General features: G+C 40.4%; 1 protein-coding gene across 1 annotated transcript; it reads right to left on the bottom strand.

Moving 5' to 3' along the window:
* Nucleotides 1-29,003: 29,003 nt before the first annotated feature.
* cdh22 (cadherin 22) lies at nucleotides 29,004-107,383 on the bottom strand. The gene is made up of 12 exons (XM_076111011.1): nucleotides 107,156-107,383; nucleotides 94,221-94,515; nucleotides 76,645-76,764; nucleotides 73,597-73,764; nucleotides 71,585-71,766; nucleotides 69,866-70,122; nucleotides 66,749-66,885; nucleotides 54,571-54,692; nucleotides 40,128-40,245; nucleotides 36,970-37,119; nucleotides 36,537-36,638; nucleotides 29,004-31,368 (listed from the first exon to the last, which is right to left on the bottom strand). Exons 1-12 carry the CDS (start codon nucleotides 107,381-107,383, stop codon nucleotides 30,833-30,835), a joined length of 2,415 nt encoding a protein of 804 aa, XP_075967126.1. The 3' UTR covers nucleotides 29,004-30,832.
* Between the last annotated feature and the right edge of the window lie 36,796 nt (nucleotides 107,384-144,179).

Below are 144,179 nucleotides of genomic sequence, written 5' to 3'. Positions count from 1 at the left end.
GCATTTATAATTAGCCATCCACATACAGCCTGTGGGAGACACACAAAGTATTCTTTATAATTATATGTATTATTATAATACCAATTATACCTATTATTATGTATTGTTATTATTCCTATTATGATCATCATCATTAATAATATCACTATTATCATTACTATTCCCATTATTAGATTATTACTGTTATTTTTATAATCAAAGAAATGTGTGATAACTTCAATTCTGTGAAATCACACAACGGTACCCTAAAAGCGTCAGACAGATTTATGAACAATTAGCCTACAAATTACAGTGAACTTCTTCTATGTTTCTAAAGCCAAACCCAGTGGTACCGTCTTTTGACAGAGTGAGTTATGTTGATAGCAGCATCCATGTGGATATGTGTGTGCATGTGGGCATATGCAATACACGTGCATGCATGAAGACATGCCCTCCTCTGTTTGTTGAAGTAGCTAAGGTCAAGTTTGCAGTGGCTTCTCTCTGTTTAGAGCTCTGTACAGGGCAGGAGAGCACAGAGGTGATGTAAGAGTGTTCACCCTGACAGCATCCTTGCAGGGAAGGACTTAATGACACGCTCAATATTGCAATAACAATGTCGTTAGGAACAAACAAATACTGCCTTCCCCATCATTGATGGGTACGATAATTATCCCTCAATTTGCATAAGACATGTTGTCGAACCGATTGGGGTCTTGTGCAAATAAGCATGTACATAATACAGCTGACGCGTAATTAAAGGTGAAGAGGTACTGATAATTAACCAATAACCTCGGGAAATGTCAATCAAAATGTTATCTTCCGATCAGAGGGCAAAGGGAACAGAAGTGGAACAGAGTGTTGAGATGAACAGAGAAAACTAAATCCCTGTACCTTCTGACTATGTTTTACACTCGTCCCATATTGAATGATTCATATTATTATTACTGAGCAAGTACAAGTATCAGGGTCTCTTCAGGGTCTAGTGACTTTCAATAATGGACTAGAAATTCATAATGATTTGGAATAGTATTCTTTGAAATGCATATTTACACAAAGTAAGGCAATTGCAATCCATTATCGGCCATTAGGTCTTGGGGTTTGAAAGTGAACACGGGTTTGATCAAATTACCCGTAAAAAAAGACAACCTCCTAGGTTTTTAACTCTGTTCAATTTCATGAACTCACCTTAATTGATTCAAGACTGCCTCCCTCCAGCTGGCGTCAATCCATCACCAGTACTGCCTGTGTGGAATGTAATACAGCCACCAGTTAGGCAGGCAGCATACCTGCTTCTGCTTGCTCTCCACCACTCCCTTCCCCATGTCATTCCCTGTTTGAAAGACAGATTATATTGGCCTCCTCTCAACACACAGAACCCTCACCCTTCAGCCGTATCATAACAAGCTGTAAATGAACTCAAACGCTGCCGTCAACTGGAGAGCAAACTGGCAATGGACAGGAGCATGTTCCCGTTCGCCCTCTTTTTTTCCCTTCTTATTTTTCAACCATGGGCGAGTAGTTGGATTTACCGTTTTAATAAAACCACCATAAATCTTTCTCCACTGTATCCACCAGCCACATATTTATGGTACAATGAATTATTCCACTAAACATTGTGCCAGTACGGCCGGAGTTATGGGGACATCATCACGCATCACCACAGATGTATTGGTGTGATGAAAGATTACCACACAAGGCGTTGCTGTACGGCCCTGCCACGTGGATAAACTGTCAGATGGTCTAACAGCACAGAGCAGAGAGAGCAGCAAGATATTTCTGCTTATTGCTGTACATGCAGTAGACTCAGATATCAGTCATAGCTGCTGTATTTCCCTTCTCGGGCTCCCAGAGACAGCAACAGGTCCTCGATCACAATAAATGCCTACAGCAGGTGTTTTCACAATGGCTCTTTTCAAAAGTCAACTGTTTTCTGCGTCTTGCCTGCCACAAACTGGCCCTTTAAATCAAAGCAAGTCAAGGGGAATAGCATTGTTTCTGATAACTGTCGAAACTCAAGACACTAGAAGTCCATAGAGAAAGATATTCACTTAAAGAGGAATTTCATAGCAGTATTTCTGTTACAGTGAAAGCCCAGAGGTGGGAGGCTCGCCATAGATCCCGATGTCAGTGTGTTCAACATCCAGAAGGCCATAAAAATAAGAGATACCTTTTTTACATTGTATCACATGGCAAAGCCTTCCCATTTTTCTCCTCAAAACTGTTTAACTAAATGTTTTTCGTACAGTAAATCAGCTATTGTAGCCTTTTTAAAGAGTATTGTCAATAATGTACAGATGAAAGATACATTTTCTTGTGGGAACTACCCATTAAGGACACCCAAACCCATTTTAGGCCCCCAAGCAGAATTTGATTTTCCGTCACTCTTTATAAAATATAAGAACTGAATTGTTGCCATACACTGCTCTAAAAAGCAAGTTATACCTCTTTCATACACGGGATCCATGTGGTGCCTTTATCAGCTGCTATAGGAAGGGGGGTATATGAAACATGGGCCCCCACTTGGGCTTTGTGATCACACCTCAAGGATTCAAGGATCATTTATTGTCATTATGAAACAAAGGGGTTGCACAACGGAATGCAGTTGTAGCCCATTCGCTACAAGTAAAAACATGACAAAAAACCCCAAAACAGTAGTACAGTTCTGTGCATCTTTTAATTCGCTATTCTTATTTTCTGATGGAGTGGAGGTAACAATAAATGGAAAAACATGAATATTTTGTATGAAGCAGAAGCAACAGAAGTGGGTACCGCAATGTCAAGGTATTTTTGAAAAATCCCAAATCTTACACCTTTTCATTTTTTAAATGCTGAAATTGAAGATTTACATGAAAAAGGTTTATGGAGACCTTTTTTGGTCTTGTTCTACCTTGTTGTTTTCTTGCTCTTGTTAAAAAAATAAATAAATAAGCATGCCTGTGTGAAACATTGCAGATAAAAAGTGTCAGGAAGGGCATCCAGCGTTAAACCTATGCCAAATCAAATAGGCAGATCATAAATTCTGATTTGGAAACAGCCAAAAGAAAAAGATTAATGTCGTTTTTTTAAAGAAAATTATATAGTAAAGTATGTTCTGAATGTAATGCCATGAATATAATCAAGCAGTATGGGCAGAAGATGACATGCCCCATGAATCGCTCACAATGACCTAAATCTCCCCCTAAGCCGTTTGACATATAGAGATGATCTGCAGCTACACGGCCAACAGCATGACCAGACAGCTGAAGGAGCAGTGTTCACCATGTCAACCAATTCAGCCCTATCTCCCTCCCAGCTTTTGCTCTTAACTCACTCCATCATAATGCTAGACATGTCAATCAGATCTCTGAGACAGAACACTCATCTCCCAAGGAGATTATGTGTCATCAGAGGATGGAGGAACTTGCAAATCCCCCTTTCCTTTCACTGCTCCTGTTGAGGGCTGGAGGAGTAGCCTATCTCCTCCTCTGTGATTAAAGTGGGAGATTGAGTGTGTTTGCGCAGCACACAAAGAGGCTCATTACAATGCACTAGCATGTTGTTGGAAATAGCCCTGGCCAGGAGCTGTAATCCAAAAAGTGCTTAATGAGGGGCCACCCAGCCTCTACATGGGCCAAAAGAGTCAGTCAGACCTGGAGGGGAGAAAGATACAGCTCTCTCCACCAACATATCAATCTTCACAGTGATTGAAAAATTATAATAATAGAGCTCACCGATGATATTTCAGCCTCTCCGCCCTGCGCTGCCTTTGCTTTAATGAGATTCATGTCAGATGTCCGTTCAAGGGAGAAAATGAGAAAGTATGGAGTGTTACAGGAGCGTGCTAGCAACTGATAAACAAAGACACTGCAGGAGAACCCCTGACAATATGTTATGGTGATTAAGGGTATATTGTAGAGAGAATTGTAATCACTACGTCTGTTTCAGGCACTAGGGTGGATTATTTATCTGTGCTACAGACACTACGCAATGTCTGTAAAAGTACACTTTTCTTTCAAGAGAAAGAATAAAAATGGCCATTCTCGCTTGCAACACTCAGCAACCAGTGCAATACATAGCACTCATGGCTTCACTACAAACCAAATTCCATCAATCCATCAACATAGTGGCAGTAACAGTAATGCAAAAGCTCCAAACAAATAACAGCTGATAAGGATTGACATCTAGAAAGGAAACTTTTACCTATGAATGCAGCCACAACTCTGCAAAATGCAGCTAACTTGTTCCTTATTCCACTGCAGCTAAATCGACTTTGAGGTAAAACCCAATTCACTGTTCAGGCCATTTGTTAACAGCCATTACCCAGCATGCCACAACTCTTCATCTTAATTATTGATAAAGCAGTTTTAAAAAAAAAAGAAGGAAATTGAGGCGTGCACATTTAGTCCGTGTCTCTCTAAAGCAAGAATACTTCCACTACGTATTATTGTGTTATGTTTGCAATGCCAGATAAGTAGTGGAAAGATTTAATAGGTTAACGTTGCTGGAAATAATGGAAAGAGTATAAAGATAATGGACCATTGTGTTGTATTGTGCACTTAATAAGGTATAACTAGGTGGTACATTAAACGTATGATTCATTACAGATTGCTGATTACTTGTTTACTACTTGTACTATAGGCCCATATAATCAATTGGAGTACTCAAACCTGGAATTATAATTTGATTTGTTAGTACATCAACTGTGCTGTGCGCCCCCAAAATCAATAGAATCCAGTGAAGTGAAATGATATCACAACAAGATCACGTTTATGCAACATTGTGTTGTTGATCATTTTCATTCTTTCGCAGTACAACTGTAATGGATAAACAAAATAATATTGTCAGAAAACAAATAGTCTAATTTGAAGAGATTCCACGTACAAGTGAGTCCCAAGCTTTCAATGTTACATGAAAATGTCCGTGAAACAATAGCCCGATACATAATTGTGAAAAGATTAGTTTTTCTCTCCCTTGTTATCTCGATGCATCTCCCCACAGGAGAGCCTGCATACGTATCTCTCAATTTTCTGTTTTTGGGGAGTGTTTTCAATTAATTTACTTAATATGTTTTTCATCCCCTGGCTTCTATCTAGTCAAAAGTAACTGCCTCCATCTTGCCGGGAGACCAGTTGTATTATCACAGTCATTCATCCTTGCTGCGCTCTCTTGGGTCAGTATGTGACTAGAGTACTGTGCACATAGCTTGTTGTGCAGTGACATACAGCTTGTCCTTTTAAAGTCCCAAATTAGCCAAACAATTTCACAACCCACAAAGTGTGTTTAGAACTAAACAGGAAAAGTCAGTGTGAAAAGTGAAATATAAATATTAATGCTGCTGTATGTATTTTAACAATTGTACATTTTATTCAAATTGAAGTATTCAGTAGTGACCGTTAACAACTAAAGCAACAATTAGGAGATTGGCAGTGTTGTTGACCTCCACTCTACATTAGACAGAGCTGGATTTTGTTTCTGGCATGAATCACAGAAAAGGCCACTGTCTTCTCCTCCAGTTCTTTCTGTTACACTCTAAGCTTTCACATCTTCTTGCAATGGCAGAAAGTGTAATGAGAAAAAAAAAAATGTGTTGCGAAAATCACCTCGGCAATGTGTATCCTCCCGTTAAACAAGGGAGAAAACAATCATAAGGACTGAAACACGCTCAACGTGCCAGTGTATCTCCTCGACAGACGTGCATGCAAATCTGTACATATTTTGGCATTTGTGACTTTCCGCTTTAATGTAAAGATGCTTTGATGAAATGTTGGAGGCTACCGAAAATAATCAGTGGATTTCTTTGTTTGTTTAGTGAATGCCATTTCATTTGACTTTTACATTCTGTTAATTAGTGTGACATGGACATTTTATCCATGTCAAAAACAACAACAGCAACAACAAAACACATTTTCACAGATTATAAACATCGTGCAGACCTTGCCTATCCCAAATCGTTTGTGGCGTAGAGTTCTTTGGGTGCTGTGATTTTTAGGAACAGGGCATTGAGTATAGCTCATGCTGGCCATCAGTCACCAACAATCAGCTGTTTGCAATTGGCACATCCACAAAGAGCAATGTTTCAAATTTTGAGAGACACTCACCAGGCCTGCACACATGGTGTGATTATGCCACTTTCAACACAGCAAGCCTGAGCCAACAGCTGTTAGCGCCGTGTAAAGGCCTTAAGCCACGCGGCTCTAAAGACATGTGGTCTTATATCGTTTTTTCCAAATGCTTTGTCATTCATCACCAGCATCATTCATAGTACTTTTTCACCTTAATAATAATAATAATAATAACATTGTCTAGTAAATTGATTGGTGGCAAGTGGATGTAGCAAAGCATTACCAGGGTTATCAAAGCAGTTTCTTTCAGTTTGAATGCACACACCAGATAGATGGATCAACATGCTGGGTAACATATTTTCTGAAGCCGTTGTGTTGTTGAAATCAAGATGTTCCTTAATCTGTCTCTGACATTTTGACTTAAGATCAAAGCTTTTTCAAAGCAATCTTTTAAGCAATCCCATATTCTAAAACACCACTTCAATGTAAAGCATTATATTACTGTTGCTCTGTCAATTGTGTAGACCATAGTTAGTTCAAGTGTTAAATTGAACTGCATTATATTGAGTATAAGTATGTTTCTAATATTTTGTCCATACCATTATTAACATATATAGACCTACATGTGACTGAAAAACATTCATTCCAATTACAACAGAAGCAGATGATTAAAAACATTCTTCTCATCTGACCCCAGTTGTACAGAAGAATTCAGCTAAACTTTAGCATATTTAAATAGGATTAGTCAACAGCATCTTACTCATAATTCCCAGCTCATGCTATTTCAATTACTTTACCAATGATTGTGGGAAGCAGCAAAGTGTAAAATCTTGTTTGTTGACATTTTAAATATTGCAATGTTAGAAAATGTGTTGCCAAAGACAGTGAATCTCAAAAATGCTGTAATATAGAACAACATCCCATCATTCGGAAACTTCCTCCCTTATGATGTCTATGGAGACCCATTTCACAGTACAACAGAGTGCTTTTCAGAAATTGACTGAAATTAGCTCTGCGCCACAGAACCATAAAAACACAGAGAGGGAGAGATGGAGTGGCTGGTGGCTGAATGCCAGGTGAAGCTCTCCGTAGAGGACCACGGGCACCGTGGCAGAGAGATCCAGCCAAAGAGCTTTGTTGTGATGAATCAGATTCACAACCCTATCTTTACTCATCTATAAATCTCATTGAGGGAAAAAAGCCGAAGAAAAAAACACCAGAGCCGGGGAGCAAATGGAGGCTTCAAATGCAGGAAATTTGCAAGTTACTTCCTGGTGCTGCATTGGTTGAACATGCTCTAATGACTATTATTTATTCCTGATGTCGTCCTACTCTCAGATACTAATCTGTAGAAGATCTGTCTTCCAAAATGAGAGGATCATTAGGGAAGGGAGAGAGAGAAAGAAAGAGAGAAAAAGAAAAACAGTGCGCCGAGGGAGAGAGACAGGCAATTGCCATGCTTTGTTAATTGCACTTATTTGCACTTATCATGGCAATTACAGGCCCCTGTGAAAACAAATACAACAATGGTGATATTGAATGCTGGAGTAAAAATTCTTGGGTGCTGTTGTGGTAAAAGATGGATTTGGCAGTAGTTAATATACAAGCGGTTGTAATGCAATTATTCAAAGAATTTAATCTTGGCTATACCTCAGACGTCATACTGCAATGAATTCCAGCTCTGCAGCAGATGATCCATCAGCACACCATAAAGAAAGCCATTTACATTATAAAGAAACAGCTTCTCTCACAGTTTATGAGAACAGTAGTAAACTAGTGATGTATTGTCTGTGTATAAGTGGTCAGTCACCTACACAGACCATAATTAGAAGTAATATGTGCAGAGCTCAATGCATTTTGTACTGAAAATCACAGTGAGCAGATTTTAGAATGTTCAGACAGAGAGAGAGTTGGTCAAAGGTCATAGACTCTGCTGCAAGATGTATGTGACTCACCACACTTGATACATGTACTAATAGGGCATTTTAAGTTAATGAAATTATATGGAGGATACTGGCTAATGAACCCTGCAGTTTATGGTAATGATTGGTACTCGTCCATAATTTAACCAACCCTTCCGCTTTGACAGGAATATTATTGATTGCCTTTGCTGAATCCAAGAGCTCCACTCCGTCTGATTCAGGGTCTGTTTCCAGACATCGTATCTCAATTCTGAATTATTTAGAGGACATCTTTATATTACTTAAAATGTATTAGAGTTCCTTATTTTATTGAACCTCTTTGCAAGCCGATACTTTTTTGTCTTTATTTTCTAAACATGGCAAAGCTCAATGATCTGTTTATCCATTTAATTAGTGCGTGAGAGAATCATTTCACTCACACTTGCAGGTGTCTTTAGTCAAAATTAATGAAGTGCAAACACTGATAATTAATAGCGTGGCATATCTGCTTTCTTGCAGTACCAGCTTACTCTGCAAAGGGCAAATACTGTAGATGCTCGTTGACAATTCCTTGTTGGATTTACACTGGATTGAATAGTTGAAGCTCCCTGAGCAAGAGTGGTTTTGATCCAGCACGAAAAGGTTAGCAGAGTATTATATTATAATACATAAATTAATTGTGATTCACATGTATTCCCACTAACTTTATCGTTAAGCAATATTGTAATAGTCTATGGGGCCAACGCAAAGTGTCAATTTGTTTGTTTTAAATAAATTAAACAAAAAAACAACAACTTTATTGTTCTATAAGGTAAGTGAGTCATAGAGAGTCAACATTCCGTCAGTGTCTAAATTAACACAAAACGAAGCATGGGGTTATCCGAAACCTTTCTGTAAATACTGGAACTGTATCTTGTATCGATACATGTCATTACAGTGGGGCACAGAGTGGCCACAGCAATGGTCTGAATTGAATATTAATAAAACATGATGGCACCAGCCTCTGATACTCAAAAACTGGGTGGCACAACATCTGCAGGTCAAGAAAGTTTCGACTTTGTGCAAATGTTACGACCATTTTGATTGCCACTGGAAACAGAAGCGCCAAGTTGATTTCTACTTCAATTCACTAAATGAGCAAGTTTTAAAAGCGGTGGTTCACATTTTGGGAACCACAATAGATTTGCTAGATGAGAAGATCAATATTCTCTCATGTCTGTCCATTGAATACAGGGCCACAGCCAGCAACTGAGGTTAGCTTAGCATAAAGACTGGAAACAGGTGATTTCTTGGCCAGTTGCTGGGCAACCAGCAGAGACTCGAGGAGGTTAGTGCTCCCGGCCATGAAATAGTAATAAAACAGTGTCAGATCACTTCAGAAATTAACTATTTTATTGTGTGCCCGACAGTGACAACACCGGGAGAACAAAAACAAACCCAATCAAGATGCTCAATGTTAAACACGGCAGTGAGCAGCAGATTCGTGAGACAGCCTGCTACTGCTGCGGGGGGGGGGGGGGGGGGGGGGGGAACGGCTGACGTCTCCAGACCGCCAATATCCGGTTGGACATCTACCCACTAAAATAAAGTTTTCACGGTGATGCCAGTACTCTGTCTTGTTCACAGAGATGACAGTGATATGAACGACAGGCAGCGTCTCTCAGGGCTCTTCAGCCTCACCCGAGCTTTAGTGTTGAGTGCAGGCTGATGTCCTGGAAAGGCTGGAACAGTAAAGCCTGGAGTTATTTTCTTGACAATGAAAACAAGTGTTAGTGATGGGATTTTTTATTTTTTTTCATAAATCAGCCCCCTGAAACTCTATCCATCATTTGTCATTTTATTGTATGTATTTCTATCAAATAACAAAAATACAGTTCAATGATTAAAGCTTGATTGGGTAACATTGGAGAAACCAGAAAGAGTAAGAATAATCCACCCGAAATCCCAGCTCAGTGTTGCCAACTCTTTTCCAATAACAGTAGCTAGCAGGTCTACTGCAAATGTTGCTAAATCTAGCGAGGAAGTCGCCAAGGTGGCAACACTTCATTCCAGCTGAATGAAATCATTTGACAAGCTTATAACAGTCCTGCAACAGCCTCAGATACACGTTTTCTTTCTTTATTTTGTAAGAGCATTTGATTTATTAATTACTTGTGGGAAAGTGACAGTCTCGTGACAGAGAAATAGACTCAGTTCACGCGTCTTGTTCATTCGGACTATAACTTTAACAACTTTTAATATTAATTGTGATAAACTGACAATTATAGAATCAAACTAATGGTCTTATTTGGACTTATTTTCTGTGTGAGAGCTGATGTAGTTCAAAAAGACCCAACACATAGTTAATCAAGTTAACAGCTGTATTTTTTTGAACATGTATTTAAAATCAGTTATCAATGCAAACACGGATTTGATTATTTTTTTCCACCAAAAATTAGTAAATCCGAATTGCATGAATCATCCCCCTTTCTTATTTCACAGGCCAGAAATTCACGTTAAGTGGCAATGGGATAAAGTTGAGTGTAATATGTATATTAATACTGTTGCATTCCATTAAGAACATGCAGCTCTTGTGAAGACTAATTGCAGCAGCAGTGAAAGGTTTCAAGCAGATTTCTCAACCACAAGTTGAGAGGAAAATTACAGCTCTGGCTCGACCTGTTGGTTCAGCCACAGCCAGCTGTATGAGGAAAAGTAGGCTGTTGAAACTGTCCTCGTTTTCAACAGAGTCTGCATCGTTTTGTTGACAGCATCACATTGAGGCGTTATCCAGATGTTTGAGGACTGGCGGTATAAAGCAGAAGCAGCAACATCATTCTTCACTGAGCCATCCTGAGTGGGCAACTTTGTTTACTTTGACATTATGATCCATTTTCATGATTGATGTAAAATGAAAAGCCCATTGCGAATCTGGAACTGCAATTTTATGAAAACACGACTTCCTGGTTGTTCAAAAGCCTCTGTTAATGCAAAGCATCTGTGAAGTGGTTGGATTTAGACACAAAAATATCTGCTATTTAGCATTTGCTTAACCCATAAATGTCAGACTTGTTAAGACATTTTGTGACACATTTTGATTTGACTAGGCTCCTGCACTCCTATAGAATCCTCCTACAGTAAGTGGCACTAAACGTTAGTAAATAAGACTGTTCCCTTGAGATGGTGCCGAAATAAAACTTTTTCAAAGAAATAGAGATGAACATCTGTGCTTAGAGAAGTGGTTTGGTTGACCCCGTTGCTGTGGATGACGTCATGTTTTATGGAAGTGTTTGTTCAGGGATTGGTTGACAGGGCACCAGACTGTCGGTGGCTCTAAAATAGGATACTGTCATCAATCAACAGGTTGATACTATTATACATATCTTCAGATTTACAATCACATTCTTTGATGGAATTAAATGGATTGAGTCAAATTAAACTGACATTGTATTTTCCATCAATAGCACCAACTATGGTGATTAAATGAACATCGAATCAAATATATTTGTCCTGCAGGTAGGGATTATATGATGGAAACTTGATGCATAGTCAAACAATGTAGATAATTGGCAGACCTTCTGGGGAAAACCTTGTCTGCTTAGGAGTGACGCCATTCATCCCACTTTGGATGGAGCAGATCTCATTTCTACCAATCTGACACAGTTTCTTTGTGGACCTAATCCATGGCAACCCAGACTTAAGACCAGGAAGCAGAGTTGCAGTCTTACACACTTCTATGTGCTTCCATTAGAGCAGTTACCCACCCAAAATGCAACAGTGCAACAATTAGGAGAATTAAATGTGGACTCTTAAACATCAGATCTCTGTCATCTAAAAGGTGTATTCGTGAATGATTTAATATCCAATAATCATATTGATTTATTTAGTCTTACTGAAACCTGGCTGTGTCATGAAGAATATGTCAGCCTAAATGAATCAACTCCTCCAAGTCATATTAATACTCACATTCCTCGAGGCACTGGCCGAGGATGTGGAGTAGGTGCCGTTTTGGAATCAAGCCTATAAATAAAACCTGAACCTGAAATAAATTACAATTAATTAGAAAGCCTGATTCTTAGTCTTTCACACCCAACCTAGAAAACAATACAGCCAATTATATTTGTTATAGTGTACCGGGCCCGTATTCGTAATTCCTATTGGAATTTCCAGAGTTCTTATCAAGTTAAGTCCTTAAAACAAGATAAAGTAATTATTGTAGGTGATTTTAATATTCATCTGGATGTCGATAATTATAGCCTGCCCTCCGTAATGCCAGAGCAGCCTATTACTCATCATTAATAGAGGAAAAATAAGAACAACCCCAGGTTTCTCTTCAGCACTGTAGCCAGGCTGATAGACCTCAGTAGTAATGACCTCATGAACTTCTTCAATGATAAGATTCTATTAGATAGAAAATGAATAATCTCCTGCCCTGAACCAGTACCGATCTACCCTCAAATAGAGTAACCTTAGAAACAGCTGTAAACCCTGATATACATTTAGATGGATTTTCGCCGATCGACCTTCACCAATTGACTTCAACAATTTCTACGTCTAAACCTTCTAACTGTCTCTAGACCCCATCCCAAATAGGCTGCTTAACGAAGTTTTACCTCTACTCAGCATGTCATTACTATATATTATCAATCTGTCTTTACTAACAGGCTATGTACCGCAGTCCTTCAAAGTAGCTGTAATTAAACCTCTTCTTAAGAAACCCACTCTTGATCCAGAGGTGTTGGCCAACTATAGACCGATCTCTAACCTTCCCTTCCTCTCTAAGATCCTTGAGAACGCAGTCACAAATCAGTTGTGTGACTTTCTAGATAACAATAGTTTATTTGAGGATTTTCAGTCATGATTTAGAAAGCATCATAGCACAGAGACTACGCTGGTGAAAATTATGAATGACCTTCTAATTGCATGAGACAAAAGACTTGTCTCTGTACTTGTCTCGTTAGACCCTAGTGCTGCGTTCGACACCATTGACCATTATATTCTGTTACAGAGACTAGAACATTTGATTGGCATTGGGTTTGTATATGTAAACGAAGAAACCTCGATGGAGACCAACGTTAGTCACGGAGTTCCACAAGGTTCTGTGCTTGGACCACTTTTATTCACCTTATATGTGCTTCCTTTAGGCAATATTATCAGAAAACACTCCATACATTTTCATTTTGATGCAGATGATATTCAATTATATCTATTGATCAAGCCAGATGAAACCAACCAGTTCGCTGAACTTCAAGCATGTCTGAGGGACATAAAAACCTGGATGACCTGCAACTTCCTGATGTTAAACTCAGACAAAGCTGAAGTTATTCTATTAGGCCCGGAACACCTCTGAAATCAAATTTCTAAAAATATAACTTCTCTAGATGGTATTGCCCTGGCATCCAGCAGCACCATAAGGAATCTCGGAGTTACCTTTGATCAGGATATGTCCTTTAACTAATTGCAAGGACTGCCTTTTTTCACCTACGTAACATTTAAAAAAATCAGGCACATCCTGTCTCAAAGCGATGCAGAAAAATGAGTTCATGCATTTGTTACTTCTAGACTAGATTACTGCAATTCCTTATTATCAGGCTGCTCTAATAAGTCTCTTAAATCTCTCCAGTTGATCCAGAATGCTGCAGCATGTGTACTAACAAAAACTAAGAAAATAGATGATATTACTTCTGTATTAGCTTCTCTGCACTGGCTCCCTTTAAAATCAAGAATCAAATTTAAAATCCTTCTCACCTACAAAGCCTAAATTGGTCAGGCAACATCATATCTTAAAGAGCTAGTACTATACTACCCTACTAGAGAGCTGCGCTTCCTAAATTCAGGGTTACTTGTGGTTCCTAGAGTCTCAGTAGGATAGGAGCCAGAGCCTTCAGTTATCAAGCTCCTCTTCTGTGGAACCAGCTTCCAGTTTCAGTCCGGGGGACGGTCACACTCACCACATTTAAGAGTAGGCTTAAAACTTTCCTTTTTGATAATGCTTATAATTAGGACTGGCTCAGGATTGCATTGGACCAGCCCTAGATATGCTGCTATAGGCCTAAAGTGCCAGGGGACTTTCTATAATACACTGAGCGCCTTTCTCCATCTCCTTCTGTATGAATTAATGCACATTACTAACTCTGCTTCTTACCCCGAGTCTTTGTGCATTCTCTTCTCACAGGTTTCCATGGATCGTGGTTATATCTGGTTCCCTGGTCCTGCCTCCTGCCGTGATCCTGCCTGACACCAACTGCTACTATCATTATTATTAATAGTCGCACTGATATTGCTATTGCTGATGCCATTACTGCTTTTGTAATCATTGTTATTCTACTATATCCACTGCTACTGTTATTATTATTAGTCGTAATTTTTCCATCATTATTCTGCTTACTACTCTCATTATATGAATAATTTCTGTCACATGCATTGAATGTGTTGTAACTCTGTTAGGTTGTTCATTCTGTACACATGACATATATTGCACGTCTGTCTATCCTCTGTTGCTCTCCCTAAGGTTTCTTCCTTTTTTCCTCCCTGTTAAAGGGTTTTTTGGGGGAGATGTGAGGGTCCTGTACAGATTGTAAAGCCCTCTGAGGCAATTTTGTGATTTTTGATTTTGGGCTATACAAAATTAATTGAATTGAAGATAGCATTTAGTTTGATGGATAATGTTGCTAATACATTCCCAGTGGCCAGGTTACAATTGTTGTTAAAAGCAACATATATTTTCATTATAAAACACTTATAAATTTAGAAGTCATGTATTAAAGATAGAACAGTAATGGGATTGTTAATCTGCACACTCAGTGACCGTATTACAAATAGTTGTATTTAATCATCCTTTCTACGATCATATATCTAATGTATAATCCAGAATAATTGACCACTGAACATGTCTGTGGTAAGGTAGGCCCCAAAGCCTCCATTCTTCTTGAGCAGCATAGCAACACTACTGAGAAGGTGGCAGGTGTTTTTAATATTATTTAAACTTAAATTCATTACAATCATACTATAAATACATGAAATTTGACCTTTGCATTTAACCCATCCAAAGCATTTTAGGAGCAGTGTGCCACTTTAAAGTGCTTGGGGAGCAACTCTGTGTTCAATAACTCACTCAATGAAACTTCGACATGTGTACAGGAGGAGCCAGGGATTGAACCGCCAACCTTGTGAACAACGTGAAGGACGACCCGCTCTACTGAGTAATTCAATTGAGACACAGCTAATACTGTATCAAAATAGACTTAAAAAGTGTTGAATATTTGTGGTGTTTTACAGATGATTTTAAAGTGTGGTCTCTCAGAATCACTTTGCACAGATTTTTCCCAGTTTTCCTGCATGAACAACTACTGTTTTCTCTTCCTTTTTCTCTCAGACCACAGCTGACCCTGAGGCTTTTTCAGGCAGTATACAAACAGAATTTACAAGATCGCAATAGCATTGAAAAAAGATAAATTACACATGTCATCCATAGAGCCCCTAAACTCTATCAGGAAGCACAACAGCAACTTCTGAAAACATGTCTTAAAATCCCCGAGCAGAAAAGCTTGTCATGTGAAAGCCAAGAAACAGGAGTTGGCAGCACTTGTTCTTGGCTAAAACTGAGGCCATGAATACCATAAACACACTTCATGTACAAAACATCCTCACGACAAACCACTTGGTATTTTATAAGTCAAGATAGTATTTTTAATCAGCATCAGGTGACTCCGGTAAGAAGAATTTTCTTTTTTTAATCAGCCAAAACAGAAAAAAACTCCCACACTCAGGAAGTTGACGATGGACCTCTTTGATGTATCTGCAATGACGTCCTCATTATTTTTCATCCAAAAAAGAGAACAGACGAAACAGTAGAAAAGAGAGGAAGATCGTAAGGACACATGAGACTGAGTAATAACCTTGCCAATGGCATTCATTGTCTGAATATATGTGTCTGTGTGTGGGTGTGTGTGTGCTGGGGCAAGCACTGTGTGGGCATGGACTGGCCAGCTGAGACAGCTTGTACAGATCCCAGCGTCCGTCTGGCCCCATCCAGATAAATAAAACACACACACAGAGCTGAGCATGTACACTCATCGGGTGGTTCCATGTGGAGAGGAGCTGCAACCTTCTCACCATGGGGTCTGGCCTGTTGCCTTCACATCACTTAGCAGACTGCTTGATTGTGAACTCTTTGGTAATAGTAATTACATTTGTCAAGGGTGTAGGAGGAACAGAGCAGCAATTTAGAGGAAAAGTCAGTGGTAAACATGCCAGACTGTGAGAATGTGTGGTCTGCGTTAAATGAACATCAAAACAAATACAAAAATAAATCCTCCATTCGTGAAACGGGAAAATAAACTAAATGAAAATCATTTAAAAAAAAATAACGTTTCTTGTCACACCGCAGCCTCTTTTGCAATATTGAAAATGTCAGAAAGTAATTTTATTATTTCCACATTACAATTTCATAGACCTGAAGAAAGTAGAACCCACTTTTTCGCCGTTAATATTACATGAGCCAGGTCATTGAGAAAGTAATTGGCTTTTAGAGTTGGCTGATACTGCTCCACTGTCTCTGCTGAGATTTATAATGTTGACTTACTGTACAAGACAGAGAGGGTAATCACTGAGACAGTTTATCCTAAAGCTCCATCTGTCTCTCACCCTCCGACATTGGGTGAGGAGTGCAAATGTTTTAGGGCAAAACAGGTGTCAACCTAAATCAAGTTGGCACGCTTCATGGATAAAAAGGCCGAACAGGAAACAAAATGGAAGGTTTAATCTATTGAAATTAGATCCAGGGAGAATCTGATGCTTCATTCCAAATGCATTTTGTTGTATTTCCTTTTAATCTTTTTCAAATGTCTCTTCCTCTCTCACCAAGCCTCTCTAACTTTCTCTCTCAAGGTTTGAGCTGAAATTAAATCGATTTGCATAATGAAAGGAGATCAAATGTACTGTACAGAAGTAAAATAGAAATAAAAAGGACTTTCCTCTGAGGGCGGTTAGGGTATGAGTCACAAGAGGAAGGGAGAGGTGAAAGAAAGAAACAATAAAATGCAATTATACAGCTTCAATAAACCCATAATTCCAGCATGTACAAAAATACCCAGATAGGCGGTTCACATTATTTCATTCAACAAAGCTATAAAGACTCTTTCAAAGCCGCAGCGAGCCTTACAACGCCACAAAATGGCTAAATGCTGGTGTTTTAATAAAAAAAAGGAAATTAGAACATTGCAACAGCCTTCACTTTCTAGGTGTTATTACTAATTACATTTATATTATCATGGTAATGCTTGGCAACCTTCAATAAAGAATCTCATCCAATTATTCTGTCATTTGTTACATCTCTGTTCTGGGTACCATTGTGAGATGTGGGATTGCTTTTGATTGTGATACATTCAGGGCTGAGATCTTCCAAATGTTAACAGAGATGAGGGAAGATGGGACACGAGTAAATGTAAATTCAGTTGAGTTAAATTAGTATTGAAGTAAACTACCATGTTATGGAAGGACCGGTATAAGCCCAAAACATGCACTCTCAAGCTGTTTGCAGACGCACTCTTGTCAAATTAATTCACTTTTTACATGAGGCTTTGTTCATGGATCAAACTTTACATAAACATATCAGACCAATTTGTTTCTTCATATTATCAGAGAAATCCAGTACAACTCAGCCGAATGGGAATAGACATGAAAGCGTCTCAGAGGATTGATATCTAGAGACCTGCTGCAGCTTCTCTCCATCAGGGCCTCTCTCTGCTGTGCAGTTAATAATGTATGAAGGCTAAGTTTTCATGTCTGCTTCCTCTCCTCATTCCTGAAATGTCAAGGGTGAGTAAAAAGGAGGTGTGAAACAAAGTAAAATTTCTGACAGCATAGCACACTATTTGAAGCAGCAATACAATTTTCATACCTTAAAGTACACGCAGGCATGCACACAAACATACCTGCACACTTTAAAAAAGGTGGAATGTGTAAGATCTGGCCACAAAATTCGATAAACCTGCTGAAACTCTCAGAGATGATCAAAGTACCACTGCTATCTTATAATCTTCACATGTGGCGTTGGCCTATAGTTTTTATTAGCCATCTTTGTGTTTACTGTGCCATCATTAACCTAGGGCTGTACTGAACCTTGGCATATATGTTTTGACAGTTTTCTTCATTGGATTTAATTCAAAGTGGCAGGGACAGGAAAAATGACATGTATTTTTGTTTCATCCTCCCCACAACCAGGAGATTACTTCGCCAGGAGGAGGATGCGCGCAGCTCCAGGAGAAGGACCCTCATTCAGCAGAGCTTTAGAAACATGAAGTCAGCGTAAACCCCAGCGCATGGGGTCTGATTCTGGGGGACCGCACAGGACTCCGCGACCGGATCAACACATTTTCTGTTGTTGCCATTACACAGCTTAAACCCAGAGAAAATATGTTTTCCCTCGAAACGTAATTGAGAATGCAGTTAAGTTGTATGGTAATTGACTTTTGAGGAGACAGGGTTGCATACAATTTGGATTCAGGGCCCAGAGTCATAGCTAGAATTGAGGACACAGAGGTAGTGTACCCTGTATTGAGTCCCTATACGACGGGGGTGGGTTTACATTGGAGTTATCTGAATGTTCGGTGTAGCGGTATCAGACCGGGCACTGACCAGTCGTCGGTAATTGACGAGTTGAGAGTGAGACCGGGTTGAAAATGATTAAGACTATCATGCCAGAGGGAGCAATACCCCACCTCAAGTGATCCCATGTGGAAGCCAATGTAAACAAAATACAGACAGAAGAAGTGGAATGTAAACTTGCTGTAATAAAGCTTTGAAGTGAAAAAAAAAACAATCAAAGCAGCTAAAGCAATCTGGATGAGAAAAGTGGAGGAGATGCATTGTATATTCTTCAGTGAGGCGTGGAAATTAGATTTTCAATGATTTTCGCAATATCTGCCAACAGTAGGACGCTAGCTAGTTAGTCTCAAGGACTACAATGTTTACCGGTAGCTTGGAAACACCATCAGCTGCTCCGGCTCGTCTCTCTTATTGGTGTTTGCGGTCCCTGTTACTGACATAAACATTCAAATTGATATCTCCAAAAATATAAAACTTTTGAAATTACATTAGTGGGTCTATGAACAGTTCGGGATCTTTAAAACTGTATCTGTAAACCCCTCACATAACCAGATAATCAAATCTCGGCCAAAGATTGTTACAGACCGAGGTCCCAGACCAGATTTCTTCTCTGATTGTTGGAAGGGGCGAAGCAGGGTAAAATCAGCCCAAGACTCCTGTAGTCTGAGCCTGGCTTAAGCTTTACATCAAACATCTTAAACCTTGTTCTTGGTGTCTGATCCAAATTTTCGGAGAGGGCTGCAGACTGTGTCATGATAATTTCACTTAACCTGGACTTTTAGGTAAGATGCTCTGAAAGGATATCCCATTAATAAGCCAGGAGATAATGAGACCAGTCGTATATGCCTTGTGACATATTTGTATGTATGGTTTTACCGAATATTAAATATCAAATAATCAAGCTCAATAATAATTTGGCTTGTAATAAAACAAATTCTTCGTAACCTTAGAAGGAAACTGAGATAGTATGCTGTCTAGAATTGGAGGTTGTCGATGGGAAAATGAACAGCTGCTCATAGATGAGGTGGCAGTTACGTAAAGAGCGCTGACACCATTAGTTTCTGGAAAATACCTGATTCAGCAAGAAAGCACTCAGTATGCTCGAATTATTGGTGTGAAGTTGTACAACCGATTTTAGAAGGTGCAACTGAAAAAGGGTCCTTGCATGAAGGCCCACTTAAGGTGGATCTTGAACTGGGATGAATAAAGGATATATGATTGAGTTTGGTCTGTTGCGTTCGAGACCAACTCGGTTTATTGTACTCATTTTGGATCAACAGTAAAACTATTCACATTGAATTCTAAAGTTTGTTTTGTTTCTGAAGTCTAATTTGTTATTGAGGTCTAAGAAGCAGTGTAGCGCAGAACCTAAACCATCTGGACGAGGGTCAGGTTTTTTTGTTTCCCCACAGTGCAAGTGTGTGTGCATGCACATCTCTGTCCACAGCTGATCTTGCATGCTGCTGCACCGAACTACATAATATTTTGGGTACGCATTCATGGCCGCATGCTCAAGGACCTCTCGTGGTTGCTGTGACTCACTTTCATTGCCTGTTTGATGGTGGCAATGATTGACTGCTGACTCTTCACCCCACTTGGCAACCCTTACAATTTTCCCGGGAGACTCACGATTTTCATTGTCCTGATTTATGACCATTTTGAACACCCTTTTCTGTTAACACAACCGTTTTGTGGCAGTGTTGAGGGTATACAAGGCCTACCTTCCACCCAGACAATAATTCAGCTACACCAAATGTCAAACTAAAGATCTGATTGGTTGAAGACTTTGACAATCAACAATATCGTCCCCATTTACTTAAACTGCAAAGGCTCTCTAGCGGGCATCGGGCCTCTCTCCTTACATAGAGACATAGGGGCTGAATCTGATTGGATAAAAGCTCTCCTTAAAACAAGCTGTGCTGGAAGCAGCGCTGCAGGCTGGAAGCAGAGCAACAGAGGAAGACAGGAGCTGTGCAATGAGAAAATAAGCTAATGGGAAAATAAATTATAATACATGTAGTGTATTTGTGAAAAATTATTAAATTATATAATAGCTGTAACTTTGTGATTCTTTTTAGGCCAGCAGAGAAGGCTTAGCTGGCCCTGACGGCCCACCACTGTTGTGAATGTTCCCTTTATTAAATATAAAAGAATAATGCTTTGTTTGTGATGACAGTTTTGTTTAGCTTTTAACAGCAAGCATCTAGCCATTGTCCAGTATACTCCATTCACTGTGTTCCATAACATTTTCTTTGCCCCTGATCTGCCAGAAATCCCTGGTGAGAGAAATAAACTCTCACTAACACACTAAATTAAATCTATTCTAATGTACTACAAATCAAGAATGAAGCACATACATTTCTTGGAGGTGCTAGGGCAACACATTCTCACTCCCAACATGTCAAACATCCACGCTTGACGCTCTAGATACCCCTCTAGCATCAGTTTTGGATGTAGCTGTCAGTTTTTTCTTTTTATGTTTCTTCAAAATAAACTCTTCACTGGAAGCAATTTTGTAAGGTTAAGGCAACAAAACCACCCCCAGACTAAATATTTATACTATGTCAGTACTGACCATCTAATAATGATGTGGGTGCATTAGTGGCCGAGGGGAACCGGCCAGTCGTCTGTAATAGATGAGTTTGGAGTGGGACCGGGGTGGGTAGGGGGTTGCTATGGACATCCAGGTAACTACAGCCCCCCCCCCCCACGCCCTCCCTGGAAACTGCCTATGCTACAGTGACACGGGAAGAACTTCCAACTCCTCACAGAAATGACCCAGCTGGTCAGCTGTGAGGCGACAGCGCAGACCAGCTGCCATCCTAGAATATTATTATTTATTTTCATTAAACAGGATCTCTTCTTTTTCAAATTAAAGGACATGTTCAGTGTTCACTGACTGGAATGACCATACATATATTGGGTTGTCTCCTATTAATGCATGCACATGTGATTTCTAATGAGGCCAAGGTAGACTGTGGCTTAAGTCCATTGTTGAAGAAGCCTCTTCAGAGTCTCAAGCCCTTGTCTTGAGATGACCTTATGACGTCTTCTCATGAATAGCAATGAATTGTAACAGCATTGATAACATTTCTATTACTAAAGTCACAGCAAATTTTTGAAAAGACAATGCCCATTCATGTGAGATCCAAGCGTCGGCCATATACCCTGTGTATTACTTTCCCCTTATCTTCACAGCATCTGTTGTGCCAAATGCTGTTTTATGGCCAATTTTAGTGAAAACAAAGCGCTGGCAAGCACATCAAACGGGCAGAGCAAGCCTGTTATTGCTGCTCAGTTACCTTCTACTCGAGTTTACACATTGTTATTGTATATTGAATGCCAATCAAGTGATTGGTCATTGTTGCTGGGTGGCTCATGTCTGTAGGACCACTTTAACTGTTTGAATATTCAATCAAGAGGGAGTGTTAAAAATATATATATTTAATTACACATAAAAATATGTTTCGTATCCAGGAAATTGAATCTAAAACATCAAAATGATGATTTACAGCGTGACTGGACTAAACATTGAAGAAAAAAAATGTAGTTACCCTTGCCCTTGACGACTTTGGTACTTTATCAACCCTGAGCTGAATTATGACCTCCATTTAAAGGACAATTGATCCAACCGGGCCAAGAAATCGTGGAAGATAGTGGGAGAACACCTCTGCATGGAGTGATGTATGCTCCATCTGTGTCTTCCCACCATTACATAGGGGCTAATGCAGTATGGCTTGAGGCAAGAGAGACTCAGTCTACCTCCCTGTGGGAAAATAGACTTATGCTTGAAACACCTCCCAGTGGAGAGATCAACTACCTGGACACCCATTAATTCATCCATACATTTTAAATGTGATCATCACTGATGAAGTGCTGCATGTTCAATAAAACAACTTTTGATGTGAAGGTATGGGCCTATATGTCTCCTTGGATGAGGTCTTTGCAAGGTGCTGGTTAAATGGTTGGATTATATAAGATTAGTATGCACCCCGTGTTGCATGGCCTGGATCAGACTGCTGCATCGGTCTTGAAGGGCAAACAAAAGGAGCCATTTGTTTTGGCATCAAACCTGGCTATCTTCAACTTTCTGAAAGCAGCATTTTATAAAAAAGAATTATATTATAAAAATTGAAGCCTCATGGGGGCTGTGACAAGAAAATGTTTTGAAAACATTTACGGTAGATGTGATGACGGTTCATGTCAGCTCAGGTGGAGCGATGTTCTTAGGGAGGGGGAGGTATCTAACAGCTCTGGCAGAGTCTCACAGAGAGTAAAGCCACATAAATAAGGTCTCAAGGGCATCTTCAAAAGAGATATGAGAGTGGATCAAGCCACCTTTCAACTGTGTAAACGCACTAGTTAGGTTGTCGGCTTTTCTCCTCACCAAGCAATGGTATTTTTCTAGTGTGCCTGAAATCAGAAAGATATTCAACATGTAGTACTTTTCTGTTAGTGTCATCAAAATTCTTTTCATTTAATTAAGTTAAAGTAACTACTGAAGTGATGTTTCTTAATGTGGCCATGGCAAGGCCTGGATTTGGTTTACAATTTTTGTACACTGACCCTTTAATACTGGTTCAAACCAACTCATCAAGCCGGGGCCAAAGCACCACACGCGACGGTCACAACCTGTCACACCAGGGGTCAGCGAGAGAGAGAGAGAGAGACGCAGAGTTCATCAGTACAGCTTATATAGTGACAAACAAATTGAGAAACAGGAAGTAGGAGGGGCCAAGGCCTACCCAGCCCTACGGTAGCCAAGGAGGGACATTTCAGTACCGGCTACTTAAGTATAGAAGATACGTGACAAATAAGTCACCGTTTGTGTTAAAATAACTACAGAAGTGTCGTTAATTATTGAAGTTACGTGACAAATCAGTATTGACTTCTAGCTTCACACGGGACACAAACTGCAGTCTCTTGGGTGAAAGTCTACTGTTTTTGGAACTCCGCATGTACCCCAACTTCCTCCCTACACATTAATACGAATGACAGTGCATTACTTGTTGTAGGTATAGCTACGAATACTGTGAGAACAGACTGATCTTTTTGAGTTTTGTTATTCATAGTTGCCAATAGATTTAATTAAGTAAAATGAAAAATAATACAATACCAGAAATTGTTTGTCAAAAGAAGTTCACAAATGTATATGTTTGTAATAGTTTGTTTCCTCGCTGTCGAGGGGAGCAGTGTGAGTAACACTATGATGTTTTTCTGCCGCATATTTGTTAGCAATGTGTAAAAACCCTTAAATTATATTTCCCTTGGGCATCTAAAGCTGTAAAACAATGCACTTCACAGAACCCACGCAAGTCGCATGTCAAGAGACAGCACTAATGTTTTCCACATTGTATATTGAGGCCTCAGTGGGATGTACTCCTTTATTTAAAGTGACAGACGTGCCGTAGAGGCAGACTCAAATGTAGTAACAGAGCTTTAAATCAATTGTCTGCTACACTGTCAATGTGCAATGAGCTATAGAGGAGTCACCACCACTGACTTCTAAGGGTGCTTTCATACCTGTAGTTCGGTTCATTTGGTCTGGACCAAGGGGAGGGGGGGGGGGGGAAGTAACATTGTTGCATTTAATTACTGGTCCGGTTCCTGTCCACACTGACTTTTTGCAAACAAACCAAGAGGAGTAAACAAGAAGTTCTATGGACTGACGGGTAACTCTTTGGACAGTTTCGGCAAATGTCATCCTGCATCATCAGTTCATCAGGACCCCGTTGGTGAAATCAAATTCTGGTGAGTTTATGCGGCAGTTTAACGCTTCTGATGTGTATATTTATGTTCTTTGGTGTCACAAAGAGCTCACGAAGAAATAACAGATATGCATTATTACTAATATAAGACTGCAAATGAACCACATTTTATGAACAACAACGAACAGATAGAGAGACAGGACTGTACAAAAGGCCCTTTGAGCAATCCCAGATGGTTGGTGTGAACGTTGGAGAGCATACAGACAAGCCTGTTTCTTGTACTGTAATGATTCAGGGATTATCACCGCCTGATCGCTGTCACATACTTTTTAATGGCCATAACAAACTGACCAAGTACACAGAGTCCTGCTTTTGACCTATTAATCAGGGGAAATGCCTGCGCTGACACGTTACATGGTTATCAAATGTACATGGCCTCATACAGATCAATTAACCTGTTACCACTCCAGTAAAATGAGCCTAAAACGCCTATCCAAGGCATACCCAAAGTAAATTGAAAGCTGTTCTTGAACCATTTGGAGTACATGCATGGTTTTAGTCTCTTTTGAAAGGTAACACTCTGAAGAATCACTGTAAGTGCTACTGGCATTGAGTAATAGAAGTTTGAACACACTGAAGTAGAAGATTTTTATTTCCGCCTGAATATTTGTTTGCAAACAGATGCCTGCAGATGTCTATAGCTGGGACTAATTAGCTGGAAAACAAAATGGGACAACAGCATGAAGTCTTACCAAGTCCAAGTTCAAATTCGATAACAATACCACAGAAAATGAATATTTTACACGTTTTTCTAAGGGTATGTCTAGGCGCTTTCCAAAAAAGCCTATTTGGATACCCATGTTAGCCATGGTAACATAGCTTGGCTGTGTAAAAATGTGTATTCATAATTCAAATTAAGGCTTATTTTTGTCCAAATACAGTAATCTATAAGTTATTTTGCCATTATTCACTTTCCTAAAGTCTCCAAAACTCTCAAAACCCACATTTTGCATTTAACGCATGGACCTGACTCGCGGTTACGCAGGTTACTTCCGCGTTCTGCCTCTAAATCTAACCCCTGAAGCTGTATATCGTTATTTTCAAAATTTCATTTGGCGATACGAAGCGTCAGTCATCAGAACAATTGGTTGCAATTGGCTCGAGCTTTACACGAAAGAAGAGAGGCAGGCACTTTCCTTCAACGTGGACTCTCGTTGGCTATTGTAGGCTGTAGGCAGGACATGTAAGCTGCTATTGGGTCAAATGAGGTGTCAATCAAAACGTCAGAGTGCAGCCGCCATTTTGAGACACAGAGACCGGCAAAATTTACATGCGAACTGAAGTAACGTTCGAAAATATATGAATAATTAGGCATATCTTCCGGCTAATTTGAAATGATGCAACAGCAGTCCGTGAGTATTTATGGACGTAATAATGTGTTTTGGATCGTCTGGACCTTTGGCAATGTAACAAGACCGTTTTTGTTGGAATATTATCGATGGGTGGATTTCTATGAAGCTTTGTTGCTTTGTTGGTTGGTGTTGTGACAGAGGCATTGATTGTACCTGCTGTTGTGATTGTATCTTGAAAGGGTTTGCATAAATCGAATCACAATAATCTTAGCTTTCCAAAGATATGTCGCATCAGTACCTACCCATACATAGCAGTTGTGTACATGACACAGATGTACAGTTAAGTGTTAAGATCGCTTCCTGAACAGACTTCACAATCAGCAGATGGATTTATAAGTAGTTCTGCTTATGAAATCATGCTAAAATCACACGTATGCTGTCATAAAAGCTTGTGGTTTGTTAGTTTTCTATAACACCACAAATGAAACGCACCAGAGTCTGCTGAGTTGTTGTCAGTTGTTGGTCTCCACCAGGGTTCGACTGACAGCTTTCACACCAGCCCAAATTAACCGTATCTGAAATTTACTACAAAAAAACTAAGTGAAGGTACAACTTTTAGAATCTTTAAGACCCCCTCCAACCCTCTAATGAAAATACAGTTTTCAACCTTGTTAGGGGTTGTTAGAGGTTCCATATGATTTTTTGTTTATGCTACAAGACATATTATTCACTAAGTTCAAAATTATATATTTCTCCCATGTCCACTTCTCCACACACAATCTGGTCCAATATCGAGTTCAAATTTTAAACACTTTTCCTTTTTTTTAGAGGTAAAACCATATCCAAAAAATAGTTTTTTACATATCAATGTGTGTAGTGAAGGACTTTAATTTCTCTGACATTGTGTGGTAACCAAAATACCTTAAAAGGAGGAATGTTTGTAGGTTTTTTGACAATCTAAAAACGTAAGGGCCACACGTATGATCCCTGCAATACCCAACATGCTTCACTGTAGTAATCACCAAACCCTTGTGTTGGGAATGGATTTGAAAGCCCTTTTATTTGGTTTTTGGGCCAGCAAATCTGGGAAAATTGGAGCTCTAACAATAAGAGCAACAATTTAGAGACTTGATTTTTCATTCTGCTTCCTTCACTGAGCAAAGCAATGATCGGAGGACAAACACAAAGGCAGAGAGAGGAGTTCCCTCATCCAACACATCAAACCTTTGCAGAAGGACACAGCAACTTTAAATACCCCATGGCCAAAACCTCCTACACATTAACAAGGGTCAGACAAAAACTGACAATTTAAAGCACTTGACTAAAAAACATTTTTCATTTAAGTTTTAACTGCACAGTTACTCTTACAAAATACATAAAGTCTAAAGAAAATTTGAAACATAAAGGCAAAAACCCATGGCTTCATCACTCTTGCAAATCACACTTGGCACGATCCAAATGCTAACACATGTTGGAGCGCCTCATGTCCTACTGTGAAAGAGAGCAGCACACCCAACCAAGAGAACAAAGAACAGAGGTCAGGGAGTGAATGTAGCTCCCTCACACTCTGTGTCCCTTTTGATTGAACAACAATGAAACACTGTTAGTAACCTTGAAGAGGGACTGTAGGAAAAGAGGGTTAGAGTCTTTGCATTTTCACAAACCTTTCATTTCAATGACACTAAGAAAAGAAACTTGCCACAGTTGTGGCAGCAAGAAGCAAAAGAAGAAAACGGCAAGCTAGTGAAATCTGTGTAAAGCTGTTGATTTAGTGTGTGGTCAACACTTACAACCCTTAGGAAAAACGATGTTTTAGGACATTTCTATCCTTGTTTAGACAACTGTAGCTCTTTATTGTAGAATAAATCAAAAGTATCCATGTCAGCAGCTTGCTAAAAGCAAAATCATCACTTAACCATTTTACAGATTACCTTTTAAGCTGTGTTTGGTCTGGCCCCTGGCTATACTAAACACATTATACTCTTTTATGAGCCAGTGCGCAGCCTCTGATCCTCCAGCAGGGCCCCTCTGGCTGATCCAACATTTAGAATTAAACAAAGGGGTAACTAGGCTTTTTCCATCAGGGCCTCTGTGATTTGGAACAAACTATCTGAGGAGCTCGGGCAATAACTGAATCAATATCATTTTACCGGCATCAAACGTATTTTTGTAGATGTGGTTTTATTTGATGGGGGTACTGTTGCCTCAAAGGCACTTTTCTCTGTTGTTTTCCTCTTGCAGTCCAAAGCCATGCATGCTGGGAAAGACCACTGCCTGTTATTGTTTGATCTCACTTTATTTATTCAGCTTGCATTTGCTGTGGTAAAAGTCAAGTTTGTGTATGCGGGGTATTTTAACTTTGTCTTGGTGAAGGCGAAAGCCTTATTGTTTTGAGTGTGTCTGAAAACTAAAACTATTAGGCTATTTATGATGGATATTTTCTGTGGCACACATTCATATTTCCCTCCCAATGTTTAATCAATCGTCATTACCCAGAGAGAAGAGAAAAGGATATTTAACAGCACACAGTTGTCCCTCCAGAGAACTGTCAATTACTAAACCTATACCTATCTACATAACTTATGAGGGGCATGTTGCCCTTGAGTTGGGGGGGGGGGCGCATTCATAGGATCACATGTGTGGGACATCACAAAGAAACTGAGGAATAACATTTTCCCTGAAAATGAAGTAAGATGACAAAAAAAAGGCCCGTTTGCAGGGAAAATAGGATTGAAGTAACCAGGGGAGCTTTTTCCCCTAAAAATGTGCTTACTCTTTAACCTCAGCTTTCACAGCATTAGTCACATGACCTGTAGCCATCCGGATGACATTGTCTTGTGCAGAGCTTCTCCTGAAGGCTCACTCCGCTTCTTACTTCCGCTTCCTTCTGCGACTGTGACTGTGGAGCTCATGCTGACCTACTACATTTGTGTACATTAATCCGGACCATGACATTTGCTCGTCACTTAGCAAATACTGTCGGGCTAAAGGCTATGATTAATAATGAATGGCCAAATCACTACTTGGCAAAGATACACAAATAAATACATACACTGCAGCAGTATGAGGTCAATGCAGCATAATACAGTTTGCATATTGATGAAGGCATGAGTGTAAAATCTGATTCAAATTGTGAGTTAAAATTTTAGCCTTAATTACTTCACACACTTCTCCAGACTATTTATCCATGCCCGTGATGTTTCACACACTTTTAAGATGGTCATTCAGACATAATTATAAGTAAAACTTAAAGTGTCACACTTTGCAACACTGTTGAGCAAAATCTGCAAGTTGTGGCATCACTCCTATAATAGTGTAGACAAAAAGCTGCAATACTGTATTTTTCCAAGTTGCTGCCACTTCAGCTCAGTAAAATAACTCTAAGAGCTTCCTTTTTGTTTAACAAGTGATGGCTAATGTAGCTCAGCTCTCTAGTCAGTATAGTCGGCACTCAGCAGACAATCAGTGGATACAGTAGACCTACTAAAGACATTTTCTTTGAAACTCAGCTATCAAAAAAAGTCAACGTGAATCCCACTGTGTGAGTGGCCATTTTAGCAGCAGATCATAAAGATGAAAGCATCCACGGACGCCTCAGCATCCTCTGGCGAATATGACAATTACAATAGTTTGGCAGAAGGCAGCCAGGAGGGAGCCATGCTGAGAGGAAAGTCTTTGTTTGGCTGTGGCACTGTCATATGGTCTGTTTGTTTCCATCTAGGACCCATTCTCTGAATGTACCCCCGGTGTAAATGCGAGCTAGCTCCACAATTATTCATAATTCAGAGACATCTTCAGCAAACAAGTGGCAACAAATAATTAGTATCATGGATTTACTTCATCACTGATCTCATTTGCTGAGTAATTCACTCAGTAATTCAAGTTTATTGCACACAGTGAGATGTAGGTTTTTACCAAAAAAATTAAATATTTATTTATTTTCTTTTTCTTTTTTTTTCAATACATTTGCAAGTTAAGGTCAACATTGAACAGGTTGTGGATATCAGGTGGATGTGACCAGTCCATTCATCATGTGTTACCCTTAAACCTCTCCCTCTTAATTAGGCACCACCGTCCTGTTGTCACTAGTTCCCACCTCCCTCCACTCAAAGAAATCAAATGTCAAAAAGAAAATCAAATGTCTCATGATATAAAATTAATTGAACATATTGTACACACACTCACACAAAATCTGGAATGAAAATTGGCTCCCCACGGGTCAACGCTGGCAACCAGCCAATTCCATTAAACAGTAATTTTGATAAGTGTTAAATCATTGTTGCGGTTTGTGCCTTATTGCCTTACAATTGGCTGGGGAGAGAATAAGAAAAGAAACTGTTTACACACAATTGTCCTCAGTTTGTAACCTTCAAGAAACCCTTCATAAATCACTAAAATACAGCAAAAGTAAGTCAGTCTCAACCGTTCAGGATTAACTGGTAGCTTTTGTCTTCTGCAGTTATTTCACTCCATCTGTTCCCTCTTTTTTTACTTGTCTCTGCTTTTCATCAATCTCTGAAGTTGGTTATTTTACAAAAGTGGTCATAGAAAATAAATACAAATATTTCCAGAATGCAATTTTTGTATGACCCAGATGTCACCCCTTTGACTGTTTTCTGAAGTCATCTGCCACTGCAGTCTGTTGTTCTTTTGTCCGTGTTGTCTCGCATTCTTTTTATAATGTCCTCCTCCTCCTCTCACTTTTTCTTTAGCACTTCAGCAAAGTTCACTGTTGCAGTTACCATAGTGATCATGGCGTAGATAAATAAATAAATAAATACATAAAAAAAACAAATAAATACATAAATATTTCCTCCTCAAATAAATACACGTTTGTCAGACAGTTAGCCTTGGCATAGTTTGACCCTACCTACAGAATGGTGTTACTCTGAGAACAGTCTCACAGCTGAAAATAAAGGTTGTAATATGTGATTTGGGAGAGAGAGAGAGAGAGAGAGAATCATCCCTTCAGATTAAATGGCAATTTTGGTGACTTGATATCTTTTTCTTTACTCTTACGTCGTATCAGCTAGAGCTTTAATGCTGAAGTCTGAAAACTGTAAAAAAAAAAAAAAGAAGAAGAAGAAAAAAAAGAAATTCTTGAGTTCAAAGTTTGACATTAGAATTTTTCTTTAAAGGAGATAAAGAGGTGGTGCTCGGTCTTTCAGGAGTACACAGTGCTGGCTCTGAGTGCCAGAGGGTGAGCATTGGAGGCAGAGAAGGACGAAGTAGTTCAAACGTCTCTCTCCAGAGGAGAAGCTGTGCTAGGACCCTTCCTCCTTAGGATTTCCTGGAGCGTAGTAGCCCGCCAGTTGCCCGAAACGTGGTCCCCAGTCGCTGAGGTAGGAGAAATCCTGCTCGGAGGTGGTGGACAGCGTGTGGATGGAGCTGAGTGAAAGCGCTGGTGAACTGGTGCCCTCAAAGGCGTACGTCTGGAAGGAGTCATAAGGCGGCACCGACAGGTCAGCGTCGGCCTGCTCCACCTTCTTTCGGATGTAGCCTTTGAATACGGAGAAGTCTGCCGCTGCCGCCGCTGCTGCGGCACCCTCTGCACCACCACCCACCCGGTTCGACTGTATCCACTGCGGCAGTGAGCGGATGTCCGGGCCAGAGTCACAGCTCTTTGCCTCTGGGAAATCATAGAGGTTCCTCAGGGCGCTCATGTCGTACGCCTGAGTGTCCTGCTCCCCTCCGCCCTCGTCGTTGTACTTGATGACGTTATCCCTCATGTCCTCCTCATCCTCCGTCATCCTCTGGCCCTTCCTGTGGCGTTTCAGGGTCAGGATCAGCAAGACGAGGACTGATGGAGAAGGAGACATAACAAGACAAGAGATGGAGAGAGAGAGAGAGAGAGAGAGAGAGAGAGAGAGAGAGAGAGAGAGAGAGTGAGTAATTACACACAACTTGTCAAATATGTACAGGTTAACTGAACATATTTACAAAAAAAACATTGGTATTCAGTATTGGCACACGTTGCACCCTCACATTTTTGCACAAAATTACGGTAAATATGAATTAGTCTGATTAACCTGAATAGTAGGATGAGATGACTGTCATCACAGCTAGTGTTTAGAAGTATGTGGCTTTCACTCTCTTACTGCACTGTGGCCATGGATTAGAGTTGTCAGACTGACTTTAAAAAGCTTGCATTCTTGCTCAGAATAATGGCATACCAAACCCATATTCAGCACATTCAGTACACAACTGTAAGAAAATAGATGTGCGAAAGGTGTTCTTGGTTGATGTTGGTGGCTTCACATCAAACATGCACTGTGTCTGATGGATCTACACGTACTTTTTGTGGGAAACTTTCAAACTACGCCCATTGCAATTTTGATTTCACCTCTCGGGGCAAAGGCAGAGCAGGGGAAGATAATATATTATCAAGTTTTACATTTCAAATGCATGAGCATTGATTTTTCACAATCCTGATTGGCTTGCCAAGAAATATGATTCAAAAGGCCGAATGGAGACCAATCTGTATATCAATACTCATCCAAATCGAGTGAAACTAACACCTTGTGGTTCAATCACTACTTAAATCCAGAGAAAACCGCCTACAAAGAGAAAGAAATGCCTCGTCAAATTAAGTCTGAATTAAAGAAGGGAAAGCAACTGAGATGGATCACGTTATGGACTAATGAGACTAGAGGAAAACAAAGGCTGTATGCAGAGATAAATCAATGAGGCTTTAATTTCAGCTTAGTTATTTTAATTACTGCCTACATTTGTGATTAGACAAGTCTCACTTAGCTCAGACACCCACCCCCTGACTCCATCAGCCCTCCTCGGGGCTGCACCCTTCCCTATGAAACCTCCACCAGATTTGTCCCAGACTTGTAGCAACCTCAAATTTTCAGTGATAACAATCATATTACAGGCAGTTATGAATGAATTATGCACGCTAGGCGAGTATGAGGAATACAATTAACAACTATTTACAATAGTATTATGGACAAACTGCAATCTAGCCTCTTTTTGATCAACTAATTAATAAGAGAATAAGGATTGATATACAGTACATGGTAAATACTCCATGACACAAAATCAAAAAAATAAGATTGACATCATCATAGTATTTGTGTCGCTAAAATTATGCAACAAATATTACATCAATAGAATACTTAAAAACCTATATACCAGAATGCATGAATTTACAGTAGCTGGTAGTAGATCAGTTGATTTATTATCTTCTCTATGATGGATAATCAACATCTAAATGTGATTTTCTTTTCAGAATGTGTCCCCCCCTGCTCTTCCACTTCGCAAAATCAACTGAATTATTAAGTGAGCTATGAGTGGCCTTTTAGAAAATGTCATACATGCTGAGAAAAAACTATTGGTGATAAAACTCACTATTAATAATGAATTCCTGTGACAAAAAAAAGTAGAAAGTAATCAGATGAAGGGATTAAAATGTTTGTCCTAATTACTGAGCTTTGATTAGCAGCAGGATGTGTTGCCAGTGGCCAGTGGACTCAGTGCTACTGAGTAACAGTTGAACGAATCCGTTTTCTTCCCTTGTAGCAGGGACAATGAGCAACTACTCTAAAGGGATGCCAGTGAAGGGACATTTAGATGGATCATTAACCAGTGGGCACCATGCATCTTCTAGAACAGATAGCCTGTTGACTAAACAAATGCCTACAAGCCCACAGAGATAAAAGACTATCAATTATAACGGAACCTGTGCTGTCTGGGACAGCACAGATTGTTTGATGCTCTGAACCCACCAGAACACCCATCCAGACATTGTGAAAATGAGATGCGCCCACATCGTTTCCCAGCCTAACTAGATCAATGTCATGACGTTATGTGCTGTGTACAGGATATTTACACATGTGAAAGCACATCAGTATACGTGGAAAAAGCCCACGGAGAAATGCACTCTTTTAAAGCAACCTTGAAAGTCAGCATGTGACTATAAAACACCGTGTTTCACCTTTTTGCTTTCAACGCCTTCCACTACTCTTTTTTTCTCCATAGCAAAGCGCAAAAAAACTCGTCAGTTTCAAACATATAATCTGTACAATTGACTTGTGGCTGCTCCTGGTAATTGTCTTCATTTGGCTTAAATGGCCTGAAAAATAACTCGCGGAGTGAAAACGCCCTGTGTATTCTTTCCCTAAAAAGCTGTGCCAGCCTAAAGAGCCTTGTTGATCTTGAATGGGGAATTAATGCAGTATCTCTGACTGATAATGTACACTCATTCTCCTCTCACATTTTTTGCTGGGCTCCACTGGGAGTGCAGTGTCTGTAACCATTGTGTTTATTCTTCTCCTTCATGAATAGGGTGAATTAATTGCCACTGGGTTGAGGAAACAGTCATGGTTTGTGGTAAATTGTGGCGCACACTGCCATGCATACTAATCAAGCCGTAAGACAATTACCCTAAATTCAGACTAATGAGGAGAGTAATAGGAAGTAGAAAACTTGACGTTATCAACTCCCTCGTATGTGCAGATCAGCTGCTTTTTTCAGTAAATAGTATTGAAGGAGTGACAGTAGGTGGCAGTTCAGTCTGAATCAGATAACCTCACTTCTGAAAAAGCCTTCCTCACTGATAACAGTGTCTGTGAGTGTCACTGCCTATTAGGTACACAGATGCTTACACTGCAAGCTATTGGAAACCTATTTATTCTATTGGAGGTTAGCATGCCTCAGGCAATGTTAATACAACACCATGTTCAGAGTTTTGTAGGAAGCATATGTACCTGTGTATAGCTGCCTCCTATACATACAAAGCCTGTCCCCATGTGTACAGATGTTGCAATAAGCGTTCCTGACAAGACGGTTAATATACCCTTGGGCTGCGCTGGTTGCCCCCACCCAGGAGTTCATCCCAAGCAGATGGGAGGTAATTGGAATGGATGCATGCAGATGCTGCGACGCAGTGGAATGGATTCATCACATCAGGCCTATAAATGAACTGATGGAGGGACTGTTTGTTTGTAAGGTAATTAGGCAGAAATTTGTTTTCATTTTTCTCATCATCCAACAATTGATGTAATAGAGGCGGTCCAGCCTCTGGAGAGAGGGAGTGCAGGCTGCCTGGCTGGTTAGGTAGATGCTGTGTGTGCGGAGGGTGTGTGTGTGTGTGTGTGTGTGTGAGAAAGAGAAGGCAAGGAGCACACAGTAATGGCACATTGAGAGAACGGATTGCTTTGCTGTTTATAGGTGAGAAGTGATTTGTCCAAGAGTGTGGCTGTGTGCTTACCATGCACGATCAGATACACACTATGTGTGTGTGTGTGTGTGTGTGTGTGTGTGTGTGTGTGTGTGTGTGTGTGTGTGTGTAAAACAGGAACAGGAAAGTGTTGGTAAATGTGCATTCGATAAAATTGCTTCCACATGCCTCAGTCCCGTCTATTACTCACACCACATGATAGTTGTGAAAACACTGCTCATACCCCTGATACCAGAACCCGCAGCCCTGAGATTGCACTGCCCCCCTGGTGACTGGCAGAAGCCAGGCACTCCGACTTTGCCTATCCTTTAGTGCTTTGATGAGGCCTGTTCAGTCCACTTTCTACCTACCAGTCACTCAAAGTGGCATGCACTGATTAGAGTCACGGACACTATTGGAATCAACGTTGCAATAAGACTCAAAATGGCACAAATCATGAAAAATTACCCAAATAGTTGACTCACCACAGCCTTTAGCATCAGCATGTTACTCTGCAATATGGTTTTGTCCGAATCACCAAGGCCGCAATGAAAACAAATCTTTGCAGCAGGTAACTCTATTCTCCTTCACAGTGTCTACCTTTCCACAGGTTTTAAGACCAGGTAATTGTTTTCAACAACAGCCTTTGAGTGGATGCCATCTATCCCGGAACACCAAAACCACAATACACTGCAAACACAGTTTTTTTTTATAGCCAGCAAAGGTTGCCTTAGATTTGTACATAACATTTTTGTTGAGGCTTTTAAAACCATGATGAATAAATGATGCTCTGCTTTTGAAGTTCACTCCAGAAGATGGTGTGGTTAATGTAGACAGAGCTTTAACAACTCTCATTAGGAAAGCTCTTAAAAGAAATAGATAGCAATGTAAGTCACAGTTAAAGCGGCCGGGTGTCGCATCATCCATCATTCACTGCCTGCACAATGAAAAAACGGGTATAGGCGCAAGCGGGGGAAACAAAACACCGTGACAGCGCTGTCGTTTTCTTTCTGTCACCGAGGAGTGGGATGCTGAGACATGCAGAGGGGGGGAGAACTCAAAGCGAACTCATAAAATTTTCAGATATGACAATACTAAACCTCTTCGGGCTCTGAGAGGGCTAGCTTGAGCATGCATGTGTATGTTGGCGTGTGTGTACGTGTCTGTGTATGAAAATCAAAGAATGTCTGGAAAGCCTCGTCTATTTAAAGCCTGCTGTTCCACAGCTACACAAGTGCTGAGGCAGCTCTTTTGCCTGTTTGCTCTCTCTAACCTAACCCCCCCCCCCCCCCCCCTCTCCACTTCACTTCCATTCATTCTGTCTCCGTCTGTGTTCCGAGGATCAAAGTGCCTTGATATCATTCATAAACCCGGGCAACGTCTGTGCTCCTGCTTAAACAAAAGCTTTCTCCTCAGAAAGGCACCAACAGAAATGTCCAACAGGAAAGGTGCTCATGAAAGGCAAATGAAAAATTGATCTTGTTTTTTATGTCATTCGACTTGTTTTTTTCTGCCACTGCATGTGTGCAATTTCATTCGTGAAATATAGATAACTTGAAAGAGTTCAATCCATTTAAAGACACATACTTGGTTGCAAGATTTTATGAGCAGCAAACATCGGGTGCAGCCCTCAGTCGTGCCTTTTCACTGGACATAATGCTTGGTGTGGTCCTGCAGGAGTAGTTGAATTTAGCAATGACCACGAAAAAGCAATACTAATGAACTATCTTGTCATCCATCATACACCAGTACATTAATCTCTTCATTCATCAATCAATACATCCATCCATCCATCTGCTTACCTATGAGGATGAGCATGCAGACCAGTAGTGCTATGAGCGCCCCGGGGCTGAGAGCGGCACTCATTACATAGGCTGTGGCATTGCAGGACTGGATGGCTCCCTCTGTGTTGCAAAAGAAAAAAAAAATGTATTTACTGTACAGATTCAAAACTAGTTATGAGTCACGTCAGTGGATAATGATTAAGCACTGTTTTTATCAAGAGAAAAACATTTTAATATGATATTACACCCCTCTAAAATCCCTGTTGAGGGCCATTTGTCTGCAGATCTGTGCCCTTGTGTTTATTGTTCTCCCCAAATATTAGCTGATAAGAACTGTTTGCTAACCAAAACAATGGCATGTAAATGACCTTTTTAGCACTGCTGCTAATGATCACGGAGGTGACATTGATGATGATGTTAATAATGGTGCAGCTCCTTCAGTAGATCTCACCTGTGTCGCAGCCACAGACATGAATGGTCAGGGTGCCTGTGGAGCTGAGGGAGGGAGGCCCGCTGTCAACCACCAGGATAGGCAGGAAGTATACGTTCTGCTCGTGGCGGTTAAAGCCTGACCGCTGGGTCCGGATGCCAGCTGTGTTGTCTGGGCGGGTGGTGTGAGTTTGTCGGAGGGTGGGGGTCAGAGAGACAAGGTAAAGCAGAGGATAACACATGAGCGACTTAAGAACAAAACCTGTTTGTCTGCTCACTGATGTCTGTTTTTTACCAGACTGCGGTGGAATCGATGAAACTCCATCCAGTGAGTGCTTTTATTTTTTTCTTCTACTAAACTCTGTACTGTTGGAAGTAGAACCAAAGGTGGGGTTGTTGATCATGCAGACTCCTTTGACATTACTAAAATGTCAGGAGAAATCATTGTTGACAATGTAATATGTTTTTTTCATTTGATTAAAAAATAACAATGAAAGACAGAAAAGTACCATCCTTGTGATAGTCTGAATGAATAATTTTCTTTAATGCATAGTTCAAGGACTCCGGCCAGGAGATCGTTTCACCGGGGAAGAGAACTGCTTTTGTGCTATTAACATTTATCATGTGTCTTTTTTTTTCTTCTTCAAACTAAAACAGGAGAGAAAATGAGCGAGAGAGAGCCACTGTTTGAAATTAAACTTCACCGGTGTGTGTGTGTGTGTGTGTGTGTGTGTATATATGAGCCCTCTCCCAGAGACATAGACAAATGTAACAAAGAATACAGGAGGAGGCTTTGACAAATATAGTCAGAGAAGCTTTGTGAGCAGACTTGCGGATACCAAGCAATCCATCTCCCAGAGCATATATCACTGTTATCCATGTCGCCCTAGAGCTCCTCTGGCACATGTAGAACAATCTTCATATTACTGTTTATGTGCGGGAACGTTACGCCCCTGAGTTTGTCCTTTTGACTTTTACACAGCATTGTCCTTCATGGCTGTCTGCTTTAGATTCTCTCCAAAACATACAGTATGAATACTTATAGACTGAGACATCTTCTGTTGTTCTGAATCAAAACGAACAACAACAATCCCACGTCCACCTTTATCTGAAAGTAGTTAATAAAGAGGTGAACTGACCAACCGACTGATACTGACGTCTCTAGAGCCACACCCCTTGCATGATGAACTACTTGGTTATAGTTTGGTAAAGATCATGATCATAGTTCAGAGAAAGCGATGTTGACTGCTGGAAGGAATCTGGATGCAAACAGCAGTCTCATGGCCACCAGTCAGCAATGGTCATTAAAGCATTTGAGCCAGAAATCTTTTTTTTTCTTTTGTGGACAATCTTAAACTTAAAACCCTGCCGCAATATGTAAAATAGTTTCTTTATATTTTGTACTCAGTTAAAGGCACAAAGTCACAGAAAACAAATGCAGTGACACTAAACAAAATGACTGAAGAGCAACGTGAGGACTTGTACAGTGTAGCATTACTTTAACAACGTCGTGTGGCTGTTCTACTGAAAAGTAGGACTCCTCCCGGATGTTGTATTATTTTAGCGTTGCCATTCACGCTTTAAAAAATGTGTCCCACAGTAGCACATGTGCAAAAAGGTTTTTTGAAATGTTGTCACTGACTGACAAACCCCTACAAAAATAAAATGAGGAATAAAAAAACGTTCGCATGCTTTGAATACAAGTAAAGGTAATCCACTAAAAAGTTAATTTCTTTTTTCCTCGCAGCTTCACATCCTATGAGATTTCTTTTTAAGCATGATATGGTTCACACTGCTTCAACCTTTAGCAATATGGGGGGGTGGGGGGGGGGGGAGTCTTTTCATCACTTTGTGTCAAGACATGGAGACAGAACGCAATGTGAGGCCATGATGGGGAAAAGAAAAAGTGACAGATTGAAAGTGACAGGTTGACAAATGTGTCAATGAAAAGAGACACCATAGTCAAAAAAGAGGGGTGGGAGGATCAAAAGGCTATGCAGGGTTTTGTTTGTCTTCCTCCCAAATATATACGGTCTACTGTCGTGTTTGTGTGTCTGTATTTGTGTCTGTATTTGTATGTTGGTAAATGGGGTGAATAGTGACATTCTTATATGTATGCATGAATATACTGTGATTATTACTCATTCTCCCTTAGCATACATACACGCAGCCAGAGGTTGTCGAAAAAAATGTAATCAAAGAAAAGCAGATCCTGATGGTCTGCATGACGTGTTGGTGTGTGTATGTGTGTGCGTATTTGTGTGTAGGAGAGAACGAAAGAGCCAGAGGGACACTATTGTCATGTTTCTTCCGGTCTATGCATATGTGTGTACAGTATGTGTGTTTACTTTACACACGTCCCATGTTACGTGTATATCCATTCACACACATGTAATGGGGCTGCAGCCGGCCTCGCTGCCTTCATGCGGTGACATTTCCCTTGCTCGGGCTGCTCCCCTGACATTTTCCTGGTGTCAGATCAATCTTGATTTAACCAGATGTCACATTCAGTTAGGTACACATCTCTAAACGAGGGATCTGCAAGCGCGTTCGCAAAAACACAGACAAGCATGAACAAAACCAAATCTTCCTGACAAAGCAAAGTCATCAATGGTGATTTTAATGTGTCCTTACATTGTGCAGATACAGCATGTGTATGTTTTTTTGTTTTCATACAAAATGCAATTTACATGATGACGCTAAGCAAGTTTGCTGTTGAAATTCTATTCAAGGTGAATCAAGGAATGATTCTGTGTTAAAAAAAAGTGTTGAAAATATAGAGAAAATTACATAGAAAATGCTATTAATGTAAAAAGAAACAAAAACAACAACTCAAAACTGTGTCAGACATGCAATGGCTTGCAATTATTTTTAATGGAACTGGTAGGAGGACAGGAACATGTATTCAAAAAATGCCCCCTGTGATTTGTCAACATCCTCAGTGTACTCTATGAATTGTCTTTTGTTCGAAAACATATCATCAAGCATATAATGTTGCTTCACCTGTGCATGTTTAAAATGCGAACAAACCCACTCACAAAAAATATTACAATTTACGGACTCCTGCTTAGTACCATTGTAACTTAAAAATCAAATAATGCTGATAATGCCATTAGCACAGCTATAGCTAAATATGCTACTTTACCAATAGCCCCTAAACAATGACCTTTGCCCTCTCACCTTTGACATCCCAGAGGGTGAAGTGTCGATTGCTGGAGGCTTCAGGGGCCAAGGTGAAGTAGAAGCGGTGACCAGATTGTGGCTCGTCTCTATCCACCACACTGATGGTGTGAATTAGCTAAGAAGAGAGAAGCAACCCATGCAGAGAATAAACAGGGTTAGATTTCCTGCTCAGATCCACTCAATGGGAACAAGAAAATTAATATGAAAAACACTTTACACTTTACATTTGGATACTTGGATGCAACAGACTGAGAAGAATTCCTGTCAAAGTGCAGTTCAAAGGAGCCATAGTCACAAAGAGATACAAAAAAACATCTTTCTTCAGAAAGTTGACACAGCAACATATAAAAAATGCTAAACTATCATAAAAAGCCTTGCTAAAGAGCTTTTTTTCTCAATAGAAAAGGACTACCATATCCTGTGAGGCTGCCTTATTTGCTCCAAGAGAGGGTAAGGTATAAATGCTAATGTGCAGAGGAACATAAAGACAGACACAGAGGCTCAGTGAGAGTCTAGTCCTCGTATCTGATGTTACAAAATAATAGTGATCTACATTCAAAGATAAAACTCAACTGTGATCCAATTTTGAGAACTCTGTGTGAACACAATAAGGTGAGATATGATTCACTGCGAGCTGAGCAGACATCAAACAGCCCTCGGAGATCCTTTCACCCTAACGCAGGCCTCTTGGTGACAATTCATCGTCCTCTCATCCTGTGAATCTGCAGCCAACAAGCTGAAGAAGGATATTTTCATATCGCATCATGTTTGAGTCCACCTCTTTGTTATTATTTTCAATTTCCCTCACCTTTTCTTTGCTACGCACTTTCACTGAAAAAAAGCTAAAAGAAAGATGTACTCTTCAGTGTAGCTGAATAAAATAAAGATTCAAAGTTGAAAACAATGGACAGTGCAGTACAAACACTAAAATGTGTTTTTAAGAGGTAGCTTGAATGTTGACCAACAGAACAGCGGGATGACGAGTCAAGCTATTAGAGGTTTCGGCTGAAATGTTTTACCCTTAAGGCTCTGAAACTAAACTTGAATCCCCTTGTGGTATTATTCTACATTTTATCTCAGTGTCTTGAAACTATATAAACACAGTTACTGAAAACAGTAACTCCAATGACATCTTCCCCAAAACATGTAGGATTGTATAATCCATCATCAGTTAGTGCTTCGAATGATGCTCGCCTTGAGCTAACAATAGCTATTCTATTATGTGTGTGACAAAAAACTTTGTACATTTTGCCTGAGAATATTTTAAAGCTATATTTTCTTCCCATTTTTAAATAATGGTTCTATTCTTTTGATAATACATTTGTGGAATGATCTGTTTTTCTTGATTGCACGCGCTATAAGTGCTAAATCTAGCGAGAAAGTCAGCAACACTGACAGCCCTTCCCTTCAGGCTACCCTCAAAAGCCACTCCTCCAAAATTATCATTATGAACATAAACAACTAACATGGCTATTGTTAGTATTTACAGCTGTCAAGTCACTGCTCTGGAGTAAGCGTCTTGGCAAGGCAGGTTTTTGAAGAGAATTATAAACCCTAACTTTTACAAAATTTGATTACATTTTAAAGTTTGAAAGCATCTCTTAAACTCACCAATTAACATGGCATATTTTATTTGTTTAATACATTCAAAAACCAAAGTGTAAAAAAATTGCAGGAAGTTGCCTATCAGACTAGACTCAAGAAAATGACAGATTCCTCCTGGCCCAAAAACGGTGAATTCGGGGGTTTCATGCTTCAGTTTTTGTGGGTATTACTGTGGTTTATTTTGTAAACAAACAAAATAAGTGTTAATTAGTGAGGCTTAAAGGGGCGGGTAGGCTAGTTTTAGAACAACTGAACAGAACTAAGCTAGCTGTTTCCATCTGCTTCCAGTCTTTGCGCCAGACAGATGACAGTGGTATTAATCTGCCTATGGCGCTCTCCGTCTCCAAGATGCCAAACTATACCTTTTTTTAAAGAAAATGTTTACCATTATTATATAGCAGTAGCATATAGCATTAAACTACTTTTTAATTCAGTAAAGTTTTAACACGTTTGTATAGTTCAGAATGCTTGTGTCCCTCTACCAAACAGCTGTCTCCATGCTCTGTATCTACTGCTGTTGTGTTGTCTATCACAGCATGCAATGGACATGTAGCACATATGGCAAATGTCATTTTGTCAATAACACAAACGTTTTATTTAATCTTTAATCTACATGGAAAAACTAAGTAATGCCACTGATTTTTTGGAAGCTCAGTTTCTTTATTTTCTGTCAAACACATTTTCATAGCGCTGAGACTTGTTTACCAAAAGCCCATCCCTCTCTGAATGTGAACAACTCTACATTCCTTAATAATCAACTTAAACAACCAACACCTTTCAATCAATTGTATGAGGAGGAATCAGAACACATCAAATCGGGTCAGGAAGCTCATTGAGAGAATTTTTTCCATCACAAAAATTGCACAACATGACTATATAAATTGTGACGGGCAGTGGAAAGAGACAGAAAGGCAATCTATAACATCCACAAATGGCTTTTCATGCCTCCGTGCTGGCGACAGGCATTGTGTTTTCTGGTTGTCTGTGAGTAAGTCCATCCGTAGCCACGTACATCTGGCCCATTCTCATGACAGCGATATATCAAGAATGCCTGAGGGAAATTTCTTCAAATTTGGTGTAAATGTCCACTCAGACTAATGGATGAAATGATTAGAATTTGATGGTCAAACATCATTGTGACCCCATGTCTATCTAATTCTCATGAATATGATATCTTAGGAACACCTTCAGCGAATTCCTTCAACTTTGGCACAAACGTCCCCTTGGACTGAAGGCTGAACTGATTTGGTGGTCAAAGGTCACTGTGACCTTAGAAAACATGTTTTGGGCATAACTCAAGAATTCATACAAAGTGATGACATTTTGAAACTGCAAAATGACTGGTTGGTGGAGGAATACAACTACAAGTGGGTAATTATAGTTTCATCTTTGTGCAACCTTGTAAAACGCCCGCTGAATATATTTTGACTTGGAAGTCAAAGAAATACAAATAATTAGTTTTTGCACACATAATCTCCCCTCACCTCACACCTCTGTTTCACCCTCACATACACACGAGCAAACTGCTTAGAGGCACTGTTAGAGATCCGCAGAGATGCACACGACAAACAAATCCCAGAACTGTTATTAAGTGAGGCATTTCTCAGAATGATTAAAGCAGGATGTTCATTGGCTGTGATTCCTTTGTGTTGTCTCACAAAACCTTACAGTATCAGATAAGATCAACAGAAATATATAAAACCAATAGCTGTTACAACAGCCGTCTCCTCTTTAAGGGACACAGTACTTATAACAGGTGAAACATGGCTTTGTATACTGGACAGAATTATTCTCTCTATCTTTTCCTCTCTGCCTCTTCAGGCTGCTCTGTATATTCCTCACTGAGATTTCCGTTTCCTCTTGATTCTTTCTCTTTTGCATTTATCTTCTCCAACGTATCTGTCTCTCATGCTTGTCGTTTCCAGAACAATGTGTCCCTCATTTATCATCCACCTGTGAATTGATTATTCAAACAACAATACTGTAGATATATATATACAGTTGTGTGAAAAAGTGTTTGCCCCCTTCCTGATTTCTTATTTTTTTGCATGTTTGTCACACTTAAATGTTTCAGATCATCAAACAAATTTAAATATTAGACAAAGATAACACAAGTAAACACAAAATGCAGTTTTTAAATGAAGGTTTTTATTATTAAGGAAAAAAAAAATCCAAATCTACATGGCCCTGTGTGAAAAAGTGATTGCCCCTCCCTGTTAAAACATAAATTAACTGTGGTTTATCACATCTTTGGAAAGCTGAGTTCAATTTCTCTAGCCACACCCAGGCCTGATTACTGCCACACCTGTTCTCAATCAAGAAATCACTTAAATAGGACCTGCCTGACAAAGTGAGGTAGACCAAAAGATCCTCAAAAGCTAGACATCATGCTGCAAAACAGCCCCAGACCATCACACTACCACCACCATATTTTACTGTTGGTATGATGTTCCTTTTCTGAAATGCCGTGTTACTTTTACGCCAGATGTAATGGGACATACACCTTCCAAAAAGTTCAACTTTTGTCTCGTCAGTCCACAGAGTATTTTCCCAAAAGTCTTGGGGATCATCAAGATGTTTTCTGGAAAAACTGAGACGAGCCTTTATGTTCTTTTTGCTCAGCAGTGGTTTTCGTCTTGGAACTCTGCCATGCAGGCCATTTTTGCCCAGTCTCTTTCTTATGGTGGAGTCATGAACACTGACCTTAATTGAGGCAAGTGAGGCCTGCAGTTCTTTGGATGTTGTTCTGGGGTCTTTTGTGACCTCTTGGATGAGTCGTCGCTGCGCTCTTGGGGTAATTTTGGTCGGCCGGCCACTCCTGGGAAGGTTCACCACTATTCCATGTTTTCGCCATTTGTGGATAATGGCTCTCACTGTGGTTCGCTGGAGTCCCAGAGCTTTAGAAAAGGCTTTGTAACCTTTTCCAGACTGATAGATCTCAATTACTTTGTTTCTCATTTGTTCCTGAATTTCTTTGGATTGCTGCTTCAGGACCTGGAAGACTTGCTGTGGTAAATGGAACCATGAATTCTGCTGTCTACCAATAAATCCTGAAGGAGAATGTCCGGCCATCTGTTCGTGACCTCAAGCTGAAGCGCACTTGGGTTCTGCAGCAGGACAATGATCCAAAACACACCAGCAAGTCCACCTCTGAATGGCTTAAGAAAAACAAAATGAAGACTTTGGAGTGGCCTAGTCAAAGTCCCGACCTGAATCCGATTGAGATGCTGTGGCATGACCTTAAAAAGGCGGTTCATGCTCGAAAACCCTCCAATGTGGCTGAATTACAACAATTCTGCAAAGATGAGTGGGCCAAAATTCCTCTACAGCGCTGTAAAAGACTCATTGCCAGTTATCGCAAACGCTTGATTGCAGCTGTTGCTGCTAAGGGTGGCCCAACCAGTTATTAGGTTTAGGGGGCAATCACTTTTTCACACAGGGCCATGTAGGTTTGGATTTTTTTTCCCCCTCAATAATAAAAACCTTCATTTAAAAACTGCATTTTGTGTTTACTTGTGTTATCTTTGTCTAATATTTAAATTTGTTTGATGATCTGAAACATTTAAGTGTGACAAACATGCAAAAAAATAAGAAATCAGGAAGGGGGCAAACACTTTTTCACACAACTGTATATTTCACACACTTCTGGGACATAAAGACATCTGCTTTATTGTGTAACTTTTAAGCTGATGTTGCGTGCCTGCGAAAGACAGCCTCATTCATTTTTGGCACTGCACACAACTCATTTTTTTATGAGCCTGAGTCGTGGCTATGCATTACTGTGACTAAGCTACTGCCGAGCACACTTCCGGGCTACAATTGTACCTTCACAATAAACAGCTCCTCAGCATTGACGTTGCATCACAGACACAGAACAGGCTTAGTCATACCCACAGCTCAGGGAGGTTGTTTGGGATAATATGGCTGACTTTGTAATTACAAAATGCATCGGCATGATTTCAGGGCAAATCACACGCTTCTTCCATTGCGCTGCAGAATCTGCTCTTGAGACGAACACTTGGAAATGAACCAGGAATTTCTGCCTGTATTCCTACAAAGGTGTTTATAAGAGAGAACATATCATTACATGCCATCTCACATCCTGACCCATTGTCCGGATTACTATTCTTTCTGTAATGGCTTTTATCGCTTTTGAGACAGAGGCTCTGATTCATAGCAAAATACATTTTGTGAAATGTTAAGATTACATTTCTCTTTTACATACAGTCTCAGACCTAATGTTCATACTGTGCTGAATGTATCAGCAAAACATTGACTGCTAATATTTTCTAACTAGCTAGCCAACTATATCGATGGTTGGCAACTAAAATAAGATTACAATACCATATATTTAAAGTTAAGCAAATAAAACAATGCAGCAATAGTGTTTCCCCCATCATAAGGGTTAGTTAAACATTACACTATCATGCTTTGTCTGTGTCTACATTACCATTACTAACAAGTACACGGTGTTAATGCACAGTAGTTGTATACAAATAACATTTGCAGGACACAGGGTTGCAAAAGCTGCCACACTACCGTATAACTCACATGAATAACTGCACCATGCGGTTTTTAAGTTACGTTTCATTATTTCAAAGACCACCACGCATCTAGTCAATACACAGTGAGAAGACACTTAAAGCAAAAGCTTTGTTATCAGCTGAGGGATGAAACTCCTCACTTCTTTTAAGAAATAGTGAAGACGTAGTAAGTGAGCCATGATCTGCGTCCTGTGACTGTACCCCTAGCAGGGGGACTCTCAGGCGGTGTCTCGGGGTGAGTGCAAACTGCCGAGGGAGAGAGAGAGAGTGAAGCGGGAGAGGAGCAGAGCAAGCGTGTGGGAGTTTATCGAGCAGCTATAGCGAAGCTCCCGCAAGCACAATCACCTAATTAGATTTCTATCTCGCGGCCCCCTTTCCTGACCCCTTTAAATCTCTTGCATCACTGGAAAGCTAGAAGGGAGACTTTCCCAAAAGTACATCCCATATCATGAGCACCTAGAGGTGTGTGAAAGGTCAAGGTTGCGAAAGGGAGGTGGCTTACTCATTCACAGCAGAAATCAACCATTTCACGATGGGAACAGGGAGGAAATGAATAAATAAATAAACAAACACACAACTACTTAATATGGGCTGAGAGTGGTTCATCTCTGAAGCTTGGAATGCACTATAAGTGCAGAGGTGTGTTTTCAAACACATCCATTATTTTCAGTGGTAAAAAGCATCCTCATTGTGTCCAGTGGAGCATTAAATGTCTCAATGCATTGGTCTGAACTTGATTCAATTTCAGGATGGAAGATTGTTCTTTATACTTTTTTTGGACCAGCATCAAAAGAAAAAAAGAAAAAATATAATTAAAAGCCAAGAATTTTTTTTCAGAGTAAAACACTAGACAGTATTCTATGAAAAAAAAAATTGGTATGCCTATATTACAAATGCTACAATGCTTGCTTTTTACTTGTAATCACATGACATGTTTGGGGATTTACATCATTAGCATAAACAGTAGATAGACAGTATACACTAGCTTAACGAATATGTTAACATTGTTAATGTTAATGTTCGCTGTAATGTAAACATTGACATGAACAGGGAAAATCAAAAAGAAAAAAAAGACATTGCAGAAAACAGTGAATATTCCAGTGTCTCTCTCGGCTACTGGTTTGTCTGATTCAACGTTAACATTGTAGAGATAAAAGGAAGAGGCATTTGGTGAGAAGAACAGATGACTCATTTAGTCTCCTACTCATGAAATACTGTCTGGCAAAACTGAGTCTGTCTGGCTTTTTTCCTCATCAGTGTTTGTTTGCTTCTTCCTTTACTCACTTCTGTTGCGTGCCTGCGTGCGTGTGTGTGTGTGTGTGTGTGTGTGTGTGCGTGTGTGCGTGTGTGTGTGTTTGAGCATGCATTCTGTATCTGAATGAGGTGAGTAATTGTTGCGTTCACGTGTATGTGATGAGTGGGTTTCAGACAGGCCTAACATTTAGCTATTTCAAACCAACTCTCCTAGGGGTTGGAGGTTGGCGGTGACATGGCCAAACTGAGGTGATCTGTCGCAGTGACACACTCAGCCAGCTGTGAGGCGGCACGGCAGAGCTGACAGGCCTTGGTTACCCCAGGCCATACTTAGTATTTGGCTTTCCACCCAGCCTTTTGTTCTGCACACATGGCACTATGTGATATCTGTCCCTCTGCATTCAGTCAGATAAATACCACGAGGTGGGCGAGGAATGGGCTGAGAGGCGAAGATTTTGTTCACGTTTCATTCCTTGAGGTGCAGCAGATTGGGGAAAATGGGCAAATCAGGAAATTAATCCACAATAGTGGACATCAAAAGGGGATTTAAGTCTTGTGAACTACAATAACTATAACATCATCAAGCTTTTTGTTATTTTTGACTGATCCAATACATGGCTAAATGGTCATACTAGCGAAAGTGAATCACATCTTAAGAACTGTGAGGCTCATTTAGAAATTGGTGGTTTTGAGCAGAGTGATATGTGTGGCACTAAATTGCTCCCCTGTTGGCTTTGTTAATGCAGATATACTTTTATATTTGAATTTTATTGATTTACATAACACTGTTATCCAGAGTAACAGGATGTGGTCATTTTTATTTGTTGAAGTTTGACTCAACCTGGGTTGGTTGTGAGGGTTAAGGTTATGGGTCATGGAATACATTACACCAATGAGAGTCCTCAAAAGCATAGCAGTTCAAATTTGTGTTTGTCAGATTGTGTTGCAAATGAGGGTTTTTAAGGCCCAAGGCAAAAATAGCGTCTCTCTGTCCTGCTTTACGTAGTCATTGCTAATGGGACAAGAACTCACTTCTAGTCAAATCAGGACATAAAAAAAAATAAAAAATGAAATGACCTGGATAAAACTTTTTGCAGTAATTTGTCTTTGTTTGGAATTTCGGAATGTTCTACCGGTGTATGCTAAAATCTAAACTGCAGATAGAAAGAGGAGGATATAATTATATTTACTGTACTGATGAACCTGTGACTAATAAATGGATTGTTCTGCATGATAGTATCATAGAAGTGTGAATCCAATCTGTATTTACCCAACGCCTTTTTCCTTGAACTTTCTTCCCTCATTCTGTCTTACTGTAAAGTCACTTGTCTTGCTTTCTCTTTCCACCTCTGACCATCAAACTAAATAGCAGATAAAAGGTGAGAAGCTATTCAACACACGTCATGGCCCTGGCTTCAACTGTGTCCCCAAGCAAAGCTGCTTAGCCTGTGTCACCCATTTATTTTGTATTTACTTCTCTGCCAACCCCTCCCCTTCGCTCCACATGTATTCTCCCTCTAAACACAAACAAAATAGGTTGTGCTGCCAACTCTCGAATGGGATCAAATCCAACCGCAGTTAAAAGGCTTAGGTTAATCTGATTTTCTCTGTGGTTCCACCGAAAGCAAGACCTGAGCCAGGGAGCTGACACTCCATGAACGAGACTGGTTGATAACACAGCACACAACAGGAGACAAAGGAACGCTCCTCATTAGCTTACTAAACCGGGGGTTGATCTGACGTATTGAAAGTGTGACAGTTAAGGCTGTGTGTATACAGCATGTGTGTGGGTGTGTGTAGCGTGTCTTCATTTCCTTGTAGCATGCGTGTGTGAAGCGACAGGCATGTATAATTGGCTTTATGATATAATTTGTGGTAAACGGAGAGCGTAAGCAGATTCAGCTGATATGGAAATACAGACTGACAGACAGACAAGAGGGAAGAGATGAATGCAACGGTTTTTATTGTTGTGGGGAAAGGTCCCCATATGGGAGGTGAGTCCCCACAACGTCACATCCCCGCAAACACACGCATACAAAAAAGAACAAAGTAACATAAACAAATTACTTGCTGACCTGTGTTTTTATAGAATGTGTCGCATAGGTAAAAAACACCACCAACAGAAAACACCAAGTACATGATGGCATGTGCCTTGTTCCACTGACAGCTTGATTGATTGATTTTATGTTGAAAATAAATTACTGTTTACTGATAATTAGTCACAATCAAGTCCTGCTATCCATCAACTGATACTCATTATGCCTTATGAGCTGATTTGCAATGTCAACATGGAGAAGTTGTCAACCTTGAGCCAAGCAATTTCACAGTTGATTCAATTGAAAAATAAAAGGAGTTGCCAGTGTAGCAGACCTTTAAAAAAAGGTGAAACAGGCTAGACACTGAACAAACAGCAATAACCCTGTCTTACTTCCTTTTTACAGAGGCCAGATGAAGTGAGCAAAGGGCTCTGGGTCCTCCAGAGGCATATTTATGTTTGACGTCTATTCCAGGTGAAAGAAAAATTGACTCAATTATACATATTTCCAAGAGCTGTTGCCCTGTCCAAGTAAAAAAAAATAAGATTAACAACATGCTGGGGAGGTGAAACTAAATTGAAGCTTGTTTTACAAGCAAACATCTGTTGGCTGATGCTTATATCTCTGGGCCCCTCCTTTTGCATCTTCTTTTGCTGAATAAATAAATAAGTTCATCCTGGGAAGGCCCCTTCCCCACTGCTTAGTAAACTATGTTAGTGAAAATGTTCTACAAATATATTTCTAGTTGTCAGTACTACTGTACACATCAACAGACCTGCTTTGAGAAGACAATGAGATGAGATTTAATGTGACATCCTTGACTATTATTGGTTGGATTCCAAGCTGACACTTAGTAAACATGGTTTTGCACAAGCCTGGAAACAAAGCACAGATGCAAACAATTATCAACAATGTTAGCATTTGTGAAATGTTAATTGGAGCAATTATTTTACGTGCTAGAGCATTGGCTTTAACCGCTGCTTTACCCTTATTTGAATTGAATATGCACATTTAATTATTTTACACTTAGCCTGTATCTAATACCCAGGCCAACTGCACAGACAACTTTATGTGAACTAATAAAATATCGTATTAATTAGAATCAAATAAGTTGTGCAAAGACTGTGTGACTCTGCTGTATGATAATTAATGACAAGAGAATGTATAGCAGATAATGAATTGGGCTAAGTTAGCCCGGCATTGCTAACATGCTGCAAACCTAAATACATTCAACCCTTGTACAGTGTCATTTCTGCTCCTATGTATTGTGAAGTCAAAAGTATAACTACAGATGTGATTTTGATAATAAAAATGGTTTATGTGCTTGTAGCTGTGTGTGTGTGTGTGTGTGTGTGGGTGTGTGTGTGTATGTGCGCGTGTTTGTGGCTGATATTTCAGAAAGTGGCACAGAACTCTTCTAAGTTGCAGAGGCAGAATGAGGAGAGCAAAATATGCATAAATTTATTCATGGCAGAGATTCATAAAGGCTGTGTGACAACATCTTGTTTGCTCCAAATCCCTGTGCAAGTGCTGGCTTGAACATCGGACATGGCCAAATTGCTCTGATTGGACAGTTGCCAAACAACTTGATTACCTCTCAAGAGACCGAAGAGTTTTTGGTGAGGGGCAGAGTGCCAGCATCTCTGATTTTCTTAGAGTACTGTGAATCAAAATTTCACTTATTGATGAGAAGAAATTCCGTAGCATTAAACTGACTTCAGTTTACAAGAAAAATGTTTGATTAAACATCCTGAGCCTGTCATTGCATTCAGGTTTATTGGTCTCACTTCAATGGAAAGGTGTATATATATTATATGATATACGAGTAATTCATTCAAGTGATTCGCTCATTCACTTCTCTCTCTGAGTTGAAAGGCCCGCAGTAGAAAGGCTCTATCCTTGCCATTACTCAGAGAAAATAAAATACTACGAACACCAACGCTCTGCACCAGCGCAGACAAAGCAAATCAAAAGATTTTCTTCACACCACTTACTCCATTTTTCAAAGGTAAAAAATGCAGTGACTGCCAACAACTACAGGAAAACTTTTTTTCATTTTTTATATATTATTCTGAAAATAACATAGAGGAGAACATTGTTTCCCCCATGCCCACAGTGGTTACCCCTGAGGGTGAAAATGAGCATTAGAAAGCCTTTGACCCAAAGCAACACATTTTCATTCAATCTCAGCAGCCGACTCCAACAGAGTTCCCCACAACAACAGAAAAAAAGAGACTCTACAGAGAAGAGACAAAAAAAAACTGGGATGCAAAAATCGAGCCGATGTAAATGAATGATGTTCCTGTCAGACGGCCACTTGTACATAGACGGTCATAAGTGCAGAATAAAACAGAATTTGGTGGACAGACTCACGGACGTCAATGAAGCTGAATGTCAAATTCTCCTGTAGGGCTTTGGAATCCCCATCTTTGGTTTGTAATTACATTGTGACATATTTCTCTGCATTTCTCTCTAATGAGAGCATTAAACACCTTTTATTTTACAATGCTGAGAGCCAGCAATGATCTTTTTGCTGGAAGACTAATCATCTCAGGGTGATTAGGAGCTGAAGGTTAATGTGGGCTCTCGCGGATGGGAGAGGGAGCGAGGTGGGAGTGAGGGAGAGCAGACCTAGAAAGGCACAGGCGGACGGCATTGCGGAGGCACAGGGGGGCTATAAGTGGTTAACAGTCTGTGGATCAAGGAGAGGGGAGGCCTGAGTCTCATTACACATGTAAATGCAGCTTCCAGCATGGAGGCCCCACTTTAAAGCCTTGCTTTTTTTTAATTATTCCTCTGCTCTGCACATGATAATTGGGTTTAACTTAGCCAAAGGCCTGTTGGCTGTATAAGGAGAATAAAACACCTTAATGACTCTGTCCGTTTTTTAATAGCGATACAGTATCAGATATAACCATGGTATTACCTTTTTGTCCTGATTTTTCAAACAGGCTCCCGTAGATTGATTGGTGCTGGGTATTGATGCAACATAAAATTTGTCACCTGTTTGCCATTTAGGAATTAATGTTCATCTGTGCTAACTGCTGTATCACTTTGAGTGTGACATGATTGAACAAAAAAATAGGTAGAGAACTACCATAAGCAGAACTACATTTCATTGACTGTTTAGCTTTTGTAATGGAACAAATTCATGATTGTTTTTGAGAAAGAGCTCGTTAAATGAAATGCAGAAATCTTTTTTACAAATTCTGTATCCACTCAGATGGGAATTCCCCAACTCCACTATATTTAGTTTAAACAATCACAGCACTGACATAAATAAAAATGTCAATATTTAAATGTGTGAACTATGAATTGTAAATGGCCTTGTATTTTATAGCGCCTTTCCTACCTTTCCGACCACTCTAAGCTACTGACTTTTAATCTGCATCAAGCTTGAATAAAAATTAAAAAAAAACTGAGAAAATAAATATATTCTTTGGAAAACTGTTTATTTCTGGCCGTCTTTCTGACAGTCTGGCAAATTGTGCCATCGCCTGCAAGCTGAGTTATAAATTGCCATCGGTATTAAGTGTCAGATAGAGCACAGTGTGCAACTGAAAATGATACAAACCAGAAATATGGAAATAATTCGGCAGTTGTAGACGGACAAGAAAACGGCTTGTGGGTGCGAGTAGGACAAAACAGCTCAATACAAAAATATCTGTGATAAAATACTCTAAACTCTTGACTTTTGACCATCGGGTGTCATCCAGCAACTGTCAACATGTGTCATAGGAAGTGTGTACATTTTGTAGGTCATGCCTGAGCAACTTCAATTTGCCAATGACGCCTTTGGTTGAAACCTTGAATTTAAGGACAAAATAAATCTCAACAATACATTGTGATCTGGTCTTTTGCTTTGCTGTATCAATGCACAGATATCACAAATCTAACCTGTGATGCTGATGTACAGGTTCGTTTACTCCTTACATTTTATCTTCACACGCTTCTGCTTCCTGGCAGTTTTGCCAGTTTATGGCTTTTACATTTAAATGACCACACGCACGTATTTGTTACTGTTAGTGTGTTAAAGGGCTCAGACTCAATTTCCTCATTTAGTTGTCACACATCATTAAAATCTTCTATTTTACTCTTCAGTCTTTTTACATATCCTTTCACATGCTATGTGTTATTGTAGGTGAGTCTCTTCCAATATGTTACACATAGAATGGCTGTATCATCATGGTTTAAATGGTTCGTCATTTAAGTCCAGGGAACTTAAATGACAAAATGCTGGTGGAAGGCAGGTACTACATTAGATAAGCCGGTGACCATGCTGCCATCTGTGACTCACCAATTTAGTCTAAATGAAATGAGCTCACAGAACAAAGAGTTCTTAGTACCAGACACCTTCACTGACGTAGATCAAAACTTCTCTTCTGTCTATTCCTATCTTCAGTTAAGATAGAGGTCAGAGTCGAATAATGCTTTAACAATGTGTATTTTTGGAATAGTGACTAATGAAAATTAAGAATATTAAAAACGTTTGATGTAAAGATACATGTATTGGAATGGAGCTATGTAACTGATATTTGTGGGTAATTGTTTTATGTATGAATGACTTACTTGCAGTAAGTACTTCTTCCTATAGCACTATTGTGATTAATGTGTATAGTGCAAAAATCAATTACTGATGTTCTATCATACTACCCCCGGCTGAGTACACTTCATCGCGCTTCACATCAATAACCAGCTTTGAGTTTTGTACACTAACAAATGTGGTGTGCTCAACATTGCGTGGGCTGTGCATTGTTTTTGGTGCTGCCTTTCAATCTGAATTACCCGCAGGTAATAGGTTTCTTTGTGGCATTGTTAAAAGTATTTGTTTGTTATGCTGTTAATGTAATTCATTAGTGCTTTGGCACAGCGCTGTTTCTTCAAGTGCCTTTTAGCTCCTGCCTTCAATATCATCAACACAGACATTTACAGATGAAATTCTTTCTGTGAAAATACATATGAAATTACTAGATTTTTTATTTTGAATCAGGAGAAACTTACCTGGCCTGGTTTGGCATCTTCACAAATAGAGGCTTCGTACGGTGTGGCCAGTTCAGGAGGATTGTCATTTACATCCAGAATACGAATTCTCACTGCTGAGTGGGACGCCATGGTGTGGTTATCTACAGGAGAGACAGAAAGAAAAACACATCAACGTCAATTGCATGACATTATAGTTGCATTTGATATATTTAAAACAAATTACAATGCATGTAGTGGTTGGATAAAGTAAGAGTACATGACAACACATAACTGGCAACTGAGTGGCTGACGTTCTGATTCTGGTTGGACTGTTTCTCAAATAAGAGGCTGTCTACACTGAAAGCATTTCAGTCACAGTTTTCAGCTGTGCATCTTGTGCACATCCGACGCTAGAAAATATTTAGCTTGAATCAATCAGCTGTGTACACAGGTTGCATAAAAACCCAAGTTTCATTATGCTTTACGCAAGTAGCTGCAACCCAAAAACAGATTTTTACTCTTGGCTGCGAGCACCACCGGATTCTGACGTAAGACACTGGTGTAGACAAGGTGTAAGAGTCCATGGGCAAGACCATCAATGCTCTTCTTGTCTGCCTTTGGTACGAGCAAGACAAGACTCAGATGGATGCAATTTCCCACAAGAAAGAAGCATTGTGGCTAAGTGCTGAACGGTTTAACTTGAATGCCTCCTCAATTGCACCCATTACCTGCATAACACTTTCTGGCACCAGTGAATGACATGAAAATGAAAAAATGCCTTTGTTGGTTCTAAGTCCTCTCTATCCAATAAGGACAGTACAGTATAGAGCTGTTTTAAAAGTTCTGCGTGCAAGAGGCCCACCTCAGCACAATAATGACAAATCAATGCAAATGTACCAATGTAATTGAATTTCTCATAACATTTTCAACAAGATAAAACACACCAAAAAACACCACAATGCACTCTCAAGACATTTTTCTTAATAGGCCAGAACAAAAATGTGGGGGTGGAGAAGATTATATAATTAGTACAAGCAAAACCCACTTCAAATTATCTCCATGAATCTTAATTCCCATTTGTAATAATAATATGATAATGTCTGAAGGAGTTTCCATTTTATTCATAAAACACTATGTACAGTACAGGAGGGAGCCTGAGGCCCCCAGCATGTGTGTGTGTGTGTGTGTGTGTGTGTGTGTGTGTGTGTGTGTGTGTGTGTGTGTGTGTGTGTGAGGTGAGTAACAGAGGAAGAGAGAGAACATTACTTCTGTGTTAAATGAGTGATCTGCTCACTTCAAGTGTTTGGTCTGGATATCCTGCTTAATTGGAGTAGCTCATGAATAAATCAGTATACACAGCTGTCACCACCCAGTTCATGCACCCTACAGAAATTGTAATGACATGCAGCTACTGACAATTATCCAATGATGAGAAAAACACACATAAATCCTCGCAGTAAAAAGAGCTCCAGTGAATGAATTCAAAGAGTTGCAATTATGTAAATAGTGCAAATTGTTAAGTGCAATTCAGTGAACTCACTCTTATGAATGAGTACCTTCACTTTGTGAAACGACTGATGCATGTACTTGTGAAAGCTAAATTAACACTTAGAAGTGCTCCAGGTTAGCGTTTGCCATTTTAATGGCTAGTTAATTATAAGTAGTAGTAACTTAGTATTGCAATTAGATAAATTAAGTGAAACAACAAGTCTCACAAACCTTGTAAGCTGGCAGTGCCTTAAATCTACTTAATGTAACTATACCTTTGCAAATGCATTTTTTGAGTTTGCATCAAAAGGTTCCAGGCAGTGTTTGCTAATTTTTAGACACAATATTTATCGATTTCCACAGTACAGAACAAATTTAGAAACATTTAGACACCCCACTTTTCCCATATAATTGTAGCATCTATTGCTTTTTCAAGTGGTATAAAAAGGGAAATAAAAAGTGTTTCTTCGCAAAACTTATTAAGAAATTTCAAGAAAGTTAACTTTGCCTTTGAGAAAGAGGTCACTAAACATTATCAACCCATTCCTGCATGTTTAAAAGTTGGCCTCAATTTGAGATGTAGGAAACAGGTGATTGTCTGCTCCGGGGAGCTGAATGTTTGCTAACCTCTGGTTGAAGTTAACATGTTATATCCTAAAGTTTTTAACAACTGGGCTCAGGCATTGGAGACTAAAACTGAGAGGTAACGAACACCTTAGGATAGAAATGAAGGTGAAGGCAGTGAATTGGATATAAGTTCCATAAAAGCCCATGTTGGTACTTGTTGGTTTCCATACATTGAAATCCAATTATTAAATTTAGAAATGTTAGTTGCACAGTAATGAAATAAGAAATTAGGCAAACTTAGCACCCCTGTGCATTGCTTGCTAAAATGTTATCCTTGGGAAGTCTGAGCCAAATACACAAATAAAAAGTGAATTCAAGTCCTGATAGAAAAACATATCCGTGAGTGTTTCATGATCCCTATCCCACCGATACGGATCATTAAACACTCATGGATATGTGAAACTACAACTACTGGTGAATGTTGGTAGACCTCGCAATACTGCTGGTTTTGCCACGGTAAATAAACATGTAACATTAAATATACAATCAGCACTCTTCTAAAAAAAATTTGTATTGTTTGCACTGTTGCAAGAGGTCCCTTTTTAGGAACAACTACAAATTGGTAGTTTGACTAGTGATTCATTCTGTTCATAACTGCCAGTGGAGACTGGACTGATGTCCTTAGAAAGAACCTAAACTCCTCTAGAAAGTCATTTTTGTATTATTTTGGGTCTCAATAGTCACTCCTCTAATCTGTGTCTTTACAGCAATTTTCAAAATAAGTGTTCCATAAAGAGGACATTAAGGCTCAACGGGTGACACGTTTGGAGGCGTGTTTGCTTTAATTGATGAATCTCCTCCACACCCAGCCGTGGTAATTTCCCGGCTGGGTGATATCAAGGGTAAAATTCAGGCTTAGAAAAGTAAAAGGAAACTGTTGGTGAACTCAGAGACACTGTCTATGATTTTCTGAGGGTCTACGAGCAGGACAGAGAGAGATAACTGATGCCAGATGACATACAGGTGGGCCACAGGTCAGATAGAAAAAAGAGACAAAACAGATTTACAAAAACAGTCCTGCAAATCGGTAATCAACAGACTTTTTTGGACAAATTCAAGCTCTCTCCCTCTATCTCACCACACAGTTCTGCCTAATATTGGCACAGCAGCTAATGAGAATGCTGGTCTCGACTAATAGCATAATCCTTACATCAATGCAGAGTTATAATTGACTGCTTTTTGCCGGAGCAGCAAGAACATAAATGCACAGAGTGCTCCACCAGTGCTAAATATCCCCTCTGTTCTCCTCTTCCTCTAATTTCGTCTTCACATTGTGCTGCTGTCCCCGCCGTGTCGGAATGAAAACCAGCAATCATCGGATGTTACACATTTTACATTTCAATTCCCAAAATTGAAAACAGATGAAACAATATCTATCCATCCCAAACTCCCTTCATGGGGAAAAAGAGTTATTCAGTGAGACAGGTTCATTCATCTGGACCAAGTGGCGTCGTTCTAAAATCGGTCTTCAGATACAAAAGAATAATAAAATAATTCCAACAGATTATTGGCATGCTCTGCATCTGTGCGGCACTCACCAGCTGTTGCAAATCTTTCAGAACGACTGTATAGTAGATCTCTCAAGCACTGCATTATACTGATATAACTTCAGGGAAGACAGAGGACGTGAAAGTGTGTGTGGATGTCTTTGAACACACGTGCGTGTCTGCGTTGTGTGTGGGTGTGTGTCAGGAGCCGCATGCTCCTTGTGACCAATAGGCTCATCTTCTTTGCTGGGGGAAACAGTTTGGTTTAAAATGTCACTTTTGTCAGGAGGGGAAATTGAGAATACAAATGTACTCAGCAGCGTCTGCTTCTGGTCTCTTTACTGAGCCACGGGGACAGTCACGTATAGGCACAGAGGCTACCAAATATTATGGTCATTTTTCCTCAGCTACAATGTTCCAATATTACACAGACTCACAAGTGTACAACCACAATATCTTCATAACAGTTTGAGTTTTTGTGTGTTTAAGAATTAACAGCTGTAAATGCTTTGTAAGTAACAAAACAAAGCAAGACATTTCAGGAGCATCTGAACACGCTGAATAATGGAAATATTCATATTTGCTTTTCACAAAAGATAACAGATTCAGGTGCTGGTGACAGCCGCTCATTCCATTACAATATTCAGCCAACAAATATGGAAAGTAACTTCCACCACCATCAAGATTAAACAGGTTTAGCATACACACATGTCTGATCCAAGGATAATCAAAACATGCTTCTAAATGCATAGGTTTCCTCTGTGCTGCTTTTCATTCATTTCCATGACAAAGAAAACTCATGGACAAAATGAATGTAAACAATAATCTTGCTGAACCTATAGCACCAATCTCATACATAAAATCCCAATTGGACTTTCCATCCAAACACCAGGTGAGACATGCTCATTGTAAACTCTACGATACACACTCATTGATGCTTTATAAATATCACAAAACCTCAACATCAAACCTCATCCAGATTCATATTCTTTTGTCGTGGTCAAACAATGAGAAGTAATTAAAGGAACAGTGTGTAATATTTAGGGGGATCTTATGGCAGAATTGTAATATAATATCAATAATTATGTTTTATTTTCTACATTAATCCCAATAGCTCACTTTGTAATACAAGACTGTTTTTTCAATTTCACTTTTATAAAACTGGGTCCTGTACCGCAAAGCAGGTTCAACATACCAGGGATATATTTGCATTATCTGGCTTCACTAACTCTAACAAACGAGATCCCACTAAGTGGCCCTATGACCATGGTTATTAATTAACCCAGTATTTCAACCAAGTGTTTTTTTAATTGGGCTATAAGGGCACATAAAAGCGGCGGTGTTTGCAGGGTATGACGAGTCGCAAACATGGACAAGTCAAACGTCAGCAGTACCGCATATTTTACAAGCAAAAAGCAAACTATATTATTAGAAAAATACAAGTTAAACACATAATTCATGCTAAAAGTAACACAGTTGCAGCTGCCAAACGCAGGAAAGACAGCTGGCGAAAATTTGCTGAATGTGTGAATTTGCAGACGTATAATATCACTGCCCCATCCAGGGCACTAGTAGATCTGATTATACTTATAATGAAAATTAATAATTAGTTTGTGTATTCCTTTAAGTTAATGTGTTGCTTAGATGTATTCTTATAGTACAGAAGGCGGCTTTATGCATCGCATTGTGGAAATTATGGCTTATTTGACAATTTTAGCTTTCAGCTGCAACACAGGCAGTGTGAAATGAACTTTCATATTTTATAATCACCCACAGCATATATAAAAGAACCCCTAGCAAAGTAACGCGAGGCAATGCTGTCTTGGCCAGGTCTCCCTTGAAAAAGAGATTTTTAATCTCAATGGGACTCACCTGGTTAAATAAAGGTTTAAATAAAAAATAAATAAAAATTCTGCATTAATGTAAGTGCATGACGCCGGCATGTCACACTGCAACATACGGCTTAAGAAGCTAACACACATAAGCGAATATATGAAAGCAATATATGAAAATATATAAGTGTGTGTTATTGTGTTTATATGAATGTAATTTATGGTGTTGTCAGATTGCTGATAGACCACCCTGTTTACATTTTTTTTTGTACCTCAGTAAAAAGGCTTAACAACAAGAAATATGGATTAACGCAGAATATTTAGTTAAATTAAAATAATTTTGGAGATGATTACATTTTCATTTTTTCAATAAATTTTGACTTTTGGACTTCACAACATTTTAAAACAATAGGAAAAACATGAATCGGAAACAATCCTACGTAGCCACCACTGCAATCTAATTCTACAAATAGTATAATACCAAAAGAACATTAGAAGTAGGGATGTACCGAATAGTTCAAAGCTTTATTTATAACATTGACATTCAAATTTGACAAAAATTAGCCGACACTAAGTCTACTTACCGCTTTGAATTATAGCCTATTTATTTTTGATCTGCTCCCAAATCCCATTCACACCACCGGGGTTGCAGATGAAAGAATAAGGTTGAAATATTGTAATACACGCCATTCGAATACATCTAAGCAACACATTCATTTGAATGAATACACACATGCAATTATAGTTAGATCTATGGCGCACTATGGGGCAGTGATATTATAGGCCTGTTCATTTAGGCATTCATACAGTCTGTGTTCTTTTTTTCTGCATTTGGCAGTTTAAACCGTGTTGCTTTTATCCTGTATTATGACTTTAACATTATTCATATTTATCTAGCATTATCTCACACCGCTAAGAAGTGAACCCCTGTCGTAGAACTAAAAAAACAGGGTTAAACCTGTTATAACCTTGCAAACCACAAATCCTGCTTCATAGTGCAAGGCCTTGGTGAATGCTGCCAGAATGGCAAAGAAAATCTTCAATATCCAATGTTTGTTTGACAACAGAGAATTAAACTGGCAGTGATCGTAACCTCCCAGAGTCTTTGCCAACACACCTCTGCTGGTGACTGAAAACTCATCCGTGGGGTGCTCTTTTGGTTTTGGCAATGAGGTGCAATCTGAGTTCAGAAAACTCGTCAAATGCTTCAATGTGAAGTTATTGCACATCCCTCCAGAATAACATGCTGTTTTCGCGAGGGACAAATAAGTAATGGTAATCAGTGCAATAATGTGATTATTAACATGCTGCACTCCAGCGGCGGATGCCTCAACTCGAATCAAAACTTACTGAGTGGAGTTTTAAATCATCAATGCAGAGATGATGAAGCAACCAAACAAAAAGTTCACTTCATATTCATCTCAAGGAAGACTGCTACTCTATAAAGCACATAATTAGACAACAAACAACAACATTTACATAACCCTGATGACTGTCACGTCTATGTAACCATTCATCTTTACATTATTCTGAGACTCACTCTGTGGCCTTGAATGCTATAATTTCCCCCCAAGCACAAATAAATGATGTCAACCTAGGAAAACAAAACACATCATACAACTGTTTGAGTATTCAGGATCTCCTCCTCCGCAGCAGCAGCAGCTACACTGACAGTAAGGACATGTAAGTAATTATATAACAGGACAGACGAGCAGTACACATCAACCAGGTCACAGCCTCTAGTCCCTGATTACACATCTCCTCACCCTTGTTGACAGATGTGCGCTGCACCACAATAGCATCTAATACATAATCCAAGCAGAGCCCTTTAAACTCTCTGTGGTGCATAGTTTATAAGAAATAGCATGCCATGTTTGGTGAAATTTTGTCTCATTTTGACCCCCAGTCTTATGTGAAGCACGTTTTGTAGTCCACAAATAGGTTTTACTTCTTTTTTTTCTTCTTCCCTCTTTAGATCCGTTTTCGTTTGCATTTTCCAACTGTGATTGAAAAGAGACACTTATCTCCCTTTTATAGAGGGAGGAGAATAATGTTGTAATGGTAATAAAAATCAAACGGTGTAGCATTTGTTTGCCCGACAGTAGGTGAGAAAAGTTATGCTGTAGAAAATGTATTTCCCCTGCAACAGTGCAAAAGATAAAGACTTTCCAGCTTGGTATCTTTTTGCCCTCAGGGTGATGCTCTTTTTTTCCCACCTGCCTGTCTGGGTAAAAAAAGCAGTTTTGCAAGGTGATATCATACTTGCTATCAGTTCTCGAAAATTATATGTCAATCTAACTTACCCCGATATGTTTCTATGGAGAAGACTGTCAGGAAGTACGAGTACCCCAGCTAGTGACAGTGCAGTTAAATGCTCCTCCTGTGCTCAGGAGATTCTGTGTTCTGTGGAAGGGAGACAAGTACTATACAGATGAGAGGTTATTTCCTCTACAGTGACAATATTTGTAGTAAGAGATGCTATCGGGTGCTACTTTTAATTGGGTGAATTTGAGGACATGCTGTGTATAAGTGTATATTTGTGTTCGATTGGTGGGGTATCATCACAGTGTCTGGTCATACTTGTGCTTGAACTAAAACTTATTTTCTTCGTGCACTGCACAGACTCGTGTGTGGTAATTGACATTTAGTGTGTTTCTTGCAGTTTTTTAGTGGGGGTTAATCCTAGGGCATGGACTCCTAGCATGGTCCGAAAGCTGCTGTCACTTGTCCAATACGGATACAGTGGCAATGCAATAGTTCAAAGGTCAGTAATGGACTGGGGGAATAATTAAGAGTTGTGCCACAAAACTGTAGTTTTAACAATGTCCTCAGACAAGTTGACCTTGTGGCTCTCCAGCCTTAATGAGCACGGGGACCGAAGAAAAAATAAGAGAAGAACAAAATCATTATTTTGAAAATGAAGTCCTTTCTTAAAATACTGCCTGCAAGTCTCTTCCCCCCTCTATTCCCATCTCTCTTGTGGCCCTTTTTTTCTTTCTATCTCTTTGTATTTTTCTCTGTCTCCTGTCTGTTCGCGTCCAGCTCTCAGGACTCCGTGAGCTAACTGGTGATAAAGAAACATTCTGGATGGGAATTCTGATGCCGTTGACCATTGACTCCGTCTGTCGGGATGTTTCCTTGGAAGGCAATGTGAGAGGCTTTATCTATCAAGTGCAGGCATGTGTTTATGTCTGATATCGGAAGGGTTAGGGCCGCTTGAAATGTTCAATTAACATTAAAATGTGCCTATGACATAATGCCAAGCACAAAGAAGAGGAGAACAAAAGCTCCCAAATTGCTCTGGGAATTCAGCTTGAAAAAAAAAGACTGAGAAAGTCTAATGTTGTCCTAATGTTTGTGTTGGATGAGTGCTTAGTGTTCAGTTTAGGCTGTATTGATTATTAGAACATCACAATCTGAGGCTATATGAGAGAGGAGCAAATGTGAAGACATTTTAAAATCAGCTTTGTTTTTGTGCATTGTTTCCTTCTTGTGTGCGATAGCGAAAAACCAGTTAGGTTCTGAATGCAATCTCCTCTGCTTTCACTGCAATCCCAAAATCACTTCATCTGTATGAGATTGAAAAAGTGAGGGATACCAGGCCTCCTTATTTTCTCAAGTTTACTTGTAATGGTTTAGTAATAACTTCCCAGCTCCCCAAAGTTATTACATTCTTTATTCTCTTTGCTATGGCAAGAAGACCAAAGAGATGAAAAAAATGTAAGCCCTTCCTCCTTTTTCAGTGATGTTTGTCAGCTCTAAGAGGAGCGTTAAATGATTACTGTATTTTCAACCTGGTATCAGAAAGATGACATTCATGGCTACTGCTGAGGACCATGATGTCCTTGATGAGTTGGCAGAACATATGAAAACCACCTAAGTCGTGAAGTTGAACGACATGCAGTTGTAGCAACACAACCATGACATGAGGGTCTTCTTTTATCTCAGTGACCTCACCGTCATGGCCAAGCCCCCCTGACTGGGGAGAGTGATTAGTGTTGTTTCACCCATCAACCTCCTTGAGCTACGTATATGTAGTGTTCTTGGTCCTCCAGCACTTCAGACCCCTGATACGAGGGAAGTATGTGATGGTGAGGACCGACAATCGCACCACTGCGGACTATATCAACAAGCTGGGTGAAATTAGTTCCGATGCCCTGTTGGGTATGGCGGAGAGCCTGTGGTTGTGGGCCTCAGAGCACCTGTTGTCTCGGAAGGCTCTCCGCAGTCTAGAGAACGAGGGTGGTGTGTTCATGTCGAGAGGCTGACACCTACCAGATGAGTGGAAGCATCACCCAGAGGTGGAAAAGAGGAAGTGGATCTGTTTGCTAAACCCCCCTCTGGCCACTGTAGTAATCCATCCCTGGCAGTGGATATATTTGTACCAAAAAAGCTGCTTTACGCTTTTTTTCCACTGCTCCACTCCTCCTTTCCTGTTGGGGAGTGAGGCAAGAGCAGTTTTAAGGTCATTCTGGTAGCCCCAGGTCGCTGCTCAGCGCTATGGTATGCGTACATTCCTAAGATGATGGCCCAGCCCTGGACCATCCCCTAGTTCTGGAGGGCACTGTCTCAGGAAGCGGGTCCGATAGGAGCGTTGCCCACCCTGGGCCATCCTCTCCAGGCTTGGCTCCTCAGAGGGACAGGCTCAGGAGGGCTTCACTGTCTTTGCAGGTTGTGCAGACCATCCAGGCGGCAAGAACGGTATTCACCATTGCATGTTAGGGGAAAAGTGGTCAGGGTTCCATGGATGCATGGAAAGGAGGCTAGATCCCCTGTCCTGTGCAGTTGGGTCTATTCTCTCCTTTTTGCAGTGTTTGGTGGATAGAGGGCTGTCTCATGTCAATGTTTAAGTGTATGCAGCAGCCATTTCTTCATGCCACCAGACCAGTCTTTGGCCACCCTCTCGTGGCGCTGTTCTATCAGAGGGTCAGTAGACAACGCACGGTGATACCTGCCTCCCCCAATGGCAGTGAAGGGTCTCTTTGAGCCTCTGGAGCATTCCTCTCTGATGGCGTTGTCCTTCAAAACAGCTTTGCTGCTTGCACTGACCTCAGCTGAAAGAGTGTGTGACAGTCCTGTAATCTGTAGTCTGTGCATCCCAGTTGCTTGCTGCGTTATGGGGACTATAGCTAGGCTACCTTCAGACCAAATCCCTCCTTTGTTCCAAAGAACCTAAGGAGTTATTTTTGGTCAAAAGTTATACAGTCTTCCCCCCTATGTGGGGAACAGGGAGGCAAATTTACATCTGCTTTCCCCAGTTTGTGCATTGGCATGTTTTGTTGAACACACAGCCCCGAACAGACAGCTGTTCATGTGCTTTGGTAATGTTGTTGTCGGCCCTATCCAAGAAATGCCTAGCTTAATGGCTTCGTAAGTACATGTTCCAAGCCTATACGCAGGCGAAAAAAGACCCTCCTACTGTGGTTCGCGGAAATTCGACCTGCATTCATACGGTTCAAAAGAATATATACAGATGTTTGAAAGAGATGTTTTCACAGCAATAAATAATAGATATAAGAGAGGTAATTATGACCTGTTTAACTTCCTAACATTAGCTCTAAGCAGAGTACAGTACAAATAAAACGGCTAAATCCAAGATTTGGGATTCTTTTATGAATAAAGATGCAGTCTTTTATTTCTTAATCATTTGAATGGTGTGTTTTTATGCTAATAACGCTGACTTCAGAGAGGTTGAAATTATATTTGGGACCTGGAGCCTTGTATACCAGCTGCTATACCAAAACAAAACAACAAAAATAATATGTGTCGGCCAACGCGCATCATCAGCAATCGGTAATTGGTATTGGCGGCAAAAACATGTGATCTGGGCATTTACAAATTATATTTGTTCCTTTTTTTCTTATGCGCTGATCCTAACCGATCCATGACTCAAAATCATTTTGATGACCGGTATTACAGTATGTAAAACTACATCTCACATAAAATAATTCCATTAAATGCAGACTATTGTACATTTTATTTACTTAAAGGTAATGATGTTGCCAATTTTTGAGTTATTATTTCATTTTCATACAATGAAACGTTCCGTATCTTGTTCACAGATGATACATTTAGTTGACACTGCCTGTTGAAGTGTTGTTCTGCTGCCCTACATTACTTTCCCAAAGCTGAACGTCACAATACTCTTCTGCTGTAAATATGCCAGAAGCTTTGGTAGCTAATGATCACAGCAGTTTGAGGATGTCTGTCACCCCTTATCACCCTGGTGGGAGAAGACAAATGTTAGGAGAGCTAATTCAACATGCACAGTCTTCATCACTGGCAGGCACTGGGTAGGCAAAGCTTGCCAATCATCAGAGCAATTCCAACTTTCCTTAACTTTCAATAACTAGGCCATGACTTTTTTAAACAAATACAAATGTTCTTTATTAGAGTAGAGTTTTAGTTGCCCCTTATCTATCTAAGTTTTGTCATTGTTTATTTAGTTTTACCCGGGATATGAGATTCATTGCTGTTATATTGGTGTTATCTTAATGGCACATTTCATTAAGGCTTTGTTTTGTCATCTTAAAATCTGCATGTCTCGTATAGTCAACATGTTAACATTTATTTAAACTAATTCTGGCTCAGAATGTACCTGGTGGAAGTAATTATACATACTTGTTGAACTGGATTTTGCACAATATTTTCACCAACCTTGAGAATCTTAGGCAAGGTGAAAAGGTAACCACTTAATAAGTAATATCACATTCCTCCCAACAGTATGACGATGTACAAACCATGATGTGTGATAAGCACAATTTGTGATAGGAAGTAATGTACCTGCTTCTACAGCCCTCACTGTGATATTGTGCCATCCTGCGGTCTCTCGGTCCAAAATCTTTTCCAGTGTGATGGCACCCGATCCAGGATCGATATGAAAGATCATCTCCTGGTCCGTGGTCCGATCGATGGAGAACCTGTAACAACATACACGAGATAAGACATAGATGTTAAAGATGAGAAGCTATAAGTGAGAGGAAGGTGAGAGTCAATAATTATACAGGAATCTCAATTTTTAAGTAATTTTATGAAGTTATTCATTTTTTGTTTCTTAAAAAAGGACTTGGAGATTTTACTTTGGAATGCACTAAATAATAACAGCTCATATAGAAGGGGCCAGGGTTAAGGTAATTATAATTTAAAAACATTTACCGGATGCTTTTCGCCAGTCGAGTGACCCTAATATTGCAATGTGTCTCTTAACTGCAAGTGGCTATAGCACTTTCTCTGCCTATTCAGAGTAAGACTATAATCATTAAATTGTCATTGTGCGCTCTAGAAAAAAACACAAATGCAACTTTCCTTCCTGGGGTACTGGGTGCTGGGTAAAGATTGGTGAGTCAACAAAAATCCGCTGAAAGGTTTCTTTGTTCTTAGTTACACACACACACACACACACACACACACACACACACACACACACACACACAGTTGGTGGCTTACTCATGCCCACATAAACCATAATAATGTCCCATGGGCATTATAAGCTCTTAAGGCCCCTCTGACAAACATGCCAGCCAGCAGTCTCCTGTATCATGAAAATGACGGTCACATGTATATAAAAAAATTATTTCAAGAGAACTATATGCTATATGCAGCAAAAGGACTAAAAAGGTGTCTGATCACACATTCATTTTCAAAATAGTGTGGATGTAGAATTGCATTGCATATTCGTATTTAAATCATATCAGGACATGTCATTATATGAAATATTTCTTTCACTGTTTGTAGTTACAATGACCTGAAGATAATCTGCTCTGGGAATTCATCTGAACAGTCAACATTTAGTGAACCATGTGTTTAATATACTGAACAAGGGTTACACACAGTGATACAAACAGCCTACGTGTGTGTGTATGTTCATTCTATCTGTCGGTGTACAACACTGCTTTAACTGACATTGCATCATATTCAGGGCAGTGATTTGATTTGGCTGGAATACATTTATGCTGGTCATTAACACTCCAGAATAAACAATTACAACAGATTTCTATCTCCTTTAACACAGTTTGAATAGTCCCTTTCACCCTTTGTAAACAATGATGTTTCCACAGCGCAGGCATATTTTGCACTAAAACCTCATCACTCAGGGTGCATGATTATGCAGAGTTCAGAGATGCTTAACGCCAGAGGCCACAAGCTCACTAACTTTGCCCAGTAGGTGGCCTCTAGCCAACTTCTCTCTCTCTCACCCACTTATCCACTAACTGAAACACACGCACACACACGCACACACACTCATATATGCGTGTACACGTGTCACACGCACAATTTCAGCTCCAGGCTGCCAAGACACTGGTGAACGACAGCTCTGCCATTGTGTTGTACTTTATTACACCTGAAACTCTGAGCCTCATGCATTTTTAATCGAGGTAATTTGCACAGGCACTGCGTGTCTCTGTGTGTACTCTGTCAGTGAGACTGTCTTAGCCCTTATCTACATTCCCCTCTCACACTGCAATTGCTCATCTGAGGACATATAAACCACAGACCTTGGTACAGAAGATTACCAGACGATATTGATTTTATCACACACAGTGATCTGAGAGCAAGAAGAGACGTACAGCGCAGCTTCATCCATTGTACAAGTCCCACTATTCACCGTTTGCTTGGGCTTTCACTCCATCTTTCAGAGGAATTGTTAAAAAAGGAAAAAAAAGGAAAAGCTACCTGTGCATTTCCTTGCAACTAGTGAGTTATTGTTCTTTAGAGTTCGATTTTTCATAGTAGACATTTTGTTCGAAGAAAAAAAAACGATCTATTGTCGTAAAGTAATATACAGTTCATGCAAGGTGCACTAAGTGCACAACTGTAGGTTTGTAGATTGAATGTCCATGTGACAGTGCTGCAGAGTCCAAGTCATATAAAAACAAGGTAGTCATTGTCATGCAAAACATTGCTCTCTAATATTATTATTCCTTTTGAGCAGTAATCTTTCCACTGCAATAGTTTATTGCCAATGTTTTGGTTGATGTATTTTATCAGACTACCCACTGTTGCGAAAAGCACCTGTGTGCCTACAGTATCTAAGTACTGTTTTGATATTATCTCTACAGTTTCACTCTTTCAGAGACAAAAGAGTTTCATTAATGGCACATTTAATATGATCATCAAATAAAATCACAGATTCACACCAGAGCAGCCTCAGTATTACTGGGTCAGAAGAAATTCTCTCCTTTAAAGCGCCAGTCTGTATTTTCCAAGCAAGGAAAATCCAGCGATTGCTTGCATCCGAACGTGCGCGCATCAGTGAGTGAGTGAGTGAGTGAGTGAGAGGGTGAGTGACTGTGCACCTCTTGTTTCCATAGCTAATATTGCATTCTGCCGCAGCTAATGGAACTACACACACAGCTATTCCTTGCCTTTTTATAGGGTTTCAACCTCACATTTACACGTTTTTGCCTAAATAATTGCTTGATTATGAGCTGGAGCTGAGACGCGCCTTCACAGAGGCGGTGCAGGAATTAGCTGCATAGATTAAAATGAGAGGGTGTGAGACGTGCAAATGAAGTACAGGTCTGATACAATTTCGGACCAAACGGGTAGATAGACAATTGTGAGTTGTGTTCATTCAGTCACACCATACAACCTGGCGGTGATCTGCACTCTACTGACTGCCCCTTTATAGTTGTCTCAGTGGCAGAGGTTTGCATTCCATTGTGGACCCTGATTGTGTTAACACATTGTCCTATGTTATCCATATGGACAGTACACACCGATCAAGGTTTGAGAATATAACAAACATGTAAAACTAACAATTCACATGTAACTCAAGGGACTGAAATTTTGCCATAACCTTTTTTCTGACACAACAAGTAGCTCAAGTCTACTAAATATTCTACCATTCTAACAGTAGGATGAGTTCTTGGTGATTTGGCCTTAGAGCCCTTGCCATACCTGACAGGTTTATTCTTCACATCTGGATCCCTGGCAGTGATGATGCCAACCGTCGCTCCTACTTTTGCATCCTCCTGCACCTCCATGATAGTGCCCTCTGCTGGTTGAAAGATGGGTGGCTCGTCTATGTCCGACACACTGACGCGAACAATGGTCTGGTCTCGGAAGGAACCCAGGTCTACGAAGCGAGGGTCAACATGCTTATTTACTGCCTCCACAACAACATTGTGTGTGCGCTTGCTCTCGAAGTCCAGTGGCTAAAAGAAAAACAAGATTATGTTTCAAGATTGTTTCCTTTAACATAAGCCATTTAAAGTGGCATCATGTGTAGTACTGACACTGATGGCCATACTATTGTAACAGTACTAATGAATGATAGCAGCACTTAGCCAATGTATTAGTGTACACTACTGGTGCAACGGATCATAAAAGTCAATGTTCGGCTCGTATCACGGGTCAGAGTCACGAATCGGATCAGCACAAAAGCAAAAAGGCAGCAAATATAACTTTTAGTGATCCCTGATCACGTTTTTTTTGCCGCTGATACTGATTGTCAAGCATTGAAGATCCATATTGTTGTTTCATTATAGCAGCTGGTCTACAAGGCTCCAGACTCATTTTACTCACATATTTTACTGAATATTGTCAGATAACGATCGTCAATAAACTTTATTTCTCACCGCAGTGGTTAACGTTAAACTGTGTAATTAATCCGCAGTTCACGTGCGTGCCGAACTGCGACGAGTAATCCGTACGGATCAACCGTGGTCCGTTACACCACTAGTGTACACGTATCCCTTCTCATTCGAGTTGATTGATTCTTTCCAGTTATTGTTGCGTCTGCATCACCAGCTTACCACTAAGTCAATACCGTTGGTCGCTAAAAAGATAAGACATCGTTGACAGTCCATTGACGCAAAACACTTCTGCTGGCTGAATATTGCATGTCCATTCTGCTATTAGGCCTGATTCACAACAAATATGTGTCACTTAGGAGAAACACTTTTGACATCTGTGTATTTCAATGAAAATATACTACTGCTAGCATTCTGCATTTTTTTTTAAGGTTTTGAAGAAACTCGGCACAGACAGTACCTGTCAGGCCCCAGTGCGAAACTAATGATCATCAATCATCAAAGACCAATCATCTCTCTTTCTACATTTCCTCAGACGCGCATTGAGTTTATCTGTCGGGAACAGGGCCTATTAGTTGTTCAGCTTATTGACTAAAGAGATTTAACTGCTGTGAGCAAAAAGACCCGAAACTGTTTTTGTTGATTGTCAAGCAGCAGATGCCCAGTCACTTGCTGATTTCTAGCCAAAAGAATCCCAATCACTTTTCATACGATTGTACCATATATGGTAAGGATTGGTGTGTGTGACAAGGAAGCCTGATATAATATTTAAAAGATTAATTAAAAAAAACTAGCATACCTGGTGATGGTAGCTACTTAGATTTTTGAGTTACCCTTTTCCAGCGCAAACACGCCATCTCTTGATTCTCGTTTATAATTTGAAACAGAGGAAGGAATATCTCTAAGCCTGATCATTTACCTCATTGGTGGCATGCTGTGGAGGAAAGACACTGATTAACCAGATATTGTGTTTGCAATGAAAAGTATTTGTATGTTTTTTTTTTTTTTTTGCCTTTTTACTGGTGAAAATCGGCTTAACAGACAACAGAAACAGCAGTGCAGCATTCGTTTAAGTTAACTGTACCTTCTTGATGGAGATAACAGCTTCCTGTGTCTCTACATCTGTGGTGACCTTGAAGAGCTCCCCTTCCTCTTTGATCAGATAGCTCATGTCTGTGTTCTCTCCCATGTCTGCATCTGTTGCAATGACGCGTCCAACTGGTGTCCCCACAGCGGCCCCCTCTGACACAGAAAACTGGTACATCTCTGGTACATGGAGTAGGTGGCCGAAGGTGGAAATCACATTGACGGATAAAACAAGGAGAGTTTGGTTTAGCAAATGAACAGAGGGAAGACGTGAAAGAAAACCAGCGTAGGAGTAATAGAACACCACAAAAGAGGAAGGATGAGAGACAAAGGCGACGTGGAGAAGAAGAGGAAAAACAACGGCAGTGGAGGAAAGATAGATGGATGGCTGTAGGTGGAGAGGTTGGAAGTGAGAATAGTGGTAGAGGAGATGGATTGGGAGCAGAAACAGAAAAGAAGGAGGAGGAAGGGATGAGAGAGTAACAAAGATAAAGAGAGGAAGAGACGGGTAGTGAAAAAATGAAGTTGGGTTGGGATTGTAATGAATGAACAGCAACAAGTAGACCTCAGGCGGTTATTGTAGGTGTGACTATTGCATTCACATAAAAGGGAGTGTGCAAAATAATATTTTGTCCGTACACATCAATGTCTTCCATCTGAACACATGACAGTAAACAGTAGCCCTACTTGTATCCTTGTTAAAATATAATTACATCAATATAATAATCAATTGTAACTCTGTTGAAATTGCATTAATAAAAGATAACAACAACAAAGCAGGTATTATAGTTAGTAATCCGCATGATCAATTATATGATGACTATTATTTGTGCTGACACATGTAGGCAATCCTAAATCTGAAGTTCTGTTCAAATGACAGAACAGACTGAATAAAAGGTATACGATCTGCCAGAGTCCATTATGAACAAGATACAAAGATAAAAGCAAAAAAGATGAAACTTTATGTGAACACATCAAAGTCCTTACATATACAGAACGTCGTCTTCCCTTGCATCTTATTTATGAAGCTGCTTTCCAATCTCTTTCTATTCCCTCACACCACACTGACGATACTATAATCCTGCAGGGTTTATCCTTCTGACTGGATAAATAGGATTTACTGAGATGGAAAAAAAGGATTTGTACAGAAATAAGAAAAGGTGTGTGGAGGCATATCAAATACAATCCACCAGGTTGTCAGATCCTGTTCCCTCTGATGTAACAGAAGTAACAGTCTTCTGGTTTAAATCTAAAAAAGAGGGCAAAATGAAGAGTAGAAATGAAAGCAAGAAAAGGAAGTGGCCAACTATTTTAGTATTTTATTCATGAATATATTAATAACATGTCAGTAATTGGGAAGAACATTAGTGGCTAGGGAAATCTGACTTTTAAATGTACTCACTTTTTATTGTGCTACAAGTACTTCTGATGGTCCAATATGTCAAAAAATAAATGAGACTCTTGAAGCTGTTTGCTCTAAGGAGACTTTCTTTTAACTCTTTGCGTGGTGAGCTGCATGTTTTACCTGTTACGCATCTGTGCAATTAAAAGATAAGTAAAAGCTATTCAGCCCCAAAACGACCTGACCATCATAAACACGTAACATTACGATGAGGGAACAATAAACAGTATTGATTCAGTCCTCTCTTCAGCCTCGCTTCAAAAGACTGATCAAATGTGCGGTGCAACGTATCAATTCTCCACACTTTGTTAGGGGCTACAGGTTCGTAGACTCATGAATTTAAGTTAGTTGACTTTCTTGGACTACACACAGGCCATTCGATATAGTCTCTGATGCTGCCACTGCATATTGGTGTCAGCGGCCAGCAGGTTGCAAACTATATTGCGTGTCTTTTATCATCCTCTCAGTGTTTCTCATGTGTCGGCTCATTGCTCTCCTCCATCGCTGAACTCTCACTTCGGTCTTTTACATTCTCAGACATTTCCTACCTGTGTCTCACCGTCTCTGTCACTTGCCCTAAAGTAAGATCATGTGCAGGAGACACTCACTCTGTGGGAAGCGCGGCGGGTTGTCGTTAACATCTGTGATCACTATGGTCACCGTGGTGGAGCCGGAGAGGCCGCCCATTTGTCCTGCCATGTCTGTTGCCTTGACGACCAATTCATACCGCTCCTGCGTCTCACGGTCCAAATCTGCCACTGCTGTCATGATGATTCCTAATGAGTGAGGGATGGAGGAGAGATCGAAGGAGAGAGACAAGAGCGAGAGAGTGGGGAAAAGTAGGAGTAGTAAATGAGGTCACGGGAAAGGTTGCATTAGTGGTTAGCAGTTATATAAGCACTGTATTATGGAGACATACAATGTATCAGAATCAGAATCAGAATCAGAACCGTTTATTGCCATGTATGTTGAGCATACAAGGAATTTGGCGTGACGGGAGGTGCAAACATTTAACAAGCAACAACAATCAGTGCAAGTAGAAACATATTAAAATTTACAAGAGATATAAAATAAATGAAATATAAAATAAAGATGAAATATAAAATAAAGTGAAATCTAAAATAAAGTGCACAAACGAACAGATAACAGGACTATAAACAAGTGAGATGTAAGTGTAGTGTAAAGTGTCGAGTGTAATAGAAGGGATGCAGGGGAGTGACCGGTGGGAATTTGTCCTGGGGTGACAGAGTCAGTGGGGGACCCGGGCTCTGTTAATGAGCCCGACTGCGGACGGGAAGAAGCTGTTCGTGTGGCGTGAGGTCTTGGTCCTGATGGACCTCAGCCTCCTACCAGATGGAAGGGGCACAAACAGTTTTTGTCCAGGGTGAGAGGGGTCGGCTACAATCTTTCTTGCTCGCTTCAGGGTCCTTGAAGCGAACAAGTCCTGGAGGGACGGCAGATTGCAGCCAATCACCCTCTCGGCAGAGCGGATGATGCGTTGCAGCCTGCCCTTGTCCTTGGCAGTGGCTGCAGTGTACCAGACTGTGATGGAGGAGCAGAGGATGGACTCAATGATGGCTGTGTAGAAATGCACCATCATTGTCTTTGGCAGGTTGAATTTCTTCAGCTGCCTCAGGAAGTACATCCTCTGCTGAGCCTTTTTAGTGATGGAGCTGATGTTCAGCTCCCACTTGAGGTCCTGGGATATGTGCAGCACATTCCACTTCCCCTCCTCAGGCTGGCTGGATTGAAGACATCGTGTCACAGTTGCACCTCTGCTCATACAACCTTTTTTATGGCTCAGCTGTATTAAAAGGAATAATATATAGGGGTGGAATGAAGGCATGCCTCAGTCACACCGACTGGCATCAAAACTCATCCAATGAAGACTGCACTAAAACTTAAGAAGTGTATCTCCAAAGGGCAAGCAAGGGACATGGAGAAAGTGATATAATATAGTGAGTGAGTTAGAAGGCACAGAGAGAGAGAGAGAGAGAGAGAGAGAGAGAGAGAGAGAGAGAGAGGGAAAACTGTATGCAATGGCATTGTTCACTCCAGAGTGCATATTCTGTTGCATTTTAGCACAGTTAGTGGTGAGATGAAAACAGAATCTGTAGGCAACAGAACAAGATTTTGGCATCGGCAGCGTTCTGGTTTCCATTTGAAGTCTGTTTGAAGTCCAAGTGCTATTGTTTAGGAGGCTTCGGTGGCAGGCAGGTAAACAGTCTGTGCGGGGGGGCAGAAGAGTTTAAACGGCTATCGTCTGACAACGATCTAGCTTAATAAACATACTGGCTACTTGTGACGCAATCCGGTTGTTGAGGTCATCTCTCAACTTTTTTCTCGCATCTCAAGTTGCTAATCGGATTGAAGACAATGACCGGGTACGGGAAAGTGTTGATCCAGATATCAGTTATCCAGATATCCACTGTCTACACTGGAACCACAGAGACATTGGACCTTGTCTCCAGAGGCTTATCGTGGTCAGACCGAGCCAATAGGTCCCGAGATTATATGTTAGATGTGACTCTGGACCACAATGTCTTGTTGTCATCAGGACGAAAAAATATGGCATTTGCCACCTGAAGTTTCCATAAAAACTATATTTGGTTACTCAAACAGCCAGTACTGTGGTCTCTCTATCTATATCTGTCTCTATCACAAACTAGCACATAGTCCTTCTTGGTTTAAAAGAGACATTCTCACTCTTGGCCCAGTAGCAGCAGCATCAGTAGCTGGCTGGTTTACTGTGCAATAGTAATATAATTCCACTTTAGCCCTTGGGATTTTCCACATCAGAATCTATTGATGCATTTCCTGGGCTTGGTGTGCTGTCTCACTCCCAAAAGTTTGCATTGTGTTGGGTACACAACTCACTGATTCACATTTAGCCCAGGGCCATGTTCTATGAGTAGCCAAAATATAGTACATGCAGCACTGGAGTCAAGGAGGGAGACAGATGACATGCTCCTCTTTCATCCACCAAAGGCCAGAGGGGATGCATCTAAATTAGGGTTGTCACAAGTACAGGCCCAATCCGCAGCTAGTATACAGCACCATTGCTCCAACATCATGGTAGAGACTATATGTAGATGGGTCTACATGGACTGAATGAATGCAGTCAGTTAAGTCTATGCGATCCACATTCCAATGCATATCAAGGAGCCTTAACATTAACACAGTAATAGGGCCGCGTACGCCGACTGTGAAATAGAGCAGCCTCAGTATGATAATGCATTGCATTAATATTAAAAAAGGATGATGTTCGAATATTTTTTTACTTATATCAATTGCATTTCTGTTCTTATCTCGCGAGGCAATGCAAATCTAATTCTACTGTGTATCTACAAAACTATCTATCCTGCCATTTGGGTCTTGGCTACTTTACAAATTGAGAAGAAATATGTTGTATTTCCAGATAAAGGATGCAGTGTTAGTTGTTTTTTTTGTGTCTATTAGTAGTTATTGGCTGAAACTTTATAATATGCTTGTTTTTGGCCAATTTATTATATGGTTTTGGCCACAGAATTTTGATTGATCTGGGAATTGTGGTCTCCGGGCTTGACATTGATTAACGTTTTGTAGCAAAAGAGAAGAAGCACAAACAAAGTAGCAGGAGTAGGGAGGGCTGAATGTGTTGCTGTTATAATTCTTACCTGTGTGTCTGTCAACAGTGAAAATCTTTTCTCCATCCAGTACACTATACACCACTCTAGCACTGCTGCCGTATGCAGGGTCGTCAGCATCTGATGCAGTAACCTTCATAACGGATGTTCCTGTTGAAAAGAGACGACATTTTGTCAAAAAATAAATAAATAAAAGCTTCTGAGCCAGGAGGCCACTGGGGAAACTTTAGACAAGTGCTGGAATTGTACACTGTGGAAGGGCTGATGTGGGAATGTGGGTGTTTATTCCATGCGTCTGTCTGTGTGTAAGCGTGTGTGTGTGTGTGTGCGTGTGTGTGTATGTAAAACTCAACTTACAACGTACTTATATCTTTGCAAGGACCAACATGAGTTGAAGACGTTGAGAGTGAGGAGATTTGTTCAAAGTAGTGCCCGTACTTACTCTTCTGAAGAGCGGCCTGAGGGCAACGCATTGTTGTTATGGTTCAACAAAGATTTTGGTTTAGGTCAAGGTTAAGAGAGACGGGTAAAAGTTGTGGTTAAGCACGCAGATGTGATGATTACGGGGTTGTGAGCTAGGAAATGCAGCACATTGATATGGGGGACTCACAAGTAAAGTAACAGCAATGAATGTGAATGAGTTTGTGCCGAGACCTGTTTGTGTGTACTTGCATACTCTGTGATTATACTTGGGAGAGACAGGTTAATGCATTTAGATAGCCCTGCACCAGGTAGCTATTTTATCTCGTTTTTTAAACAAATTTTTTGTTATGTTGAAATTACCTTTTCACTACACCGATGCTCAGAGCTGTCTTTGCCTCTCATCGGCAAGGAAGTTGCACTCAGAGATGAAAGGAAACATGGAGGCATAAAGTCAACATTTATCTTCAAAGACTGTTAGAAGCTGAAGAAATCTACAACAAACAATTACTTGTGATTACCGCGCTTAGGCAGAGAATAGAATCATTTTCACATGAAACCTCAAAATTTGAATTTGTGGAGCAGGTGTTAAAGTAATTATTTCAGAGTAGTATATTTGTCAACAGTATGCATACACAAGCCCATGGCAGCAAATAGACTGGCACATCTCTCCATTTAGTCACACATTTTAGTGAAAGCTCGGCCTAAAGCCTTTAAAACTTCATTTTAGCGGTTAGGAAACAACTGTATACTTGCCTTTCAGCAAATGAGCATTTTCTTTTCTTTTCTATAAATTATTTCACTCTCAGGAAAAATAAAATAAAAAGGGAGACGTTACTGGGCGCCATAGGTCCTCAAGGACAAGAAGTCGGTCTTTGTCTCCACGCTTCTGGCCAATGCTACGGGTAATTACTGACAGCTGGTGTTGTCCACCAAAGGTCACCGCTGAAGCCTTTCTCAGAGCCCTGTCATGCTACCGTCCAGCCACATAATGGCCATATGCTAATTATGCTAATTAGCGGGAAGTGTCAGAGCACTGTTTGTTTCCTGTCATCCAATGGAGCTCTTAAGGGGCAAAGAGGGAAGGAGAGGCCAGTGGATTATCATTAAAGTCAGCTGGCCATTAAATCAGACAGTTCAGATCACTATCCTGTTACTGTCGCCGATAGCACTCTTTTCTTCGCCCCTTTATGTCGATAGGAACTGGCCCGTTTGCATTCGAACAGCATATGAACAGCATACGACACAGTATTCTACCTGGTCGATGATAAGAGTGAAATAAATGAGGGTTGTTCAGTTTTGCAGCTATTCTGATCTACATGGGAATGTGACAAATTAGCTCAAAGATAAATTATCCTGAGAAACAATTGGTGTGAAATGGGATAAGTGAGGACACAGAAATGGATGGAGGGATGGGTGGATCAGCGTTCCTCCAGCATGTGCAATTCCAAAGAATCATGAATTCTGGCACCGTCAACAGCCTTGTATCCTGATATATTGCCGCTCCCAGTGGATTCAAACGCACTGCATGTTAAATAGGATGGAATGAGCTTTTAATTCATATTCTGAGTTGTACAATACAGTCATTACTCCATCCAAACATACCACAGTGCACACCACCCTGATCCTTAGAAGATCAAGATAAGCTGCATCTCAGTTGGCGAATGAGTGAGATATCGTCCTTATCATATTGAAAACACAAGGCTGTATAGGTATTTTCATTACTGGCAGCAGGAAGGGGAGAGCTAATTCTGCCTACATGGTTGGCCTTACCGCTGTGGGTCCAACAAAGTCATTTTCGTCCATGGGATTACTCCCTTATCTTAATTTTCCCCAGGTAACAATCAGTTTGATGCTCAGCTGTTTCTGGGTAAAGGCTTGCAGCAACGTCAGATGGCTTGGAAGAACTATATAAATGCAAATGCTTCTTTATTGTGTTTATATTAAAAAGAGAAGTGAACCAGGGAGTTTGGCACTTGGGTTCTTATTAAAGCTCTGGCCTGCATCAGTGTTTTTAGTGGGAGAAGTCATTACTTACAGTATCTGTTGGCGTGGTTGGAATCTCACTTAAGCAGATTCTACTGTTGATGGAGTTGTGGGAATTCAATACAAATTATTGACTTTCTCAGATTCGAATTTTAATGCATATTGGAATAGGAGAAGTATGTCTAATGGAGAGAAGCTCCAGATATTCATTAGCTCAAGAGTTGTTTTTCTCTCACCAGCTAAAACTTCAATCACAAATTGCTCTCAGATGAGACAGCACGCACCGTAGCAATAATAATTTTAATTACCAAAATATACAGGTTTGTTTCTCTTTATTCCCCCTGATGGGCACATTTGTTTTGGATGAGTTTTTGGTTTCATTATACAACAAAACTGTATTTTTTCTCAACATATCTATGCAATAACACCAATGATGAAATTGAATGACCCAGTCAATTATACCTTCTGTTAGTGATGTTATTGCATATTTAAACATCACTTCAAACTTTTTGTTATCAATCAATGGTTGATATTCTCTTCTTACTGAAATGGTGTAGCCAGGTGTGTGTGTGTGTTTATTATAGTGCATTACTGTTGGGTGACCTGGTGAGGTCAAAATTGCCCTTTGACTTCTGGTTGCAATTGTCAACCAGAAGTCAGAGGGCCTGGGAACAACACGTTTAGAATTGTGACACTTGTTGAACAAATGGATATTTATTCACCTCACTTGCCTTCAGAGCCTGCAAATATTTACACCATCAAAACAACATTAACATAGAAAAGTCAGCAACGTGCTAATTTTGATATGCTAATTCTTTCAAAAGTGATTTTCAGTATAATAATTAAATGATATGACAGCAAATTCCTTTTTTGTTATGTTTCCCTAGCATTCACCAAAGCATTCATGAGAACAGTGTTTTGCAAGGTTTCTCATTGCCGTGCAACTTTAACGAGTACCGGGCTGGGCTAATCATTTAACCCTCTAGCAGAGCAAAATGCTTCAGACATAATTGGGGTTGAATACCAGCTGTTTATTTCACGATTCTTACCACTTCTATTATATTATTAATGTTTCTATGATTCTATTGTTAAAGTATAACACCTCTTTAATGCACTAAAAAGTCCCAGCAGGTATGTGAGTTTAGCAACTAATGAAGTAAAGACAATATGCTTAGAATTTGCAGCTCAGACATTAGTCCTTTCTATGAGTCTGTTTCTTACTGGTACACATGATACCTCTGACAATGCTGTAACGTTGACATGGTGGGAAGAACATGACTGAAGCAACAGTCATCACAACATATTAACATACAGTCTGTGTTGCAAATGATCTTTAAGAAGCAAACTGTTTCTCTCGAAGGATTATGTAAATAACACTCAGATGCAAAGTAACCCTGGGACCATCTCTGGTTAAATGGAGTAAGAAGTAGGGTTGTTTTTCTGGGCGTGGAGGATTCCGTGGTGGGCGAAGATAGCTATATCGTTAGATTTATGCACAAGTTTGGTTTAATGGTATCAACACAGGCTGTCGGAATGGCTTCCCACACTATTTCAGCTCTCTGGGAGAGATGGTTCAATTACTGTGAGGGGAGCTGGAGGAGTTTGCCACGTGTGAGACACTAGACTGACAGCTATTTAAGAGGCAGACTCATAAAAGAGATTTGTGCCTATCTCAGCTGGTGTGGTACTGGTGCGAGCTTCAGTGGAGGGGTCTAACGGCTGCGGCACTGAGCCTCTTTTCCCGCTACGACCCGCCTTAATCTGCAGGACTGAGTGCTCCCCGCCCGCATTATGGATCATTTAGTAAAGCCATAAAAACTGAGGTGTTTTCACATGAAAAGTTATTTCTTCACTACTTCCACTGTGATTCATTCCTCTCTCGTCCACATAAATGCCCCAGGAGAGAAAGGCGGGGAGAGAACGAGGGAGAGAGAATAAGGGTGAGAGAGAATGAAGACTAAAGGGGAGAAAAGTCTGCCATGTCATGAATGGCAATGGCCTGCTTACCTTGATTCTCTTCCAAGAATTTGGGGATATTTTTCATTTTTTCTGACATATATTGTAAATCTATTCTTTGTTAGTCTTTGAACATTTATCTTTTACAAGATTCGATCATTATTTGCTTTGGAGACAATATTGTGGGCCAGCATGGCATGTCAACTTTACATTTGAATATCTTATTACTTTTAAGCATTTGTCTCCAGACAAACAATGGCAGAAGTTGCTATTCTAGAAGAGTAAACATTGAGGAACAAAACCTTTCCTGTGCAGACAACTTTCGACACCCTCGGATCTGCAAGCCAGGTATCAAACTTTTTTGATTGTGTCGATGCTTTGCTTGATCATATCTCTACAATAATGAAACAATTAAAAGTCCGAATTCATTTCACTTTGTGAATCAATCGTGTCATGCTTCCTCACACACTGAATCACTCTCTCTCTCTCTCTCCATCCCTCTCTCTGCCACATACACACTGATTCATACACATGGCCACACACACATATCAGCCCAAAACAATTATGTCAAGCACTGTGGTTAGGCACATAATGGTGGATGTTACTGGTCATATACATAAAGGAGGTTGGCAGAGAATATTGATTGTAAGCTGCTCCTGCCTTGTCGCATTGCTCTCTCCTGTGATTCTGCTGCTCTAAATGTCTCATCTTCTGTTAGCATGACAGGCCCCAGCTGTCCTAATGGTGACTGCAGTAATGTGCAGCCTCCTGGGCAACCTCTCTGGACCACAGCAACAGGAAGGGTGATTATTACTTTAATCCACTTGTGGAGGTCTCACATTACATACAAAAGGAGTGGGGGATTTATCTCTCAAGCTGACTATGCTGAGGGTTTTAGAGAGAGAGAGAGAGAGAGAGAGAGAGAGAGAGAGAGAGAGAGAGAGAGAGAGAGAGAGGAAATAAGGAAATAAGCCATTGTTTTGGAACAATTGTCCACAAAAGTACGGTCCCTAACTGAATGCTTTATGCTTTTTGTTGAATTACAACAAGGGCCTCTTAGTTTTTGGTTTTACGCTATAATTTGCTGCATGTGTACAGGTCACTTGCCAAAACAATACTGAAAAAAATTAATTTTGGGTGTGTTGAAGAGAACCATTCAAGTCCAGCTCAGAAATTGCTGTGGTGGTGTGAGTTTATTGAAGCATGCCGGCACACTGGTGAACTTACAGACACAGAGCAGATCTGAGCCGGTGAGTTGACCCAGAGCAAATGAAAAGGAAGCATTTTAGACAGTAAGCAAAAGCAGTGATTATACTGTGTGTAAAGAGAACAAAAGGTAAGAGAAGGCCATGATCAGACATAATGTAATTACAAAGTGGTAGCAAAATGCAGGAAGGGGGCATTTGCATTCAAACCTGCAGCAAGGACACACAGTTGGCATTTGATCAAGTCAAGGGATCAACACAGTAGGCGGCCTAAAGTAGCACCCAGGTGTCAATTGGTTAGTAAGTCTGCACCGCCCAAAATGTGTATTCTTTATCAGGTGTCACAAAGAATGTTTAAAATATCTGTACATATTGTTAAACCATTATTGACGCAGCTTTCTTTTCTTCCAGCTTTATTCTGCCCAGTGCTATTCTCTGTGTCAGTCACCACACCCATCCTACAATATGCCTGTTATTGTGTGTATTATAGATGGGGCATTGATCTTCATAAAGACACTTGAATCATACATTCCACAAGGCTTCTCCTGTGCCGCTCTGTTGGCTTTCAGTCTTGTCTATCTCCATAACTCATTTCAGATATTTTGAAAATGAAGCACCAGTTTACTAGTAGATATCTTCTCCAGGAGCAAATCATCCGATACGGATACTGCTTATGTTTAACTTATTTAGCAACTGTGTGCTAAGTCATGTTATCCTCAAAACAAATGTGCTTGATTCTTGAAATCCTCATAGTTTCAGTTGAAATTAACATTTGGTGCAAAGACAAACTGCTAAAATTTAGTTACATTAAAATAATCCTATGAAATGCACTGGGTGTTATGGCATTTACAGAGATAACACGTCTAGAGGTATTGAGGAATGCAAGAAAGCCTCAGATACTGAGATTTGTTTACTAGATAAAAATGCAGGACATTTTCTTAAAAACATATCCCTGGCGTTAAATAGCCCTAGCAGTTTGTCAATTTCTCCTACCTGCCATTATATATAAGATTAATGCCAGTCCAAGGCTAATAATGCGTTGTTAGTTCTTTGTGTTTGGTAATTCTACACTAAATCAACTTGTATCATTAGTAGATAATAGCTGAGAATAGTGGTCAGCTTAATGTCTGTTATCAGACTGCTATTTGCCTGCCTGTTGTTTTTTGGACACGGTGGCTTGTCAGTCAGCGTTACCTGAGGTTAGAGGCTACGGAACAGATGTCGTGTCGTGCCACATCTCTGCCACTCAAAGGTCCTCAGGTCCTCTCTAATGGAACCACATCAATCACAGGATTAGCTCCGTGGAAACGTTTCACCCTGTCGTGATTCCACCATCAAGAGCTGCCCCTCCTAGCCACACTTCCACCAGACTCCCTTGCTGTCACCCGACCTTTGAGTGGTAGGAAAGGATGTCTGCCTCGGTGACTAAATGGTTTCAAACCCAACAAACTGCGCTGCTTTGTCAGTCAGCTCACATAAGGACTGAAAAAAAATCTGACGGATGTCTCAGTATGCATGTTGTAACACGGTGTAATACTGATTTAAAATTGGAAAAGGCCTGTCTTTATTACTTCAATATTAGCTGGGCGTGTGGAGCATAAGCATTAGCTTGGGGTGCCACTGTGTCACTGCCAATAATGTCTGTGCAGTATGTGTCCCAGACATTGTGTCTAAAAACGCAATCCATCCAATGCTTACAATATGCCAAACTATGCCTATGTAGTATTGTTGGGCATTATACTAGTTCGACAGTACTTCAGCCTCTGGGTTTTAAAAACTTTTGAGGCGTAACTCAAAGCTACATTAATATTTAAACACTTTCCATGGCTGGGAATAACCAAAGGGAAAAAAGATGCATCCAATTCAAATATTAATGATGCTTTCCAAAACATAAATATTTGCCCAAAATGTCATCCTACGTAAGCTACCTGGTATTAACATATAAGAACCACGAAAAAGCTGTTTTTCATAAAGGTTAGTGGCAGTGGTACAGGACAGCATAAAATAGGAAAGAAATAGTTTCCCATTTCTGTTTAATTCTACAGTCACAATTATTTATCATGGTCCCTAAATAGGGATGTCCATCACATTTCTTTAATTAAATAATCATACTGAACCACAAACAATGTGTCTGTCTGTTTCTAAGGCAACAATATACTCATAATAAATATTATTACTATTATTATTATTATTATTATTACACGATACAAACCTCATGTTAGTTTCAGCTATTATTTGTTTGTCTTAAATGCACATATTGAAACAAATCTCACTCCACCAATCACTTCTCAAGCATCTGTAAACTCAACATCACTTTGGGGAAAAGTACAAAGAGGAAAGAAAACGCATACTTGATAAACAAGGAACAGCAAGCTAATGTGGAATAGACATATCATTTAAAAATAATTAGAAAACATCGGATGAAGGACGGCAACAGAGAAAATAAGACAAAAACAAATACACTTTAATTAAATGCTATTATGAACTCAATTCCAAACATTAACACATCTGAAAAATGTATGGAAAATCTAATCAAACGATAACATTCTTTGTATTCGTTAGAGTAAGAGACATCTCTTGACTATTCCGGTTTTTAATGGACCAACTTTCAAAATAAAAGAGAACTCTATCTTCATTCATTGACAATGTGAATATAGTTACTACCATCTAAGAAAATTTCACGAACAAATGATAAATCATGACTGTAACCCACATTGGAGGTCACGGCGCACTTTGGGTGAAGCTAGAAAGATTTCACATCTGATGGACATTTGGGAATATATATTTTGAAATGTGCAATTGGATACAGCAGATCCCCGGGCCTGGCAAACATGAAACCTCTTAGGTCATTCTTGTCTGGGTCATTCAGGTTTTTATGATCTTAGTTTGTATATTGTGCGCCCCTGGAACTCCTCCATATGAGAAAAATCCAGAGGTGGTTCTGCCACCTCAGCCTCGATCCAGTGCAGAACAAGAGGTGAACGGTGACCATTCCTCTCTCACTGCAGTGAGACCTGGCATACTACTCAGGGTCCCAGTAGGGAGAGGGATGCGTCCCTCTCTGGATGGGGTGGAAACCTTGCACACACTCTCTAGCACCACAGTAGGATTTACCTGGTGCTGTTTGCACTTAGGGGGTCCCCCTTTTGAGTCAATAGGGCAAATCTCTCTCAAGATACCTTCTCTCAATACAGCGCGCTTCCTAACACTGACATTGGCCAGGAAGAGAGTGGGTGACCTATGTGCGCTGTCAGTCTCGCCGTCCTGCCTTTCTTTTAGAGAGGACGGAAGAGCAAATCCCTTGCAAAACTCCTTTTCGTCAAGAAGCATGTCTCTGAAAGGATCTTTCCCTCCGGCTCATCGGAATGAGGCAGAAGAAATGTCTCACTGACAATAAGTGCAGGCTTTGTCTCAGTACGCCTTACGCATGTTTAACATGAAGAGGATGCAGCAACTGTTTGTTCATTGCAGAGCGCAATCACAAGGCGTGGCCTTTCAAAACATAATTTGTCTCACTGGCTGTGTGGCGCCATCACACAAGCATACAGTGCAGCGGGAGTAGAGCCTCCGCAGGGCATCGTTGCAAACTCCACAAGTGCTTTATCGTCATCCATGGTTCTCCCCAGAAGAATGATCGTTTTCAGACATCTGCGCAGCGGCATCCTGGGCTTCTCCGTGCTATTCCATCCCTTTCTATCGAGATGTGTCCGAATCCTCCCTGACTCATTCTGTGTTAAATGTGTTTAACGGTTGTTGGAGCGCTGCAGATCTTGCGCTTTTACGCACGTATGGTGTGCCTCTAATTCGATCATCATCGTTTAGTGCAGGGGTCACCAACCTTTTTGAAACTGAGAGCTACTTCAAGGGTACTGACTAGTAAAGGGTTACTTGTTTGATACAAACTTCCTGAATAACAAAGTTGCACAGATCACCTTAATAATAATAGAAGAGACTGTCTGATCACATGTCAATGTTAATTATTCCTCACAATAATTATTAATAATGATTTCCACAACAATGATGGTAGGAAACACAGATATATTTAAACATTTATTTCTGTTGATCTGTTTCAACATTTGAAAGTCAGAGGTATCACATCTCTGATATTTTTGTATCATCACATGATCAAAGCCGGTTACTTTTGCACATAACGCCTGCTGTTGAATGATGCAGTGGTAATGTAGAAATGTTGGGAAGTCTGGGTCACCTTTGCAGCCTGAAGCCTGAATGCCGGCCCGTCATGGCGGGAGCCCCGTCTGTTGTCACCGACACCAGCTTTTCTAATGGTACCTTTTTTTCTATGAAGAAACTAGTAAAAAAGTCTTGTCTATAGCTGAGGTGGGGATCCAACCCTCCGAGGCGCGCAAGTGTCTTCGGGCACCCGCGTTCAAACCTCTAGTCTGGGGCATTTTCAGTCAGATTGCGTTGCCTCGCCTCTACCCCCGCCACCCACGAGTTGTTGCCTCGCGGCCTGTTCTGAGGACTGACGGACCTGACGACGGGGGTGCACTATGAGTAAAGGGATAGCCCTCTAATCTGTGGGCCCCTCTGGCTCCACTTAAACCAACTGATAAAATGCCGCTTTCAATTTTTAAATATAACAAAATATTGCGTGCAGGGATGAACCCAATAGCGACACTCTGGGGTTACAGAACGTAACTAATGTTGTAATTAGATGTGAGCTTGTTAACATGTTGCAATACATTGTAAACGGAGACTTTGAATGCATCCCTGTTGCTGTGGTTACTCATGTACTTGGCGTGTGAGTGTATGTGAATGAACATTTAGATTAGATCCTGATGGGAAGGTGACACCTTGCACGGGAGCATCTGCCATCAGCATATGAATGTGTGTGTGTGTGGGAATGGGTGAATTTTGACAAACAGTGTTTTGAGTGTTCAGAAGACTCGAAAGGCGCTGTATGATGTCCATTTACCATTTTTGCCAAATATGAATTTGATGTTTTTATAATGGAAGGATGGGTGTTTTAAATGAATGGACCTGTAAATCTCAGATTACCTCGCAAATGGACATCAGGCATCATTAGCTTTTCAAATCGTAGGTGATTTACATAATGCTAGGACCATTTTTATTCATAAAATATACCATGGATGGTGAGCCATAAAGAGAAGGATGACCTGTTGGTTTGTAAGTGAACATCCATAAATCAAATAGACCTATAATGCTATTATTCATTTCTTCATTTCCTTTAAAGGAGCTGTATTTAACATTCTGACCATTAATATAGAAGCAAACTATATTCATGTAAATATATAGTGTAGTAATGTCTACCTGAGCAGGGAATGAAGTCGCTCTCCCTCTGTGTGTATTGTTATCGGAGCTTCTGCTTGTTTTGTTGACATCGCGGGGCTGCCCGCATCAGCTTTCAGTGCATTTGAGCTTGCCCCACTTAGCTCACGGCTGCTGCTGACAATTCTGTCCTGACTGACACCCACCCTCCGCTTCCCCCTCAGGTAAACACTGTTAGCTCTGTCAGCACTTTTGCTGCATTGTAGTTTGCGCTGATAGCACCGTCACCATGTTGAGAGCCGTTTAGAGGCAATAGAAATACCTCCCAATCTCAGGTTTTGCACCTGAAAAACACTGAAATATGTAAAATAATAAAACTGATAGAAGGCAATTAAACAAACTCTTTTTCATTTTCTTTGGAGTGGACAAAGTGCACAGTCACACATATTCACACAGAGGAGCAAAATTACTTGTTGAGAGGCGCGGAGGAATGTACTTCTGGTGTGGACAACATTGCCTCAGCCAACGATGAGGACCTTGGTAATTATTTCCTAAAAAGCCCACTGTCTCTCTGCATATAAATGACGTGAAACTGCTTGAAACTGACAGCCATCAACAGGGTAGCTATCTGCTCAGGTGAGGTGACTGGAGAAGGCAGAATTGCGGTGTCCCCACCTGCCAGAGTGTTCACTGCAGCGATTTTACACACAAAAACTACATGAAAACTAAAATCGTACTTGGTCATTTAGGCTAAGCACAATATTAGAAGTACCGTAATTACTAAAGATTATTGGCACTCTGTAGTGCCATTGTTTAATGCTATTGGATTTGTACAACCGATAATAATAATTTCATCAGCAGTGGTTCGCTGCACAGCTTGACCACCAGCTGAGGCCCTGTCCACACTACTCCGTTTTTACTCCGTATTTGCTACGTTTACACTGAGCAGCCACACTACGCCGGAGTTTTGGAGCACCCTAAACGGAGGGATCTGAAAACTCCGGCGAGGTTGGAGGTGTTTGAGAACTCCGGGGTTGCGTTTGCGTGTGGACGGTCGGATACGGATGTGCTTAGAAAAAATTACGCCCACACCCGTGTTCGCTACTGGATTGGTTCTTGGCAACCATGACGTCTCCGTCCCTGATTCGTCACACTCACTATCACATGACCCGTACCCGGAAGAAAACAAACTGGGCTACCAGCGATTCATTTCAACATGGATAACTAATTGCAAGCGTTGCTGCTAGCACAACAGCTAGCAGCAGCTATGCAGTAAAAGTCTGCATTTCTGTGGAGGAAGCAGCTGTTATTGGAGTGATTAGCGAGCGGCGTGACCGGCATCAGCCCTATGGAGCAGCTCGTTGTTTTTAGATTCTAATGAGAAGACATGCTGCTCTAACGTTTTACTTCTTCCGTTTGGTAGCCTTGAGAGACCTTAGTCTGTAAGTATGTATTTATGGAGCATGAAAATATGTACGTAGATATATTCTATTCGCGTGTTTAGTATAACATTTGTGTTGTATTAAATGCTAATCGCGGTTAGCATTTCTCCATTGGCGGTAATGTTAAAATTAGCTTAGAAGCTAGCTAGGCGGACATGTTACATGCTGGCTATATCGTGGATTGTTGTTTTGTATTCGTGTAATGTGTATAGGGACAGTTCGTAAAGCCATATTTCATATTGTGCTTCCACAGTTTTACAAATAAAGATTCACACTGAAGTCTTGAAACTCTTCTATGGATTCCATGGTCTTTATTTCACGGATCTACTGTTAGCGATCTGCTAAGCTTTCCTGCACGAAGGAAGAGCAGAATAGAGTGAGAGACGTGTGTTGACCACATGTATGGACCCATATTCTAGTAAACGTTTACGTGTAAGTGTTGATTTTAAAGTAAATTTGATGTGAGAGAGATAGACCCGCACCGCTGTAATGCTAATCGCGGTTAGCATTTCTCCATTGGCGGTAATGTTAAAATTAGCTTAGAAGCTAGCTAGGCGGACATGACGTTCAGAGCTACTAGTGAGAACAGACATCAACAACACGGAGGAAACGAGTGAGAGACCACATTGATGGACCCATAATCTAGTAAACGTTTATGTGTAAGTGTTGATGTTAAAGTAAATTTGGAGAGAGAGAGACAGAGCGAGTATTTTTATTTTTTTTAACTAAGCAAGCAATTCACTTCCTGTTTACACCGTCACGCGCATGCCCAGTGTAGTTAATGGTCACGTGCTGTCCGCCTTCGACGGCTGCCGTGTGGACGCAGATCAACTCGAGAATGATGCTGAAACTCCCGTGTGGACGGAGATCGTTTCTATTTGACAAATCTGCATCCAAGGAGAAACGGAGTAGTGTGGACAGGGCATGAGTGTCAGTAGCATACACTCCGGCCTTCTCCTTTGTACTCCGACGGTGGAGAATGTGATGGTCCGGCAGTGCTGACGAAAAATTGAGCGGAGTTGATTTATTTATTTTTTAAGGAATTTGAGATCAAGGTTGCTCGTGGAATGGCTATTGTTTACATAGGTACAAATACCACTGCTGGTTTGAAATTTACAAGTGGATCTAGCCGGCACTTTATCGGAGGGGGTGAAGTTAACAATAAGCCACACCATGGTGAGATTCATGCCTGATCAGATTTATGTTAGTTTTGGTTTTGCAGGCTAAGATTGTTTTTTAATTATGACACTTTATTCTCTTAATATTACAACTTTTTTCTCGACATCTCAGAGAACACAAATATGATATTTGTTTGATATGGGATATGTTTTGAATGTGCAGAGAGTATTGCACATGAAATATTGCTGAAACACATATGGGCTACTTAATTCCAGGGAGTTATAAATAAATTAAAGTGTTACACACACAAAAGAGGAGAGAAGAGGAAATCATGCCTAGATATGTGTTGACTTAGCAGAGATGAGAAAAATATTATCTGCAGGAGAATACATATTTGAAAGCAATATAGATATTGTCATATTTTGGAATGTCACCTCAACATACCTGAATTCTGTGTTTACCTTTCCTGATTAAAGACATTTCCACCATAAATTGATGCAGAAGAATTCACTGGAATGCAGAAAATAATGTGTCCCCACCAATGAAGAAACCAAACCCATACGCCCGTGTAAAGGGAGTAAGGTAAAGCAAAAAGTCAGTCAAATGTACTGAAATGAATAAATACATTGAACCTATCTTGGTGAACTGTTATGTACAATGTAATTCATGTGTTTTAATTCTCTCAGCAACACTATTTAAAAATGCACCCTGCAATTGGTGGTCATTAGTGAGCCAGCAAACTGTCATAATGTCAGTGAAGCACTTTACCTCTGGGCCACACTGTTGTCTCAGCTTGCTCCAACTACACTACATATCGCATATTTTGAATTTGTATAATAAAGAAATAGAAAATATATGTATTAGGGCTGTAATTAATATGGGTAGTCCCTAAGCCCCATCTTCTTCTGGAGCATAGGGAGCATCTACTGCTCCCTATATACAGGGATGGGTCAAATGCAGAAGGCAAATTTCGTGTATATGTATATGACAATAAAAATGGTTTCTTCTTTCTTCTTCTTTTTCTTGTCAGTTTCTGTTTGGTTGTGTTTAGTCCAGGATGTCCTCTACCAATACATTGTATTAAATCAATTTGTCACAGTCTTTATCATGAGTCAGAGGACACAGCTAGCATTCTGCAGGGACTCCATCCATGTTCCCTCTTCTTTCCCAGCATAACGACATGCAAGGTTCTCAAAGCAACATTCAATTACCCATGCACTACAAATTTGATTTAAGACTGCAATTTCATTAGCAGCAAATTTTCCAAAGGACAACACAGAGCTCAGGCCCTCACATTTCATCATCATCATCTTTGCTGCTCGCGTGTTATTTGCCCTCTCTTCTCCTTTTTCAGAGTTAACCAACCCTTGAAAACAAACAAAGTATTATATTTTTTGGAGCAGATGCTGAGCAAGCATGCAGACAGACAGACAGACAGGCAGGCAGGCAGGCAGGCAGGAAGCCTCTGCATAAAGAGGGAGTGTTTGAGGCGGCAAAGCTATGACAGAGACCGGCACTGGGGGACATGACAGGAGTGATAACTAAAAATGAATATGCCTCAGGCAGCAGACTACTGATTACTTTCTTACTATTGTGGCCTCACGTTTTCCAAAGCAGTTTTCTGTAGGGTTGGGCTTAAAACAGCACAGTGAGCATATCACTGGTGTGGCTGACGCTTGCAACCGGCTTCCAATACGGCATAAAAAGCATCCCGGTGTCAATTCACAGGAGCTGTGTCAAAATTACATAAAAATAACTGATTGTTACAAGGTTTTGAGTATATTGCACATTCACACAGGAAAGGTGAATAAATCAAGTCTATATATACCATTAAAGATGACAGCATTCTTGCATGGTGTTAACGGACAGTATTGTCGGGCAATGCAAAAAAGAAATAGAAGAGCTGCCTACAGTTGGGAAAAAAATGAAAACAATTGTAGATGTTGTTGAGATCGCTCAAAGGGCATATCGCAAATAAGTGGCTGGTGTTTCTTTGGTTTTCTTAATTATCCTCGTGTTCAGACTAAAACCAGCAATGCATGTGTCCGTCTCTCAATTAATTCTGATTAACCTTCTGCATACAGCACTCAGCCCAAAATCCATTTGTAATTAAGTAAATTCAAAACAGGTTACACAAATATAGTTAGATTTTCAGAGAAGGCTATAAGTAATGTCCAAAAAAACAGCTGGACACGACAGTTTTTAGCAATTTTTACTCCAACTTTTGAAATAGTACATTTGTTTGGGATTATTTTTAGCTGTGGATTAATGCACATTTGGTGCTGAGGGTGATTATTCAGCAGCCGGACAGCGTATGTGGAATTGACCTAAAATAAACTGCAGTGCCCATGCCCATGGTAATCACCCAGGGTTACGGCATGGCTCACTGATGTATTAGTTTGTGGACAACAACAGACGTCTACGACAAAGAGGAATATATCTACCTAAGGCTAACCTCAGGCCTTGGTTACAAAGGCAATACTTGTTAGTAAGGTAGGTCTTGTTGGTTTGCAATTTTTTGACAAAAAGAAAAACATTAAAGTGATAATATCCTCCAGCTATTTGAGCTATACTTCAAACACGGAAGGAGCAAAAGCCGAGGAGCCGGTGACATGTGGTGGTCAACGTGGTCTGTCCGATGGCTTCATTTTCTTTTCTTTTTAATCCTTTCATTTATTGTCATTGTGCTTGTGACCTTATCACTGAAATGACAAAAAAATACTGCTGACCCTAGCTGATGTTGGACAGTGGAACAGCACGACAAAAAGAAACAGGGACAGGGCAGAAGAATGCTTGACTAAGCAGTAGCCGTTACCTCATTAGTGCCAGCGCTCCACAACGATGTTTAAAACATGAACTGCACACTCACTTACTCACGTAATTTGACTGAGGTGCAACAGGGTCGAACAAGGGGGAGCAGCCAAAGTGGAAGGGTCGTGATCATTAAGATTACTTTAACTAACATTAACTGAGCGTGAACTCTTTGACTCCATGTACCTTCTTGAGGAGATAATAGCTTTCTTGCTTCCTATAAGCTTTAGCATCTTTTTCTAAATCTCTGGGTTATTTCTATTTATCTCTCCTCTTTTGTGGTACCCTTCAGTTTCTATGTCTTTCACTCTCTCCCTCTTCCGCTACCTCCCACACACAACCACACACCCACATGCACATACACATACACACACACACACCATTCAGTTTTAGAGAGCACTGTAGGCAGAAATGCCCATGGTTTGGTTCATGCTGAGGAAGCAGGAATTATTTCCAATCAGGCTTGAACAGGGAAGAGCCACTCCATTCTGCACCACTCCTGGAGTCACTCACCCAAGAAGCAGCCACACCTCTACTGCATATGCATGATAGCATAGACACACACACACACACACATTCAAAAATCAGTATCACACACGACATTCTGAGCACACATGGTATTGTGATATCGCTTGGCAGCTAAACATAATTATGTTTATTAAACATCAGCGGGGCCTGTGACATTAATACCATGTTAATGAAGCCCCTGACACCCTCGTTCACCTGTCTTTTTCATTTCGCTGAGAACTTTAAGCAGCCGTGGTGTGCCGCTAATGCTGTTGCTCACAATAACAACATGTTTGTCAAGATTGAAAGCATTGTGGTTTCAATGTCAAAAGCCTCTTTGAAAATATGATGCACCCTCACTATTATATCTTCTGGAGCACCCCTCCTATTTCCCCCTTATCCCCCTACCCCCCGTCATGATTTACCTCATAACAGTGTGTCAGAGAACACAGCCACAAAGCTCATCTGGGAGTAGTGCAATTCGCCTCTCCTCTCTCTATGTGCCTGTTCGGTCTCCGTCATTTTCCATATTATTCCTACCTACGGGGCATAGCTCTGACACAGCGCATGTGGGGATCCTCCTTAAATGTCCTTGACACCATTCTACTTCTTTCTTATCCACAATGGATTCACTGACTCCAAATTTATTTTCATCTACAGTACCATCTCCTGTCTGCTTTTTTTTCCCCAATCTCGACAATGGGGGAGAATTTTAGCATATTGCTCTTCTTGGCATTTTCTAGCTTCCCCTGGGCCAAGATGGACAAAGCACTATGTTACAGGTCCTACTTATGCATCATGTACAACTGGTGATTTCATTCAGTATGTGCTCCTTTGGGCCATCCTGAGCTCAATGCTTGAAACTGCTATCCAGATGGCCCCTGTCTGGCTGCAATGTTTCTTGCCTTACCTATGGGGGACAGCTCTGCCACACTGCCGATGTAGGGACCCTCCGAGAACTTGGGCTCACTGTCGTTGATGTCCTGGACCTTGATGACAAACTCAGACTCTGATTCCAGAGGGTCATCGGAATGCCGGTCCCGGGCCCGGGCCCTAAGTGTGTAAAAAGCCTTCTTTTCTCGGTCCAGCCTCTCTGTGGCATGGATGTCTCCCGTTTGCTCATCGATGATGAAGATAGTGCCCGCCCCTTCTCCAGAGATAGTGTACATGATGTTCCCCTCTCCTTCGTCAGAGTCTGTATGGATCTGTAAATTGAGATAACATAAACGTCAAAATTATATTTGCAAAATACTACTTTGCAACAGCAAATACGTTTAATCAGAAACAGAAAGTAATGCTGCCAAGATTATCCTTTTACCAACTTATTGGGGAAAATGTTGACACTGACGAGTTTTGCAGTGGCTGCTAAGGGTTTTACAAAATAGTCCAGTAGTCGACTGTCAAAACCTTTATTCGACACTTTGCATCATTGTGGACTAATCGTTCATCTGTGGTTTTAGCATGGTGCAGTAATAAAGCAGTGGTAATGCATAGGCCACAGATACTGTGTGAGGTGTAAAGGAAAAGTGAATGCTGGTGTTCTAAAAATAATAGGAAGTTAGTTGTTGTCCTTTGATGTACATCCACGGTTAAACAGGAAATAGTGTGGGGCGCAGCCGACAGAAATAAAGATGGTGGCACGTCAGAATGCTCGACTACAATTGTCTATCATAGATTTGTATGAATCATTATTTTCGACAATATGCCCACTTTAATCATCAGAATTTAAAGTAGGCTATTTAGTGAAGGCAAGACTCCTGCAATCCCTGCAAGAAAGCAGTTGCATTATCTATCTCCAGCTTTAGTCCAATCAGATTGCAGCTCATTTGTAATTAGCCTCTCAGAGCCAATCAAGGACTCTGTTATTCCACATACCCCCAGATGGATCCCACCTACACTAGTTAATAATTAACTGGTTGTATTTGAGACTTTATGATGATACTTGATCATCGTTATTGGGTGAACAGAAATGATAACTGATCTCCTGCAATTAATCAGCTACTTGACTACTTTTTGGAAGTAGTTGAATACTACTAAAATACAGCAGTCATGAATGCCCTGATAGCTACGGTAATTTATTTCGGTTAAATTCAAGTACTATTTAGTTGCAGTATGTTTGAAGGCTAAGAAGTACTAAACAACACATTACTTTTTCAAACCATAAAATCTACATTTTATGGCCATTTGGAAGCAGACAACACAAGATATCTGTGAAGCCACATCACACAAGCATTGACTGGAAAGGGGTCAAAGTCATCGACCCGGAGCCATTCGGCTGCCAGAGAGCGATCAGGAGATACGATCTTCAGCTTGTGCATGACCACTTATCGCATGACTGACATTAAACACTTGATGACACCTGAGCTTGCACTATTTACTGATAAAACTGCAAGATTTGGTTTGAAAGTTCAGAAAAACTAGTACGTGGACCTTTAAATAGAGATCACAACATCACACATTTTGGATGGAATTTTGCTATTTAGTTTACCGCTGTGAATACTAATAGTTTGTGAAGTTGATAGTTGTCATAAAAAAACATTTGGCCATCAGCCGTGACCAAAAGAATGCACATTCCTTTCGACCATTCCCTTATCTTATTCCCGATAGCAATTGCAGCTAAAGGCCTTCTCATTGCTCCTTATAGAGCAACCATCATAGTTGTCTTGAAAAAAAAAGACACCACAGTTCTAGTGATGATTTACACCTTTTCTGCACACCGTGCCCTTCACAGGATGCGACGCCCAAATTAGGAGATCAATGTCATTTCAAAGATTGTTAAAGGTAGAGACATAGAGGTGCCGGGGCTGAAAAGTGAACTTAAAAGAGCCCTTATAAATCAGAGCTATAGTTCCCCCCTAATGTGATTAGAAGACATTCCAGAGGCAGCAATAGGAGCAGCATTGGTCCCCCATCTCAACCTCCCCTTTGGCTCTTTAGTGAGCACTAGACCCTCTCGCTCTCTCTCGCTCTCTCTCTCTCTCTCACCTTCTATCTGGAATTATAATTCAGTGCTGTCTATGCAGTGTAACTGTGGTTCAATCTACTGAGAAGACCAGGGGAGGGGGAATTGCCCTGGCCTCCCTGGTTAATATTTTATAAAGGCTTAATTAAATACAGGCTTCTATCACCCTTGCGGGGTTTCATTAAGTATTTGTCGTAAAACCGCGGAATAATGCAAGCCTGTGCCTTGATATTGCTTCCCTCATCCATTTTCTCCTCCCTTTTTATCTATCTGTTTTTGCCTTTTCTCACCATTCTGAATCATCCTGAAGACAAATGCTTGAACAGTCAGAGGAAATATACTGCCAGATACTTCGGTGGTATCAATATTTCAGTTATAATAAAATAAGTTTCATTGGTCCAAACTCTGAGAGTTATCCAATAAAAGTTCCCATAGTCATGCGCCACTGGTTATGTTTCCCTTACCTGCTCTCTGTGTTTCTAAATTAGATTCTGCAGACTCGAATGTGTGTGAAATGTTGTCATCATTGGTTAATTCAATTGCACAAATTCTGGCACCATGTGGTTCCTACCTACTGTACATGTGTTCACCCAGCAATACACACAAGCTTGCTCTTGTATGGACAAACACACAAGCACGCACACATATATAAATAGAGAGTTCATCATTTTGCTGGGATGATGCTATTTCTCCTCCCTCAGGCTGGATATACCCATCCGTCTGTCAGTCTATCCTCACTGGAGTGATTCAAGTTGGCAGCTTGAAAAACAAACACACACTACGCTTAGCTAAGTTGTTCTAAGCAAACTAAAGGTCAGAGCCAGGACGTCACTCTGTTAGCAAAAAATAACCAGGAGTGCAAATCTACCGTTAACGAATTCCCGTGAGAAGTCGACTACTGCTGGGCAAGAATCATGGCTGCTTCATTGGTCAAATATTTGCATCTTTCTGAGCTCCTTGCGTCTCTAGATTTTGCAGCTGTGTCACCAAATGAGTATCTGGAGCAGTGGTTATGTCATTGTTTAACTGTGCTTCCTATTGTGCTCATGTTTATGGGTGTGTGCACATTTACATGATGGACTCAAGTGCTCATGTTAATTAATGTGCATTGTCCCTTCTTAAATATAATAAAGGTAAATGCAGTAAAATGAAGATTTGCTTTGCCAGGGGGTGTTTGGGCTTGATGTGTGTGATTTTCATTGGCCAGGTCAGTAGTTTTAGTAGAGAGAAGGGTATAAGCACTATCAACAAACCATGAATGTTAAATTGATACTCAACACAAAGTTTACCTTTTGATGTTCAAACACTCAGTAAGGACACAGCTAATGCAGCTATGAGTGTTTGAAACTACGACCACGGGAATGGATTGTGCTGCAGGACATTGAGAGTTTGCAGTTTAAAACATTTCTATAGCCAACAGTGAAAATGGATTGCCACTGGATTTTATAAATTGTTTGAGGACATAATGTAATCACATTTAGAGGCAGGAGCATAAATCATTTTACAAATATGCATTTATTATATTGTTACTTAAACGGTAATGGTAAATGGACTTGTATAGTGCCTTTCTTCCGACAACTCAGGCGCTTTTTACACTACATGTCATTCACCCATTCACACACATTCATACACTGATGGCAGGAGCTACCATGCAAGGTGCCCATCAGGACTATGTAAGCATTCACACCCATTCATACACCGGTGGCTTTGAGAGCAATTTGCGGTTACGGGTCTTGCCCAAGCACTGAGATGGATTAGAGGAGCCGGGGATCGAACCGCCTGAGCCACAGTGGACCATGCTCTGAAAAAATTAAAGAGTGACATTACGAAGAATCTTTTGGGTCTGCTAACGTCATGTGTCATTATGCTAACCTCAAACTGTAAGGCAAGAACTGTGAGGGGGGGGGGGGGGGGGGGGGGGGGGGCGAGATACATGAGTCACAGAAATTGCATGAGGTGAAATGGATGATGAATGCTGGTGTTCATCAACAATAGGAAGGGAGTTGTTGTCATTTAATCCTGTGACAATTGAACATCCCCGGTTAAACAAGAAACAATGCTGTAGGCGATTTGTCAAACTTAATGTTACCAATTTACCAATCTGTAAACAAATATATGAAAAAAAAACGACCTCAAATTTTTGCCTACAGTATAACTCACTGAATCTGAATATTGTATGATTATTGGAGATCAAGTTAAAGGATTAAGTTGCTTTTTTTTTAAGTAAACAAATAATGAACACGCAATACTAATACCACCATCTGTATACTAAAATAAAAAAATGGTTGTTAATTTAATAATATGAGAAACAAGAATTTAGTTGAATGGAAAGAATGATTACAATGAACAATAACTCTCTCAACATACATACGGCAAAGCAATACAGTAGTAACATCTCATTGCTGACTAAAAATGTGTATTTGTAATCGGAGCATAGCAGATATTAATATTCCAGTGTCTGCCTTTAAGTTAAGCTTTATGCAAGTAGTAGTTAGGAACGCATTAGGGTTTACAGTGGAGGGCTGTGGGATGACTCAGGGGAGAGTGAGGTTGCTGATGCCCTGTCAGGTTCACCTTTGGGTTATAAGAAAATGTCTTGCTGTCACTGTAGGCAACCTGCTGAAGGAGGTGACTTATGACTCACATGCGCTGTCAGAAATTTTCCTTCTTATTTGGTAGTCAGCTCTTTTGAGTTGTGTATTAAAAGTATGTTAAAGCACACGCCTTGCTTGAGCAAATGTATGACAGAGTGGTGATTTGGTATTGGAAGGACATTCCTTTTTAGAAACTAAAAACATCTGCAAGGACCTGCAAGTCGCCGCTGTTCTGTTGACGACCTTGTGAATTTAAAATGTTCACAGGATTTTAAGCAAAAGTAAATGTACTCTGTAATAACAGAATCACACGGCAGAAGAAAATAATAGCATAGAATGGCGAGACATTTATGAAGCACGATTTTACACTTCCAGTGGAGATATCAGAACGTGGGGTGCACTGAAGCCTTGGTTTATTGAGGGTGTCAAAGCGGGAGCAAATTGGCTGTCTTATATTTAAGTCTGTGTAATCAGGAGTAGGCCTCTGCCACATTTCACTGCAGCTTGTCAAGCTCTCTGATCTTAACAGCTTCAAAGTGTTAACAAGGTGACTGTATCAGAGACAACCTAGGTGGAGACAGCTATGGGAGAAGGAAGGGTACAGAGGATGGGAGACAGAGCTAGAGACGAGAGTAAATTGTAGCATAGTGAAGAGGAAAAAGAAAGACAAGAAAGTCAGAGGGAGAAGAGAGAATGAAAATAAAGGGGCGATGGTGCTGGGTTGAGATGGGATGGCAGGCAGACCTGCAGAGGTTTAGACAGAACATGGAAATGCACAAATAGGGAATAAAAGAGCCACATAAAATGATAACATTATTTAAGATGACAAAGCAGAGTAAACAAAAGGCTTTTTCATCTTCCAAAATGGGAATTGTGGCTCCCTAAAACACCATGTCCCACAGCAGCACATTTTCTGTTTGTTTTTATTTTGTTTAATTCTTTCCATTCCTCCCATCTTAAGCTGGTTTGTTCCTCCTTGCAATGTTTGGACCTAGATTTGACTAATTAAAGCTTGGATCATTACGACGGGGAGAATTGCTTCAACAGGCATAGCACGTGCATTTCTCTGTTGTCTGATTGATTGTGTCCAGGGCCAAACATTTTTCCCTCTCATCCATAAACAAACACAATGAGTTAAAATGATGCCAACCAAGACTACTTGGGTATCACGTATAGGAACTCTGTATTTGATTACAGAAATATAAAACAGATGGACAATTCCAACAGCTTTCTCCTGTTGCAGTTAAGGAAACAAAACAGAAAATACAACATAACATACATAGGCTTATTTGTGAGGATTAGGCTATAATATCCAAAAGTACACTAAAGCTGCTTCAGCCCAAACACAAATGGCACAACAAAGATAAGGGATTCTGTTTTATCTGGCTTCAAGTTGAATGCTGAGTTTTAAAACAAGGTACAAAGAAGCACCGTGGCCATGGACAAGCACAGTTCATGCTGAGACAGGATGAGGAAATCTATTCCAAATACATCCGTCAAAATCAAAGAGGTGGATGGATACAAAAGAGACTGACACTGTACACAGAACCCTTGAACTATACTCTTTTTGTTGCTGAAATATAAAAGCACATGCACATGCTGCACATATAGTCCAACTATCTCTCTCTCTCTCTCTCTCTCTCTCTCTCTTTCTCACAGATACCGTCAAAATCGATTTATGTCTGACAGCTTTTGTCAAATAGTAGAGGAAGAATCTTGACCGAGGAAAAGAAGAATATGTAATTTGCCTCCTTTACTTCCTCTAACAACCATTTAGGATTATCTGGGCTCAACAGCAACTCTGCCTCTTGCAAAAGTACACTTCCTGTAAGTTCCCCAGTCCCTTCCTTCATCCCTTCCTCCCTTCACTCCAAAATATAGCTGTATCATTTAGGTCTGCAGGTATTTATTATCTAAACTTACTGCCCAAAGCTGCCAGTTTAACACCATGTGAGTGACCATTTTATTGGTAAATCTGATTTCATTAGCAGAGTGGTGGCAGCCAAAGTGTGAGAGAGAGAGAGAGAAAGCTTGGCAAGTTTGCTGAGTTGGGGTGAAGTAATGTGAAAAAAGAGCTTGTTGTAATTATCCAGTACAGAGGCACACTGCTTGGCTTTAATCCTCTACTGCTCATATTAAAGTGTTGATACCAAAAAGCCCAGAATAGTCCATCAGTGTGTGAGAGAGAGAGTTACACACAGACATCCACGCTCACACAAATCATTAATATTACCGGTACTAGCCGGTGCCCTAGTCACATGAAGTCCAATAACTTTAGATAATTTTATTAATGAAATCATCTCCCTTTGCCTCCTGCTGTGTCACTCCCTCGAGCTTCCCTCAGCCCTCTCGAGCTCCCCTCAGCCCTTTTATATCAGTTCACTGCCTTCCCTAGCGCCCTGTCCTTTAATGAATCACAAGTCAGTGTGTGAAGTCTCTTCTTTCCCAGCTTCCTTTTGCAACCTCCCCTCTTCCTCTGTTCCTTTCAACACCACTCAATTACTCTCTGTCTATTTCTCTGTTCTGCTGGACTTGTTGTTGGTTTGCCATCAGGAATGCAGCGCATTCACGACGGCAAACAAATAATGACCAAAGGATAATTATTCTGTAACACCCAACCCTTCTGCGGAGAACATCTCCATTCATTTGTAGGAATCAATATATGCAGATGAAATATTAGCTGGTCAATTACCGTGTCTAAACGATTAGAAACAAGGGGATGACTTGATTGATGTGTGTGACTCATCGCTGAGTCTCATGCTGTCTGCATTAATATCCCGTCTTTCCAAATCACGTCCTATGTAAGGCAATCGAATCGTACACGCTGTCCACTCTTATTAACTCAATGAAGTTCATTTGAGAAACAGCTGATGAATGGGATTTGACCAAGAAGAGTAAAATAAAGTGGGCAAAATATAACCAAATTTACAAATGGCACTGAGATTATAGCAAAACTATTTAATTTGACCAATACTCATGCTCTATAATCACGTTCAAATAATAACATTGAATAATCACATTTCTGATGTCAACACATTGTCCTCAACATCAAAGAGAAGGGCATCATTGAGGCGGTCATCACTGAGTAACGCCACTGTTTGACCAAACAGTTCCAGAATCAAAGGAACCACAGGAACTAAACAAAGTCCTAGGCGTCTATTGTGTGAAGATTGGAGAAATTACTCTCATAACTGATTGAAAAACAAAGTTTATGTTTGAGACGCAGTTTTCACACGCAGCAAAACAACAACACAGAACGAATGCAATGACCGCATGCAAAGAAGACATGCAGAGGTGAAACTCCAGAGTACCTGCCTACCGAGCAATCTGCATGTTGAGCATTTATGGTCCATTATTAATGCTTTAGTAGGCAACTGCAATGACACAATAAGCCAATGAGGATTTGTTTGCCTTGTTCACTCTCTTGTTGCTAACTGTGTGCATCAAGTTGTACACTGGGAGTTGTGTTTGATCAGTGAACTGTATAATCTGCCCTGATAGTTCCTGGACGAGCAAAACGTACTTCCTTCTGAAGTAGACTTTTTGTGATCCTAGAACTAGAGCAAAGGAACTAGATCCAGCCCCTGGCGCCTCTGGTGAAAAGGCAGGTACAGCTCTTAAGGTAAATATGGTAAATTATGTGTATGATTAGAACTTGTGATTCAGGCCCAGTGCTAGTATTCTTCATGTGTAATGGAAATGGCACTGGCCATTAAAGGTGCAAAATCCGAGATTGGGAGCATTTTGATTGCCTGTCAATCAACCGCCTGTCTCAACATGAAGACGGTGAACAGGCGGCTCATAGCCAAGAGTGAGCTAACAGCCCCAACAGTGCAAACTATGGCTAAAGTGCTGACAGAGCTAACAGTGTTTACCGGACGGGAAACCAGAGGGCTTCTGCGACGATGCTGCCAATCGGGACGACATCATCAGCTCTAACCACCATATGAGCGCAGTATAGAGCGGAGGCTGTAAGCTAACCATTGGGGCACGCTAACATGCACTAAAAGCACGTCTGGCCAACCCGGCTATGTCAAGAAAGCAAGGAAAAGCTCAGAAAACAAGAAACACTGACAGAGAGTGACTCCATTTTCTGCTCAGGTAGACACTACTCCACTATATCTTCACATAAATAGTTGCTGATATGTCACTCTTCAGAATGTTAAATGTAGCTCCTTTGATGACATGAGGAAGGTTTAGGGTTCACAACAAGTGATTATTTCCTCTTCTTTCGATCAGTAGGTCTTCAAATAATATTTGAAGTTGATACCAAAGGATGTCAACATCTGTATGTATTATTTGCTATAGTATACAGTTTGTGTCTGCGCAACATTTCCTTTGAAGTTTGTATGATCTTAAAGTCAAAATGTAGTGTAGCAAAAACTGTTCCAGTGATTCACCCTTGGAAAGCTTTTCACATGAAGCATCAGCAGGAAGTATTCAGTTTGTATTACAAGAAGCCAATGGACTTTTACAGCCTTCAGAGATTCTACAGCACAACAAAGGAGAGTGGATCAGAGAACAATGAGGTTTCTACCGGTATATAACAATGAGAACAAGAACGTGGGAGTGAAACAAAACTCAAAACCACCACAACGCCTACGTTACACAGGAGCTCTGCTAGTGACAGCTGAAGGTAGACACTTTTCAAAACTGGCTGCTTCTCCTCAATTGCATGTGGTTACAGATGGCAGGGCTTGAAAAAGCAAAAGAAAATATTGGGCAATGTCATGGAGGAACAGATGTATAAAGAGCTTTAGATTCTTTGCAGTGGCAAAGAGTATTACTACTGGTGATAGAGCACCTTCCAGAGGTGTTCTGCAGAAAAACACTGGGACTTGATCTTTATCTCTTCTTATTCTTAAACCCATGACCAAAGTGGTTTTTTTCCCTCTTTGTTCTACTATCTGTTAGTAGTAGTGTAGTAATCCAATGGTTAGATAACCCTTTACTGATTAGGTGGGTTGAGTGATTCAGCTGAAAATGCGTTTATACTGATCAGGAGGTAATTCGGCCTGTGCAAGTTTGGCAACGATTTTGGCCAATTTGCAACTGCCTCTGCAACGCAAATGTACTGAGTTTGTGGTTATTGTTGGGGGAGCTAAACAATTACACATTTCAAAGTTCACACAATTATTGTATGTACTCTTTCCACATCAAAACTAAATTGCGATTATGGTACATTTGTATACTGGGTTAGATTAATGGAATTGAAAATTACAAACAACAATGATGGTTGTTGATGTGCAAAGTATGTTAATGGTTAGTATGATATCTTATGAAAAGCTACTCTTCTTTCTAGTGAGTTTTCCTACTAAAGCCAGCAACATGTGTCAATTTCCACTTGTTACATATATACTAGGGGTGGGGGAAAAAATCGATACAGCATAGTATCGCGATATTTTTGGTGGCGATATTGTATCGATACATGGACGCCAAGTATCGATCTTTTATTACATAAACTATAAAAAAATAAAAATAAAATAAAAATAAAAACAATTGCTTTTTCAGTCCACTAGATGGTGCTGAGTTGTTTTCTGGTGAGGTCAGGAAAGGTCCTGGGTCAGCGTGATTGGTAGGAAGTTGGTCAAAACAAAGAGAGACATCTGGCCTCACAACGGGGTTAAATCTGCCAACAGTAGCTAGGCTCATGGGGAGAGTGCAGCGCATAACTGGCTCTCTGCCTCGACGTCCACGGATCGCAAGTTATACTGAGTTATATAACTCTTATATCCTACTTATATAAGTTATAGTTCATATACTGAGTCCACACGTTTGCATTTAGTTAAGTTGGACTATGTAGTAATACAAACAGTTCAGTTTGTCAGGTGCATGCAACATTTAGGACATTGTTGGTCAGTCTGTCTGCTTGACAATCCTATTTTGCTCCAATAAAAATGATTGAAGTGAGATGAACAGACTGAAACTGTATCTTATTAGATAAAACATGTTGACACAGTTTTCCTTTGGGGACATAATTTGAAGTTGAAAAAAGTAATAAATCGCAATATATCGCAGTATCGTGATAATATCGCAGTATCGTGATAATATCGTATCGTGACCCAAGTATCGTGATAATATCGTATCGTGACCCAAGTATCGTGATAATATCGTATCGCGGGATCTCTGGTGATTCCCACCCCTAATATATACAGTCTTTTAAAAAAAAAGCGTCAGTCTTCACATGAAACTCTGTAAGGTTTAGGCAACAACACTACCTAGTTACCGTATTTTCCGCACTATAAGGCGCACTTAAAAGCCTTTAATTTTCTCAAAAAACGACAGTGCGCCTTGTAATCCGGAGCGCCTTATATATGGATCAATTGGTTAATTGGTTGATCCATACTGGTTGTACACGGCGCTCTGTCAAAATGTTTCAGTACGACTGGTAAACTACAAAGCCGCACCGCGGTAAACACCGGTACTGTGCTTACTCCTAGTCCAACACCACTTGTGTGTATAAAGACCCCAAAATGGCACCTTTCAAGAGACACGCTTACGACGCTATTCTATTCTATGCGCCTTATAATCCGGTGCGCCCTATATATAAAAACAGTTCTAAAATAGGCCATTCATTGAAGGTGCGCCTTATAATCCGGTGCGCTTTATAGTGCGGAAAATACGGTAGGTTTAGGGAAAAAAAACGTTCGGGTTCAAACAACCGCGTAAGTGCCATTACTGAAGTAAGCTAGTTACCTGACAACGTTGACTTCTCGTTTCACAAGGCGACCAAACCGTGGTCTCCTGGGTGAAAGATCACTCTTTGTTGTGCCCACCCACCTTTGTGTGAGATTTTGTGGTCTGAATACTTAGCTATTCATGATTACTGGGATAAGATACAAAATAATTTTGTGGGATATCAATGAATTAGGGCACATTATTTTTCGCCTTTTGCCTGACATGTAGCAGACAGTGATGATATCTTAAACAAATTTTCCGATAAAGCGCTGGACACTAGCCAAATATGCACAATTACATATCTGCAAAACTGCTGAATCATTCTGAGCTTTTTTTTTCTTACGGTTGCAATGTGTAGGATATGGCCAAAACTGTATTTAACAACATCAACAGAAAGTGAGAAGGTTATAGTGTTGATCTTATGTCAAAGATGTCTATGTATTGTCTTGAGATATCAACGGAAATGAGCATGCTAACTGATTAGCCCCAGCCCATACATTCTTGTAATACCACTTGCAAGATGCCTGTAGCGCCGGACTGCCCTCCGTTTAGAGAATGAAGAGGTAGTTCTCTGTACAGAATAGCTTGTTCACTGGATTCATTTCAATATGGAAGAAACAAGAAAATGACTCTAACCCTCGCCTCGTCCTCACCACCGCCCGGAGGCTGCTTTGCCGGGAGCAAAGCACCAGGTGGCTGCAGAAGGCTGACGGAGCTTCTATTAGCAGTTCAGCAAACCCCAGCATCGGGGCTCAGATCTCAGGGGACTGCTGCCCTGACTCCCCACCTGATCGGCAAACTTTCTGTTGCTGCCGTTACACAGCTTAGACCCAGCGCTTCACCAGCCCACTGTGACTATCGGCCTTGGTGTTTTTGCCAGCCAAATCCGAGCCGCCACAGCCGCTAACTCAAACTCATCACCCGGAGCCTCTGCACACTCCCTTCTGAGCGAAGCAGTACCCCGTCAGCAGGGTGGACAAAACAAAAACATGAGTTGTCCCCTCGTCTCTGCTAGCCCAGACCCAAACCAATCAACAAACTATCAAAACGTTATGTTACACAGACTGTATTGAGATTGCAATGTTATTTTGAGTTCTCAGAGTTTGAGCAGTTTGGTTTGATTTCATGTATTCTTGCTAGATGGCAATTTTTATAACTGTTGACTGTAATTGAGATTGTATGGACCCAGTAGCAAAGGTGAAGTGCTGCCCCCTATGTCTTTGGAGCAAATCTTTACTCATTTACATACGTCAACACAATCTGGTCTTTTGGAAAATACAGCACAGTGGTGGCATTCTCATGCGATTGTAAATGTGTCTAACTCAGTGTAACTTTTTGAATCACTTGTCAGATACACTACGATTAGGAGAAAGTGAATATGGAAACCTCTGGACTTTAATTCTGCTTCTTAGAAAAAGATCTGCTGCTATGTGGCGCTGATGTGAGTGGGCAATGCTAATAAGATATTTATCTGGATGACAGGGGCGCATGCAGGCTTTTGCACTCATTTTACTACAACTTGAAAACATATCATCTTAATTCCCTTCAGTTTAAGGAATCAACACAAAGTTCTTATTGCGATATTTACATTATAAAATGAAATGTCCTTACCTTTCCTACGTAGAGTGGCTCTGTGCCCGTGTACTCCTCTACCACAAAGAACTGGTTCCACACCCATCCTCTCTTCACTCGTTCCAACGATGAGGGTCCTTGCTCCTGTCTACTTCCTTCTGAGGTCGAACCACTAGTCCTTGAGGCCTCACACCAGCCAAAACTACAGCAGCTAAGAAAACCCAATGCTGCCAGTGTCCAAGCCCCTGATGTCCATGAAAGAGCCATTTTGATTAAAAATAAAACAGGAAAAGGAAAAAATTAATTCAGCCTGGGTCTACATGTAATATAAAAGATGCATGTGAACAGGAAGAGTTGTTTTGTTTTTCGGTCGTAGTTTTACACCAAATGAAAAAGGCCTTTGTGTAAGAACTTAAAAGTTAATCCATGAGATCACAAATATATCTGAGGTTATCTGCTGAATACAGGGTACGTCATGGAGCATATTGGATTCCTACCACCTGCAGAGTGCCTGTTTGTTTTGTAGCATGAACAGTCATTTTGATTCTTTCAAGTATCTGCCCCACCTTTCATAGCAACTTTCACAGCACTTTTTCAAATTATGACCTTAAGGATAATGCCTTTCAAGCTGATTTTTGAAGGCAACAAATATAACAGATTTTATAGGATTGTCTCACTGATCAGTAGGGAAACTAGTGGGAAACAGGGATACAACTGGAGTGAGTAAAACGCCCCTGAAGATTGATGGTGTACATCCATTCTTGAATTTGTCCTTTTTACTACTTCAGTGCATCTGATTTTACTTGTAGCCTCGTCCTTTCCAATGGTTGGTGTTTGTTTCAAAATTACTATTTTGAACTTCTTTCGTGATGAAAAGTCTTCTAAAGTCCAGCTCCTTGAAAAGTCATGAATAATTTTGTCTACCGAAGAAGAATCCTTGAACTGAGAAAAGGCCAACTAAAATTACTCTTGATGATTTCTTTTGACCTTCGACGGCTTTTCCCTCCAGAACAATCCAGTGGTTTGGAAAGTTCATTCTTCAAAGGTCCAACGGTATTTCTTTGACGATCATGACAACTCCATCAGTGTTTAAAAGGCAAGAGCAGGATACACCTGTAAAACAGAAAAGAATATGTATGTTTTAACTGCAATTTGAGATGAATCTATAAATATTTTCTACATGGTACTTGGTCCTTCTGAGCCTTAAAATCTGTCAGGGTTTAGGATTGCATAATTGTTTCTTTTTTTCAGCAGAATTCATATAGCATTGATAGCACAGAATGTTTTGCAATTTATGGACATTAAATAAAGAAAATAAATCATCAAACACCACGTTTCTGCTCATTCTTTTACCAGATGTGTTCTGAGCCACAAAACCCATATGTTGGTATTTTTAGGAATATCGGAAGGAAACTGTTTTCTGCCAGCGTTTCTTGTGTTCAGCAAGACTTCTAACAATGTGCTTGAGAGCGATTGCAAAACAGTGAGAAGAGGACAGGGAACCAGGTGTGTAGAAAATAGGAAGGGGAGAGAGAGACACAGAGAGGGAGGGAGAGAGAGAGAGGGAGAGGGAGAGGTCAATGTTCATCACACACCAGACCCAAAGCATCTGTCTGCCTTTCGTCCGACTGATGGAGCAGCGCTAACATCAGTCAGCTGATTAATTGCATGAGGGAGCACTAATTGGATACAAGTATTAATCAATTAATTCTATCCAATAAGGCAACAACTCCCTAATACTTCAGACAAACATTGGAGAGTGGTAGGGGGGAGCAGATACGGTCATTCACGGTTGTGAAACATGCATAGAGGTGAGAAAGAGAGACAGAGTTGACAGAGCAGAGAAGCAGAGAGAGGTTAGAGGGAGAGTAAATGAACAAGAGCATTAAAGAGAACTGAAAAAGAAAATAATGAGTGATAGATTAAAACAGAGAACAGGAGACAGACTGTGTGTGGCTGAGGGTGCGATTAATGGTCTATTTGAAATTTCCAGAACAAAAGGCGGATGACAGAAAAAGGAGAAACAATAACATTTAGTACATCTCTGGCCTTGCAACCTCAAGAAAGGAAGATCGCAACACCAGCCAAAGGAATGCTCCTCAGGCCAGTAGGTGGTTTAACCTATTGTATTTCTGCCGGCTGGGAGAGGACTTCTAATCTCACTCTCCTCCTGCCCGGTAGCGTGCTTGGAGCTTCCGGAAATAATTCCTTCTCAGACTTTTGGCCAAGGCAATGTCCGTGGTATTGGAAACCAACTGCTCTGGGGGTTTCCAATCTCCAGAGCAAACAGTTCAGGAGCAGCGTAACAGCTTAGACCTCTTTGTTCACTCAGTACACTTGGTGTTGTTAATGGAGGAACTATGGGGTTATGGGCACATATAACATATTGGTGATGTTGTCAAACATACGGTGTATTTTCAGTCATGTGATGCAGGGGTTGCTTCGCAATACCCAATTGAGTTGCCATGCCATTGAGCTAAATGTGAAAGGTCAGCATGCTAACATGCTCTCTGTGACTATGCAAACACATGGATGTTAAGTAGATGCAGTGAAATGTTTGCCACATTAACATTGTAACTATCACTAAATACTAGTAGTAGCCTCATAGTACAAATGAGGCTGAATTTTATTAGTTAAATGGTAATTAACCAAAGTGTTTTAAATTTTGACCTAATGATACCACTACATAAAAAGTCAGGGATAACTAAAGTCATTACATTTCATCCCAAAGGGCACACACTAAAATATCAACTTCCTTATGGCGCTATAGGAAAAATCAAAGGATCACCAGGTCAGTAGACTTAACCCTCTTGGGACGTTGAATAGTTCCAAACAATTTTATGGCAATCCTTTAATTAGTTTTATATTGGATATTTCAGTCTGAACCAAAGTTGTGGCCAGTAAAATAACTTAAGCAGAGGCTAAGCTATCTTGACTTTTGGATGCTAATATGGGTCAAGCTCACAAATAATCAATTTATTTCATCTTTCATTGGACCCTCCAAGCTTTCTATAAAAATAAAGATAACAAAACATGAGATAACCATGATAACATTACTGGTATTATTTATATTATGAGGAAATACATTATACAATGCGTTTCACAGGATATGTAGGACTCTTATGAGATTAAAAAAGTCTAATGTCACAAATAGATAACCTATCAACAGGACCCAAAAGACACCTTACCACCACACCTTACCAGAGGAATTATTAGTATTATTATTAAACTTGTAAACATACATCCACAATTTCCCGTTGGTCCTGTTTTATTCCAGTGAGCACAGACACCCGATATGAACCATATGAACGAACAGGACATCAACCAACGCTGTCCATATGTCCTCGACACTCACCCCACCAAACAGTGTGCGCAGACCTCAATGGGAGGGTCTTGTTCCATTTGTCTATAAGCTTGGGAGATGCACTCACAAAGCCATCCTGCCAGGCATTTCTTGAAAGGGCTTTACCAGCCACCCCATCTTGGAAGCACATGAACAGCTGTTCAGTGTGTCTGATTTGGGCCATGCGTTCAACATAACAATCCAACGCACAAACTGGGCAAAGAAGATGTAACTTTGCCTCCCTGTCCCATGCATGGGGTGGAATGCAAAACGTATCCAGCTGTACAGCCCTTAATCTGAAAGAACGCCTTATGTTCTTGGGAACAGAGGAAGGACTTGGTCTGAAGGTAGCCCTGCTACAGTCACAATGGAGCAGAGAGCAACTGGGGTGCACCAACAGAGCAGCTAGTTCACACACTCTCTTAGCTGCTGTCAGTGCAAGCAGCAAAGCTGTCTTGATTGACAACACTTTCAGGCTGCAACAGGAGAAGGAAAAGGCAAAGCGGCGTAAAGGCGTAAAGCAGCTTTCATGACCATGGCACATGTGCAAATGCCTCCACCCTCAGGGGTGGATCGTCCTGCTGTGCCAGGGAGAACCATAGCAGGCAGTGAGTGTTCCGTCAGTTGGCAAACTATCGGGACGCTCCGTTCCATAGTCATTTCTGTGCCCTAGCTCCACTCCAAGCAAAAGCTTTGTGTTGATGCGGTGCCTCTGCACTCGGTTGCACCTGGTCATCTTGGCTGTAATGAAGGCGATGCTGGTGTGCCTCTGCTGAGGCAGCTCGAGAAATGGAGGCAGCCAGAGGCAGTGGGTGCTCTACCCCGCTAACGCCCCCTTCGGGTTGTGTTGTTTCGCTTTGTCTCAGCTTTCCTCTGAGGTTGAGTGAGCGGCAGATGGCGGCTGAGCTTTGATTTCTCCTCATCCAGGCGTTTAAAACACTGAGTGACCAATAAAATCAATCCAAAGAGTTCTTTGATAGCAATGGAGGCTAGAAATGCCAGTGGAAGCATCTTGGCAGTGAACTTCCGGGGATGCTGATGTAGCAGACACGATACGATCTTGTCGTCATCATCTGCAGACGAAGCCAGTGTCTCAGCAGAGATTACTGGAAGCAGCAGCGGAGTGTTGCCGTCAGGGGCGTTGACCATGATGTTGTCGCTCGGAGCAAGGATCCCATCAAAGCATCGAAAGTGATCCCACCTCTGCTGGCGGGATCTTGGGAATCTTGGGCAGTGTTCAGCAGGCTTGTGGCTGTTGAACACCGCTCTCTGCGTGGTCTGTGCCATTGAAACAGGCTTTGAGTGGCTCAGAATGGAGAAAAAGAGGCCTCCCTTTGATGGGAGGCAGGGGTGTGAGTTGCCATACTCGTTTTGTTCTGTTAGTGTATTGTTTTTTGATTAACAATAAAATAAAAAATGTAATTAAATAAAGGACTAGACATGACACTGGACTCCAGAGAGACAGCAGTCATGGACATCTCTGTCTCTCACACAGATACTTTCCCTATTGTGCCCTTGACTGATTGACGAGGCAGGCCAACACCAGTGGTGCATTGTGCCTCGGCACTGTGCATCTACTAACAGTAGGAGTTTGCTTATTGGCAGTGATAGGCCTATTTTCCAGCATTCTCCAGCTTTGCTCTGACAGCAGTGAAGCAGAATGTAACTGGGCTCTTCTGACTCTGCCCTGTGACCTTCTCTAAAATCCACCACTTGCCCCTGCAGAGGATGACGGCCAATTGACGCTGCCTGGCAGTGATGATGACATACTATTATCATTCTCTGCTGAGGCAGAACTGTGTCCCTCTACAGCCTGAGTCAGCCTGAGTCTCCAGTTCCACAATCGCTGCAAACCAAGGTTGTGGCTGACAGTCTGCAAAAGTCACAGACCATTCTACTGTCATATCACTGCATGCCTGTCTGCTGCGTTTTCTCCCACCGGAGATGCAAAGAACCCTGGGGTTAGTCATCCCTTGCACGTATGAACAATGTCCTGCTCCTCCACCATCTGCTTTGGTGGAACGGCTACTGATAGTAACACTCGTACATGCTCTTGAACTGCTAGCCAAGCTCTGAGACTGGGCAACACACTGTAATAGCCCAACAAATACATTCAGATTCCAGATACTTTGTGTCTTATCCATGTAACATTGTAATACTGCTTCCCTTGCATCAAGATTAATTAGTAAAACTAATGCTGCCATGGCAACTTTCCAGAGGTAGAACATATTGCCTCATTAACTGTTTTGTCTGGCATTCTAGAAACTGGACTTCCTGGATCTTATTTCATTTCACAGCACCACTACCTGTACCACAATACACCACAATACACGACCCACCACTGCCATAACTTAACCTAAATGCTTCACATCATGTAGGAGTCAACTACATAGTTTAAATTAAGAGTTTGTATTTTACGATGAATAATTCAACTATTCCTACGTGAGATAAAAATGGAGTACATTTCTTGTTGCATTTTGGACGATTGTTGATCGAAAAAACAGAAAACTCATATTAAGCCCTCGTTTGATTGGAATTGAGGAAAATATTTATTTTCATGTTTCCAATTTGATATTTTTGAGGAAAAAAAATGTATATATATATATATATATACTGTTTATTCCTCTGTGCCTCAAAGGCAAACAGCATTGGGAAGATAACGTTCATTTATTTTTGCCTAGCTACACTTTACCTGTTCCCTTACAGTAGATGACTTAACAGTGCGGCAGGCAGTTTGAATATGTTTAATTAGAGAGCAGTTGTAGCAAATATTTTTTTCTACGTGCAACAACATCCCAGAAATTGCCTTGCAAACTGAAACATTTGCTGAGCACCAACTGTTTGGTATAAAAACAAAATCCGCACTCCTCCAATGGATCTGCTTCTCCTTCTGTTCTTCCTCCCCACTTGGGGGATTTCATTAAGTGTGTACACATTTACTCATCATTACATGTAGGTCTAAATGTAGGGGAAATGTAATGAGTCAGAGGGGAAGACTGAAAATAAATAAATATGTCAGTGTGTTCATATTTCCCTCAAACTTGGCCGTCACTACAGTCGAGTCAGAAGCCGTCACTAGCAGAGGCAAATTTGCGTCAATTACTGCAAATTCTTTTCTAGCAATGGCTAGCAAAACCTGTTGTTGAAAATGAAAATGTGGCTGACATATCGGTCTCTAGCTGGTATATCTTTTTACTGTCTTTCCACTACCTTCTCTACTCATTCTCCAATCCAAAGCTATTGGCAAGCACTGTGCAGCCATACGTGACCTATTAGAGTGCTGGATTGATTCTAGAGTATGGCTGCAGCCTCTCATCAGTGGGCATCTCCAGAGCATCTCCAGAGCTTTGACAGCTGGCAGTGGACAGACGACAGCCAGGCAAGACTGTTCACTGTGAACTGATAGACATGGGGCCAATGGCGAGCAGACAGCCCTATCTGTCTCTGACACACACTCTCACACACGCACACATATCCACAAGTTTGCAATTATGCAATGTAGCTGTGTGTGTGTTTGTTTGTGTGTGTGAACTTGCCTTCCTATCCAACAGGGGACTCATTAGCCAACAGGGGACATTTTGGAAGACCCCTGTTGATCATTCTCTAAATCATGCCTCTGATGATTTATGTTTACCCAAGAGGGGACAATTGTTTGAGTCTCTAAGGCTACATCCACACTACGTTTCCGTTTAAAACAGGGGTGTTCACACAGGCGTTTCAGCATGTTTCGAAATGATTTCCGTGCATACTAGCACGCCTGAAAACTAGTGGTGCAACGGATCATAAACCTCACAGTTTGGATCGTATCACGGATCAGTCACGGATCAGATCACAGATCGGATCAGCACAAAATAAAAAAGGGAGTAAACATAACTTTTAGAGATCCCTTATCATGTTTTTTTGCCTCCGATACTAATTGTCGATCATTGATGATCCATATTGGCAGATACAGATCCCTTTTCGTAGCTGGTCTACAAGGCTCCATCCATCCCAAAAATGATTTCAACAGCTCTGAAGTCAGCTTAAACCATCAAAAATTCTAAATGTCATCTTCTGGCTACGAGCGCCCCCCATTTGGGGGGCTCTCGGGCTCAGGACCCCTGAAAATATTGTTCGGAAAATAGCCTTATTGTTCGCCAGTATTGTGGATCTGTCCAGTTTTTTTTCCGGATTAAACAGCAACATATGGGCAACACTATCATATAAGTCACTTTTTACACACTCCAAACACAACTATAGACTACTAGTATAAGCATCTAGAAAATGTGGCATGAAATCCTGGGCAGAAATCGGCGTTATGTCTGCCTCAAATCAATATTTTCACCACGAAGCTAGCAGCTAGCCGGCTAATCCGGACATCGTTTAGCATTAGCATCACGCAGAGAACGCATACATACCGTCAGTTCTTCTCTCCGTGGATGCACCACAACGCTGTGATTGGACAACGGTCCAATGCCACTGGTCTTCACCGGAAAAAATCCATGGTTTTTGGTCAGGTTTTATGAAATATTAGTACAAAAACATCGAAAATGCTCCAGTTCAGAGCTACCGTCATGACCGTGAAGTACATCCTGTTTACAGCCGAGCTGTTTCCTGTGGAAGGGGGGTCAACCCACCCATCTGGCCAGCTGTCAGACTTTCGGCCAATGGAATTTTACGCACGGGGAGACGCGGCACTTCTTGCAACTTTACTGGCTGAAACTTATGTCAATCAACACCAAATTCGACACACGCCTTCCTGAGACTCTGACGCGTCGAAGGAGTGCTTATTGACTGAAATCGACCGATGATAGGCTGAGCTACAGCGCCATACACACACAGGGACTGAGAAAATCCTATGGCTGAGAGACAGAGACAGGCTCTGATGATGTTAGGAATCTCAAAATGCTTCCTAACATCTGTATTTGGATGTATTGAATAATATGAGTGATAAAAAAAAGTGAAATATATAGTTATATAGTATATAAAATTAGAATAGAGCATGAGAGAGAAATGAGCATTCAGCTTGAAATTCTGTACTCAGACCTCCTATTATGCTGTCCTGCTTCACTCAATCTAAGTAAAATTAGCTTAGAGAGACCACAACCCTGTTGTGCTATGACACAGGAGTATTTGTAGGCTTCACTCTGCAATAATTCCAAAAAAATGTTCAATGAAAGTGCTTTTTTTTCAGGCGAACCTGGAACTTTTTCAACTTGAGCTGTGCCATAAGTGTATCAGTTATTAACCAGTAACATATACACAATATTTACACAATTGAACACATCTCACAAGTGTTACCTGTATAGACCATCAAAATTATTAAAATAGACCTTGTAGTTTGGGTAGTTTACTCTCTTGAGTATGAGTATGCGATTTTTGAGCAGAGGGCTAAAAATAGGGCTAGTAGTTAAAAGCTTTGTTATAGTCATCTATAGTGTTTTTCTATCATATAAACACAACTTAAATGATTAAGAACTAAATGATTGTATTTTTATGGATTAAATAAAATCTTGCCATTATTAGTTTTAATGATGTATTATAAACTGCTAGAGCTAGTGTAAACAGGTCATAATTCATCTCTAACATATTTTTATGTTGCTGTGAAAAAATCTCCTTCAAACTGGATGTATTCAAGTTTCTCACCAAAACTACATTTTACAAGATTACATGTGAACACATAATAATGTTAGAATTTACCTCCGCCCAATACTTATTTTCACTGAACAGAGTCTGAACACATCATAATGTAACCGAACGGAACCTTCGTTCGATCATTAGCAATGCTGCCAACCTTACTAGCTCTAGTTTAGTTGCAGAAAATATGACAGAGTATATTGTACTCTTTGATAATAAAAGGTTGTGCTTGATACGCCTGCAATTTGTTATCCATGTTGAAATGAATCACTAGTAGACCTTTTCTTCCGGAAAAGGGTCATATGATAGGGGCATGACAAATCGGGGAAGGACATGTTACTACTAAGACCCAATCAAGTAGCGAATGTAATGTACGTCATCATTTTCAAACTTCTTCGGTTCTACCTGTCCACACTACGTTTGGGCGATTAATCGCGCCGTGCCAAATGAGCTAAATGCGCTGCGCCATCGCAAATTCGCGTCACTCTAGTCTCATTGCCTGAAATATAAACTTTATGACCCTAATATATGGTGTAGAATGTGTTAAGGGCACACAGATTCGTTTCAGATATTTGGACAGAGACGTGTTTCGTAAAAATTCATAAAATATTTATTAAAGGAATCAATGAAAATCATCAAAACAGCCAAAACATGCAGAACAAAGGAAAAACATGCAAAACAGAAGCAAAACAAACTAAATAGATTCAGCAAAACAGCAGCAGGTGAACCTACAAATGATAAACAGAGATTAAAAGGGCGCACCATGCTGCGAAATAATACAAGTTAAGATTGTGACTACTTACCACCTCACATATGGGGTAAGTAGTCAGACGGCAACAAGAGGAGGAAAATGTCTGAAACCCACCATGAGCCACCACAGCACCAGGACAGGGGCCAAAAAGGAGTGAGGCCAGGACCACTGGTGCCTTTTATATCCCCATATTCTCCCCACTACACAAAGGTCTGGAACATCACAGTAATCGGTAACTTGCACTATGATTTAGGGCCATAATTACTGAAGTAGCCAAGCAGTTGCATAAACATCTGTTTGTATTCAACAACTGACTCTCAAGTCAAATAAAGAACGTTTAATTGAATAATATCTTAACTATATTTATCGTCAGTTTTCAAATGTAACTGGATGAATTATAAATAATAAGTATTCTAATAATAAATAAATGTTCTTCTCTTATTTCAATTACAATAAGGGCTGGATTTAAAAAAAATGTAAATGACAACAGAAAAATGAAGTACTTCATTTTAGAAAAAAAGATTTAACTGAATAGTCCTGCAGCATCAAATTTAATTCATTCAGGTGTGAAGTGATGTCACCCAAATAAGCCACGATATTATATTCTTCTCATCTTTAGCGTGCAGGGACTTTATCTGTGGTTATTGATACCACTTGTTTCAGCTCTATTTTCCTCTCTGTTAACATCACTGTTGCAAGTGAATTAATGTGTTAGTAATCTGATCATATTGGGCTCTTAGGGTTATTTCAGATGTGATTGGGTGTGTTTGTTTAAAAGATTTGTTTAAAAGATTTGTGCTTTGTCTCGTAGTGGCGCTTCACATTATTGCTTTTAATAATCGCCACGGTCTCTGAATATATGAGACATACTGGTTTTGAACTGCCTGTGGGAAGAATTAACATTTTTAACAAGAGTTTGTCCATTCTTGGTTAAAGGCTCTGGTTTCGCTGTCCACATTCCTCTTTTTGAAGAACCCAAAGTGAAATAACTTCTCTGACTCACGTACTATTCCGATTGTTCGGCCTCTCGTCCAGTCTCTTGTCTGTCTGTATCTCACATAAACCTCAATGCTTATCGGAATACAGATATTTGATTGGCTGAGTAGCATCACGTGATATGATTTACAACCCATGTAATTGGTCGGTGTAAAAGAAGCGCTCCGTCAAAATTGAATAATTCTCATTTATCTACCGGTTTTCGGTCCAGATACAACCGCGTCTCGGACCGGATCTGGACCGCGGTCTGCCTATTAGTCGGTCTACATTATAGCTTATTCTCATATCATGTATGTTTCTTTTATTTTTTATTGTAACAATATAAGGGGAAAGTGCTATTATGTGGTGATGAATTAACCATTTTGAAGATATTTCTGATGAGTTGTTGAAGATTGGGAAAAGTACAAGTAGTAGGGGAAAGGGAGTATACACATACTATATTGTATATATATATATATATATATATATATATATATATATATATAAACAGTAGCACGGAAGAGAAATAAATGGTACCTCTTTCAAATTGTATCCATTATTGTGCTTTTCTTGAAATTATATAAAGTTCAATACTAAGGATTAGTTGTTGAATGAGGCTGGCACCAGCTGATTGGTCAGTGGTTTATTTGAGTTTGTGTCCAAAACAAGTTTTTTCTTACTTTTTCAGACTGTGATAAGCTTGTTATCTTTGCCTCTCTGCACTGCCATTAGCCCGCTCTCCTCTCTATTGTGCCTTCCCTGACCAATCAGATTAGATACCACTTCAGAGAGCTGTGTGGAGTGCACGTATGAGTACTATGAATTACTGAGTGAAAAATGCAAGGCTGCTTCTTTTTTCACGGAAACACTGTTTAACTTGGGTGGAAAATGATGAATCAGTCTCTGCAATGATTAGGACCATTTGTGATTTCCGTGAAAAGCAGATCACGCTGGCTTGTTTCTAAGGCACTGCCAGTTATTGCAAACACAGACAACAAAAGCTGGCAAAAGAGGTAGCTGGACAATACCTCCTTAGACCACTTAATGTACTGGCAGGAGAGTGAAATATCTCAAAAAACATTAAATAGATTGCCATGACATATGGTACAGATCTTCAAGGGGGCGAATAGGACAGATTCTGATGACACTTCATCTAGCGCCATTATTAGGTCAAAATTGTAATGTTCAAAACTGTTAGCACGCTAACACACAAAATGAAGACCTGACAATGTTAAATGTTAGACGTGCTCAACATCACATTAGCATTGTCTTTGTGAGCATGTTACCATGTTGATGTTAACATTTAGCTCAAAGCAAATATTATAGCAATACACATGTTCTTAGAAATTAAGCAAAATGTATATACCACGGGTATGTAGTTTGGGACATTATTGATTGTCATACCTACAGATTTTATGAAAAAGGGAATGCTACAACAGTAATAGACAAAACTTTAAAATGGAGTCCAAAGGACATTGCGACATAAGCTATCAGAGAGGTTTAAACAAGTGAGAATTGAAGGTGAATGTGTCCAAAGGATACACTACATCACTGCTGAGAAAAACATAGCTAATGTACTGTAGGAATGGTGTGGTTCAAGGTCTCTAGGCTGTAAAGCTTGAAAGACGACAGAGTTTCATTGGCAAGCAGACTCGTTTGAACAATCCCTTACAATTATAACAAAAGCATTGAGTCTGTACTCAGCTCTTCCCATCAGAGGAGGCTACAGGTCTGCGCTCAAACATGACAGTCACTAACAGCTTAGCTGGACTTGTCCGAGTGCAGTGCAGCTGTGAGTTATAGCCTAGAACCAAATTTTGAACCATGCAAAGTTTTGAGGCAGGGAAATTTGAAATTCATCATAGAATTGAATTGCACATTAGCAGAAAATGTCATGCTTTAATTCATAATTCATGTTTTCACAGATATTGGTGTGTATTGGAGCTGGTCAAAAATGCTCCTGCTGGGCTGAAACATTATTTTTCCTCCCTGGGAGGAGTAAATGTATGCAGACATTCTCTCACTCAGGCAGAAATACATACACACTTTTTCCACACAAGCATAGGCACAGAAAATGTATGCAAACTTATGTATAATCATTTGATTTTATTAATGTATGCAAGCGTGTACACCACACAGAGCCTCTCTCTGTCCCTCCATCACCAATCCTACCATTAGTTATCTTCTTCACTCTTCATTTCTCACCTCCCTTCACCATCTTATTCTATATTCCATGCACCTCTTTGCCTTCTCTGTCTTTGTCTCTGTGTCTGTGTCTAACTCACTGTCAACAAGTTCTAAAACCTATTGCTTTTCAGTCTTCCATTCGTTCTCTGTGTCACTTTGTTTAGTTGTATTTTGCTTTGGCTTCTGCTCACTTGTCTCCTCTATCACCCTGTCCTTACACCTTTTCTATCATCCCTTGTGCTGTCTGCCCATCCACACAGTCTTTCTCACTCCATTTCCCCTTTGCACTCTACTGCCACTTTTATTTGTTCTTTTATTACCTTTTTTGCCCGTTGTATGCTCAACAGTCTCAGCAGGTTTCCTCAGTTAGGCTCCATCTGCAGGTGTATCTTTTTGTCCTCTTTTTGTTATCAATGTTTTTATCCATCTCTCCTCTCATTTCTTTATGGGTTTTTTCAGTTCCATCCTGTATTACTTTAAAACACATTTTCTCAGGTCAGTGTTGTATGATGTTTCATTAACCTCCTCTTGTGTTTTCTGCACATGATCATGCATACACGAATATTTCTCTTTGCATCCTCACATACCCAAACATACAATGTGGCAACTCAGTTGAGCCTGGTATCATTAGGGAATATTGCTGCATCTCTCTCTAATAATAACTTCTTATTTCAAGGGCCACTGTGACAAATAATGGCAGTGAATGCTATCTGAGGGAAGGTTTATATTTGGAAGTTAACAGCCTGAGGTTAACACATGGCCACATTTACTCTCCCCGAGCCTGCTCGCTAGCCACAGTATATCTCGGCATCAGATTGATTGATGTGTGCACTGATTTTGCATTTACTCAAAAACATCCCTGTGCACACACACACGCACACATGCAAAGCTTAACACACTCACACCAGAGATAGCGAGACTCCATCGGCTCCATCTTCCACTGCCAGAGTCTCCCCATCAGATGGATGAAAGCTGCCATCAAAGCCAGGCCCAGGAGGAGTTCAGACAGTCTGCTTATTCGAGTGAACCCGACACCAGAGTCCAATCCCCTCTGCCATGCTTATTAAATAGCCTATTTTGTCATTTCCAATCCCAATTTGTCACAGTCACTTGGCTCAGCAGCCCTGTGCCATGTCACAGAGGAGTGGAAAAAAAATGGCACAACAGAAAACATGTCTGTTTATGTAGTGTATCTAGCAATGGTAAAGTTTTAATGGGCTGTTTGCTGTGAGACTGACAAAATGAATAAAATAAAAGGAAACAAAAAACAGTTTCCTTTGGAGTGTGGAAGGGTTGCTTTGAAAACAAGTGTACAGCCTCGTGGAAGTTGTGTAAATTATAAATGTGCAGAAATGATGATCTGCTAAACAGGCAAACATTCTTTATTAATAAACATATATGCAACTTAAATGCAACTTTAAAGTTACCAGTTATATTTTGTACTGTTTATAATGTCAGTATTTGTTTTCAATACATAAAGTATTGTGCAATCATACTTAACAAAGTCTATACAATTGTCCTCTCATGGCATAATTCTCCAAACATCAATTATATCAGACCACAAGACAAAATCCTCCATTCAGACCACCTCTGCACAAACAACACATTTCATCCATCTGAATTAATAAGTCCCCATGTAGTTTAACAAGCATCAGGGCTCCTTTCTGATTGGCTGCCAAACATCCTAGACTCCGGCAGCATGCTAGTTGGTTTTTGCTATTGTTTGGTTCTTTCTCTCTCTCCAACCGGACTCTATATTCTGAATCCGAAACCCCATGTTGTATTGGCAAGTCAATGATATGCAGCCGAGCGTGACCGGGGAGAACAAAATCTGCATTGACACAGGGAGCTGTCTAGAGAATGGGTGCTGCCTTGCATTAGGCTGCCGTGTTTGCTCATGGGTTATAATGAGAGGTGACATATTGTCAGTGCCTTGCTAAAGCTGGTCTCCTAATTACACTAATTGCTGCTTTTCCACCCCCGTCCATCCCTTTCTCTTTAAATCTCTGCCCTCCCCCACCGCCTCCCTTGTTCCCAATCTCCCATTCCAATACTGCTGCCACTCTTCAAAAGTCAAAAGCTTCCACCCACATACCAAGATGAGCCTGCACCCATTCATTCGCTTTTTCTTTACATCCATCATTACATCCAAGATCTTTTTTCATGAACTGCCACTGTTCCATTCCTTTTTGTCTGTCTCTCCATCTTCGACTGTCTGTCTTTCTCTTGCCTGTCCCTATTGGGCTCGCCTTTGTGCCCATACATGCCACACTGTCCACTACGGCTGCACAGGCCCCCATGCCTAGGCTGCCAGCTGCACAATTACTAAATCGCTCATCTCACGGGTGGCTGGCGCACTGTATCCTCAGATTTGGCTGGGAGAGAGAGAGAGAGAGAGAGAGAGAGAGAGAGAGAGAGCAAGAGAAAGAGAGGCAGCATATGAATGCAACAAATAGAAAGGAAAGGGCAGTGGGATCTGAAGGGGTAGACCGCACTAAGAGCCCGAGTGTGTGTGTGTGTTTCGACTTATGCTTATGTGCATGCATGTGTGCAAAGGAAATATTCTGCATGTCACTGTGTGTGTTCACGAATCCATGTACAGTAGGCGCGCGCGTGTGTGTGTGTGTGTCTTCGTGAAAGACAGGTGATGGCCAAGGTAGTTGACAGCTGTCAGTGCACATGGGCTCGGGATGGTAGAAGAGCGCTGGTGTCTGTCAACACACTGCTCTGACTCTGCCCTTAGCTTCAGGCCGACTATGCTTAGGCACCAGTGGTTTTCTGGTTGTCCTGAGAGGGTCCTATGAGAGCTTCTTCCAGCCAGTGCAAATGCAAAACTAAGCAAACTGGATGGACTGCTATGTCAACAAGTTGAGCATCGTGCCATGAAAGGAGGATTGATTCATCATGGACCAGGAGACTAGTCTGGAGCAGAGGGATACACTTCCTACACTGAGCATTTTAGAGCAATAGAATCCTACGCTATTGCACACTAGCCTTAGGTTCACTTGGCATGGAGTCCCAACAACATCTTCCTATAAATGGGTATACAGTGCCATGGGCATCGGTTTCTTGTGCAACTTGTTCTGGCATGTAAAGCTTTTAATGTTGGAAAGACTCTGCAACAACATGGAAAGGCAATTATTCAGCAAGCGTTTTTAACTATATTTGTTCCTTGTATAGAAACATAAAAATAGACATGTATGTACAGAGGGCAAATTCAGGATTGCACATCGTGTCATCCAATTTTACTCTTTTTCCCAATTTGCCATCCCTCGTTCCCTCTCCAAGCAATATCAGGATTTACCATATTTATTGGTTGCAAATTATTTATTCACCAATGTTTTTGGAGAAAGCTCAGTGTATTGAAGGGCCAAATTAGGAAACTTAAGAGAGAGGATGAGGGTTTTTAGGATGTTACATTTTTTTCCAGAGATTGATGTTCAGTCTCACAGCTAGGTGAGGAAGTGAAAGTACAAAGTTACGAGGTAATTTGGAAGCAGGCCTTTGGAAAACCAAATAAGAAGTTCAGTAAGGTACCTACATGTCTAGTCCAGCCCTCACTTTTAGGTGGATGAAATGTCCCCATTCCATGGTAAATAGAGCAGGATGCTAACAAAGAGCACTGTTTGATGAGACTCATTCCAGTGGCTAACTGTCTACTTCCTCTTCTTCTTGCTCCACACATACCCTGCACCCTGTTGGCCTGACTGCAAGATGCAATCTACTTGTTCTACCACACGACAGCTAACTGGTGTTGTTTTGGCTGGAAATGATTTAAGTAAAAGAATACACCTCTCACAAAGGAAATGGTACCACTTTGAAAGTGAATGCATGAACCTGAGCCCTTTGGCAAAAAATATGTGTTAGTACTTTAGATCCAGGATTATGTATTTTATCTAATTAATGCAAAAGCAAGCGATAAGCAGAGAAATCGGGTGACTAAATGTAGCTCAAAGGTTAAAATACAAGAAAGAAAATTTAAGATCAAAACCTGTTGACCACATCTATTTTACTGTATCTATTTTAACTCTTGACTAAGTAGCAATTGTGTTTTACATAGCAACAACAAAATAGCCGTAAGAAGAAAACAATAGGACACTCACAACAATTAACTAATCAACCCGATAGCATAAAACTACATTGTTTGTACCTTTTGTACCCTCCCAACTGTGTAAAATAAAGCTAGAAGAGCAAAAGTAAGAATAGAGTATGGCTTGCCATGGATGTCATGTTTTGATACTTAAATGAATGCTTGGACTGTGTACTGAACCTGTAAACGTGAAAGCATATCAGTAAGAGCCCAATGGATATCTATTAGGCAGAGTTATCATAAAATCATAGGTAAAACCTCAAGATTGTTTTTTCTTCCAGGATTTACATTTCTTCTATATGTTACTAGTGTTCGTTTTTTTTTCATTATTGAAAAAGAATCCTGTTCTGGAGTAATCTCTTAATCCGTTTCATCATTTCTGTTTATCCCTCACCTTTTCCACCTCCTGTGTATATGACTTTGTGCGTGTGTGCGCGTGTGTGTGTTTGTGTGTGTTTAGTCTCTCCCTCACTTTGATAACACTTCTGCTGTTTTGTTCATAATCATGTTACATACAATATCTAATCCTTTTATATATTCAGAGGAATAGACTTCGGAGGCAGTTACATGTTTATTTAACTTTCCTCTTTATCTCTGTGTGAATCTAAAGAGCCAATACACTGTGACAGGAGCCAATCTCAAACCCCGGACCAAGTAATAAATATGTACCAAATACAAATAACGAATGAATAATAATTGCTTGCATATGTTAAAAACATGTGTGAAAAGACAATTTGAGAACTTAAACTCCTGTGTCTCTTAAAGAAGAGAGAAACACATTGTTTATTACCAACCCGATGTTGTTTCTTTTCAATCCCCCATCTTTCTGTCCTCCTGTTTCCCTCCTCCCACAATATTGCCCTACTTTTTCCTCTCAGTGTAGTTCATTTTTCCTGCTGGAATGCTTTTGCTAGGTGGCCATACATCCTGACTCTGTGCGCTGTGTGGCGCACTCAGCCATGAGATTCCCATTAGGCCAGATTGTGGTCAGAAAGGACCGAACCTGACTGTGTTTCTTCTCCCCCTCCACAACCCTGTGATTGTGTGTGTGTGTGTGTGTGTGTGTGTGTGTGTGTGTGTGTGTCTGTGGTTGTGAAATTGTGTGAAGGCCTCCCCTAATGCCTCTCTTCTCAAGTCCTAGGTGCAGCACCACCCTAGCCAGGGATGGATGATCAAATCCAAAATAGAAAAATGAAGAACAGCAGTGAAGAAATATAAGCACACCATGATGAGTTTGGTGACGTTATTGATGTAACTATTGCCACTTCCGGCTTCCTCATATTAAAAAACACACCCACCACACACATGTACTCACAAAAGTTCACAGTGCATGCCGGTCATGCAGTGCATGCGAGATGATCGTAATGTTGTGTTCGGAGTAGACAATAGGTAATTACATCCTTGTTTCACATTAAAGGAAATGGACATGTTATTTGCGGAAAGGTCAAGCCTCCATGCCCGGGGACGGGTTGTATAACTGCAGTAATTATTACGTAGCTGCTCAGAAATGAGAGGAAACCTCATGTCAAATGTCAACAGCCAGGATACAAGCTGTTTGAATCCTCATCTACGGGTTTTAGCAAATGCCAGTGTTGAGGAAGTTGAGAAAGGAAATTGATGAAATACGATTTCTTTACTCAGTTCCTCACATTATTCACTTTCTAAAAGTCTTTGCTTGCCGTTCGTATCTTGTTCAGAATGTCTCTGAAAGACTGTATTGAGCAGCATTTCCTCCACTACACATCTCTGCATTTACCATCTACAAAATGGATTTTAGCCTGCTTGGCAGAGGTTGATTCACTCTCACCAATATCTGAAACTAGATGAGGCTCTTTTGCCATCAGTTTCATGTCCTAAGTGCATTGACAGACTGCTTTGTTAAGTTTGTTGCTGTAAACCGCTGTTTCTGTACACTTCATATATTTTTAGTAATACAGTATTTCAACTTTAATCCTTGCATGCTTCTTTGTGAGCAATCAAGAAATTTTCTCCCTTTCCTCCAACACAGAATTGGTGGATTTCCACACAAATCCGACTCTAAATCTTGCAAAGGGCAAAGAAAATCAAAACAATTAATCCAATTGTGCTCAGAGCTAGCACAATTAAGGTGGATGCAAATGGAAAATCCTGTTTAGGCACTGCTGTGTTCTTCAAACTATAGGGGATTTGTATGCAATGGGTGCACCCTGAGCAGATGCAGCCTAAGCCGTTTCAAAAAAATGGAAGCAATAGATAGAGCACACAGAATCAGGCTACGGCAACTGATTTCACATAATAGGCACTTCACAGGACACACCTCCTCATCATCCCAGTGAGAGCCTTTTCCAAAATCAATAGTTGGCTGAATATTCACTTCTTCATAGTTTCACACACGTGAAAACAAATATTTATCCTTTTCTGTGCAGCAGATCCTGTAATGGGAAATTATGTTATAGTATAGATCGTAATACAGATATCTTGACCACGTATATATAGGTTAGGTTATGTTATAGTATCATGTGTAATGTTTAAAGAATGTACTACTCGATGTGAGGAAGTCAGGAGATGATTTTAATTAGTTTAGTATCCAGGTGTCTTGTTATCTGTTATCTTGTACACTGTTTCTTTGTTGGTAAGACGGAGACACAGAGAGACCTTGACTAACAGACAGCCTTTGTCTGAAATACTTTTACTCCCCTTTTGACGCATTATCTGAAGTTGTAAAGGCGTGAACTGTTGTATGCATAAATGATGTTGAATATTGCACTTCGAAGAAGGTTTCACGCAGTCTACTGAATACGTGGTTGCCGTGCTTTCTTCCCTCTTGCGCAAGAGAATAAACGGAAAAAGACAACTTTGAATCTTCTGATGACTTCATTATTGATTGGAGAACAAAAACTCTCTCCTCCCGATTAACCTAGAAATTTTCCACCACAATACGGACACAAGTACACACATAGGCACATACATAGACACCAATAGTAGTGTCTAGGATGTGGTAAAGGTGTGTTTGAGACACAACACAACTTTAAAAATCATCCTGAATTTCATAACGGCTTCTCTGAAGCCCCTATAAATATTTTAAGTTGTTCCCCAATCTCTAACAGCCCTCTGAGGAAATGATGAGATCCATGAAAAGATATAGGGAAAAGCACTGAGGCGCACAGAGGGGAACTCGGTAGTAGTTGATAAACAGAGCCAACGTTCTTGGATAAATACATAGTTTACGCCCCAAAAGTGAACTCTGTTGGAGAGGGTCATTACGGTACCCATTTGTTTTCTGAAGCAAACCTCTTCTGGGTTAGGAGAACCAGAGTTGACAGTTTATGGGGCGAGAAGTCAAATAAAACAAATTGCCTCAGCTTTGGATACAAGCGAATTTGCTCTCTGTGCCCAGCAGCAAAACAAATGGGATGGCAAGGAGAAGGTTTCTCTCCTTATAGGTTTATAATTCACTTGCTCATGCTAGAAATGACTATAGGCACAACGAATGGCATTTACAGTATATCAGTCAGATGTGTGTGAAATGAGAAATGCCCTCACTGTGGGACCCTTGACCCTCTTGGTTAGTTATCCCAGACATAAAAGGACCGAGGAACACACAAGGTGGCATGTAATGCAAATCACACGATTATTCATTTCCTACTTGTCAGTTTATTGCCAGTAAATAAGGATGTAAGTGTTCACTGCTGTCAGCTGGAAGCCTTTGTTTTCACGAGAGGATTCAAATTCACCAGCGTCATGCTTTGATGTGCAGTTTGGGTATTTAGGTAGGAATCAACAGTCTAAACCTAGAAAGAAAGAAACCTTCTCCTTGCCATAATTTGACTTTGAGCGAACATTGCGTATTGTTACTTTCGACTTCATCAGTCGGGATGAAAGGAACACAAGGGAAAGAAACTTCAATTGTTCATATTGTTGTTGTTTTTAGCAAAATGTCTAATTATCTTACTAATATGTTAACACAAAGAAACATGTCTCTTTATCTTGATAAAAAACAACAGTATTTACAGAATAACAGCTTTATTGTTAACACCTTTCACTGTAGAGGGACAAAAGAAACATCTGTATCATCCTGCCAATGACTCGTGACCGTTAAACCTGCTGAAAAACTCTGACATGGCAAACTTCAGGATGTGTTAAAATACTAAACAATCCCTCAAATGATCATGACTGTGACACATGCGACAATAAACACAACTTGTCATTAAAAAAAAATGGCAGCTTGAATGAATTTACTGTTAATGACTGTGATACAACTTAAGGCGTAAAACACTGCCAAAGTATACACGCATTTTTCCGTGATTCTGGTAAGCGTTACATGCTGACTTGGTCAGGCATATATGGGCTAGGAGAAAACCGTGTTACTTTCATACCGTGTTTCTTTCGTACCTTGTTACTTTCGCACTGGCTTTTCCCTACATCATACACAAAAAATAACATGAAATTATTAAACCCTCAAGTGCAATACCTGGCTTCCAGTTTGAAGTCTGTAAGTCTCTCATTTGTCTCTTCTTTCACTCAAAGAGTTTCTGTTTCAGCTGTCTTCTTTGACATATCCTTAAACCATTTCTGTGCTCCCTGTCTGCTAGCAAAGTAATTCTGCTGCATGGGCGTATTTTCTCTGTCAGACACTGTCTGCTGTATGACTGACAGGTTCATTACCCTATCCCCATTACGATATTGCCTAATCAATCTATTGATTGTATTCTGCTCAAGGCAGAAAAGGCAATCTTTTGCATGAAAATGACCAGGCCTGTGGAGGAAGAATTCCAAGGAGAGACAAGAGAGAAGGCGATTGTTCGGGTGCAATTGGCGGCTTAGCAGAGTAATGACGTTTACTGGCGAACTGATCAATATTTATGTCAAGATGAGCTCTGTGTAACTGTTCCTCACCGTCTAATCCAAACTGGCACTACAGTACATGGCCGAGATTGGCATAATAGTGGTATTACAAAATGGATGGACTATCTATAGAGACACTATATATGAAGGGGAAGGTATGAGAAACGCAAAAAAAAAAGAGACAGAAAATCCCTGAAGACCTTCAGAGCCTTTCTCTCAGTCCTCGAGTACCCGGCCAGTGAACAGCACTAATATTGAACTACGGGATCAAACAGGAGAAGTTCAACAAGAAAATGACAGCCGCCCACGGGTGCTGCAATGCCCCGCACTCCACTGTGAGGTAATTCACACCTTTGAAGTCAGCTCACTCACTCCCCGCTGAGGTTGCCGCACGGCTATCAACCGACTATTGGGAGAGTGAGTTCCCAACATTATGATCACAATCATTAGGACTGCGATGAAGTTGTTATTGCCATCATAAAAATAATACTGTCCATCAGAAGACAATCAGAATCACGACATGTGGCCAGAAGTGGACCGGCAGGAGGACGCCGGCTGTGTTAGTAAGGGGGTAGAGTTATATTCATCCGAGTTAGCTTGACTTTTTGGACTTTGTAAAGTAAAAATATCTCATTTTGCTGGTGTGTACAGTATGATGCAAAGGGAACATTGCTCCTTAGATTGCAATGATTGCAATGCTGTTTTTCTTTATTATTTTATACTACTGTAGCTGTAAAAGGATTTAAAAAAATGCTTGTAGTGTGCGAATTTTAGTCCGCAGCCTTCAGAAAATATAAGAGCTGGACTACAAGCCATATACTGTGTCCGACAGTAAAAGTTGTAACATGAACAGATATAAAGAATGGAGGCATGGCAAGCTACTGTGAGGATTGACCTGATTTATGAATGGAGAATTGAAGAGGAAAACTGTTCAAATTACACAGTAATATTTGTTTCATAATCATTTATGTTACTAATTTAATAATGAGCTTGCAAATAGAAACAATCTACTGTAGTGCAATTTGCACAATAACACCCTGAAATGAGATAAATGTAACTAAATCAAGATGTGAAAGTATTGTTAATCAATGTAAAAACTAAAGGTCAAATTCTACACTTGGCACTGAAAATGGAGCTTACAAACTATTCCCTTTGGGATGTAATAGTGTGCTTAGGATTTTATTTAACTATTAATTGCTTTGATTACCCAACCACTAATGGTAGCTTTTTATCTTCAGTAACCCCTCAAAATCGAAGAAAAAAAAAGAAGATATACAGTTTAAGAAACAGAGTAAACAAACCGATGTGATTCCTGTAATCTGGTAAATGTTGACTACATGTATGAACAACAACAAACATTAGAGGCTATGCTCTAATCTGTTATGTTCTGACATGTAGTTACAATGTACATTCTAACTAGTCATGAATAAATATATTGCTTTAGATTAATGAATTGTTAGAATTAAGAAATTATAGAAAGTCTGTTTTATCTTGATGGCTCTTGGTGAATAATAATTAGAGCTCTAATGACCCTACTGTTACAGCTAGGTAATGAGAAGTACTCTAATGTACATCGCCCACTTTCTAAGGTAAACTGAAGAAATCCCTTACTAGCTTCTTTAAAAGGAGCAATGTGTAAGATCTGGCTACACTGGTCAGATTCAAAGGCAGCACGCTGTGACCAAAGGCGCTGGGATTTGCGCTGAACACGATTCGCTACAGCTAACTTCTGACTGAAGGTCCGTCTCCCAGAGCCGCCGACGGCCAATTAATTAAGATTTAACCTAATAGAGAAACAATAAAAACAAACACGGACCCTCTACCTTCTACTTCTTCGTCCTCTCATGTTGGACTGAAGACAAACTGGATGCTGGATTTCTGAAGAGATTTTCAAGACTTGTAGCTGTGTTCTCAACAAAAGCAACATTTACTTTAATGCTTACATGCACTAAGGCACACCCCCAAACCTTTACATTCAGTGCTGGATATATTCAGCACCACATCGCTAATAATCTGAGGTCAGCATCTCAGCCTTTTATGTGGATTTTCCAGAATCTGTTTAAAGAAGCGGTTTAAAGAGAAAGCTTTGAACTCTGTTCCTTGTTTAGTGTTTTTGAAGATTCATAGAAATCTGGGAAACATTGTGAATGACCTTTAAGACATAATTTAGGTTTGGTGCCGTTTGTCCCATGAAATAAAACTGATTATAACTTGTGTGACTGTTCCGTGACTGTCTAGGATGAAAACAAATTGAACAGAAAAAAAGATGACAGCTTAGCTGCATTTTTTTTTCTTGCCATAGATCCTCAATTTGTTGGAAAATGTTACGAATAACTTGACGACTTGACTGGGAAAGTGAACAGAGACACATGGAGAAATGAATAGAGAACGAAATTGTGAGACAGACAGACATCTTAGGGCGGCAAAGAGCTAATGAGACTTGAATAAAGAAGAGTGTACTGAAAAAGTATAGCCTACGCCGCACTCCCACGTCAAGTCGAGGACAATTACAGTGTGCACCCGTGTCAGCTATCAAACGCCACTTCCTTTCATTTTTCTTAATTACTGGGCAAATACTCTCTCCTCTTCTGCTTCATTAGATACTTTGTTGAGCATTGAGTGATGTCAAAGAGATGATGGAGGGACAGAGCAGTGAAGCGAGAGGGGGAAAATGATATCACCGAGAGCCCTTGTCTTTCGTCAGAGATTAGGCCCCTTAAGGCCTTCAGAGTGCCGCCACACTCTATAACTCAACCAACAACTCTTGACAACCAAATGACTATAGATTATGGTTTTGATGGGTGACCAACTCCTGTCTGGCAAGTTAAAGGGATGCTGGGGCATTATGAATTTTAGTGGGTTATCTCTCCTCACCAGGCGCCTCTCTCGTTGTGGGGAAAAATGTCTTTATGTTGGTACTTAGCCATTGTTTCAGATGAGGAATGTGCAAACAAGCTAGATATAACGCAAATGCAGACACCCCACACTAAACACATACAAGCAAACACACACACGCACAATGAACATTGCCTTGTGAGTATTATTATTCAAAATGTCTATTGTGTCCCATTAGGAAACAAAAGATATGGTCAGCAATCAACCGGACTTGTATTAAAAAAAAAAAATCCATCAGGAGGGAAAATAACTGTTTTAGTTCATCAGTGCCACTTGTCTACAAATACATAGCTTATCTTTCCAGAAAACTCACAGGGGTTCTGACTATTTTCTCCAATTTAGAATAATTGTGTTAAGTGGGCCGCACCTGGACTCCGTTCCCTTATATGTGCCTCTCTTCCTCCCTCTCTTCCTCACTGTCTTGAAGGCTTTCTTTGTCTGGCGCTTCTCTCTCTTTCCCCCTGTCTCTTTCTTCCCCTTGTCTCTTTCCCCCCGTCTCTTTCTTCCCCTTGTCTCTTTCCTCCCCTTGTCTCTTTCTTCCCCCTGTCTCTTTCCTCCCCTTGTCTCTTTCTTCCCCCTGTCTCTTTCTTCCCCCTGTCTCGTTCTCTCTCTCCAGTGCCCTCCCAAACGGTGCAGCGGAATTGTTATTCCCAAGTCATTATCTTATTTGTGCGTCTCCACTCAGCTGTAAATCCTCTAGGTATGCCTCTCTATTCTCTATTAACTCGACTGCAGTCAAGCTTCAGCTGCCAATCACAAAACATTGCTGAAGGAGAAAAGAGCAATAGAGACAAAGACATGGAGAGAGGAAGAAAAAAAGAAAGAGAGAGAGACACAGGGACACAAAAATGTGGTCAATACAGTGAGACAGAGAGGATAAGTTTGCAGCTACAGGAATAAGATGTGGAAAAACAGACAGAGAATAAGAGATACAGAGAAGAGAAAGAATCTTTCAGGGCTAATAGGGGCTATAGGGCCAAGCGAGAATCCAAATGAGGGGTCAGGGACTCAAGGTTGCTGCTATGGAAATAACTGGAAAGAAAGATAACTTCATTCCTTTTTGTTTTCCATATTTATGTGGTAGATAAGACTCAGCATGCTAGAAATGCATAGAATAGTCTATACTAATTGCAGCCTGGGTAAACACACACATTCTGTAGCATATCGACCAGTACAGTCTAATTTAATCCAACAGCAGTATTTGTGCATTACAGAGCTCCTACTATTTTACACCCTCAGAAACAAACGTATCCTCTAAATATTCTCCCAAAAACAGCATATATGCTTCACAAAGTAATATTTTGTGTTAAAATGCATTGCTTATTGTAAAAGAGACAATTATGGCTCAATGACAACAGAACGACGAGAATATTCGTAAAACTTTTTCGAGCTATTTCTTCATTTGAAGACGTAACTAGCTAAACTGGCGAGGCAACATTTCTGCAGGCTCCTCAGAAGTGTTGTGGAAGCCAAACTCTGAGAATATCTGCCCTCACTGCCAACAGGATTACTAAATTTAGGCAACCGATTAGCAACGTTGAGAGAGGAGGATTTTTCAGAACTAATGACCTACATAGAAGCAGAGCATATTGTCTGATTGGAGAAAAGTGTCACCTTACCAATTAGGAATTCACTTCGTACGTTGTTTTAGTTTGATATGCTTATAACAGAGATGCAAAAAACCTAACTCACAGTGGAGTCATATATTCCAGTCCATGCAATGTAACAATTCTGCAAATCAAATGTAAATGAGTGTTTCTTTGTGGAACAAAATATGTGGCTCCAAAGCCTGTATATAAAAGTCTGTATATAAAACATGATGCGCACCCGTGTGCTGCCTTAAATCAGTTTTTAAAAGTACCTCATTAAATGCTGCTACAGCATGCTAAACAATGCAGACTAAATGACTGCACTAACTGTACACTTGAACGATTAATTCTTACTTTTTGCTATCTCTGGTAATTTGTACAACTGTAATGGGCTCCCACACGTCTCTGTAAAAGCTCTCAGGCAGCTACAGCTACTTCAGGACTCTGCTGCTTTAGTTTTAACAAAGACAGCTGATCACCTCAAACCTTGTTTCAAGGACTAAAAAGCATCTCTGACCTTTTACCTTGTCCTACTTCACTTCTCAGGTCTTACTTGTTTCCAAATTTGATTCCAATCACGATGAAGCTGCTTTCGAGAGCAAAAATTATTGCTTTTGAATCACGGCTATAATGTATGTTTGTCGTCAGTGTTTTTAATCAAATGTGAGATATGAAGTATGTTGTTTTCTCTACGATTTATTTATCTCTTTTCCTGCCTCTTCATTCTGTTTTTGTCCTAGTACCTTATTTAAAGCACACAGAATTACTATGTATGGTATTGTGTTAAACAATACAAACAAAGTTGCAATGACTTACATTGATGATACATTTGCACAGTAAAAATCTACATTTGGTTTGTAGCTCTATTGACAGATTATTATTATTTGTTTTGCTTCATCTTAATATGCCATGACGTTTATTGCCTTTTGCTTGAGTTGAAGTTTGGCTGCATGCAATGTCAAAGGTTGTTTTATTGGATGCACACAGTATATGACACCTATGGCAGGTCAGTACTGTACACCAGTATTGCTTTCAAATCATAAGCTTGTTGGATTCATTATTGCAGTCAAAGTTTGCGTTCTGTATTAAATAATGAGAGGGATTGGCTGGGATGAAAATGAGAGGAATTAAAAAATAACGCACGCTCTGGCGGCCTACCGTGGCCCAAACAGTGGGGACAAAATGACCCATGTAAGTCGTAAGGGTGGTTGCTGATATGGCCCCCAATTGAAGCCCACTTTGGCCCCATTAGCAATCCACACTGGCAGACCACATGGAGCACATGTTAGCTGTCCAAACTGTGCCCAAATTCCAGCCCCTCGAAGTCACTAACCTCACTGTGGCCAGTATTGACTGTGATGTACAGTAAGTGTTCTTTCAGTTTTAACCTTTCCAAATAAACACAGTGGACATTGAAATACACACTGATGTGGGTATGCTGACCGTACAAACATTGAGGACACGGGTCTGAGCATCCATAACACACACACACACACACACATTCATTGTCACATCTCTCCCTTTCGTCTGTCTGAAGCGACACAGTGAGTCCGGTCCGAACTGCACTTGTTGTTTGTTCTCCCCTTCTATCTCAGATTGGTAAACACAACTGGTGTCTGTGCTCTGAATGGCAATCAGCCAGGGTGCCTGCTCAGCCCTGTCTGCTTGGATTAATCCTTAACAGGTCAAGGTCAGACACATTACAACAATACCAGCCCGGTAATAAGCATGTCTGAAGATTTCGCGAGCTCTAATTTAATTCCTAGAGCGTTATGTGAAGCAGTGGAGGGACACAAAAGGGATAAGAGAGAGGGTGAGAGGACGAGAGCGAGAGACCAAGAGGGAAAGACAAGGGGTGAAACAACTCAGTGGTTGAATTAATGGCAGGACCTCGTCGCCGCACCGCTAACAGTTTTCTTCACTAAACCCCCTCCACATCTGAATGTGGCAATCAGATTCATTGGAGAATTAACAGGAGCATTAGAGTGGAGGACACAAGCAATCAGTGTCCTCTAAGTTTGCCGTGCCGCATTGCCAAAATAAAGTATTACGGCTCGTCTGATCCTACTTCAGAGAAGACACATTTCACAGTCGGCAAAGATGCAAACAGTGGGAGCAAAGCTTCAAGGAAAAAAAAAAAAAATGAAACAGAGCATGATGTTGATTTAACACAAGGAGACAAGACCATGCATTTGCTGTTAGTCTTATGGGACATCTGCTCTGCCTTGTTCCTTGTTGTTCCTATGAATGGTAATGGCCTTATAGATCCTGCTAGGCCAGGGTTGTTAGCAGAGATCGCTGCTGGAAATTGAAACTCTCTTGTCAGCTTTCAGGAGTTTGTATGGGAAGGAGAGAGGGAGGGATGGTCTAACCGCACCGATGCGTGAAGACTGATTGGTTTCTGGCATCAAAGAGAAATGTGTCCTGTATTCTTATTCAAATGAGAAATTATCTATTCACAGATGAGCAACACACACCCTTCACCCCAAATTATATAGCCCATAACGTTCAATGAAAATACTTCAAGTTAAACTTTCAGATCCACGCTATGATGTAATATAAGGTGTCAATTCTTGAGTGATTTGCTTAAGAGTTGATAAAGACACCTGCAAAATAAAATCATTGATCGTTTCCAAACAGTAGTGAGCTGCAGACAGTGAGGCCCTGAAGGTTTGTGGGTTCACCTTCCTATCCAAGACTGCAAGTTACTTGCTGCCGTTGACCTCACATGGGGCACATCACACACAAATAAATTTGTGTCATACTAATCATGTAAAGCCGACATAATCCCTGTGATCAATTAATGTTGATTAGAAGATATACGGTAATTGATGACTCCTCAGGTAAAATCTGTTAAACACCATTAGAGTGACTAATACTTGTCCTCACTTCATGCTGGCAGATTTTCACCTATACCCTAGGTCATTTCTTTACTGATGATATGAAACAAGTCTGTATAACCAAAATAGCCTAAGAATGTCATATCACCTTGTGTTTGCAGCTTTAAGGGTTTTGCTTAATGTAGGCGTATCTATTAAATGTCCATAGAGGGCACCAGTACATATAAAGTATCTGTGTAGCCCAACTTCAAATAGGATGTGTGCTTCTAATGATAAATGAAAGATATTTTGTCAAATTGTACGAAAAAGTAATGATAACTCACAGTGTGACAAAGAAGGAACTGCAAAAGTGTGTATATTAGACACAATGGCACAATAAAAAGAAGTGAGGTCTGAAGCCACAATCTATTGAAAATCACCTCAAAGTCATCATATCTCAACGACAAATCTGTGCCCGAAGCAATTTTATTACGTTTTCTGATTGGCTGTTAATATGGTAAAGGTGTTATCAAGTTTAGGCAAATAATTCGTGTTGCTTAATGTCAGGTAAGGAGTGGCTTCATGTTTAAACTAAATCAACATAATTTGTTTGTCGGAAACAGGAAGCAAACCCCATCTCTGTTGACGAAGTCAGGAACTTTGTCCATTCATTTTCAGCAGGATAACAATGCTACTACCACCAACGCTAACGAACGCATTTCATATGAACAAACAACCAAAACAGACTTTTTTGGGGGCCAGAAGAATAATTTTCCACACATCTACAAAAGGCTTGCTATTAGAAAAAACTCAAACACGTGCCATTTAAAGCATTTCCATGATCAGTGCTGTTGTTGTTGTTTTTTTTCAACGAGGTCAGTCTCTAATGGCGACGCATCGAACTGTACTTCAGTCGTGCAAATCACTTAGCATGTGTGTTTAATGTGTGTGAAAGTGCAGCTAATTGAAGAGAAAATAAGAACAACACATAGAGAGAAAAGAAAACACACCAAGAAACAATCAATGGATCCATAAGGGGTAATGATGTGTCTGAACACAGCAGCTAGCCGACCGTTTCGTTTTAAGACCACACATGCACAACAGTACCGCACATTTATCATACAGCAATGGGAGGTCAAAGACCCTGGGAGAAAACAGCATTGTAGATCACACACACACACACACACACACACTTGATACATGCTGCATCTTAAACACACACACACACACACATATGCAGGCCTGAAAACACACGCACGCATGTACACGTTCCTCTTTGTGCTCATACACAGACACAAACACAGCTATGAGGCTGTGCTACCGCAGAAAAAAACAAATAGTTGCAGCTGCTAGCCATTTAATGGCACCCTGTTGGGGTACTATGACAGTAATAGCCCTCCGAGCAGCAGTAGGATATTATGACTAGTCACACAATACTCTCAGCAGAGGAATATTCCTGCAACCAGAGCCTGACACGAGGTGAACATTTGGAGGAGTGTTTGCATTATTAAAGAGGTACAGCTCTACTTGGGATAATAAATGGACTCATCTTTTCATATGCTAAATTAACAGTGGATACCCTGACTCCAAGGAGTTGCTCTGTGTTTCATCATACATGATCAGTGCTCATATTTCTCTTAGGAATAGCACTGGAAGTTGAACTAGCACTAATAATACTATCAGTATGACTTAAGTTATCGATTGCACGTCTCACAATCACTCTCGGCATGGAGTAAGCATTTGTCATTTGAAAATGAATGATATCACGATTACATTGTTTTCACACCTATCCCACGTTATCGCCACGTGAGATGGAAGCGATGAAACGGAAATTATCTCCTGGGGCTTGCAATCGCTAATGACATAGCACACATCGCGGTGTTCATGTTCACACTGAATGAACAAATTAAGTTATATACTCTTGAGTTCAAGTTGTAGGACAGGCTGAGTTTTGTTCAACCTACAAAATGACACTAAATTAGGGTTTAGGTTTGCTGAGCTGATGCAAGCCAAATAATCTACTGTATGTTTATTTACCTTTTAGACATCTGGATGAAATATTTGGAACTTGAATATTTGCTATGCACAGCACTTACATGTCAGAAACTGTCAAATATAGCAGCTTCTGACTTGAATATGGCATCAGAGATGTAAAACTAAATTAATCATGGCATCTTAAAGTCGTGTTACTCTACAGTGTGCTTGTATTTAGAATTTTTTTGAAATAACTGCATTTTGTTAATTTTATATCGTCTTTCTTTTTTTCACATCTGCCTTAAAAAATTTGGATGATTATTTAATGGTTTCAACAAAGAATACAAATTATATTGAATGAGTAACAATGAGTGCAAATCTGTGTTACGTTCCCGATTGCCAGTATCATTCATGCAAATGTTTAGACATTTTCTAAACTTAAAGCATAGCTGCAGAGGTTTTAACAGCTTGCAACTATACAAGCTACTATTCCCTTATTCCCTTTTCCCCTGACGAGCAAAGCTATATTTTTAACTTCTAAAATGGATGTTTTTTTTTCTTTTTTTGTTGCATGCACAGAAACTGATCCCTTTACATAAATCCGTTTTGAGAGTGCATTCAGCACTTACACCTTGTGAAAAGTGCCGGCAGCTTGAGTAATAGCTCGGCACATCTTTCTTATGACACAGAAGAGGCGTTATAAAAGCTACTTGATAGGTATGGTAATTGCTGCCAGCCCAAATACTTGAAGACGCCAGCCTTGATTCTTTAGGAGGTGTAGAGATAAATAAGCCTCTTTTAATGAGAATCGAACTCACGCTGAGCTTATACACTCATGCTCACGCAACGCAACTTATCCCCTGTAGGGATTACACCTTGTGTAGTTCTGCACCGCCATTCACCTCCAGATGTGTCTGTGATGTGAGTGACGGAGGTTATAATGTTGCTCATGTGACACACCACACTGGGATTGATTACTTAAGCCTGATCTGATTGCCTCACACATTAGACCCTAATGACCCCAGGGTGTTCAGATGTGTGTGTGTGTGCGTGTGTGTGTGTGTGTCTTCATTTAATAAGATATCATATCAGAATGTCACTCATATGCTGTTGTTTTGTGTTTTTTTTCTCAAACAACAGGGCATAAATGATTGTAATCAATACTTTTATATAATGACTTTATTTTTTATCTTGAAATATCTCATATTATAAAGTCATATCTTCATTCTTAATCTCATTTATTTCTCATCATCACTTGTCCATCTCTTTAGCTTTATTCCTCAACTCTTGGAAGAGGACATAATAACCATTTCAATTTGATGAATAGCAGTTAGAATCATTGACTAATTAATTAACTAACTATTGGAAATATTAAACGACTACCAGTTCCAGAGGGTTCAGAGGGACAATATGACAGACTCACTGAGAAGACCCATAAGACTGTCGGCTGCCTGATGATGACTGACAACTACAAATCAAAAATGTACACAAGATTGCACTAACGGGTGCTGTAATAAACAAACACGCACACTGACAGCACATTCAGTCAATATGCTCATTTTCCAGATTTTCCGCTGCTTCAGACACTTCCTCACTGCTGCCATTTACAAGTCAGATAACCAAAGATGCCCCGGGCAGACTGGGATGAAGAGAAGACAGGAGAGCACATAATGTTGAGGGAAATAAGGAGATAGAGGGCATTTCATCCAGATTTGGAGAGAAAGTGAGCTGAATAACACAGCAAGTGTCATTTACGAAAAGACAAACAACGGGAGAGGCGGAGACGGTCAGAAGAGAAAAAAAAAGACACAAGTGTGAGAGGGAGGAAGGTCCAGGCATTGGCTGAGTGATCGTTTGTGTCTCATCCTTTACCCCAATGTCACAGGACTCAATCAGATGCTCCTCATTCTTGACCATGCATTAGCTCAGCAAGCAGGAACCTTGTTTCACTCCCTCAATTAAATGCCCACCCGCACATAATTAACGACTGTTTTGTCCACAGATCAATGAAGGGCCTGTTCATTAAAAGTCCCTTTGCTTCCTCAAAGATCCCCTTTGCATGGTTCAGTACTGCATCTGAGGAGGTGGCAGAGCCTGGCAGAATTCCCCTTCCGGTTTCATGTCTGTGGCTTTTCTTTTTCTTTTTTTCTTCTTTTTATTTCAGCTGGTGCAAGATTAGGAGGAAAGTCAAAGAGAGACTGAAAGCATGCAGAATGTGAGCAAACCTTTTCAAACAGAGAGAACAGACTTCAGGGAGCTGATTAGTTAGCATGTAAGAATCACGGTAGTGTGGCTATTCATCTTGTAGAGGCACATAATTACATTCTAGTAATAAGGGAGGAAACAACATTGCAAGACAAGCTAAAAAATAATGACTGGTTATTGAAGGATCAACAGTCAGGACCTAACCTAATTCTTGTATATATATATGTATGGTTGAAGAAAAACTGTAGCACTAGTTTGAAGGGCAACTTCTTCCTATCTCTGCCGTACATACATAGCCCTTCAGTCAGTAACAATCAACCCTACAGTCTACAATCACTGTCAGTGCTTACAGATGCAAAAAAAACTAAATCCCCGTCTGTTGCTTCTTAAAAGATAAAAGATCAATGAACGCAACAGGAGCTGCATGGAGCACGCCTGACTGCCAGCCACCTGCCATAGCTAACACACTGAATGATTAGACCAGCGGTTGCTTCAATCTCGAGGATACACACGCAAACAAACACACACACACACACACAGTTTGGCCAATGTAATGATAAGTGTCCACTATGATGTTGCCTCTCACCTCCCATCTGCTATGAAATCACAGCATCTCTGGAGATGGATAACAGGGTTTGAACAAACAGCAGCCTCATACTGGGTTGTGTTTTTATTGTGTTTATAGGATTAGCCATCTGAAGCAGTATCTTTGAATTGCAGTACAAATTCATCTCGTCCTTTTGCACCATTGTAGCCAGAAAAAGGTTTCAACATTGATCTAACCTGCGGTAACCATGTTACTTCTATAGTTCGGCTTTTATAACGTTATCTGAGTTTAATTTATGGCCAGCCAGCCTGCACAAAGGACATATGACAGAAGGTATGTATATGTTGTTGTTTTTTTCCATTGTGACCTTTATATTATAAATTTTTTCTTGTGCGGTATGTGATATTTGTAACATTTTACATCTTTGAATCCATTTTTAACCCCTCCCCACTAAGCCAGTTCTCTGTTGAAAACAAAATACTCTCAAGAGACCTAAATAAATAATAAGTAATACGTACTCTTATCATATTGTATGCAATGACATTTTTGTGCTTTTTGGAACCGTTGACTGTGACAGTTTTGTACAGTTGATGATAAAAGTCTGTCTGGACATTCCATCAAATGTGATTATAATCTGCTCTCTAGTGTTTGAGACATCATACGAACTAACGACAGGCAGACGAACAGAGCTCGTAACATACACTCCTTGGCAGAGGTAATGGAAGAAGACGTTGAATTACACTGGCAACCGTTTTTCATAAGACACTCTGTTCCTTAAATATTTCCTTCGTCTGTTTGTATGCAAGGACCCAATTTTTCAGAGCCAATTTAGAATCATTCCACCCTTGGTCAGTCTTGCTGTAGATGGGTTCCCTTGTGTAACATCTGGCGGTCTCTAGGCAGTGTGCATCCCTCTATTCACTCCCTTGCTCATAAACTGGTGTAAAATTGCCCCTTTGAATCTTCTCCACAGCGGATTCCTCATTTAGTGAGGCAGCTGTTCCCTGCACACAGTCAGAATCTTCCTTTATTTTGTGTGATATACTAAACACGGCCACATAAGTTCTCTCTGTCCGTTTCTTTTGACTGATGAATGTGGCAGAACAGCTCTGAAATCCCCGGCTCCCAACGCTATGATGTGTGCCAGTCCCCTGGATTATGAGACATATGGAGGCATGTGAGTACACAAGCATGAGCAAATGAACTCAGAAAGTCTAACACAGTCAGTTGCAGATACAGCATACACACTGTAAACACTCGGATGGGAGAAACCAATATAGATGGACACACTGTAAATATTCACACAGGTTTTTAAAGCTTGCACATTACACATTTTACTGAACTAAACTATGAGAATTTGAGATTTTGGAAAAGCCTCTGAAAACCCTCCAACTCAGACATGTAGACTTAACCGTCATATTTCCATTTGAAGAAGTTAATCCAAATCTTTGCTTGTTAAACCTCTGGGGCTGGAGCAACATAGTCTAAAGAGCATTATCCATCTCCCATCATTTCAGTGCCCCAAGGTAGAACTGTTCCTATGGGCTACATTTGTACACAGTGCAATGGTAAAAGTATGACGGATTAAAGTAGAAAGGTAGAATGTGAAACAATATCTAATTTTACAGTAGACCAAGAACAGAATTATTGTACACAAGAAGACTGCAACTGGAGCATAACAACCATATCTGAAAGAACAGTGGGGTTGGGAGAAAATAACAATGTTTAGGCCTTGTTTGTTTATGCATTATTGATAATACTGCAGTTGTTAAAAATGGACAAAAATAAATATAGCCTAAGAGTGCGAGAGAGAAAGAGAAAGACTACAATACAACAGCATCCCTGGCCACATGGTATGATCAACTGCCGACTGTTATCTAGCCTGTGAACCGGATCATAAAGGTTGCTGTTGTTGGTGTAATGGTCAAAGCATTAGTCTGTGTGTGTGTGTGTGTGTGTGTGTGTGTGTGTGTGTGTGTGTGTGTGTGTGTGTGTGTGTGTGTGTGTGTGTGTGTGTGTGTGTGTGTGAGTGAGAGTGAAGGGCCGTGTGTTGAATGTACCACTCTGCGTGTGCAGTAGGTCTAGTTTTGATCAGTGCAGAAGGATTTAAAGCTAGTAATACCTTATCCTGGCTTGGTACCAGTGACATACTTTTCACTCGTCTACTTCTTTGAACTACACATCCTCTGTGGGGTGAAAAAAAAGGAAACAAATCAAATGTAACATCCTCTGTTTGTATTTGTTGTGCTACAGCTTTGAAGTCTACTGTAACTGTTGTTTTTTCAATGCTTTTAATGCTGTTGCTGAACCTTGTACAAACATGTGAAATGGATGAATCTCATTTGTTTAACAAAACTGTGAAAACACCAATTTGTTGCGCGAGTTGCCTGTAACTTCACTGTATCGACAAGACTCCAGGAAGATACCCAGGAAAGAAATAGTCCATCATGTTACTTCCACAACTTATTTTTGTTATTAATACACTTGACACAACTTAGGAAAAATTGAGCTAAACCTAAATTGAGCTAACAATCACCTGTCTATGCGTCATATTAACAGGCAGATATGTGAGTGGTATAGATGTCGTACTATCCCTGGACAAGAAAGCGAATAAACATATTTGAAAAATGTAAAACTATTCCTTTAAGAGGACGTAAAACCCCTTAGTAATTTTCTTACAGTTTAGATACAGTTACTAAAACAGTTGATACTACCTCCTCATTCCGTACCAGCAGATTAGCGACACCTGGCTAAAATAGGGACGTTTTAATCACTTCAAGGGCCGATGCGTCCCAGCAGCAGCAGCAGCCTTGTGCCCTGTCGATGTGTCCTTGATTCTGACACTGAACCCTTACTGCACCTGCTCACTCATCACTCTCCATGGTAGCATCAGTCTAAAATGTTAATGTGTATGTCAAGTGTAAGTATCAAATGCTTCAGGTTGTAGTAAATGAGGACTGTGCTGTTAAATGTTCCCAGCGATAAGATATTGCTGCCTTAAGAAGCCTGAATTGGACGTAAAATATATACATCATAAACAGAAAGAAATATGTATTTAAGCTAATTAGTATAATTACTAACAACAATACTCATTAAGAAGTACACATGTAATGAACAGCTGTTTGAAAATCTGGTCTCTGCGGGAAAACAACAAATCTGGCATTGTTGTCACCTAATTCTGGGATACACCAATAGTACAAACAAAAATAATTTTCATTATGATGTGTGCCAACCTTCAACACCTTAAT

Source organism: Anarhichas minor, unplaced genomic scaffold, assembly GCF_050575085.1.
Source record: "Anarhichas minor isolate MPS153535 unplaced genomic scaffold, ASM5057508v1 ptg000043l, whole genome shotgun sequence".
NCBI classification, from domain to species: domain Eukaryota; kingdom Metazoa; phylum Chordata; class Actinopteri; order Perciformes; family Anarhichadidae; genus Anarhichas; species Anarhichas minor.
The sequence above is the reverse complement of the archived record's forward strand: the minus strand, read 5'-3'. Positions and strand labels throughout refer to the sequence as shown.

What these genes read in the sequence shown, in the direction of transcription:
- cdh22 (XM_076111011.1), bottom strand. Translation starts at nt 107,383, where the DNA reads ATGGCTCTTTCATGGACATCAGGGGCTTGGACACTGGCAGCATTGGGT. An exon ending in GGCAGAGCTGTCCCCCATAG is followed by an intron (nt 76,765 to 94,220) that starts GTAAGGCAAGAA and finishes TCTTTTCAACAG; the next exon opens with GAACATCCGTTATGAAGGTT. An exon ending in AGTGAGGGCTGTAGAAGCAG is followed by an intron (nt 54,693 to 66,748) that starts GTACATTACTTC and finishes TCTCTCCTGTAG; the next exon opens with ATAACCACACCATGGCGTCC.